At 37.0% G+C, this 112,224-nt stretch overlaps 1 protein-coding gene and 1 pseudogene across 1 annotated transcript; both read left to right on the top strand.

Annotated features, from left to right (window-relative positions):
* Positions 1-3,989: 3,989 nt before the first annotated feature.
* On the top strand, positions 3,990-106,507 carry LOC129774841 (UPF0047 protein YjbQ). The gene is made up of 4 exons (XM_055778855.1): positions 3,990-6,265; positions 81,595-81,649; positions 90,669-90,750; positions 90,820-106,507. Exons 1-4 carry the CDS (start codon positions 6,103-6,105, stop codon positions 91,033-91,035), a joined length of 516 nt encoding a protein of 171 aa, XP_055634830.1. The 5' UTR covers positions 3,990-6,102; the 3' UTR covers positions 91,036-106,507.
* LOC129780740 (U4 spliceosomal RNA) lies at positions 87,928-88,105 on the top strand (annotated as a pseudogene).
* Positions 106,508-112,224: the final 5,717 nt, after the last annotated feature.

Below are 112,224 nucleotides of genomic sequence, written 5' to 3'. Positions count from 1 at the left end.
ATGAACTGTATTTCGTAAACTCTTTTTTGAAAGGTTTAATGGCCCTGATAAGCGCCGTGTTTTATGGAATGGTTCCAATTTAGAAAACTTAGTACTCGTGGTTTTGAAAAAAAAACCATTTCGAACGCCCTCGATGCCGCCTTGTTCTGGATTTGCCACCAAAGCTATTTGTATAAAGAACAAACTTTTTTCTTCTGCTACCTTCTAAAACTTAATATCGTGTGAGTAATCGATTAGAGTTTGGTTGATATTACTTGATGGGAAGTGTGCGAAAACGATCATTTTCTACACACTGTTTCGCAAAATTATTGAATATCGAGCGAGAAAAAAAAATTTCCTGGACTTTAATTTTTGTGTGGCAAACAAAACCCTTTTGGTGTTTGAATGGAAATATGAAATTTGTATTTCATGTTTAAAGAAAACATGACACTCCTATAGAAAAACTAGATAAAATGGAAAAAAAAATCTTTTGATTTTCAAAGATCGATTCGGCAAAGATCGATCCTTTGGTACCGATTCAATCAGTGGATCGATCCCTACACTGTTTGGAAAATCGATTCGACAAGATCGATATTTTTATAAAGATCGCCCAATTCTAGTTCAGATCTACTAGAATCAATAATTTTGATGTTAGATCACGAAACTTGCGCACTCACATGTTTCTTCGTATTTTAATTACAACCAACACCATGAAACCCCTCATTTTTCTGAAGAATTATGCCTTCTAAACTAGAGTCGACCGCGAATAATCGGTTTTCAACATTATTAACATTAGAATTAAGGAAAAATGTTTATATATACTAGTAACAATACAGTTAGGAGTCTGGCGCTTTCAAACATATATAACCGAGCTTGTAATAATAAATGATTTTAAAAAAACAATATGAAAGAACAGCTATACATCAACGAATGTCTCAAAAGTGTAATTGGAATAAATCGCCGCAGTGACCAACTGCAACAGACACAACCGCTTAGAAAAAGTGTAGTAGGCTAGAAATATTGTGGCGCGGCAAAAACATCATGTGTTTAAATGCCTCTCTTTTGCCTTTCTTTTATAAATTTATATTTTCATTTAAATTATTTCGAACACTCAAGTTTCCACAGAAATTATTTTTATGTACGTGTTTTTTTGACATATAAACCTGACGCAGACTAATACTTATGACAGACATACAGCTGTACTTGCGTTGTACTTCGAAAATTGTATGTCTGTCACCATGTACAGCGCTAGAACCATGCAAGCAACTCGGTACAATCGCTGTACCTGTACCGACCTGTTTGACCGCTGTACATGGCCAAAGTTGTACTGTGCGCAGCGCCATAGACGGTTAGTGGTGGGTAGCATGAACAAGCAGAATCAAATCACTTGATAAACGTTCTTTTCATTGACTTTCTTTTAAGTTAATAACCCAGATTGGAAACTTTTTTGTTGTGTTTGATAGTTTAGACACTAAATAAAAACCTTTTCCATTGAAATATGTGGTGGAAATTGGAAAAATATCTGATTGTCAGTTTGACATACGGTACAATGTACAACCAAAGTATGTCTGTCATGGTACGATGGTACCTGTACAACGCTGTACACGTACAACGCAAGTACAGCTGTATGTCTGTCCCTGGTATAAGGCGCATCAAACCTGATCCACCACCGGAAACGGCGGTATCTCGCACGCAACCTGTGTTCCACTGATTGCCCGGTTAGTTTGAAACATAGGATACGATCCTTTAACAATTTCCGACCAAGCTTTAGCGAGAGTCGGATGGAATACGTTTGCCTAGGGCTTTACGTTTGCCCGGTTAATTTTTGTTTTGAAATATAATACTGCGCTACAATATTTCTACCCCCCAACACTTCTTCTTGAATTCCGCCTAATCGAAATTTATTGGGGTATCATCAAAGATAAACTGAATAAAAGTGAACAAATGGATAAAAATGCTACTTCAAAGGTTGAACAGTACAAAAACCAGAAATTTCGAGCGAGGTTAAAAATCGCAAAACCAATGTTTTATCGTATTGATTATGAGAATTAATCATACCTTTTAGTGAAAGCACTCAATAGCAAATCCAATTAAGCCTATCAACCAGTTTTCATTTGAGGGGCTTAGAATCTATAGATTATTTAAAACCATTTTAACCATTACAAAAATAAAAATCAGCTACAATATATGAACCCGCCAACGGCAATCTACGGTCACTCTGAACTGAGTCTAATAAGTCGTGCAAAAATAATTATATTAACTGATTATCACATCAATTGTTCACATTTATTTTAATTCATTGGTTTGTTTTATTCATAGAATAATTTATCCGCAATACGATAAATGAAAAAGTAGAATTTGTATTTTTGGTTGATAAATTAAATTAGATGAATTAATTTGTTGTTTTTTTTCGATTTCCAAAACTATAACTAATTTGTTATTCAAAATTAAAAAAATTAATATTCCCGAAGGTATGGATGTATATATATATGAAATCAATATACGGAAATTACTGAAAATTTCTTGTTTAAAAGTTAAAAAAATAATATTAATATATAGAATTACATCGTAAAACATTACATTATACCTTTATCCTTTATATTTAATTAAAACGATAGATTTATTTGTAAGGTTTTTGGATTTCAAAAATATAATTAATTAAAAAAATTATAATTTTTAGCATATACAAAATTCTCTGCAGGCAAATGAATATACAAGAAAACATAATACATCCTATATAAAGAAATCACCGAAAACTTTTGTACTGAACGATGAAAAAATATAAGTATATACAGTTTATTAATACATGTTAATATATAATGTAATAGATTAGAAATGTACAGAAAGAAATTAAATATTCACATTAATATTATTATATAGTACACATATTTTTAACATGAATATGTATTTAGATGTACATTATAGAACTTAGGAAACAATCGATAAATTGATGATTGTATTTAAAATTGCAATTGTATTCAAGTGTAAATTCTAGAAATAAAATACATATTTTTTATCAACGGTATTTCTTTCATTACTTTTTATTATCATTTCCATGAAAAGAAACAGAGCCATAATAAGGGTCGAGCAGTTTTGCGCGTGGTCGACGCGGTGCCAGATTGGCCCAATGTTGGCTCATAATTGGTTGTCGAATACGGAGGGTAGGTCGACAAAATCATTGCAAAATGGCACGACATCGGTACCGTTGTTGACACCATTTGTTGGGACCAATCCGGCACAACAATGTAGACTGCGTAGGGGGTGTAAGTGATTTGATCGATTTCTCTACATCGACTCTCTCTTTTGGTCATAGCTTAGCCTCAAATACATTCTCAGCTGTATTTGACAATGTGAAAGATAGGTCAGAACCTCACTTATCAGATTCTATAGCAAACTTAACTAGGAACGTTTTTGCAATTGAGTTATTAACTAAAGAAAAAGTTGATGAAGAGAAATCGATCAAGTCACTTACACCCCATGCATTCTAAGCCCCTCATTTGGTTTCTAGAACGTTCAGGTAGGGCCTTTCCATACAGAGATATTTCTGTTTGAATGAAAAATTACCTAGTCTTTATGTTTGTCCACTAAATCACAGAGTTACAGCATTTCAAAAATCGCCTGAAAATTTCGACTTTGTACTATGTTCCTTCATTATTTTTTTTTGTAGAGTGTAAAAAAAGCATTGACATTTTATATGATTTTGACGTGATTCACGGTAGTGTGTAAATATTTTCATTAGGAATGTTGCAGTTATGATTTGATGTTTTATAGCAGCCAAAACTGACAACCCGATTAAATATGTGTCATTTCTCACTCTCATGCGGAGCATGCTGGATGGGAGAGCAAACGGATGGGAGAGAGAGAGGGAGAAGCAAGCATGCCTACAAAAATATTACGACACGGCTCAGCATGGAAGTGGCGTTTCGCTCTACAGCAGCATAACGAGAGCGAGAGAGCTATGAAGACTCCGCAGAGATTTGGAGAACCACCACAAAACAGCTTTTCCTTTGGTGTGTTTACCGTGGTCGTCATTCGCCTTTCAGGAGCAAAACTTGTACCGTATTTTTGCTCAGTTATAGAACATCTCTGCACAGTGTTGTAGAGCATGATGGAGTGAGAGGAAAATTACATAAAACACAAAACTATTCGTCTCCTCTTGGTAACGTTGCCGTCGTCGTCGGTCGAATTTTGTGGCCATAATTTGCCAATTGAAAGAAAAGTGCTCTTCGAAAAGTGTGTGGTTTTCCTCGTGTGACTTGCGGAAAGAAAATCGGCTGGAGAAATTCTGCAGGATACTTTGTGCTTGCTCCGCGATCGATAGCAGACGTTTTCTTCGGAACAAGCAAAGAACACATTCTGGACATCCTCAAGAGCGAATTTCTCTACGCCGCTTAGTGTGAGGAGATCGATCGGAATAGGTCTGAATCCTGAGACTACTAGCACCAGCGGTAGTAATACAAACCGAAGTAGAGGAAAATGTTGGACTCCTGATACCTAATTTTCGAACGCGGCCTCCTTCCTCTCTTCTTGTTCATTCACCAACTGATTCTGTGGAAAGGTATTGAATGTGAGAAAGAGAGTGAGAGAACCCTATCGGAGGTATCGTGTGACGAAACGGGACAGGCCATTGTGGTAAGCAGCACAGAGGAGAAATAAAACGACAGCCAGATATAACCGCTGCTGATGTGTAGGAATTTTCACGAAAATCCTCCCAGATCCTGAAAGTGAGGTACAGCTTTGGCAGTCGTGCTTGTTTTTTTCCTGCCGAAGACTGCGGCATTGTTAATTCAAGCTAAAAAGTCGTTTGAACAGATCAATGCCGATTATCAAAAACGAAAAGAAAGGAACGGAGGCACATACTTTGTCGGTGGGTGAGCAAGAATTCGTAGAGCTGCACGTTGTTAGCAGAGGGAGAAAATTTTCTAGTCTAGTTCCGGCTGGTGCATCGGCAGAAACATAAAATATAGAAAACAATTAACTTGAATCGCGTGAGAAAAATATGTGGTGGATTTGTTGGCCCGAAAACGAGTGTCGATCCATGCAGTGCTGAAAGAGTGATGTTTTTTTTTCTTTCGCGTCACGTCAGATTGCGTTATCCTCTTGCGGAAGGATTCACGCTAGGATTTTGAGAGTGTTAGTGCGGTCCTAATTTTCGGTGTCTGACACAACCAGCAGCGGACAGTGTGCATAGTAAAATTCCCTTTTTGCCTCGGAAGAAGAAAAATCCGATTGAACGTAAAAAAACAGGATGGAAAACTGGTGTTGTGTATGAAGTGTATGTTCGGAAAAAAATCTTCAATTAATTGGAATGAGTAATATAAGTAGGTGGCGAGGAAACTGCAGTGTAACCCCGATATTTTTTATTTGAGCTGAACGCAGAAAATCCTGATCTCCGAAGGCTAACATTATGTTCTTTCTGTGTTACCTCTGAGTGAAATAGAAATTGTCACTTTTCAAGCAATAGAATAGCTCTAAAAGTCGGATTAGTTTTTTCGTCCATGTTTTCTAGATTCGGTCACTCGCGTAATATCGTAGAATAACGTGGTGTTCTTTCGGAAGAGTTAGGAAAATTTTTGGTGCAGAGCAAAAGTGTTTGCATAAGAGGTGTTAAGTGTGGAAAATTGCCTTCTAATATCCAGCAGAAATAAGGTGTAAATAAAGTGTGAATCGAAAAATAGTTACGTACAGTCGATAGGAGGTAATTTGGGTATAGAAGTGTACAAACAGTTCGCCACGACGTCGACCAACAGCAGCCAGCCACCACCGACAGCAGCAGGAGGAGTAGGAACCGGGGCCGGACCATCATCATCAACAACAGGAAGAGGCGGAGGAGGAGGGGGAGGAGGACGACGACGTTCCCGCAGTCAAGTACCAAATAGTAGCGGCGGTAGTGCTAGTGCTAGCCGCAGAAGCAGCAAGACGGATTACGCACGGCGGAGAAGTCCTCCTTCTTCGGTCACTGACGATTCTTCCTCCTCGTTACTGCTGTCAGTGTCTGCCGGAGGTCGTACGGTAGGCGCCATTGAACGCGAGCGGGAAAGCGGCGGCGGAGGCGGAGGTTCAGCCACCAGTCATCAGCATCATCCACATCCGCCTGAGTCATCATATGAGAAGAGTCACAACATGGCTTCGTCAAATCACCGTGGCATACAGATTGGATCGGCATGGTTCCAACGGAAAATCAATCTGCGACCGCAGCATCGCGGGGTTCATCTGGTGACAGAGGAGATCTTGCGACAGATGCCCGAGCTAGGACAGTTTTCGGTTGGATTGTGTCATGTGCAAAGTAAGTTAAACTTTATTTGATTGTCTCACACTTGACTGCAAGAGTTGCCAGCGCTGACGTAGATAGCACGTGGTTTGTGAATTATACAATTCCGAAGGTGTTGCTGAATTTTTGTGGGGCTTGTATTTCATTTACATATCGGTTTTATTCTGTTTCTGCTGACAACCTAACAACGCATCTTTCTCTATATCGATGAACAAGTCCAGAGATTTGCATGTATAGTAAAACCTCGATTATCCGCGGAAATGAGTGGCAAGGTTATCGCGCATTACTGAAATCGCAACACAGAACACAAAATTAGGCTCAAACTTGAAAAAAAAGACTGTGTGTACGAGTAATTTTTTTAACAGAAAATCTTGCAGCTCTATAGAGAATTAACCGCTAAACACCTACAAGCTTTGGCGTAGTCTGAACCGATGTAGGTTATTGTATTTTGTATTTATCTTTGAATCACTCTGAATGGGGCTGTGGATGAGTAATCCGTTCTCATTCTGCAAGTTTAGTGATTCAAATATAGAATGGACAAGAAAGAAGTCGGATATGTGTTCAACAATGAGACATTTGGCTGGTAAAACTTAAACAAGGAGTACAAGACGCGAAGCACAATGCGATATTGTTATCCTTATTGTGGGTTATAGAGTGGGTAGAGTTTCCCAAAGTGCACCCGTGGCCGAGTGGTTAGCGTCCCACACTATCATGCCGGGTGTTCGGGTTCGATTCCCGTTCTGGTTGGGGGATTTTTCGTCAAAAGAAAATTCTTCCGGCTTGCACTGTGGTCACGCGTATTCTAGAGCTTGCCACTTTAGAGTACATTCAAGGCGTGTTATTCGGCATAGAAATCTCAACCAAGTATTAATGAACGACGCTAGTTAATGAATACGTTGAGACGGCAAAAGTTCCACAGGGAACAATTAGGCTACGAAGCCCCCTTTCAGAACGTGTTTTCGGTAGAACTATGAATTTTCCATTCCGATTTCCGATTTTTTGGATCGATTCTTTGTACTCGAAAAAATCGCGAAGATCGATCTTTTTCTTCCGGTTCTTTCGATCTTAGAAACACTATTTGTAGATTTGTTTTCCAGTGTACATCGATCTGAGTTCCATCAAAGACTACTTAACAAATTCTTCAAACATAGGGCCCTATTCCAGAAAACGAGACCAGCAATTCGTCTCGTCTCGGCTTCAGTCACTGTCGAGACGAGCAAAACATCCTATTCCAGTACACGAGTTTCAATGGAATGTTTTATTAGGTAGATTGGTTGAGCTCTTTAATTTTTGACGGATATAATTATCAATATTTACATTTGGTTGTGACCAAGGTGTGTATATTAGTTGTGATCAAGATATATATATATATATATATATATATATATATATATATATATATATATATATATATATATATATATATATATATATATATATATATATATATATATATATATATATATATATATATATATATATATATATATATATATATATATATATATATATATATATATATATATATATATATATATATATATATATATATATATATATATATATATATATATATATATATACGGGGGTATCCGTAGCCACATTGGTTGCGCGTTCGCTTAGTAAGCGTTCGATCGTGAGTTCAAAACTCAGGACCCTCATTGACCATCTTTGTGTTGTTACAGAATAGCTACGTCCACGCAACAATCATCAGCGATGGAGATCGATCCACGGTCGGAATAAGATCGATTTATCCATACAACTGCTCTGCTCTGCAAGACACATCGGGCTGCTGTTCTATAAATAACTCAACAATGATCAATCAACTGTCTCCGCTGTCCGGTGGTCCAACTGGATAACGGAAGAACAGAAAAGAATACTCTTACGCCTAAATGGCTACTGTGTGAATGTATCATATGTAATGGTATAGAAGGAATACTGACGAATGGCAACTGTGTAATGTGCTAATTATAGATATATGATAACCATGTGACATGTACACGATTAAAATTCGGCTCTGTTACAGCCAAAATGCTAATGAGCCTTAAATAAATAAATGGGATAAAAATATATATATACGAGCAATTCGTCTCGTCTCGGTTTCAGTCACTGTCGCGACGAGCAAAATATACAATTCCAGTACACGAGTTTCATTGATTTTTGTCGAGCTCGTCATCTGGAATACTAAAACAAACGAGATGAGCGCTCGTCTGCTCGTCTCGTTGTCTGGAATAGGGCCCATAATGTCAACATTTGGATCGCTTCAATAAGCACGTTGACAAAGTCAGTCTGATTCTTCTATGATTAACTTCCGTACAGGTGCTGACAGGATCACAACTAGCTGCAGCTACTGAGAGGCGCAACGTACTGCAACGAGTGGCTCATAGGATCACTGAACTGGATGGTGACATGAGTTCCAGTCTAAAGAATGTTTTAAAGAACTGGCGCTAAAGCCAATATTTGTATTCCAATAAAAATAAAATTAAAATTAAATAAATTGAAATTTCCAAAGATTGATTCTCTGGTAGCGATTTAAACAGCGAATTGATCCCTACGTTGTTTTGGAGAAGGAGAAGGAGAAGCAGTTCTGTAAGTTCGGTCATTACAAATCAAGCGGTCACAAATTATATTTAGGGGAGATGGGGGTAAGACGGACATGCTAAGGAAAATGTCAATTGTATCTTTGGAAACTCATGTTTTCAAAAATTTAAAAGCAGTTTCTTACAGTTCAATATATTGGTTTTCGAAATAACTGGTTTAAAAAGGTTTATCGCTCGCGAGAGGAATAATTTCACTCTTTCTCAGTGTTCGTGCGTCCAGTAACTGAAATAGAACAAAAAGAGAAAGCAATATAAAAAAGAGTTCAATATTCTTCCCTTCACTTTTCATCATGTATTGGATGTGATTATGGATATAACTGTCCATTTCAACCCCTCCAGTGCAATTATTTCAATAATTTAAATTTACCACTAACGAATGAATTAACTTTTCTGTCAACTCACAAACGGAAATATAACCATCAGCGAATTCAATTTTGCAATTAAACCACTCAAAATGCTAAATATCGAAGCCGCAAAAGTTACAACCACACGCGGAATCATGTTCGATTTTTGTTTCTCTATTCCACTTTTGTTTAGTATTCATTGTCATAGGATGGTTTAAATATTATAGAATAGCATGTAGAAGGGTATCCCATCAACGGAAATTTGAAATTCATAATGCAACTATACAAATCAACCACCTGTCCATTATACCCCCACTGTCCGTCTTACCCGCAGCTCCCCTACACCATCACATTCAATAGGCTGGCAGTGAAAATTGTGACGAAATTGGATTATGACATCAGTTCTAGTCGAAACATTGTTTGCTAGAACTCGCAATCGGCTTCGACTAAATCCCAGAAGTATGGAACGGACGGATTTCATGGGATTTTTGCTAGCTGAGTTCTGAACAAATATCATTTGTTGAATTTCTAATAATAATTTTCAATTAATTTATTTAATGAAAAAAATCATGACGGTATAAGACGAATGCCGTGGGAAATGCATTTTTTCTGGCTTTATAGTTGTTTTGGTGCCTTCATACTTAGTAACTAAATAAAATGTCCTCGATGTTTGAATAGAAATATGAAATTTGTATTCCCTTTTTCATGAAGAGATGGCTCTTATAACATAGAATAAAATATAAAAAAAGATATCTGATTTTTCAAAGATCGATTTTTTGGTACCGATTTAATCAGTGGACAGGGTTGCCATAATAAAATCTGTGTTTTTGGTCTCAAAAAATCTTTTTATCTGTGTAGCGTTGCCTAAACGGCCTTGACTTTCTTTCATACAACTAAAACTCGACCAATCCTGTTAGCGTGCAGCTCTCGACTCTTTTATTTTTCCGAAATTAATTCTACAAACTAATTCTTCTACCTTCGAATTTCTGGGGAGGCGCTTGGAGTTACCCTGCTATATCTGCCGATAAATAATTATGCGCCGAGTAATAAAAAAATATCCCGTGTGTGTTGAACTGCCACGAACCGAGTGGAAACTTGAGATTTGTTTCACTCGCACAAAAATAACAAAATTGATGTCAGTAAAAAAATGTAGATTCGGTAACAACATAAGTTGAACAAAAATGTAATTAGAGAAGTGTTCGATTTTCGAAAAGGGTGATGCACCTTTGGAACTTGACGACAAAGCGCAAGTGTGCTTTAATGAAATATGAAGAATGGTTTGGCGAGGTATTCTCCAAGCAGCTCTACATACATATATGGAGGAATTAGGGTGGCTTCATCTGTGTTTTTTCTCAGAAAATCTGTATCGAAATCTGTATTAACTCTTTACGGTGGTTTGTCTACTTTCAGCTACCACAGCAAAGAAGTATACTAATATTATAATTCATGCAACAATTCATCAGTTCAAACTTTTTCTAAATGAAGTTTAATGTCTTGTGAACTTATTCACGAAACAAAACGGTGCTACTAGGAATAATGGATAACGATATTCAGTATAAATAAAAATTGCCATCCGTGCTTAAGGAAAGGATTAATCGAAAACTCCATGTATTATGGGATTGTGTAGATGGAAAGAGCATTGTTCTGTATGTTCAAACAGAAAGATAAAAGGCGAAAGACGCCAGCCTAATTAATTTTGTGTTACATACGAAAGATATCACACTAAAAAGAACTATAGCAAATATTTTTAAAACATAAACATAAAAACATTGCTTAGTAAATACTTATCAGAAGTTCTCAAAACATAAAGGAATATTGTTCATCCTTCATAATCTCACATCACAGCTTATTCGCGTAAAAATAATTGCGACCAGTACGACACACATGTAGAAATTTAATACGACCGCAAAGGATTGAATTTATAAGTTAAATCTTAATCTCATAATTATAAAATAGTCTCATAAAATTATAATCGTAGATTTAGTATTATTGATTGGCATAGTTATTATGATAGTTGAGATAGTTGCGTTATGTCTTCAGCAACAATGTAGAGCTATAAGCTTCATGAAACTTCACTAAAGATACATATTATCTATCTATCAGTTTTTCAGATATATAACTGTTTTTTCTGAGGAGACTATCTCAAAACTAGTTTTTTAACTTAAGTTATACCTAAATTACATTATGTCAACTCAACATGTTCCCCAAAGATAACATGAAAATACATAACTTTGCTGCAGACACTATTAGTGTTAAATGACACCATTGCGATGTACAGTGGTTACAAAGCAAAAATATGTCACTTTTATTCATTAAATTATTCAAAAATGTGCACGTCTGTGCATCAATACTTAACATCATTTTGTTCATCAGAGTTTGGAGTATACGGTAAACTTTTTTTCGAACTCGGGAACTCTCGGGAACATCACTTTTTATAACTATTTTTACAGCCCAATTTACTCAATATTTTACTCTGGTTTTTCATATTTTATCTACTATTGATGTTTATTTGTATTATATTAATTTATATATCAATTTTTGATTCTATCTCGTTATCAGAGCTCAAATCTGAGTTATTTTGCAGTAGTTTTATTGTAATTGGTGATAGCAATTGAATCTTTCTCGATTTTCGTTTTTGCAAGATGCTTATCAGAGGGTCAGATGTTTCTAGATATTCCAGAATTTCAGCAGTGTTGCGCGGTACAAAAAATATATATATTTAAAAAAATTTGGCATTTTTTTAGAATATTGAGGCTTGAAAAATGGGCATTCGAGAATTAAAATGTTACATACCGTCGGGGGTGAAAATGGGTCAAAAATGGAGAAAGTTACTATTAGTAATATCTTGACAAATACTGCGAATATTTTTGAAAGCTGTTTAATAGGAGACATATTTCCACAACTTCCAATGCATAATACTTAACTGTAGTACAAATAGTTATTATTTAATAATTAATCAAAGTTTGATGTGTAAATAGCCATCAAATAACACCTCAGAAACAATCTAATGCCCAGCATTATACAGAATTACTAAAATTGTAAATATTGGATGGAATTATTCTTTAAAGTCTGGCCAGATGAGTCATTAGGGGTAGTGGGGGCAAATTGGTCATGGGGGGGCAAACTGGTCACCTGCTTGTTTGGTAGTATAACTATTGACTATAGATTCCGTATTGATAGTCACCTTATGTTTGAAGAATTTAATGACTTTTGAGTCACCCTGTACTTCAGTAGAGCTGTCGCCTGTCAAAATACAAATAAAAACAGAAATTACTCTCTAGATAGTCATTCGGCCGTAACTCTGTGCGCATGGTATCTGAGAAATTTTTGGTGAAATTTAGTTTATTTAATCTGATGTATTGGACAAATCATCAGTTTGGACGACTGTTCACATATTCTAGTAGAGGTGAACAGATATTTTGTTTAATCTCAGCGATTAATTAGCATAGAAATTATTTTGATGTTTGGGGGCAAAGTGGTCATAGGTGAATAACAACTTACAATGTTCTGTTTACTAAAGCTGATATACCTCATCACATTCTGCTTTTGAAGATCTTTTTATGGATTTGATTCTGATGAATATACCACTCCAACTAAACCAAAACTCATGCGGAACGTTATGTGTTTTTTACTACGTTTTTGTATGAAAGAGAAAGTTTAAATTGGGACTTTAGGTGAATACGCCAAGCTCATTTCATACATGTAGCTACTATATCAAATATGATTTGAACAAATTTGGACGAAAAAAATGCATAAATCTATCCCATTTAGCTTGATATGTGCGGGTGACCACTTTGCCCCCATTAGGTGACCACTTTACCTCCAAGCAAAAAAAAAGTTCGATTTTTCACCTTTTTTTCTAATGATGAAAAGGGTACTATTTTTAATTTTTATAGTAAAAGCCGTTTGCTATCTTGAAGAACAATAAGTTGAACTAAAATATTTTTCGAGAAACGGGAATTGAAGCGGTATGTGGGCGCTGGAAATAGGCATATTCCTTAGGGTGACCACTTTGCCCCCTCTTCCCCTACTGATTTTGAACATAATTTTTTTTTCCATTCGAATTTCAATGCTTTCGAAATAATTTTTTACTTACACTGAGTAGGGGTGAGAATCGGTCAAGCACAAAATTGAATTCCATGCCAAACCGATATAGTTATTATCAGATTTTCATGAAAGTTGGTAGTTTTATTCCTCATCATGAAATATTAGACTCGTATTTTTTTTCATCAAGGTGGCTATTTCCATTTTTTGGTCTTCCGACAAATCAACTTTTCCCCCTTTTTTCCAAAAATGACCTTTTCCAATAATTCATAGCTTTTGAACTACTGGATGATCGATATATCATTGATGCTAAATATCGTCATGTCGGTCGGAAGTCGGACGTCGGAAATCGGAAGTAGTCGGAAGAAATTTCTTTGACGAAAAATCCCCCGGCCAGAACGGGAATCGAACCCGAACCCCCGGCATGATACTGTGGGGGTTTGGCTAACCACTCGGCCACGGGAGCACGCCCAGTGTCTTAGAATATCAACAAATATCAGAGGGTCACGAGAAACGAATATGATTTTGTTCCAGTGTAAATGACTTTTTTTTCAGCTTGAAACACACTGCCCTCATTATATTGATGATAATAACAAACGAGTTCATTCGCTGTTCCACGAGCAATTTTGCTATAATGAATGAATGCGACATTGAGTGGGGTTCATAACTTCGCTGTTATTTATACTTTGGATATCAAAAGCAACAAATTGATATTCATCACATCCGAAACGATATTCGTTCTGGCAGTGAATTTAAGTTCAAAATAAATTTTATTTGGCGAGACGGTAGCAACGGCATATGCAGAATGGATACAAAGAGTGGTTTTAGCCACCGTCAAGTCATTTGCGACATCGGGAATTTCATAAGGTATTTCCAATTACGGCATCCGGCAACTGCAAAACCCAACCGCACACAGCAGCCTCAGGTTAGAAGTCAACAACAGCTGATATTCATTTGGCTGAAATGAAATTCAGTTTTGACGTTTCCGATAATCAAGATGGAAATGACACTGGGTGGAAAAAATAAACATCAAAACATATTGAAGGACAAAAGTTCATTTGCTCATATTCAATGGTTGCCTGGATCTGTCATTTTAATTTTCGTTTGGAATATATAGGTTTTCGATGCAATCTAGCCCGAAAATATATACATTTGATCTTAGCGAAGATGATTTTTTCCAACACTTAGCACGCCTAAATGTATACCCAGAGTTATTAATGTAAGATTACGGTTCAGAGTGTACTAAATGTCATAAAAATTAGGAAAAACTCAACAAGTCATTCACTCCTGATATGCTTTCTCATTTGTAGAGTAAAGATTAATTCCAAAGCATTGATGATGAATTCAGTGAAAAATTTGAATATTGATTTCTCTGCAATTGACTGTAGTGATGCTGTAGATTTTTCGGAAAAAATATAAACGATCAAAAAGTCAGGCGAAACAGTAGCCTTTCGCATATGCGAGCATTTATACCATGCTTATTAATTCTTTTACATATCCGGTCTTCGCCCGAATGAAGATATACTCTGTTTCTGGTGGGATTTGAAATGGATTCTGTATTATGAGCTACTACCAACCAAACTGTTTCTCACCAGTATGGCTCGCAGTAGTTTTCGACGAGGAAGCAAACGTGTTCTGGGAGAATAGTATATTTGAGCTGTGTGAAAGATTGTGAAACAGAAATATGGATATAAAATTAAATTATAATGATTTGATTGAAAATGATTTTTTTTTATTTTCCCAAAAATCGACATTAACTTTTCGGACAACCCAATATGAGCTATCCTGATTTATTCTGATTTTTATTTTCGTTCTTCCTGATTTTTTAAAATTATAGTTGGCAACCCTGGACATGAGAGTGATACTGCACATCGATCACACCAGCGCGATATGCATGCTTTTCGGCGTAGTGCTCCGTTCAGCGTTAGCACTTTGACGGAGCACACTGCCGTAGTGAAAGGGTTAATATACCACAAGGATAATCATTTTGCAGTACTTGTCTCAGAGATCTTTCGTTGATTTGTTTATTCTTTTATTTTGTTTAATGATCGGTAATGATCGTCAACTTCGGAAATTAGAATGTTAACCCTTTCAATACGGCAGTGTGCTTCGCCGGAGTGCTACCGCTGTACGGAGCACAGCGCCGAAAAGTATGCACATAGCGCTGCTGTGATCGATGTGCAGTATCACTCTCATGTCGTCTAAAGACGACGATCGTACACACAGCTCATCGCGCGGATGTCGTCTATAAACGACGCTCGTAGCGAAAGGGTTAACAAAGTAATTTTTTAAATGATAAAAAATGTGCTACTTTTGGAATTGTTAGCAACCTTGCGCTGCAGCTTCACTCATTTCGCGTTATCTTCATCATGCTTCCGTCGATTTTCGTCGCTCCGTTAGTATTGGCGAGTGAACGCTGGCTCAATTGACAAAACACTACCAACGAAATCTTTATCAAATTACAATTCTCATCCAGACGGCGCCAGTGGTTGTATGGTTAGCGTAACAGCCTCACAATCCGATCGGCCTGGGTTCAATCCCAGCTGGCGTCGTTGGGATTTTCTGAGGCGAAAAATCTCTGGTTACGTCTTCCTTCGGAGCGGAAGTAAAAGAAGTTGGCCCGGCTCATGAGTTGTTGAGTCTGATAGGTAGGAACAGGTGGAGTCGCCTCCCTGATGTCGGTGATTGGCACTAAAGTGGCGGAAATAGGCCGACGAAAAATAAGCGAAGATAAAAAAAAAAAAAAATTCTCATCCTGTCGCATGATTAGAACAATCGAAGTTTTTCATTCACCGATTACCTATTGCCGCTGCAGTAAAGATCCACAGAGATTGGAATCCGCATTTTGCTTGCCGTTTTTGCGGTTAGTGTTGGAATTTACTATCCGTTGCATTGGGGGCATGTTAGTGAGTTACCCGGCGGTGGCATTGAACGGAGCGGCAGAGTAGCACTCACCGAAAATTTCATTGATAGCGCACTTAATTGTGAATCGCAGAGACACTCCTACGCGATAAAATGTGCCGCGAGTCAGATGGGCGAAATGAGGTGTGTGACATGGGGAATACACAGATTGCCGAGAATGAAAAATAATGTGAGAGATAAGGGAATAATATCCATAGTACCTATTTTTGGCTACTCTGAGAGATCCCTTATTGCTGTTCGCATACTGATAGAATAGAGGATCTGTTCTCCTTGTATGTTGGAAACAATGTTGCGTAAGTTATTCGGTAATGAAGAAATCACATTGTTAATAAAGAAATTACATCGGATATTTTGATACTATTGATGAAGTCGTTATTCGTGAGAGGGTCCTACAACTTAGGATCAGTTATTCGATATCTTCGTGTGTCGTCTTTTTCCACGAACTCATATCCGACATCAATCCATGTTTAATTATATTGAATGTCGTAGCGTTGTTTACGATTTGTTTTGAATAATCATTCTTTCTCATATGCTAGATGCTAACTAACAAATCGTTCGATGATCGTCTCATATTTATTTGTTAGCAAAAGCAAAGCAAAATTTCTCTTATTTGACTCTCGAAACAAATATTTACGTCTGAAATTAGCTGGAAGTTCATCGTATCATACGCTGTAAGTCACACAAACATATTATTTTTTCATATTTCATCACTAATGTTAGCTCTCTATATCAAAAGATTCTTCATGAGCAGGAATTTAGCTTCGAGTGCGAACATAAATAAATTAAGGAAACGGAAATAAATAAACATATCATTGTAACATTAAACAAATGAACACGGGATGTGGCCTCCCTGATAGTAATTGTCTGCATCATGTGACTATTTGCCGGAACCAATTTTATAAGGACATATTCTAAAAACTCACAACTTGAGTAATTCTCTTGTAAATGGGATATGGTCTTCGGAAAAGTTGTTGAAAAATAACCCAAATTTTCTATGAATCACACTGTTTAGAAAATTTTCTTCAAAATATGTATTTGAAAATAAAAGCCTTTCGTGAAAAAACTCCAATTTTAATAATCTATAATTCTGCATGGAAGTTTCCACCGTCATGCTAATCAATCGGTCACGGGAACCATAACTATAGAATGTTTACCATTTGTTTCGGATGTTTTTGTATATGCATCTGCTCTCAGCAAACGACTCGATGAACGTCTAATATTTATAATACCAATATGCGGAAAAGAAAAATAAACAAACATCGAAACGATTTTAGTTTGTCACAGTTCATCGCAAATGTTAACCTTCAACGTCAAAATATTTATAATAGAATTAAGTAAATAATAATAAAATATAATAAAGTAAATCGATGGTCCATTCTAGGCTCGCTGTTAGCAGAACAGCGGCTTAGATCGCTGATGCAAATGGTTGTAATTCATGGAAGTCTTATATAAATTAATTCAACCCTTTATTAGGCCGTGGCAACTATATGGCCGCCCACAAAAAATATTTGTTTTGGAGTGCCGGCAGAAAATTCTGTTTAAAACCGCCGAAAACGCAACAAGTTGATAAGGTTTTCACTGTAAGCATCCTATTTAGGATCTTCTGTTTAAGATCATGTAGTTTTTCAATAAAATAAATGTATTTGAGAAAAATTCAAATTTTTAATTTGTATTTTTTTTGCTGCACTAGAAATATTGTTTTAACTTTTGCATAACCAAAGGCGCAATAAAGTGAGCTTACAAGGCAGCGGAAAACTGTGTTATTCGTGTTGACGACCTATTGACGTGTAGCAACTATATTGCCACCAATTTTTTCAAACGTTTCTATAGTTAATTTTTTAGGAAAGGTAAATATGTGTTCTGATTTATTTAAGCATTATGTTCTCTGAAGTTGAAGTAGGTTCTATGCCTAGTTTCTACGGCCTTATAAAGGGTTAGAATCAGTGTCTCCACAAAAAAAAAATATAGGAGGTTGTGTCCAAGATACGACCGCATTGTTGACGTAGAACTACGCTGTTATTTTAAATAAGTCACTTGTTAAGATCATCGGATATTATTATTAATGCTGTGAAATTTTAGAAATAACTATTTAGTGGAATGGTTTGATCGCCCTGAAATGGTTTTTTTTATTAAATAATCTGTGGACGATAATTGATTGATGTTTCATTTTTGCCCTCGCAGAACAATACACTAGCTGATCGTATGTCACAATTTGTTTCATGTCAATGCATTGAAAATTTACCTCGAACGCTATTCCGGTGCACTTTTTGCAATTGACATAGACTCAGCTTCAGTCGATTATATACTTGTTGTACCAGCACCATTATTCCACATCTCATAACTACATCAATATAACTTTGGCACAGCATGGAAACAACAATAATGATAATACTTGCAAGTATCAAATATCATATCAATATCATTTTTCAGAAAGGGTGCCAAATAGGAAAAAGGGCACGTTTTTACGATATAATTTTTAAATTACTTCTTTATCTGAAACAGGTTTAAATTAACTAAAATTGGAAGTACACCCAGGCTTTTTTACGTGGTTTTTTACGCGGATTTTCCAATTAACGCGGTTTTTATATCCCCAACAACATCAACAGCAACAACCTCAACAGCAGTAACATTTAAGCCTAGAACCCTTTATTCATAATTTGGCATTTTTCGAGGCTAGAAGCGAATGAAAAATTCAATCAATCAGCAACAGTCGCAGCATCGGCGACAGCAGCAAACGATAAACTCGTTGTTGTTGTTACAATCTGAACGAAAATACAACGCGTATGCTTCGCTTCTGTCGTAACGTGTTTTATTCCGCCGTTTATCAAGCAGAAAGACTTAATTTATCAGTTCTTTCTAGAACATTTTTTCCAAAGGAGTGTTCGTTGTGGAATTGCAGGTTTATCGTGCTGTTGATCCAGCACAAACAGTGATGCAATTTGGTTCGGTGGACGCACCGCTTCGAATTTCATGCTGGCTGTCGTAGAGTGCTTCTGTATATTCATATCACACGTATACATTGTTGTTGTTTTCATGCATTGTCATAGGTAGATTGAAGTGGTTAAGAAACGTGGAATAATGGTGCTGGCGAACAATATATATTCTCATGTGACCGAGTATACGCAAGTTGTGAAAAAGATCGCCGCGATAACGTTCGCGATGAATACACAATGCAATGAGTACATTGGCATAAGGATACAAATTGCTTGTGTATTGTTCTCGCGAGTGTAATAATGAAACATCAATCAACTATCTTCTTTGCTTCTAAAAAAACACGCAACCCATCGACACTTTTTGGGATCATCGTAACATTCGACATCGTTAAATTTTTACTGCGGATAGATTTTGTAGGGAATAGTTAACCGCTCGGGTCAAACGAAGAAGTTTGAAGACGACGAATTAGAGACATTACTCGATCAAGATCAGTGCCGAAAATATTAACGTTAACGACATTCAAATACGGCGAATTTCAGCCTGCCTTGTATTGATAACCTACTGCTTAAGCGAGTCTCGATAAATATGAAACAACACTATCAATGAACACCAGTGGAATGAATATCAACATCAGCTTGTCATGAAGATCATTTTTCATTTGCATCTTCATTTTGGTCTTGATATTCGTAACGTCGAAATTGAAGATCACTGCGTGTTAGTGAAAATCAAAGTATAAAATTGAACTTCAACCAATTGAGAGTGAAATCGATTAATGGTGAAGGATGGCCATTCATAACACAAAATTCTTGTTTTTGGCGATTTCGCCAATAGAATGTGTAGTATAACTCTTGCTATGTTTTATGAATCTACTCACGATTGGCCGGAAATGGAATACGCCACCAGTTATATGGGCAACGAGTGACAATAACAGCCGGGCGGAAAATGAACATAATCTTGTTTTGATTTCCGGTTTAATGATACTGGCTCTAAATCACCAGTAATGTTATAAATCCCCTACGATATGGGTATTGGATGAAAGGGCTTCAACAGACTTCCGGTTCATTGAAAACGGCCCTGGAAGACCTGGAAGTCTTCCTGGAGCTAGTGAAGTGGAGTTAGACAAAGAAAGTGTTAGAAACTAAGATCATGTTAGAGCGGAATGGCGGTAGTAGAAGAGCATGGAAAGCGGGAACGGAACGCTAAAGGTCATGAGTTCAATTCTCACTCCCGACATTCTTCCAAAAATGGAAGTGACGAACTAGCCAAAAAGAGTTGAAAGTCACTATAATATAGTATGAAAAAAAAGAAACGGAAACGGAACGCTCAACGCCGTTTCAACGCTAAACGTCGCCCCACCGCTTAACACCGCACAATAGTCAACGCGTTGAAGGCCAACTTAACGTTCGTGATAATCACCTGAAATTATTGACAGTAATGAAAGTGACTGCAAGCCTGAAGTTTTCGAAATTCGTTCATGCTGTTTTCGTTCAATATACCAGACAAAAATCATGCGTCTCGACCCTTGTATTATACTCATTATGACAGATATGGTGTTGAGTTTCAACAGAAGAGAATTCATCCGACACTGGGAAAAATCTAATTCCTTCATTCGTGAATAAATTTTGATATTTGTAGCACTGATCAAGATTGAAGAAGCTAACTCGACAAGCTATTTCTAAACGCCTCAAAGCCGCAGGATACATCCAAATTAGGGAAATTTGCAAGCCGAATTGAAAGTGAGAGATGCCGGACGACGATTTTGCATGCCCGAAATGCTGCTTGAATGGCACATCAGAAAGTCTACTTTGCATCGAATCGTTACCGAGGGCGAAAAATAGATTCACTGCGATAATTCAAAACGCAAAAGATCGTATGTAAAGCCAAGTCAACCAGGAACATCAACGTCGAAACCGTATGTTCACGGTACCAAAGAAATGCTCTGAATTTGGTGGGACCAAAAGGGGCGTGATTCACTATGAGCTGCTAAAACCTGATCAAACGATCAATTGAACGTCCAGACACGAGTCGATAATATTGCATCATGACAACGCTCGACCTCATGTTGCTGTTCGAGATAAAATCTACTTGAAAATAGTGAATGGGAAATTCTGGTTTAAACCAAGCACACCCCCCCCCCCCCCTCCTCAATATAGCCCAGACCTTTCCCTTTCCGACTACCATTGGTTTCGTTCGATGCAGAACGCTTTGGGTGGAATACGCTTTACTTCAGAACAAGGTATCGGAAATTGGCTGGACTCATTCGTGGCTTCAGAGGATGATCACTTCTCACGTAAATTGCCAAAAGAATTGATGCATTCTAAAGTAATACCCGAAGTGATAAACAAGCGAATTGAGTAAAATAATTTTGTAGCTCTTCGTTGCAATTCAGTGTCGTGTCTTGGATATAATCCTCTAGATTTTTTTTTCGATAAATTTCGAGTTGCATTTTTTTGAAAAAAGGATTCCTGATCTAGGATACGGATAATTTGGATAAAAAACAGTTACAAATAAAATTAGTCATATGATAATGGAAATAATAAGTTTGGGTGGTTTGCACCTAATGTGCAAAATTTAAAAAAAAATAAGAGGCTTGGGTCAATATCGGTCAACCTGGTGTGGAATTGCTCAAAGGCAACGTATTTTTCTTGCATAATCTCAGCGCAGTCATGATTCATTGTCAACCAAACTAGACAACAAGACCGACTAGATGATCTCATATCATCACACACGAAGCGTTGATTTATTTTGTGTACTGTAAATGGGTACGAGCCCATTGTTTACTACGGCCCCACAAGTTGACTGATTGAGTAAGTAATTAAAGCATATTTTAGCTGCACCTCTCCAGTGTGTGTTACGGTTTTAATTACCATCGTTTTATCATAATTACTTTAAATGCATACACCATTCACAGTTGCCATCAGACGCACCCCGGATTTTGCGCTGCGCTTTTTGCTGCTGTTGCTTCGCTTTATGCTGCCGCGTCTGGGGAGCAATAATTGGGTGCGGCTTGCAATGTGTATGGTGGCGAAATCTAATCATCAAATCTATACGTGAGCCCATGTCATGCTTTCTGGAGAAGGCAGCAACATCTCGCATGCTACTTTGGAAATGAAATGGTTTCCATAAGCAAGAAACGAAATGAATACTTTCCTCATGAATCGGTTCGCTGTGAGGATCTACGAGTTTGAGTTTTGGATAGACAACAAACACACTCGCGAAGATCTGTTCCAAAAACATTTATTATATGCAAATATGCCAGTAATAATCGTAATAATTGCTCGCGTGAATCCTCCATGACCACTCATATGATTGAAATCGATTTAGTCCTTTGGAATGGTTCCAACGGGTGAATCACAATCTGATCGATTTCGTAATGCTGAAATCTATTGAAATTTGCAGCAGTTTTGAATGCATTGTTGTCCCATGTTCCAAAATCAGCAACTGAAAAAAAAGCAATCAAAGTTTTCTAGCATATTTGGCTACCAGAAGCTTTAAGTATTTCAGTTTACCAATACATCGGTTTTTTACGAGCAGTAAATTATTGTCTAATGAAATATGAAGAGTTCCCCTCACTTGAATCAATCAAGCTTGATTATAAGTTTAAAAATTTATGGTGGGACAGTTATGCCTACAATATCAACATGGGACAAATGAACTTGATGTTGTTTTTTTAAATACCGGAAACAAACAATAAGTTTTTTTTTATTGTTTTTCGGAAATATTATGCGTAAAAAACATTATTTTATGAAGAAGGGAGTGATCTGCAACAGCTTTGCAGAATATAAATCTCATTGTTAGTAGGCATTCATTAACATGTTGTACACGAGTTCTTATTTTTATTTTTTTGAGAATTAGTTCGTTCTTCCAAACCAGAAATGAGTGCATTAGCCTTGCTGAAAGCGTGGCATTGAAATCTTGTACTTGAACCTATTCATTTATTATGGATCTACAAAAAATACATGGCGGAACAGTTATGCTTACAATATCAACATGGGACAATTGAGCTTGGCATTATTTTTTAAAAGTTGGGAATAAACAATTACTTTTTTTTTGTTTTTCCAGTAGATTAGGCATAAAAACTTCGTTTAATGAAGAAATGTGAAAATTGTCAAAAACTCACGTGGGACAACTATGCGTAGAACGGCAGTGCAGTTCAGCTGATTATTTCTGGATGCTTTGTTACAACTACTTTATAAAAATGATATACAGTAGAACCTCGAATATCCACGAGCGGATGATCCACGGTGTGGATTGCGTTATCCGCGATGTCTTTGTCACTCAATTTCGCAGAAAATCGGACTTTTACTGTATATCATTTGAAATTGAACAAAACATGTTACGAATACTACAAAACGTTTACGCAGTTTTACTTCCTATTATGAGATCGGAGAGACTTTCGTTGTCTGCCTCTACCATGCGACCCTGTTTTTCTTTCGAGTGTTTGCCTCGGTTTCAAATTATATCCCTTCCAGTAGTGCTGCTGGAAGAAATGATTCCAAGAAGGACCATGCAATTGAGGTATGTCCGTCCGATGAATACGCTAAAGCATCGCACAATGTACAGGAAAATCTGCAGACATAAATCTAAATTATGAGCAAAGGCATTGAACCGAATGGAAAACAACCATTAGCTCGACTTTGGGTTCGGTACTGTCGAAAGTAAAATAGAAGAGAGAGAATACTGACAGTACTTTGCAAGTGATATTTTAGATTAAAGCAGTTCGGTTATTACGTAGCTATTACTTATATTTGAAAACTATAATTTTGCATTTTGTTTGTTTTTTTTCCCTTTTCTAAAGATTGTATTTATCCTTGAAGAAGAAATAAGTAATCTTGTTTTACTGGTACGAAACCATATTTATTTAGTCTTAATCTGTCGAGTTATCCCATCCATACAATAATTTCAACATATGTTGCTGATTTTAGTCAATCTAGAACAGCAAAAGACGAAATCACTTATCGTTTATTTGATGCTTATAGCATGGCCATCGACTTTTTTTCATTTCACACAACACTCGTAATATATCTACATTATCGCGTACAGCTTCATACTAATCGTTGCTGTCTTCGAATTTGAATAATTCTCTCATAAAAACCGCCGCTGTAATAGAAATACCAATAAATTGTCCTTCTCTTTTGTGTTTTGCCCTAGAGGACTTCCGTTACAAATGGAAACTCCTTCGTCATAAAAAAACACTATATGCGATGAACAACGCGCTGTTGTTTAATTTGTCGACTGCATCAGTGGCCAATCGTGGTAACGGATGGCGGGTACTCTATTGCTGGTTTATTTATTTTTTGGACGAACGAAAAATAATTTTGGGTCGTCGTTCATTGGACTGTAATAAGGATGCGAGTTTCGACGATTTTGGTTTAACAGATTTTTGGTTTTGCATCCGAATTTTGAATTTTTTTTAAAGTTAGTTTGTTGATTTTATTATTCAAAGTATCTTCCCTAGCTTCAATACACTTTTTATACCTATTTAATGATGATTCGAAATGCTTGCTCCAGAAATGACGTTCAACGCTTCGATCGTCCGCCAATAAATATGTTTTAAATTTGGTTTGATATTTTTAGAAAAGAAAAAGTTACAGTGCTCCAAATCAGGTGAATACAGCGGATGATTGTTGATTTGAGGTACAGATGCGATTGCGAGTCAAAACTTGGCGCATAATCAATGCAATGTGACTCGGAGTCCCGGGATTTATTTGACACACCGTGTGTGATCAAGGTATTTAAGTTTTACGGTCGTAGGTCGGTCGGTATTGTATAGGTTTGTCGGGTTGTTTTGTATGATCCAATTGCCGCTCTTCTATAGATATCCAATCTGTGTATCTGTGTATTGTGTGTAGTATTGAATTTCATCATTGCTGTTTATATGGCAATTCATTGTAATAATAATTTAATCGTTAATCCAGCATAGTCCTCGATTATGGTTAAGCAGTCGGGGTCACTGACTGAAACAATGTAATATATTTTTGTCATAAAAGTAACGATATCCGGACACAAAATATTTACTGTTCAGTTCAATGTATTACATCAAATTCAATACAAGAATTAAATCTTTAGTTCTCGTCGTGAATACTGTTTTGTCTTCTGAAAATCGGTGCCTCATGATTTTTTGTTCGTTCACATTTTTTTCTCTTTTTTTCATTTTCGTAGATGTGAAGTGTTTTGTTATATTGGAGTGAGATCAAGATTTTAGCCTTTACGCAAAGCTAGCCGATTTCGACGACTTTAATCTTTTGAGCAAAGCATAACACCCGATCTATTGTTCATCTATTGTCAGATCTTCTGGTAAAAAAAATCAACTAACATAACACCGCGATGATCAACATTAACATCAAGACGGGTGGGTCTATGGTACTAGGTGAGGCCGTTTCGTCACTAAGTGGGTTAGGGGAGCGGTATATGAAAATAGTCGGGAAAATAGCAGAAGGGGAATTATTTCCCTGAAGCGTGAAAAAGACAGGCTGGTCACAATCGAGGTTGTGCACTAGCCTATTGTGTTTTGTGTACAAACAAAACACAGTATATTTCCAAGGTGGGTAGAGAGTGGTTTTGACATATGGACCCACCTTCAGATATAGTTACAATGACTTTCGATCGACTTTGACATGATTTTTTTACGGTTTTAACTCATTTGAAAGGCGTTATTCTGAAGTTTGTTGAATGGTTCTTATTTCAAATTCATAAACCCATGTCTCTCCACTAGGCTACAATTGTTGATCATTTAAGCAACTTTTGTTTTGTTTTGGGAGTTCTTAACCAAGTTATGCCTTGAGTCTCACACTATTTGTTCCAGGTGCTTATTAATCATCATATATTCAAAGTATGTTGCTCGACAATACGTCAAATTTATCATAAGCGTTATATAGTTTGACCTTTTCTTTGATATACGTACTGGGACATTTTTGACCTTTACTTTGCAGTGATTTAAAAAATTCATCCGTGTCAAAAAAACGTGAACACATCCATTGGATGAATAATTTTATTCATTATTATTACTATCACCAGGCTCTAAACAGCCCAATGATATTAATACAATTGTTTACCAAGTGTGTGAGTTGAAATTGTTCAGTTGATGTTTTAAATATTGCTAGCAGGGATGAATACATTCTCTCGATTTGACATGTATGTAATTTTTTTTCCATTTGACCTTAAATTTCAAAAAAAAATTCAAAAACTAGGTTGTTAAGCGTAATAATAATGTCAAATTTCGTTCCGAATGAAGGGCACTTTGCGCCATTCGCATTCGCTACTTTTGTTGTTTCATTTGACGAAAAAAGCACATCATTCGCTTATTATAACGTTATTTCAAGAACCCCAGGCGCGGAATATTATGGCTTTCATCTGATGAAGTCGGCCCATCCACTGCAAAGTCAAATGAAAAGTTTCGTCTGATTGATGATGCTCGGAGTGTGGTGATACCAGGAGTGTATGGTGTACCATGAGCCGCTGAAACCGGATGAAGCAATAAATACAGATAGCTACCGACAACAAATGATGAATTCAAACTTTCCATTAAAGTAAAAAAGACCTGAATGAGCCCGAATACACGGCAAAATTACAGCATGACAACGCACTGGCGCACACCAGTGAAGCTGTACAGAGTAGTACTTCGCCGAATATAAAAATGCCGAAAAATATGTCGGCGAATGATTTTCGTCGATACAAAAGAAGTTTATTGGAAAGGAATTCACAATTTGCGTAAGAGATGGGTGAAATGTGTAGAATCAAACGGGAACTACTTCGATATGGTTCTTCTGGAAATGATGTGTTTTCTTCATCGAAAAAAAACGTATTCGTCTAAGAGAAATTTGTTTAGTCGTCCTTCGTTAACCTATCAGCGAGGAAGCTGTAAACATTTTTTGACGAATTGTTGTAATTTTGATTACTGACGCTAAAGAAACTCCCATGTGTTACCGTTTGTATTATTAACTTTGTTTATTCGTCATGTTTGTAATATTTGTATAAAGTGTGTGGAAAAAAATGTGCCATAAAATACGTCTACAATAGTTAGGGATAGATTAAGTCAACAGTACCCTCACATATTAAAGCCGGAAAAACGGGGAATGAATGCTGTGCGGAAGTAGAGATGAGTGAAATAATTATCAGTAATGGATAGATAGATGAAGGAACAGAGAGAGAGAAATAAGAGAAGAAGCGAGTGAGAGAATATAGGGCAGTGGAAATGATCACTAAGAGTAGTATTCATTTCCTGACCGATAGTGAAGAGCAACTCACGTTGCACGGAAAACTTAGTTTAAAAGTATATTTTTATACCTTATTTAAAATTGTGGGAGAACACAATATCGTGTGTAGAATGAGAATCGGGTATTCATTTCAAAGATTCCTTCATATGGGAATATAAGGCCCGAAGTGTGACTTTTTCTTTCTCTCTGTGCGGCCAGGACCCGTTAATCTAGGAATAAAAATACATCATATCATCCATCATCTCGTCGTCATAACATTATCTCCGGAAAAATCAACGAGTTAGGAGCGTGCTAAGCAGTCGGCGAAGATTTCAGCGAAACATACACGACACCGACACACACCCTCACAGAGTTGTACAGGTTAGGTAATAGAGGAAAACAAAATTATATGTGCACTTTTGATTACACTCTCAATCCGAGCCTTGATCAGCTTTCCACCGAACAGCCGACCCTGAGAGCGATTGGCCTTAAGTTCGTGCTTGCCCACGAGCTTGTTCCCGAAGCTCATACCAGGAACCGAGGTGTTGCGGGAGATCCGTCTGTCCCCGGAAGTAATACATGTTCACGTATTATTTTTTTCCAATCTTCTATTTTCCGGGAAATGAGTGCTCGAAAAATCAAACATTGGCCAAAACCTGCATTTTTTTCGTAAGTACAAACACACTGCGAACAAAAAGTTATTTTAATAAGCAAATATACGGCGTTCATAAATGCATTAATGTCACACTCGGATACAAACAAGCACAGGAGGACGAAAGCCTTTAAGGAAAAACCTGAATTCAATCATCTATGGTGAGATGTGATCTTCCTTATTTTATATAACTGTACCTTTTTATCAGCAAGCTTGACGCAGACTAATTTAGTTGGCGGAACATCGTCAAGATGATAGCTGAACTCTTAATTGAGAAAGTAACCGTGGGACCTTTTTTGGATACAAAGCGCTACGATTACCCATGCACCATATTTAGAAGATTTCAAATTGTTGCTGGAGAAATAAAGCACCAGCATCCGACTTAACACTTTACGGACCGCTCACGAAATTTGTCGTGTTTCGCGTCCCGTCCGTTGCGAAATTTCTCGTTTTCGCGTTCCTTCTTTACGGACTTGTGTGAAATTAGCGGATAAAAGTTTTTGTTGCGTGCAAGTTTCTGTTCAACGTCTTGCTGGATTTAATGAATAATGAATTATTTCAGTTGAAATAAATTGATTGTTTATTAAGTAACAAACTTTAAAATCATGCTCATTAGATAGAGAATTGAATCATTCATCTTTCCACACAATTCACTTTTTTTTTTATAGTGACATCGAAAAGTTATAGAATGAAACGTGAGCATGGGCCAATATAGGGAAATATACAGAATTTTGAAAATCAAAAGAAGTTGTTTGAATAGAGTTATCGAAGTTATTCGATAGAGAAATATTTTACCTCAAAAATTGAAAGAACAGAGTGCGCAGTCGAATTTTTTTAAAATCGTGAAATATCAACGCATGAAGATGGGATATCAATCACTTTCAAGCATAATTTACATGGATTTAGCGGAATATTTTACAGAGAAATTTGTATTTCGATGTATGTAGATGTAGTGGACAAAAACATCGGGAGGAAATGAGAAATCGATTTCTTTCTGATAGCAAATCCAATAAACGTTATCAACTATCTTCCATTTTATTTCAATAACGTTGATGTAGGACCATTCAGTACTGATATATTATTGTATGAACGAAAAATTTCGAATTCGTATTTGATAATAAATAGTTCAATAGATAATCATCGAAAAACTGTTTTCTCTAATAAATTCTATACACTAATAAATTCTATACACCCAGGATTTTTTTACGCGGGGGATAGAATTTTGTTATAATTTGTCGCGGTAGACCATAGTAGATATACTTTGAGTATTTCCTCAAATTTTTATTTCCAAGCCTATTGAGAATGGGAAAAAAAGGAAAAACTCATTTTTTCACTATAGCTTTTATAGTGAACCATATAGGAGAATTATCTGAAAAAAATCACATATATCTATATAAGACGTAGGAACACATTTAAATACGAATTATAATAGTACTGATTCTCTATATCCTCAAAAAACTTTTTTTAGTACTTAAATTTTTTAGGAATTTATTTTTTGAATATATTTCTCGATATATCACAGTAAGATGCACTTTCAGTATTTTTTTTCAATTTTTTATTTCGATGCTATAAATAGCCAAATTTTTATACAATAGAAATTTTTACTTCCTTAACCAGCCAGACCCTTTCCCCCGTACAACTCGTGAACGTTTTGGCCAATAACTTTTCTCATACTTTTTTCGGACCAATGAAAATTATTCTTAAAAATTATTAAATTATTCTATATTCTATATTCTTTATCAAATGACTAATATCTCGAAAATGTGTTTTAAGTGCTTTCAAATAACTTTTTTCAATTTTCTTTAAATTAATTTATTTCACTCATACCCATACCAGACCCTTTTCCGGCCAATGAAAATTTGGCTAAAGATAAATAAAAAAAATAAAAAATAAATAATAAAAATTTTTTATCGAGTGAGTACTATCTCGAGAATGCGTTTTCGATACTTTCAAATAACTTTTTTCAATTTTCTTTAAAATAATTTTCCCCATACAACTTGGCCTATAACTTTTCTCAGACTCTTTTCCGATTGATCAAATTGTGGCTGGAAGATAGGTAAAATATTTCTCTATCGAATAACTTCGATAACTCTATTCGAACAACTTTTTTTGATTTTTTCAAAATTATGTAAAATTTCCGATGTTGACGCATACTCACGTTTCAGTCACGATCAAGAAAAAATGTGTGAAAGATGAATGATTCAATTCTCTATCTAATGAGCATGATTTTGAAGGTTGTTACTTGATAAATAATCAATTTATTTCAACTGAAATAATTAATTATTCATTAAATCCAGCAAGACGTTGAACAGAAACTTGCACGCAACAAAAACTTTTATCCGCTGAATATTCATCCGCTAACTTCACACATAGAAGCGAATGAACTGCAAAGTTCAAAGTCTCTTAAGAACATGCAAGCAAAGCAAGCACCTTCACACAAGTCAAAACGTGCGGTCCCAGGCTTATGTCTTACAGATTTCTTCCCGGTCCTTAAAGTGCTAATGTGTAGGGGGAGCTACATATCGGAATCCGAGGTTCTTGATGTAACAGAGAATCAATACGATTTTGATTTTTGGCCATGCCTTATCGTAACAAATATGCCGATCAATTTATTTAAACTTTTGGTAGTGGAACATCACCCCGGGCTACCGTGTTTTGCTGGTTCTCCGAAATCTTCGTGCACTTCAGGACGAATTTCGTGAGGGACACCTGAATTCGTCTGTTATGCTAGAGAATATAGATGCGGTACGCTAACTGAAATTGAAAAAAAAGGCTTTTGTTTAGTAAAATACTGTGTAGGTGGAATTGAAGAACTCCTGGACATTGTTCCATTTCAATATACACTCGAAAATAAAAATTAGAGGAACAGAGTGCGAAGTCGATATTTTTGAGTGAAAAAAACTTCGTGAAAGATAAACACCTGAAGTTGGGATAGGGTAAATGATCTTGGTTTGTCCAATTTGGGGTGTTTTTACGCAACTAGTAAATGCAAATCGATTTTTCTTCTTGAAAATCACACATAATCGATACGAGTTTGAGTTTGTTGAAAAGCCCCAAGTCTCTAGTCGCTAATACTACCATAAGGTGTTGAAATTATTCAAATTTTTATGTTTTTTAACGATTTTCCTTAAAGAAGAATTATGATCATGGTTTGACCACCTCTGATCATGGTTTGCCCAAAAAAATGATCATGGTATGTCCGGTTTTAGAAATCTCCATTTTTGAATGAAAACATTCGAATTCACAATTAGATGTTGCATTTATCATTGCTTGAGTTTACTGTCATCATATTGATTCATTCATAATTTAGGCTTTCTTCAGAATATTGCCTTTTCTTTGGCATTTTAGAAGTGTTCACCTCAACACAATCAACACAGAAAAACCATACTTCTGCTATGCGCGAAGCACACCATAAACAAACATAAACAAACTGCAGCGCGCCAAGCGGTTGCCATAGAAATCATGTGGACAAAACAACATTATTGAATTGGACAACTCATGATCAGAATTGAGTTCATCAAAATGCGTTAATTTAATTTTAGCTATGTAAATCCGATACAAATGGTGAGCAAGCATGATGTTTACAATATTTATAAGTGTTGTAATCCAGAAAAGGTCTGAATACGTGCCAAATAATCATCCGGTGATCGATTAAAAGTTAGCTCGAATCAGGGGCGCATTGACACAAATAGAAGGTGTATTTTATAATCCTTTAAAACATGTGATTTCGTAAAAATATACTATCAAACTACTATAAATCATGTAAAAGGCAATTTCATTTATATGTTTCGAAACATTCGAAGGCCTTATTTGACACAGGAGCGCTGAATTAGAGCATTCAAAAAAGTAGGCAAACCATGATCATATTTTCGACTGGACAAACCAAGATCATTTACCCTATACATTATTTCAAACCATCAACTATTTTGAAATATTCTACGGTCACAATTTTAACTTGATATGTGAAGCTGTAGTGGAATAAATACATATAAACTTTTAAGTGTTCGAAATTATTATGATCGGCGACACATTCACCAATTTAAAGACTCAAAATCTGTTAGGCTTGGTGGATAGTGAGTCACTATCCGGTATCCAGCCGGTTATCAAATATTGGCCGGATAGGTCGGATACCGAATAGTTACCGAATATCCGTTTAATCTCTAGTTTGACCCACTTTAAATACTCCAAATCCAGCCGCATTCATCAAAAGCATCTACTATTCTATAATTTTACTCCAATGGAAACTATTATATAAAATTGATCAAAGAATGAAACCAACCATCTCGAATCTTTCCTTTTTATTCGAACATTTAAAGGCTCACTCATTATCGTTACCCAAAACAAAACAAGGATCAGCGGGAGCTTTATCCAGGTTGCAACAGCAATCAGCAAACACAAACGCCAAGTAGAATTGTGTGCCCCTCAAAAAGACAACTGGCCAACCGAACGTAGAGAACGAAGCAGGAAAGAGAGGACGCATGGTGGTAGTACTACATGATTCAAGAAAGTTGGCTCGTGCCTAAATGAAGGCCACCAACCGCATACACACAAAAAAGGCACCAGGTAAACGCGGGACTGCAGGAAAGTTGATGCTTACACAGGAAACAGCCAACTTACCTTTGGTATGGCCCATTTTTCACCTCCAGTGAAGGAACATCACCGCTGCCGCTGCCGCCGCCTTGCAGTAACGTACGTTTTTCTCCGCTTCCTCCCAAATCCATTCGGATTGCGGGACTTGGGTTTATTCAACGTTCCATATTTTCGACGTGTATAGCTGTGTGTTTGTGTGTGTGTGTGTGTTCAGCTAACCTCTAGTGGAAAGAGTCAAGTGTGTATACCTTTAATTGAAACTATACTGTTTCGCCGCACGTTGGTTCGGCTCTCGGGGCCCCGTGTCGCAGATGGTTTCGACCTAGAACACGTTTGCCGTTCCACTCATTTACTTGCAGTTGACTCGGAGAGCTACCGGACCACGGGATACGATCCAAATTAGTGTACGACTGTGTGCATGCTAGCTGGATTGATGGGAACGATGAGTACATTCTGTATCAAATCGTGTTGTTGCATAGATGGATGAACCGAATAGAAAAGTTACTATTTGTTTATTTCCATATGATTAATCGGCCTGGTCTAAGCAAGTTTGAAATCCTAGCTACTCGTTACTCGTAGATTGATATTGCCATTCTAATATTTTTGTTTTGTTTTCGAATTAATGGATTGATATTGGATCAATATTATTCATCATTAGGAAAAAGCCGCATCAATTGATATAATAACGTCGTTGTGCTATTCTATGACGGTTCAGTTATAATGAATTTGTGTACTCGTGATGTTGACATTGCGAATTTTTTATGACTAGATGATGATAAGTATTCGCTATGTTGTAGAATATTTATCTATTTTCCGTTCGTAATTTTTCTTTTTTCTTCTCTTATGTTTCATAGGTTATGTGAATACTTCTGAGCCTATTGATTTAAAAATGGAGCAGTTCCATGTCGATTTAGTCAAAAATAGCTGCCTTTAACCCGATCCTCTTCGATTTTATAAAACTTCGTACATAAGCTATCTAAAATTAACATTTTCATAATTATATGACCAACTACGACTGACTTTCTATAGGGCGTGTCCACAATTAATGGATTTAGGATTTTTCCAAAAAAAAATCAGCTATCTGATTAAAATTTCGGGCTCGATAAAGTTGTTGGAAAGTCAGTCAATGAATATTGTAGGGTAAATAACATTTCAAATTCATAAAATGATAGAAAACACATTCTGCGTTTGAGTATCAGGATCAGGCTTGGTGACATTTTTGGTGACGATCACAAAGTGCTCCAGCGCGAAAGTTATGGCTCAGTATACACTGTGAACGTGACTATGAGTGCATTGCCTCGGCTGTAACAGTCACATCAGAAATGAATGCACATTAGCGAGCACGACCGTCGGTTGAATGTTTATATAGTCTCTCTTTTTATCGAACGTACACAGAAGAGCGGTTAATTTTCCCTTTCGTATCCATAACTGTCCGTTGATTTCAGCACATTTGATTTTAGTTTACATGTCATTTGACTGCCAATGATTCGAATGCCAGTGCTGCCATAGACGATGGATGATTAGTTCTTAGGAAATGTTCATTTCTTGTGAACTGAATGGCAGTTCTTCCATTGTCGCTTGAATGTTCGTTTTAAGATGTTTTATTTTATGATTTTATAATTGAACATCATATTATAATTGATATTATAATTCAACATCATATCAATGTTCATTTTAAGATGTTATAATTTATGATTTTATAATTGAACATCATAAAATGAACATATAATCGACAGCCGAACATAAGAATGTCTTATGACACCTCAACATTTGTTCACTCTATTCATTTGACGATCATCGTTCGTCTTCATAAATAGTCATATGATGGTGACCATTACCAAGACTTATCACGACTGAGGCTTCGAACTTGCATCGAAATTCGTCTTTTGTCTTTTTTAATTATGATCTATTGATGCGTGTTCTTGAGCGAACATGATTTTTTATATCCACATTCTTTAACATTACGTAATAGTAGTGCACTTTCCCTTTGCGAATCATGAGCTTTCGAACTATCGCTGCATCTTCTATATATATAAAAATCTCGTGTCACGGTGTTTGTTACCGAACTCCTCCAAAACGGCTCGGCCGATTTTGATGAAATTATGCACAAAAACATGGTAGACATGAGCATAGGATGTGAACTATATACGATCCTGCTAGGATACCGATTACCATATATTAAATACCGATTAGGATAAAAAAAAGCGATTTCAGTATTTTTGTATGAACAATATCCAATATATTGAATTAAATATATTCATCCGTCGTTCGTTTTTCAAACAAAACGATTTTATTAATGTTGTTGAATAACAGATGGCGCTACATCCGCTTCAAGCGCAAGTAACCTCAATCAATCAAAATCCAGGCGCATCGCCGGCGAGCTGGAAGCCTTGAGTGAGCACAATGAATTATTGAAATACTGCAAATCACACTTGGTCGAATTACAAATTCACAATCACGTGTTGTCAGTCTGATTTGATTCGGTTCCACCTATTGCTGAATGTATTCGGTTAAGTGGAAGATGTGAGGATTACCATACACACATTTTTAGTTTGGGTATCCACAAAATACGCCCCGGAGAAATCGATAGTTTAATTTCCTCAGTAATTCCAGTTCTGTCAACTGATCAACTACTCACCCGTATTCTGCATACCGATCGAGTCAAAATTGGTCTGGTCTAGGATAGTGTAACCTCCAAACGCACACAAAAATCTACGGACCGCCATCACCTAAGGTTGTCACGGACAGAAATGCAATTTTTCGATAATATTTGCTCAGTTAATTGATACTAACAAATATTCACAATTGGAAATGCTGAAATAAATGAAAAAACCTTCAGTCTTCCAAAGTAAACAACCTAGAATGAGCTGCGGAGGTTAGATGTATAGATATTGATTCAGCAGAAAAAAAAGTTCGTTGTGGCTAACGTTCGATTTTCCGAACACATAATTTCCCCGGCTGTTATTTTTCTGTAGGGGGCCTCAACACGTGGTTTTTGTCCTACATCACAATTTATGTTCTTTTATCAAAGTATCATACTGTAGAAAAGTTCACATATTTTTGTATTTTATTTGTCTTTTATTGAAATTGAAAACACTTTCCAGACATACAAAATTGAATAATCTATCTTTTAGTGCAAAAACATTACAGCAATTCCGAATGAAATCGTCCTAAAAATACAGATTTTAAAAACTTGTATTTATGATTCCAATGAAAGTGTGTATTTCGTTTGGGTTGGAGGAAATTTGAGTTTTCCACAACAATTGGGAATTTTTTGACTCAAGCGTAACTTTCGAAAAGGGCGTATCGATTTTAGTAAGAGAAATCTTTGATAATTTATATCTCAAAAACTATGAGTCGTACCGAAATAGTGTCTTAGAAAGAGTTATAGAGTATTGATGGTTGAATATGAAAAAAATGTACACTGAGAAAAAAAAATAGTACTCTTTTTTTTATTTACAAAATAAAAATACAATACATATTTTCTTTTTTTATTTTTTCATACAGAATAGAAGTCATGCAGAAAATTTAAAAAATGGACACAAGATGGTAAAACTATTTTTGACGAACTTTTTGGAACATCGAATTTTTAGAAATTTTCGAAACTTCGAATTTTTGTATGTTAACAATCATTTTTAGCCACAAATTATGAATCCTGATGTGATTTAAAACAAAAAAAAGTTATTATCAATCTCCTTCTAAATGTAGCCATTCTCGAAATATTCGAAAAAATATTTCTAATTTATTGTCTTTTTCATAGTAAATAATCCCTTTTAATATGTTTGTCGTGTTATACCGTCATATTCATGAAATTTTATGAATTTGATTATAATTTCCAACAACTTTTCCAAATACATCATTATGGTAAAGACATATGTTTAGGAGTTACGTTACGAAACATTCGAAGACATGTGGGTTAATACAAAACGTAGCGAAACTAAAAAATCTTTTTTATCTCAATACAAACTTCAATCAATCAAAAAAAATTGTTGGAAATTATAAGAAAATTCATAAAATTTCATGAACATGACGGTATAACACGACAAACATATTAAAAGAGATTATTTACTATAAAAAAGATTATAAATTAGAAATATTTTTTTAAATATCTCGAGAATGGTTGCATTTCGAAGGAGATTGATAATAACCTTCTTTGTTTTAAATCACATCAGAATTCATAATTTGTGGCTAAGAATGATTGCTAACATACAAAAATTCGAAGTTTCGTAAATTCCTAAAAATTTGATGTTCCACAAATTTTGTCAAAAATAGTTTTACCATCTTGGGCCTATTTTTTAAATTTTCTACATGACTTCTATTTTATATGAAAAATTTAAAAAAAGATATTAAAAAATACATATTTTTTTATATCGCAAATTAAAATTTTATTTTGTAAATAAAAAAAGTACTAATTTTTCTTCTCAGTGTATATTTTTTCAAATTAAGCCAACAATACTCTATAACTCTTTCTAACCCATTATTTCGGTACGACTCATATTTTTTGAGATATAAATTATCAAAGATTTCTCTCACTCAAATCGATACGCCCTTTTCAAAAGTTACGCTTGAGGCAAAAAAGGAACCATGATCATGTATTTGGAAAAGTTGTTGGAAATTATAAGAAAATTCATAAAATTTCATGAACATGACGGTATAACACGACAAACACATTAAAAGGGATTATTTACTATAAAAAAGACAATAAATTAGAAATATTTTTTTAAATATTTCGCGAATGGCTACATTTAGATGGAGATTGATAATAACCTTTTTTGTTTTAAATCACATCAGGATTTATAATTTGTGGCTAAAAATGATTGTTAACATACAAAAATTCGAAGTTTCGAAAATTTCTAAAAATTCGATGTTCCACAAAGTTCGTCAAAAATAGTTTTACCATCTTGGGTCCATTTTTTAAATTTTCTGCATGACTTCTATTTTGTATGAAAAGATAAAAAAAAAAATGAAAAATATGTATTTTGGACATTGCAAATTGAATTTTTATTTTGTAAATAAAAAAGAGTACTAATTTTTTTTTCTCATTGTACATTTTTTCATATTCAACCATCAATACTCTATAACTCTTTCTAAGACACTATTTCGGTACGACTCATAGCTTTTGAGATATAAATTATCAAAGATTTCTCTTACTCAAATCGATACGCCCTTTTCAAAAGTTACGCTTGAGTCAAAAAATTCCCAATTGCTGTGGAAAACTTATATTTCCTCTAACCCAAACGGAATACACGCTTTCATTCGAATCCAAAATACTCATGTTTTTTTTTTTTTATAAATTCGTTTATTTTTACAGGCTCAGTTGCATAAGTTTAAAGGAGCCGAAATCTTAAATATATTTTTAACACTATATATATGAACAATTTTCTTAAATCTATGGTTAGTAATGTGGGAAACCGATTACTCGCGGTGAACTCGAGATTAGAAGGGTGACATATTTTTCTCAGGAAAAGGATGGGGTATAAGGAAATTATTACAATGTTGATAATCACACACACTCAATTCTTAAATCTATTCGTACATCTATTGTGAATTTACATTTCATTCTCCTGTTTATAGCAAGTGGACCAATTACTTATAAAGGAAGAAATGGAGGGTATAAGGATATAAGGATAATCACACACGAACATCGATAGATTTAAGGAAAACATATATTTGGGACATGTAATCAAGGTCTAACCGAGCCAACACATCTCTCACCGGCACATTGGGCTGTCTTCCTCTAGCCCGAAGGGAGTTCTCCAAATTCGATCTGGCAACAAGATACACCTCACACGACCAAACAACGTGTTCGATGTCGTGGTAGCCTCGGCCACAAACGCAGATATTGCTGCCGGCCAGATTGAAACGAAAGAGTAGCGCGTCTAACGAACAGTGATGTCGGGAGAAGGTGCGAATAAAGTCCCGACTCAAGTCCAGACTTTTGAACCATGGTTTGAGGCTAACCTTAGGGATAATCGAGTGGAGCCACCGGCCCAATTCACCTTCGTTCCATTTGCGTTGCCAGTTAGCGATGGTATTTTTACGGACTAAAGAGTAAAATTCATTGAAGGCGATTTGACGCTGATAAATATCGCCTTCAATCGCACCTACCTTTGCTAATGAGTCAGCCCTCTCATTACCCGGAATTGAGCAATGAGAAGGGACCCACACAAAGGTAATGACATAACAGCGTCTGGATAAAGCACTCAAATTTTCTCGTATTCTCTCAAGGAAGTACAGCGAGTGCTTTTCCGGCCTCACTGAACGGATAGCTTCGACGGAGCTAAGACTATCCGTTACAATGTAATAGTGTTCAACAGGTCGTGAGTTATACTCATGTTTTGTCATTTGTCGATTTCATTTGGAATTACTCATTATCATTTGGTTGCAAATTATCAAAGTTTCTGTTCGTTTTTTCGAACGCTTGGCAGAAATTGGGTTAATAAAATACATTGAACATATAAACATCCGTTCAAATCGTTTCATTCGTTCTTTTTTTATCGATCACAGTCGATTAATTGCATACATCGTTCAAGTATTCAAACACACTTACCTAATACATTAGTTATGTTTTATTTAACACCCAACATTTTCATTAGGAATAATCTATATGGCAAAACAACGTTTGCCGGGTCATACATCAGCAAGCCGTGGAATAAAGGTGACGTATAATTTTCATCAAAACGAATATTGCAGATTTTCTTCGTGATTTTTTTTTCTTGTAGGTCATTTCAGTGTTTTGAAGACTATTTCTCGAAGAAGTTGTGAAGTTATTGGAGCCATTTGTTTAGCGAGTGGAATTCCCCGAAGAAGATATACGATTTTGAATTTTCAAGTGTTTTTTCGGTGTGTGTGAAGCTTCCCGCTGTATTGAACCTTGGTGCAGGATTTCTGAAGATTCCCTGCCTCTGGAAAATATAAAACAGCTAAGTTTTTGTTTTGTGTTACTTAATTAATTAATTAATTTAATTTTATTTTTTTTTATATATACAAAAATAATAGTTTTATTTTCTGTGAGTGTTAGGCATTTTATGCTCTCTCTGCTCTCATTTTTATTACACAATTCTATCTAAATGGAGGGGAACGAACCCTCCGATGTTGATATGAGCATCGTAGCTTCTCCTAGTAATTGTTTTTCTGAAGTTCGTCCTTCGAAGAAAAATAAAAAACAATCACAGTTAAATTCGACACAGCCAACAATTGATTCTGTTTCACTCAGTTCGGTTCAAAATCCAATTAATTCTCCTCAACATCCAATCATTGAGAATATTCCTCCCAAGAATCTTTCTCGAATACGACAATACCAGAACGTTTCGGGTTCATCAAAAATCGTTGGGTGGTATTCTTCCGTCCCAAAGGGAAACCGTTAAGAGTGACCCAAATTTGTAAAGACTTGAAATCTAATTACTCAAGTGTCTTGGAGATTACAAAAGTTAATAAAGACAAACTTCGTGTTGTGCTCTCGGATTGTAAAGACGCTAACGCAGTTGTAAATAATTCTTTGTTCACTGCTGAATATCGAGTGTATATTCCGGCACACATTGTTGAAATCGATGGTGTGGTTTCGGAAAAATCTCTCCAACTAGCAGATTTCGAAAAAGCAGAGGGTATTTTTCATGATGTAAAACTTCCTCATGTGAAAATTGACATAGCCTTGTGTAGTAAGCAACAAATGGCATCAGTGTTCCTAGATATCAAGGGTGCGTTTGATTCAGTTTCCATTGAGGTTCTTTTTGAAAAACTTCATCTAAATGGGTTTTCTCCAAAATTAAATAGTTTTTTGTTTAACCTAATGCGTGAAAAACATATGAGTTTTTCCCATGGTTCTTCGTCAGTTTTACGGATTAGCTACATGGGTCTTCCTCAAGGCTCATGTCTTAGTCCAATCCTTTACAACTTTTATGTAAATGACATCGATGTTTGTTTATCAGGAAACTGTACTTTGAGACAATATGCAGATGATTGTAACATTATGATTGTCGGTAACAGGCAAAGACAGTATTCATCTGTATAATCCCTTGCAGATTTCTCTTGATAATTTGGTTGAGTGGGCTTGTAAATTGGGTATTGAGTTTTTTTCTGAAAAGTCAGAAATGGTTGTGTTTTCAAGAAAACACCGTCCCGCACAATTGCAACTTAAACTTTTGGATAGAACAATTAGGCACTCGCCGTCATTCAAGTATTTAGGAGTTGTGTTTGATTCTAGAGGCACATGGGGTAAACACATAGGTTACTTGAAACAAAAATGTCAGAAACGAATAAATTTTCTCCGATCCATAACAGGGACTTGGTGGGGGGCGCATCCCGTCGATTTGATTAGGTTGTATAAAACAACCGTTCTATCTGTTATGGAGTATGGAAGTTTTTGCTTCAGGTCCGCCGCCCGTACTCATGTTATGCAACTGGAAAGGATCCAATATCGCTGTTGTGTATTGTTCTAGGATGTATGCAGTAAACACATACAATGAGCCTAGAAATTTTAGCTGGTATCCTTCCTCTTTCTGTACGCTTTTTCGAGTTATCATTTCTTTTTTTGATACGTTGTGAAACACTCAATCCGATAGTGATAACAAACTTTGAAAAAATGCTAACCTTAGGCACTCAATCTAAGCGAATGTCGCTATATCTTGAATTTCTGACCCTGGAAAGCCCATCTGCTTTACTTGGTTTCCAGACCATTCGTTCAATTTTGTTCAATCCTTCTATTAATTTTGACTTGTCAATGAAAGTTTATGTGAGTGGTATTTCCAGTGATCTCCGCCAAATAGTCATGCCTGCAATTTTCTTGTCAAGATATAAACATATTGACTCAACCAAATTTTTTTTTACTGATGGATCTAGTCTTAATGGTTCCACAGGTTTTGGGGTATTTAATATTAACTTCTCCATATTCCGTAAGCTTAGTTTACCCTGTTCGGTGTTTGTTGCGGAATTGGCTGCAATATACACTGCATTACAACATATTCAAACCTTGTCCCCTGAACATTTTTACATTTTTTCTGATAGTCTCAGCTCTTTAGAGGCACTTCGTTCGGTAAGGTCTAGATATTCTTCGTATTTCTTGTCTGGAATCCAACATCTTTTAAGTGTTTTGATAAGTAGATCATTTAATATCACTTTTGTATGGATTCCCTCTCATTGTTCGATACCAGGAAATGAAAAAGCTGATCTTCTTGCTAAAAAGGGCGCTACGGAAGGACTGTTATTTCATAGGCCAATTACTTTTGATGAATATCTCCATTTTCCTCGTGAACGTGCACTTCAATGTTGGCAGACAAGTTGGAATGGTAGTGATGGTATGATGATCAATCATTACTTCTCATTACTTCTCGTTCGTTTGAATCATGCTTCTCAACAACAACAACGAAATAGGTATCGTTTTGATAATGAATATATTCATATCTTCGGTGAATTTAATCACCTGAAGTAGAACTGCATCCAACTTTAGTGATTTCTCACCAGTGAGAAATTCACAAGCGTTTACATATGCTGAATTTCACGTGGATAAATCCATTTATAACTATAGATCTCCCTAATGTAAACCTACCATAACGTTTCCGCTGTTGACTGTCTTGGAATCGAAGAACTGAAAAGACCATGACCGAGTACCATAATTGCAGTTACTGACACGATTCAACGAGCCCAAACCTAAAGGCGTGGTACAGCAACAGCAGCAGCAGCAGCAGAGTAAGCATGTGAAAACGCGATTGGATGAGAAGAACCTTAACGGGATACGAGATACGAGAGTAAGATCATCGCCGGTTTTTCGTAACACTGTGCTTTTGTGAGCTGATTATGCTTTTCGCGGGAGTAAAATTTTCCTTTCAATGAAAACACACAGCTACATGACTGACTCATGGAGCGCGAGAGAATGAAGAAGTGAAACGATCATCCTCCCCAGAAGCAGGAATATTATTTAGCAGCGAACCATGTTTGCTCCCACAACACGGGGGGGGGGGGGGGGGTAACTCTGCACGCTGACGAAGCATGGTGCTCGTGAACCCGGAGAACGCATCTGTACTCATCAGCCAGTTTTCATTGACTTTTGCACGCAATGCCGCACAGTGTGGGCCATTTGAGGGCATCCTTCATCTCGCTCATGTGTGGTGAGTGCCTCGTACTAAATGTCACTCTCGCAATGAGATCCGATTTAAAGAAAAATACAAATTCAAGAGAGTAATGTTTCAGGGATACAGTTTCAGGGTTTTCTTTTAAGGTGCTTTATATTTTGAACGGTTTTCTGATTTATATTGTAAGAACGTTCAACGTTCTTATTCGAGAAGAACGTTCAACGTTCTTATTCGAGAAGAACGTGCAGTCAACTTAGGTGAATTCTCAGCAGTGAGAAATTCAACAATGTATACATTCAATGATTGAATTCTGTTAAATCATTGTGTATATATTGAATATATTCGCGTCCGTTTATATCTATTTCCTAGAGATTGAATGTAACCATCGCTCCATAAATAACAGTTGGACACGTAGCATATGTAACAAGAGTCTCAATTATTAGTTCATCAAGAAAACATTTCTCTTTATTGTCACAAAGTCGTTTTATGCTCTTCATTAATGTTCATGTTTTTCCTTCTCTTTCAGGTGAGTCAATCTTTTTATGATATGTACCCGGTATCTGAAATATGGAAACAGTTGGTATAGAGCTTGAGTATAACCATAACACCGTATTGGTCCCTATTTTGCTAGATTGCTTTCTCGGCGTAGATTAAGTAATAAAATAATTCGTGCAGTTCAATAAAAAAAATACAAATCTGAATCTTAAAAATAAAATATTAAAAAAATTAATATATACAATCGGATGAATCGGATAAAATATAGGGTTGGGGAAAAGGAAAGGTCATATTTCTGATCGAAATTTGACGCTTTATTTACCATACTTAAAACTATCCAATTTAAGTCAAATATGCGCCGTTTTGTTAGCAAACTTGTTGCCATTTAGAAGGCAACTTCATTATCCCCCCTTATAAAACCCCCCTCCTTATTTACAAAAAACTCAGACAGACAGTTTTCGCAAGCCTCTTTTGGGGCCAACTTAGTATCACCAAAAGCGTTTTGCACGGACCGGAAGAGATGATAATCAATTGGAGCCAGGTCCGGACTATACGGTGGGTGCAATAGGACATCCCATCCGAGCTCCCGTAGTTTCTGGCGGGTCATCAAAGTTGTGTGAGGCCGAGCGTTGTCCTGGTGGAAAATAACACCATTCCTATTGATCATTTCTGGCCGCTTCTGGTCAATCGCCTGCTTCAAACGGTCAAGCTGCTCACAGTAGAGAACCGAGTTGAGGGTCTGGCCATAGTTGAGCAGCTCATAGTGCATGATTCCCTTCCAATCCCACCAAACACACAGCAAAACCTTCCTGGCCGTTAATCCGGGCTTGGCGATGGTTTGGGCCGGCTCACCGCGCTTTGACCACGACTCTTTTCGCTTTAAGTTGTCGTACGTGATCCACTTTTCATCACCAGTCACCATCTTCTTCAAAAATGGGTCGAGTTCGTTCCGTTTCAGCAGTGTATCGCAGGCGTTGATTCGGTCTAAAAGATTTTTTTGCGTCAACTCGTGTGGCACCCATACATTCAGTTTTTTTTGGAATCCCATCTTCTGCAAATGGTTCCAAACGGTTTTATGGTCTATACCCAGTTCCTGGCCAATCGAGCGAGTGCTTACATGCCGGTCTACTTGGATGATTTCAACGATTTTATCGGTTTCCACGACGATTGGCCTACCAGTACGGGGTGTATCTTCGACAGCCACTACACCAGAACGAAATCGATCAAACCAACGCTGTGCTGTGCGAATCGTTACAGTATCGGGTCCATAAACTACACGAATTTTTTCGACCGCCTTCGTTGCAGTTTTACCTCGCAGGTAGTAAAAACGTAAAATATGGAGAATTTCTTGCTTGGTGGACTCCATCTTTGACGCGCTATAACTTGAGAGTGTAAGGGACAATCACAACACTGTCAAAACGACACTTGTAGCACAAATTGTCGTTTTTAAAGAGCCGTATAGTATGACCCGATGCGATGAGTACAACACAAGATATGTTTAAGTGTTGCCATATATTGACAATATACGACTTTTTTTTCATCAACCAAATAATAAGACCACTATTCAAGCGAAAAAGAAAGTTGCCAATTTTTTTCAAAAAAAAAAACTCGAACTCAGTGTTTCAATCCATCATTAATCCTTTATTTGTCTCTTTTGAAGAAATGAAACATATCCACAGTTAAAAAACAACTATTTATATGAAAATGTTTTTTTTAGCATACTTGAGTACCAAAATAACTCGTCAAAAAAACCAGTTCAAAATTCATGTCGAGAAAAAAAAATTATTCACGCCGGAAAAAGCTTCCTTCGCCATATCGTGCTAATATCTCGTCGTAAAACCTTTGTTTCGGATGACTACCCGCACTTTGTTCGACATAATATCGGCCTTAATATATCGGTCTTCTGAAAAGTTCTGACAGGAATCGCTGACAAAGACAGGGCTGGTCACTCCATGACGTTGACCTTCTGATCTGCAAATCATTCCTTCACAGTTCGGGTGGTGTGTTTAGGGTTGTTGTCTTGTATGAGCATAACGTCTTCCAGTACTGAGTATAAAAGTACTGGTTCATTTTCTTATCCATTCAGTACGGGTTTATTGTTAACATGATAAGGTACTTATGTATGAGCGTAGGAGCCGAAAATCAATGAATAGCAGTTTTATTTTTCGCACGGGCACTTAGCTATCTTTTGTATCGTTGTTACCTTGTTGTTTGCACTGTTTTACTATTTTTAGTGCTACGAAAATGCGTAACTGCGCCTCGGTTTCTTACCATCGTTACATGGAGACTTTGTCACCATTACATTCACCCTAAAATAAAATTCATTGCTAAAGGGTGGAACGACCAAAAAGTGCTATCAGTTAGCGAAATGGCTATCGAGAGAGTAATTTATGTTTTTATTTGTATTTTGACATGCGACAGCTCTACCGAAATACAGGGTAACTCAAAAGTCATTAAATTCTTCAAACATAAGGTGGCTATCAATACGGCATTTATAGTCAATAGTTATACTACCAGACAAGCAGGTGACCACTTTGCCCCCCATGACCAATTTGCCCCCACTACCCCTAGTTGAGATTTCCTATGCTAAATAACGTGCCTCGAATATATTCTGAGTGACAAGCTCTAGAACACGCATGTACCAGTGCAGATCGGAATAACGTTTTTTGACGAAAAATCCCCCCGTCAGAAGGGAATCGAACCCGAACTTCCGGGATGGTGTTGTGTGACGCTACCCACTCGGCCACGGTAGCACGGGGCAGGGTTACCATATCCACAGAATAATCTGAATTTATACAGATTTTTCAATCTTTTTGGAACCAAGAATCTGTAGATACAGATTTTATTTTATTTTCAAACCGATTTTCGGATTTTTCAAAATAACAATCCAATACTAGTTATTGCTAGATCACAGTAATATTTTTTCGCAACCCACCAATTTGATTCATATAGCATTCGAATTTGTCTGACTGAGAGTCATTTTGGCATTCGTATGTAGCGTGTAGTATTGCTTTCTCATATTCAATCTAAAGCGAAAAGATACAAAAGTCTGCGTCATCGGCTAGCTTTGCAATAAATACTTAGTTTTTCTTACTAAAGCGCTGCGAATGCGAATTTTTATGTGGATACCATCAACATCGTCAAATTCATAATAACCATGCCAATCAATGATACTAAAGCTAAGATTACGTTTCAAAATTTAATACAGATTTCGATACAGATTTTCTGTGGAAAAACTCAGATAAAAATATTTTTTGAGACCAAAAACACATATTATGGCCAATTATGGCAACCCTGGCACGTGGGTGTCGCATATGTTTTTTTTTAATTGGCGGTTAATAGCTTATTTGAATATTTCACATTGCATTTTGCATTATTTTTTCCGACACTGTATGCGCTAACCACTCGTTTTTGGAACCAGAGGTTCAATAATTCTAATATTCGAAATTGGATATGCAAAGATTGTAGTAAATGTTTTATTCCGGGAACAATCTTGAAGCTTTGTATATTTAATCAAATGTATATTTATAAATCTGAAATTTGAATTCGAAATCAAAAATTCGGAAAAAGCTAGCTTTTTAAATGATAAATTCCAGTCTATATTCAAAGCCTCAATCTGAGTTTGAAAACTTAAATCAAGGAACTAATCAAGATATCTACAATCGAGAACCCATATGTGAAATCTGAATGTTATACCTATTTGTATCTTTGAATCAAATTTGGATTTCGGAGGGATTCGAAAATTTAAATCTGGAACCGATTCTATATAAAACTAGCTGACCCGGCAAACTTCGTCCCGCCCAAAATTTTATTTTTTGTTATCAATACCTTGAAACATTCACGTTTTCTTACTATGAGCAAGTTCATGGGTCCAATCGCAGAACTGTTCATTGATTGATCTTCTATTCGACCCAGTTGAATTTACTTTTTACTATAAAATTCCTAGTATTTCTAACAAAACTCATCATTATAATATCAGATTATTTTCAGACACAATCCTCGTTCAAGGTTTTTCAACCACTTGCAAATAACACGTTTCTCTGTTACATGGAATAAATGTTTTATACAGAAAATATGATAGTATAAAGACAACCCTAAATCGGACAATTCCTTCCTGGAGTTCTGCTCTTATCAACACATCCGGCGATCCTTATATGGGAATTTAATTTTCCGAATTTTCTCTTTTTTCTTTAAAGTTTTCCGAAAATTTTCAATTGTCATGTTTGGTTGTAATATTTTTATGGGATCTCCTCTTCATTCCAGAGGAGGGAGGGGTATCATACCATTATAGAAAAATTTCTCATACCCAAAAACCACGAGTTATGCAGAAGTTTGTGTTTCGTTTGCCTGGCTGCTTCCCTTAGAGAAGAGGGGAGGAGTGTATTCACCATAGAAACGTTTCTTCCCCCTTAAAACCTGCACATGCCAAATTTGGCTCCATTTGCTTGATTAGTTTTCGAGTTATGCAGAAATTTGTGTTTCATTTGTGAAACAGCCCACCGTTAGAGAGCGGAAGGAGAGTCGAACCACCATAGAAATACTTATTACATCCTGAAACCTCCACATGTAAAATTTGGTTTCGTTTGCTTGATTAATTCTCGAGTAATTCAGAAATTTGTGTTTCATTTGTTTGGCCCGTTAGAGAGGAGGGTGGAGAGTCTAACCATCATAGAAATATTTATTGCACCCTAAACCCTCAATATGTCCAATTTGGGTTCATTTGCTTGATTAATTCTCGAGTAATTCAGAAATTTGTGCTTCATTTATATGGCAGCCCCCCCTCAGAGAAGAGGGAGGAGTATCTAACCACCGTAAAACATTTATTGCACCCTAAAACCTCCACATGCCAAGTTTGGTTCCATTTGCTTGATTAATTCTCGAGTAATGCAGAAATTTGGGTTTTATTTGTATGGCAACTTATTTTTAGTCGTATATCGCGATATACGCGATTTTCTTTATTCGCGGTGACCTAGCCAGACTACTTCGCGAATAATCGGGGTTCTACTGTATATAGATATAGAATAAAATATAGAATCTAGAGTGGAAAATTAGGTCTTGATTCGCGAATTGAAAAATCTGTAGTGCGTATATGAAATTTAAATCTGGAATTTTGAATAACTTGAAGCATCTAAAATTTGGAATAGACATTTTGGAACCGAATCGAATATCTGAAAACTGGAGCTGTAATATAAATTCTGAACCTGAACCCGCACCTAACATATCTTTCCAGAACCCAAATACATAATCCGGACCTGGAATATGAATCGGTGATTTGGAACCTGGAGTCTAGAATCTAAAAACTATGAGCGTACATATGGAATATGGATCTATAAACTGTACCAGGAATCTGTAGTGTGAATTTAGACTATGAGAACGAGAATAACTCGTATCGATTACGCACTGAGGACACGTGGAGGCGAAACGTCATCTCGAATAACACCAGAAAAAAATCTACATGATATAGAAATCGCTCGAATACATCTCAAACGATAGGGTGGTCTTATTTTAGTTTGACACTGAAAATGTTCATGCGCTGGAATCAAAATGTTTATGCTTATGTTTATGTTTATGCTTGAGCGAGGTTGAGAAATTGGCTGAGTTGGCAGTAGACAACCTTTCAATTAATTTTTGTTGTTGTTGTTTTTTTGTAGTAACAGCACTACCAATTCAAACACATTGAGCGTTCCGAATTTGAACTGTGCACAGCAGAAAGAAGAGATGGCAGATCTCTGCTATTCTATGTTATTCAGATACATGATTAAAGACCTCAATATTCGTGCTTTGATTTTTACCGTGCCGTTTTATATACTTAATCTCAAACGTAATTATCTGCGATATGGTGATTCAATTTTGAAACTGTTAACACAATTTTGATCATCTAACCGGAATAATATATGATTAATATCAACGAAATGCTGATATTCGCTGTGGAATTACACTGATACTGGCACTGACTTCATACAGTCATACTCAATTGAGGAGATGAAATTCTCGTTCTTTCCCTTCTGCAATGATATTATTTTCGAGAGAAGAACTTCGTCTCCTCAATTGAGTATGTCTTAGCGCGTTTCGTTTTGGTTGATACACCAGAAACGGTACACCACCGGTATGTGTTTTTTCTTCATTCACTGGGTTGAATGCAAGCAAGATAACACGAAACGAATGATAAGCTATGTTCACCCACGGCTATTTGCATTCCCTGTTGGAGTCACGAAACGTAGAGTACAGTGTGTGCGTTATCTCAATACTCATTTCTAATAATAAAAATTATAACAAAACACAGTTCATATTTGATTGGAAATCGTAAATGAGCATGATTCATATGTTGTTTTTTTCCTACGAATTTATCCACTGCAATACATATGGGGGATGGATATATGTAAAAAAAAATAGATATGCGCCTCCGTCACTTTCGTGTAGCCCGAAAGCCAGACGGGTGGAATGGGCAACAGTGACAGGTATCCGCATCTCCAGGGTATCCTCCCATTGCACCATTCTCGCCCTTCATGCGGGGTGGTGTGAAATGAATTGATTCCGCTCGCTTCTGTGTTGTACAGGTTGTTTCCCGCATGATACCTTATGAAGGTGTGCACCCCATTCCTTTGTCTATACCGATACAGATATATATCACGTGATACACGGTGAGGTCTGTAGTTATGTGTGAATCAGAAAATGTGGGCCACGAGGAAAATGAATGCCGGAATTGATATTTTTGACAAGTAACATAGTACATATATAGAGGAGTATGTCTTCGGCATGAACAATGTTGTTATACATCAGCTAGCAATCGATGTAACGATGATCGGGGTTCCATAAACCTCGCTGGTACAAGTATAGCCATGAGTACCGACAAGTGTCTGTTTTCTTCACGATAACAGTATTCATTCACTTTTTCCCGCTGTAGTGTTTTTTCGCACGTGTTCAAGTGAAAAGAAACACAACGTCGAGCGCACTCATGCAATCTGAAAGACACGTTATAATAGCATTTAAGTACTTGTTAATGCCAATATTGATGCCATTCATCTAATTGTGATAAGGTTCGATAGGGCGTGATTGAGAATGCCAATTTCGATAGACCAATGCTGTGTCTTCGACAATAATAAATCGGGTTTAATCGTAGGTTTTTTTTTTGCTACGCCATACTTCGCTATCTGCAACCCTTCCGCTGTTTTGATGTTCTATCAGGACATTGCTGTATTGTTTCAATGGCATACGAGCAATACAAGGACGTGTGAGAGACGGTCATATCAGTTTTGAAAAATATGGAATATATGTCACATTGTCAACAGCATTTTGAACTGAAAAAATCGTATCGAACATTCTGGTGTTCGCGAACTATCAATCAAAGGCTATACTCTGGATTGGTTACCTGTTCAGAATTGTTTAGTGCGGAGGGCAAACCCTTTTTTTGTGTTATATTTTCGATTAGTCTTTATTTGAAATGTGGGTCCCTGGAGGGCTCACTTCATCTTGATACATGTGTGATATATTATTTCCTCTTTTTGATTAATTCATAATATCAGCGGTAGATAACGTAAATTAGTCATAACATTGCATTAAATTTCATTTCCTCAAGTAATAATTATTTTAAATGCTTTTTGAAAGGGGATTGAATATGCTGTCCAGCGTAACTTTTTCAGAGTGATTCTGAGACAATACAACTTTTGAATAAGTATAGTATTTATTTCATCAAATGCTGGTAAGATTAAAACATTTTTAAAAGCAGACAGAAATGCTGAACAAAACTCGCCAACTGAGCAACATAGCCTATCACAAACTAGTTTCTCCAAGGCCGTAAAAATCGTTCATAGTAAAATTTCTCAATGAAACAATTTGTATTTAAGGTAATGGGCCCAAGATGGGTTTCTTGTGAAATTACTAGTGTAATGCTTGCTAGCGATGGTTCTATTTTGATTATATTTTTAAGAGATTCTAGTTCGAAAATCATTCGTCCATCAGGGATGGTGTGCTAAAACCTTTTTTTAAATTTTACTTATATGAGTTTCGTAAAATTCAAATGAAAAGTGTATGAAATTAATCATACAACTAGCCAGTGAATTCAGTGATTCAGAATGCATCTTTTTGTTGAGATAATAGAATCCATTGCATATTGCGAAAAAAGTCACGCGAGAGATGAATAACTTAGAAAATGGCACTAACATAACATAGTAAAACCTCAGCAAACTATATTTGCCTTATGCACAAAAGACTCGAAGCAGGAAACACTAATCGATATTTTCTAATACATTATCCCCGCTATATGACACCGTGGCAGCACTATATTTTGCTGCCTTACCCTGGAAACGAGTAATCTCTCACATCGGAAAGCTGTTTGGCTAGATCGCACTGAAAACTAATTGTTATCCCATAAGCGATGTTGATTCAATTATGGCATATAACCACTGAGCGACAAATAGTGCATTAGAGAATCGCAGAAGCCGCTGCCGCCGCTGCAAGTGCTCATACACAAAAACAGAACAATTGCATTGCCAATGGTTGTTCCGTACACATGATATTTGCAGATGGGTGTTCTTTACACAATCCCAGATAACGCGGCAGAACTGGCGCGATTGATTCTGTGGGTGTAGGTTTGCACTGGTTCAGTGCTGTGTCATCAATGAATTATCCATCAATGCTCAACGGAAGTAACAGAATTTATGGTCTGTTCATTTTCAAGTAGGGTTGGTAGGGTATTTTTATGTAAAGTAAACATAATTCGGCCAGACCCGCGACTATATTCGAACATTGAATTACTGTCGAATTATCTTATAAAAATTGTACGTCCGGTCACCGTTACATTTGCTTTCGCATCTTTAGAATTATCTCAAAACAACTTTTTGTTACCTAGAATTTCTCGGCATTTCGAACACAATCAATCTACAGTTTTCCGTGCATCAAAAGCAACAATAATTGAATAATCCATACGACCTTTTTTTCAATGCATAATTTTGATCTTTCCATCTTATTTACAACTTACAATCATGGTATACTAGCTGACCCGGCAAACGTTGTTCTGCTTTAATGTATTTCTAGAGAATATTTTGGTTGGTATAAATAACGAATATACTTCAAGAGAGTTTGTATGTTATCGTTCAGATTTATAAAATTGATCTAAATGATGATTTTCACAGCGAAACATACATATGCGTACCTCTTATTTTCGAATTTTCCCTTTTTATTTTAAATATCCTTCTTATATATAAAGATAAGCATAGTTTTCGTTTCGTTTTAATTTTTTTGATTTTTTCCAATCATCTCAAATATTTTCCAAAGTACTCTATCATTCTAATTTGGGTGAAGACAAACTCACAAAATATATAGACGACGTAGATCTGATCAGCCGTTCTCTCGTGATGATGAGTTATACGTACGTGGGAAAAACCCTCTTTTATATATAAAGATATGCGTAGCCAATTTTTTCGATTTTTTCTAATCATCTCAAATGTTTTCCAAAGTACGCTATCATTCTAATTTGGGTGAAGACAAACTCACAAAATATATGAACGACGTAGATCTGATCAGCCGTTCTCCCATGATGATGAGTTATACGTACGTGGGAAAAACCCTCTTTTATATATTAAGATTATTCAATACATGGATTGTAATCAAACACTAACCAATTAACGCAAGTAATATGAAGTTGGAAAGGCCGATTTCCGATAGTAATATTAAAATAACGAGTTTGTCTTTAAATCTAACCGGTTGAGATATTATCTGAAGCAGTCCGTGCAAATACATGTTGAACATTCAAGTTTGTTCAGGAAGAATCATAGTAGGTAAGAAGAAGGAGTCATCATTTCTAATGTCCGTTAAATGTTTGAAAGGATAAATTGGTCCACCTAGAATTGATGTCGTGTATTTTAGCAGTATAAACGCAAAAGGTAGAATCCCAACCGCACCGATTCTTCCCAAGTACTGCTCCACCTGGTCCAACCACCTGGCTCAATGGACTCCTCTCCTGCTTGTTCCTACCGGATTTGATGCGAACACCATTGCACGTCGTCGTTCGCTGTAGAGTTGCGCCAGTTCATGGTTCAATATCTTCCTTCGTTTCCTTGTACACCACCGTATATTGTTCTGAGCACTCGATGTTCGAAAACACCAAGTGCTTGTGAGTCCTTTTCAAGCATCGTCTATGCTTCTTGCCCATAGAGAACAACCGGTAGAATTGGGGATTTGTACATGGTACACTTCGTACGGGGTCGAAGTTTGTTGGATCTTAAGGATTTGGGAGCCCATGGTAGGCACGACATCCATTGACTATGCGTCTTCGAATTTCACGGTTGTTGTTGTCGATTGTTATCAACGAGTCAAGGTAGACAAATTTCTTTACCACCTCAAGCTCGTCGCCGTCGATCACAACACTACTACCAAGAAGAATTCTGTTGTAATTAGTTCCTCCTGCTAGCATGTATTTAGTCTTAGACGCATTGATCCCAAGTCCAATCAGCCCTGCTTCGTGTTTCAGTCGCATGTATTCTTCAGATTATAGCCACGTCGTCGGCGAAGCAGATAAACTGACACCTTCCAGCTCCATGTTGAAGAGCAGACAGGAGAGTCCATCGCCTTGTCGAAGTCTCCTGTGAGTCTCAAACGATTCCGACAGCTCACCTGAGATTCGCACACTGCACCGCACACCGTTCATCGTTGCCTGAATCAGTCTTGTCAGCTTTCAGGGGAAGCCATGTTCGTCCATGATTTTCCATAGCTGTCGTCAGTCGATTGTATCATATGCAACCTTGAAATCAACGAAGATGTGGTACATAGGGACTTGATACTCGCGGCACTTTTGGAGGATCTGTCGCAGTGTAAAAATCTGGTCCGTCGTCGAGCAACCGAGCATGGATCCGGCCTGATAACTTCCCACAAATCTACTTACTATTGGGGATAGACGGTAAAATAAGATCTGAGACAGAATTGTATAGGCACAATTCAAAATTGTGATGATATGGTAGTTCTCTCAATCCAGCTTGTCACCTTTTTTATACATGGGACAGATTACCCCGTCCTTTACTGCCCCGATAGCTGTTCTGTGTTCCAGATCCTGATTATCAACCTGTGCACTCAATCTACAAGTTTTCCTGGACCTCGTTGTCCTTGAAGAGCTCCGATACGTGGCGGTCCTTACCAGCAGCTGCTTTGTGGTTCTTTAGCCGATTAATGGCCTCCTTACCTTTCCCCATCTTCGAAGGCGGTACGTCGTGGTTGTTCATTGCACCGGTGTAGTCCTCATCAACGCCGCCTTAGTCTCTTGTCTGCGCGCTGTTCAGATGTTCATCGTAGTGCTGCCTCCACCTTTCGATAACCTTGCGTTCGTTCGTCAAGATGCCTCCTTCCTTGTTCCTGCACGTTTCGACCCGCGGTACAAAGGTTTTGTGCGAGGCGTTTGGTTTCTTGAAGAACTTCCGCGATTCTCGAGAACGATAAAGCAACTCCATCTCCTCACACTCTTTCTCTTCCAGGCGGCGCTTTTTTCCCGAAAGAGATTTGTTTGCTGCCTTCGCTTCAGTCTGTGTCGTTCCATGTTTTGTCGAGTCGCTCGTTGCAGCATGGCTGAGCGTACAACATCCTTCCCGTTCAGGAGCGCTCGGCAATCGTCGTCAAACCATTCGTTCCGTTGTCCTCGTTGTTCATATCCGATGACGGTCTCTGCTGTGCTGTTGGTTGCTGCTTTCAAGGTGTTTCAGCACTCATCGAGGGGAGCAGCATCCAGTTCGTTTACCCCCGATAACTCAGCTTCAAGACGCAGCGAGTATGTTACAGCAACGTTCAGCTCCTGCAGTCGTCGTCAGGGTTACCATATCTACATAATAATCTGTATTTATACAGATCTTTCAGACTTCCTGGAACCAATAGTCTGTAGATACAAATTACAGATTTTTAGGTATTTATACAGATTTACAAATTTTTCAAAATGACGATCCAATATCTATGGCTTAATCTCAATAAATTAGAGTCATTTTGGCATTTATATGTAGCGTGTAATACAGTTTTCTCGTGTTCAAAATAAGGTGAAAAGATGCTAAGGTTTGCGTTATCGGCTAGCTTTACAAATAATAAATAACACCGTTTATCTTTTTCCTACTAAAGCATGTATTCCACATTCACAGCACTGTGAATGCGAATTTTTACATGGATACCATAAACATCGTCAAATTCATAATAACTATGCCAACCAATGATACTAAAGCCAAGATTATGCTTCAAAATCTTATATATATAAAACAAGATTTTTCCCACGTAGGGGTAGTGGGGGCAAAGTGGTCACCTGCCTGTTTGGTAGTATAACTATTGACTATAGATGCCGTATTGATAGTCACCTTATGTTTGAAGAATTTAATGACTTTTGAGTCACCCTGTACTTCAGTAGGGCTCTCGCATGTCAAAATACAAATAAAAACAGAAATTACTTTCTCGATAGCCATTCGGCCGTAGTTCTGTGCGTATGGTATCTAAGGAATTTCTCATGAAATTTGGTTTATTCAATCTGATATATTTGACAAATCATCAGTTTAGACGACTGTTCACATATTCTAGGAGAGGTGAGCAGATATTTTGTTTAATCTCAGCGATTAATTAGCATAAAAATTATTTTGATGTTTGGGGGCAAAGTAGTCATAGGTGAATAACAACTTACAATGTTCTGCTTACTAAAGCTGATATACCTCATCACATTCTGCTCTTTAAGTAGATCCTTTTGTGGCTTTGACCCTGGTTAAATAAAATAAATATGCCACACCAACTAAACCAAGCGTCATTATGCGGAACGTTATGTGTTTCTTAGTACGTTTTTGTATGCAAGAGAAAATTTAAATTGAGACTCTAGGTGAATAGGCCAAGCTTATTTCATACATGTACCTACTGTAACAAATATGATTTGAACAAATTTGGACGAAAAAAACGCATAAATCTATCCCATTTAGCATGACCACTATGCCCCCACTAGGTGACCACTTTACCTCCAAGCAAAAAAAAGTTCGATTTTTCACCTTTTTTTCTAATGATGAAAAGTGTACTATTTTGAATTTTTATAGTAAAAGCCGTTTGCTATCTTGAAGAACAATGAGTTGAACTATAATATTTTTCGAAAAACGGGATTTAAATCGGTATGTGGGCGCTGAAAATGGGCATATTCCTTAGGTTGACCACTATGCCCCCACTTCCCCTACGTATAACTCATCATCACAAGAGAAAGGCTGATCAGATTTAAGTGGTATGTATATCGTTGTGCCTTTCTCCACTCAAATTAGAAAGATAGAATACTTTGAAGAATCTTTAAAAAGAAAAGCAAAATTCAAAAAAAAGGGCTACGCATATGTACTGCAGTAAAAAGCGAAATCGGAAAAAAAATTATTTTAGTATGATAAGTGTGTCCGATTGGAGATAATTCCTTCAATTGAAATCAATTTTGGCGACATTGGCATTCTTGTTTCGTCATTTTGTGAATGATAATGGATTTTCAGGTGGAAAATGAAAATGAATCGAAAAAATGTGGTCTACAAATCGAGTAAAGATTGTTCGATTTGATCTGACTTTATTTTGTTGTATCCTTCTCTGACCGTAGATCAATGTTACGGTGAGGAAAATTGATTTTTTTTGAAAATTTTGAAGGAAAAAGGAAAATTCAGGAAAACTAAATTATCATAATTTCTACAATAATAAAAGTTTGAAACTGCTTTCAAGCTTGGTAATGTGATAGAGTTATTTGCTTTATTATTTTCTATTCTAGAATGTTTAGGTTGCAAAATACTCCAGTAGTGACAAATGCCAATTGAAAGATCGATCAATTAATTGTTCTTGAATTGAAGCCACGAACGTTCGCTTACAGAAAGAACGTGAAAGTTTGAAAGTATTCATATAAAAAAATTCAACTTTGGGTGGGACAATGTTCGCCGGGTCAGCTAGTTGAACTTATAAATTTAAACCTTTGCGGTCGTATTATATTTCGACATGTGCGTTGTGCTGGTCGCAATCATTCCTAGAGCACGGATGACGACTTATGTTTATACTAAGTACCGTTATCTATTATTCATAGTAACACCGTTTTGGTTCATGAACAAGTTCACAAGACATTGAAATTCGTTTAGAAAAAATGTGAACTGATACATTGTTGCATAAATTATAATATTGGTATACTTCTTTGGTGTGGTGGCTGAGAGCAGATAAACGACCGCAAAGGGTTAATACAGATTTTAATACAAATTTTCTGAGAAAAACTCAGATAAAAACACAGATTTTATTATGGCATCCCTGGTCGTCGTAGGTAGTACCGTGGTGAGCGCTGGTGCCTTATGTTATTGACGACTAACAGTTTAGAACGCAGTTCGACCATCACCAGGTTGTGGTCTGAATCGATGTTAACGTCACGATAGGTTCTGACGTCGATGATATCCGAGAAGTGCCGACCGTCGATCAAAACGTGGTCAATTTGTGTTTCTGTTTGCTGAGGTGATCCTCAGGTATAACGGTAATGGAGGCTGTGCTGGAAGAAGGTGCTACGCGTGGCCATGTTCTTGAAGGCAGCGAAGTCGATAAGACTAAGGTCGTTTTCGTTGGTTCGCTGATGGGCGTTAAACCAATACCAATTACCAGTCTTAAGCCTTAACCTCTTAATCTCTAGGCCGACCTGAGCGTTGAAATCACCAATGACGATTTTGATGTCGTATTTTGGAATTCTTCTTTATCGTCATCGGTACTAACTAGATGAGAGCTGTGGTCGCTAATAATGCTAAAGAAGTGGCCTCACGTCCTCAATTTGCACATTCTTTCATTGATCGGCCACCAACCAATCGCCCGTTTATGCATCTCCCCAATCATGATGAAAGTTGTACCTAGCTCGTGTGTGTTCCCGCAGCTCTGGTAAATGGTATACCCACCTTGAAACGGTCGCACCATCGAACCTCTCCACCTCACCTCCTGCAGCGCTACGATGTTGAATTAGCGGGCTCTCAATATTTCCGAAAGAATTCGGGTGCTCGCAAGAAAATTGAGAGACTTGTAGTTCCTGGTTCCGAGTTTCCAATCTCTAGTCCGTGTTCTTTGCGTGGGTCTAGAACGATTGTCCTGTATCGAATTTGTTTGTGAATTTTCCTGTGCGTTTAATTTTTACGGATGGCTTGCAGGGCCTGCACCAACCCTCTGTCTCGCCGGAGGACCGGAATGCACAGCTATTTTTAGAGTCCCTGCTGGCGCCAAGACAGTGATCAGTGGCGCCTGACATGAGGAACAGACGCTGTTTTGAGCCACACCTCAGAAAGTCCAACTTCTATAAGACCAGGTAATGATCTTGCTACTTTGTTCCATTGTAAACAAACAATGCTTCAACTTATATTCTGTTAAATATTGGCACATATTGGCATTGGTGACTATCATACATTGCATGATTTTCATATGTGTGTGTGCAAGCGCTGAGCGTAAACGAATGTTTTTGTATTTTTCAAGTGTCAAGTTTCTATAAGACCAGTTACATTTTTCCGTTGTTTTAGTTGTTTTGATCAATAAATCTGGAAATGGCGAAGAGAAAAGTGCTCACGGAGAGAACAGAAAGACAAATCGATGCATTTCACCAAAAAAATGTTGGTATCAGAAAAATTTCTCGTCGGATTGGACATGATCCCATGAAGTAGTGCTCAATTATTTGACGAATCCTCAAGGGTACGATAAAAAGGAGAGAGCTCCACGTAAATCGAAGCTCTCTGATCGGGATTAGCGGGAAATAGCTAGAACAGCTTCGAATACCTCAAAATCGCTGGTGCAAATGAAACAATATTTCAATTTAAATGTTACTCGGGTGACAATTCGTCATGTTTTGGCAAAAAATACTTACATAAAGAGGGTTTAAAAGGTTAAAGCTCCTCATCTTACACCATCTCACATCGGAAGACGTCTGAGTTTTGCCAAAGCTCACATGAATCGACAGTGAGACATGGTATGTTGTGACAATTAATACATTTTGCTATATACCATAACGAAAAGTTCTTCAATGTATAGTAATGTCACTGATTTAAATTAGGATGGTCCTGATGGTTTCAACGGGTAATGGCGTGATTTACGGAAGAAGGAACAGTACTTTTCAATCAGGAATTTTGGTGGAGGCTCGTGCATGGTTTGGGCGAAATTCTGTGCTACTGGGAAGCTCAAGATAGCTTCCACATCATTCAAAGATTACATACCTGTTCTGGAATCGTCTCTCCTACCGTTTTTGCGTGGATATCGTTACAAAAAATCGCATATCATATCATATTTATATCAGCAAGGAATCTAAGTAATGGATTAAGGATCAAAAATTAAATTTTTTGGACTGGCCGGCTCGCTCTCCAGACTTGAATCCTGTTGAAAATCTTAGGGGGATCCTTGTACGCAGAATCTACACGATTGAAGAGCCCAAGGTCATAATTTCGGAAACATGGAACAAATATCGTGAAAATCGTTCAGCAGCATTTGGTAAATAGTATTCCAACACGAATTTTCCATGTTACTTGCCGAAATGGCCGATCGTTTTGAATTTTTGATTGAAAATACCTATGAATTTTTAAATGGTCTTATAGAAACTGGACAGCTGAAATTGTCATATTTAAACACATTTAATAAACAAACAACTCTTTTGAACGAAATTGATGTTAAATATTTTTTATTCTAAGCATACAACAATGTATGAATGTATCTTGCTGAAATTTTAACTGTTTGTGTTGCAGCGAAATAGAATCAGGGTGGTCTTATAGAAGTTGGACAGCTGTCAACAGGGTAATAATCATTATTCGTGCACTCGAAAAATGGAAAAAAAACATCTTCAAATATACCTCAAACAATAACCAAAATACCCGAACACTTCACTTTATTCCTAACATCCGAAAAAAATCACAAAAATTCATTATTTTTCGACCTTCTCCCTTTAAAATATTACACGCAAGTGTATAGAGATAATAAATATTTTTAAATACAATGACATAATTTTCATTGACATATTTCGCGCGTTTTCGAAATTGGCTCAATGCGAGACTATCGGCTTCTACAGATGAAAAAGTAGATCTCTCTATGACATGAGCAATTCTCCCAAAATAGGCTTGTTCCAAACATCCCTAAATAATTGGTTCCAATACATATTTCCCATGTAATCATATTAAATCTCACTAATTATTCAAATTGATATTCATTATCGTGTTAAAGTTTGATATGACAAATTGCAAACAAATTTTCCACTTTCAATTAGAGAGAGAAACAGAGGTTTCTACTCGTCACGTAACATATGTTGTGTATCAACTTATTTCAAGTAAGCTTTCGAAGACTAAAGCCACCATGTGTTTGTTGTGGTATGACGAGATCTGCATATGGTGCACATATAAAAAACGCCGCCCATACACATTGTTCATTAAGTTCCGGGGCTATTGCGCCTATTTAGAAACACATTTTCACAAACAACTTTGATTATCTTCATACCTTCCGTGTCACATATCTGAAGCACGAAACAAACGGCACGCCTTCGGTACATGTTTACCCCATTGGTGGTGCTCCTTCTCTTCCTCATCAGGGCATACGAGGTGTTCGATTTTCATAGGTTCCTCATCAAGCTGCTCTGCAAATAGGGTAACTCGGGTATTTGCGGCAGTCCCAACAGCCAGAAAAACGAACATCCCTACCAAATGTTATGAGGGTAGTATAGTGCCGTGTGTACCATCAAGAAGTGTTGGCTGGCTTCTGCCCAATACCTTCTTCATATCTGGAACGGAACCAAGCGGAAGTGGCAGCGCGCAATAAATTTATATAATTTCCCACGCCTCGACACCGGTCCTTGCTGCCGTAATGCATGGCTTTTTAGTTTGATCAGCAGCAGCAGCAGCAAACAGCCTACAACGGCGGTGGCAGTGGTTCATGATAGCACGATAACTGGCATTATCCGTAAAGTTTCTTGAATTCGCCCTTAACTATTCCAGCGGGATGGAGGAGTGCAGATCATTGCCGCCCTTCGGTGGGTAGTTGGGGTCCGGTGTTCCGGTGTGTTCGTGTGTATGTGTGTGTGCGAATGAGTTGGAATGCAAAAAGTTTTCTCTACTTCTTCTAACAAACAACGTCAATGATGACGACAACGACTATGGTGACGACGATATTTACCAGCGTATAAAAATTTCAAAATTGCTCCTTCATTACATGGCAAGCATTGATACAACCCAAGAAAAGAACCCACCTTGCGGCCATAACATCCACTCAGCAAAAGAAAAGTGGAGGCGAGCTAATTTAGTATGTTGCACGGCGCAAACAGAGAGAGAAAAAACAACTGTCGTTATATATTGGAATGACATTTGGCCACAAATCTTCAAGACATGGCTCTTCCTTCCACTTGCGTGTGGAAATTAGAATTATTTTGTTACAATAGGAAAAATTAGCAAGAATTATGGTCAATTTAGGAATACCGTTTTATTGAGAAAGTGCACTGTTCCCTATTCTCGACTATTTTCACGCTATTCACTTGTTGTGACATATGTGGATTGGTTTATAAAAAATGAAACGGTGGAACTCTCCTAGCTGTTGGACAAATCAACAAGAAGGTACCATGTACCTCATCACAAAACCGTCGGGGAATGTGGAATTTTCTTCGTGTGTACGTCCGCTATTACGCCCATGGTGAAGGCAAGCTGCTTCCGTTCTGGTTCCGTCGGTTGCCGGTAAGCGCGGGGGTGAACCAAAGGCTGATGTCTATCGGTAGAGAATTTAAATATATATTAATTTATTCAAACATGCTACCCAGTAATCGCATGCATTTACCTAATAATTCCTGCTTTCCCTGATCATATTTTTGCACCGATTTGCGCTGAGTTTTTGACCCCTTTGTGTTCGTGTTCGTTAGCGCCCCGCTCGTTCATTAGAGATTTGGCTTCGCGTTCCACACGTAGTTTTTGGGTTCGGACAATTAATTGATATCTTTATATTATGGTTTGTTCATTTGGAGATCGATGCGGCGCTGACAATATGAATTAGTGTCTGGCTCTAACTATCTCCCTTTTCTTCATCTTCTTATCTACGGTAACTAAGACAAAGAAGTTTCTCAACGTAGTAATACTTGCGTCATTTATTTTGATTGCGATTGATACTCAGCGGAACTTACGATTACGTCGTTCACGATGCGAATCCATTCCGGTTTCAACATTGCCAACGAAACAAATTTGAAGAAATTTGTACTCTCCATACTCTGTTGGCAATAACAATCCGGTCCGAAGGTGAATTTGTTCTTGAACCTGTGTATCCATTTATGATTTCAAAATTCCCAAATTTTCTCATCATAATCTTGCTGAGAAGAAATTTCCTCCACAGTCAAATTAAGTTCGGTTTCTTCCACAATGTTCGCATCAAATGACGTCATTCGAAAGCAATCATGGTGTTTTCAATAACTAGCAACTCAGGCGCAATAGTATGAACAACGAAAGAAGATAACGAGAGGGGAATATTTGCGACTTAAACTCCACTCTTGCATAACTGTTTTTTATTGGTTATTGTATAATTACTGAATAGTTAACATCGTTAACTATTACGTAGTTCCGGTCCCAATTAGTATCTCGCTGAACTGAGGATTTACTTATATGATCGAGAGGCTCCAGAGAGGAGTATTCCTTTTAAAGACAAACTCGCATAATCAGCACGATACCCAGCAGCCACAACGTATGACACCGTGTGCAGCCATCGCAGCAGCAACGCCATTCATCGCTAGGAACGGCGATAAAGCAGAACGGCTCCACGTAATTCCTAGGTTGTATGAGTACGAAAACTATTTTTATCCAATAACACATGTGCATGTTGGATAAAGTATTACAAAGCCACACAATTAACTATCAGAAACTACACAACAATGCCACACAGCGAAACACTATGCCGATGGTGAGCACATGTTCATCGGTATAGAAACACAAATAAGCAATATGAACAAATAGATCAGATTGAAGACGTGCCGTACTTTTGAACTTGAACCCCATGGGTCGAGAGTTCGAAACTCGATACTTGGATGTAAATAAAATGTTGTTTGTTTGAAGTTTAGATTTATATTGTTAATTAAATGTTCCTGGTAGAATGGAATTAAATGAGTTATGTGATTGAGAATAGAGTAATGTGAGATGAGATGATATTTATGTAGATACTAGCTGACCCGGCAAACTTTGTCCCGCCCAAAATTTGGTCTTTGTTATCAATACCTTCAAACATTCGCGTTTTCTTACTATGAGCAGGCTCATGGGTCCAATCGCAGAACTGTTTCATGATTGATCTTCTAATCGACCCCGGTGAATTTACCATCATTATAATATCAGATTATGTTCAGACACAATTCTCGTTCAAGATTTTTCAACCACTTGCAAATAACATGTTTCTCCGTTACATGTTTTAAAATTTACAGAAAATATGATAGAATAAAGACAGCCCTAAATCGGACAATTCCTTCCTAGAGTCCTGCTCTTATCAACACATTCGGATAGAAGAAGATGTAGGAGTGCGTTTCATCACATTAAAATCCATTTCCAGTTTCGAACAAAGATCAATTTCGCTAGCGCAAACATCAAGTGGACTAACAGCACTTGTCATTATGTGATTGTAGAACATATGGGAATTCAATTTTCCGAATTTTCCCTTTTTGCTTCAGAATTTTCCGAAAATTTTCAATTGTCATGTTAAACTCATATCCCAAATTGTACTTGATTAGTTCTCGAGTTATGCAGAAGTTTGTGTTTCGTTTGTATGGCAGCCCCCCCTTTTGAGAGGGGGAAGGAGTGTATTTACCATAGAAACGTTTCGTGCCCCGAAAAACCTTTACATGTCAAATCTGGCTCCATTTGCTTGATTAGTTTTAGAATTATGCAGAAATTTGTCTTTCATTTGTATGGCAGCTCCCCCTTAGAGAGTGGGTGGAGTGTCTAACCACCGTAAAATTATTGATTTCACCCTAAAACCTCCACATGCCAAATTTGGTTTCATTTGCTTGATTAATTCTCGAGTAATGCAGAAATTTGTGTTTCATTTGTATGGCAGCCCCCCCCCCTCCGAGAGGGGGGTGGAGAGTCTAACCAATATAGAAACATTTATTGCATCCTAAAACCTCAATATGCCTAATTTGGTTTCATTTACTTGATTAATTCTCAAGTAATGCAGAAATTTGTGTTTCATTTGTATGGCAGCCCCCCCTTAGAGATTGGGTGGAGAGTCTAACCACTATAGAATCATTTATTGCACCCTAAAACCTTCATATGCGAGATTTCGTTTCATTTGCTTGATTAATTCTCCAGTTATGCAGAATTTTTTTTGTATGGCAGCCCCACCTAAAAGAGGGGGGAGAAGTATCTAACCACCATAGAATCATTTATTGCACCCTAAAACCTCCACATGCAAAATTTGGTTCCATAAATGGTTTTACGGTGGTTAGATACTCCTCCCCCTTCTCTAAGGGGGGGGGGCTGCCATGCAAATGGAAAACAAATTTTTGTATTACTCGAGAACTAATCAAGTAAATGAAACCAAATTAGGTATATGGAGGTTTTAGGGCGCAATAAATGTTTTCACGGTGGTTAGACACTCCACCCTCCTCTCTAAGGGGGGGCTGCCATACAAATGAAACACTAATTTCTGCATTACTCGAGAACAAATCAAGCAAATGAAATGAAATTTGGCATGTGCAGGTTTTATGGTGCAATAAATGATTCTATGGTGGTTAAATACTCCTCTCCCCTCTCTTAGGGGGAGGGGGACTACCATACAAATGAAACACAAATTTCTGCATAACTCGAGAACTAATCAAGCAAACGAAACCAAATTTGGCATGTGGAGGTTTTAGGATGCAATAAATGTTTCTATGATGGTTCGAAACTCTTCCATCCTCTCTTAGGGTGGACTGCCATACAAATGAAAAACAAATTTCTACATAACTCGAAAATTAATCAAGCAAATGGAGCCAAATTTGGCAAGTGAAGATTCTAGGGGGCACGAAACGTTTCTATGGTGAATGGACATCCCCCCCCCTCTCTAAGGGGTGAAGAGGAGAGGGATCTGTCTTTATTCTATCATATTTTTTGTATCAAACATTTATTCCATGTAACGGAGAAACATGTTATTTGCAAGTGGATTAAAAATCTTGAACGAGAATTGTGTCTGAAAATAATCTGATATTATAATGATGAGTTTTGGTAGAAGTATTAGGAATTTTATAGTAAAAGGTAAATCCAACGGGGTCGATTAAAAGATCAATGAATGAACAGTTGTACTATTAGACTTATGAACTTGCGCTTAGTAAGAAAACGTGAATGTTTGAAGGTATTGATAACAAAAAACAAATTTTGGGCGGGATGAAGTTCGCCGGGTCAGCTAGTACTCTAATATTTTCTGAATTGAGTTAAAGTCATTTTTGTTCACATTGGGTTGTGCGAAATATATGATATATGATAGATAGCTATAATCTTGGATTACATTCCCAATGTGGAGACGAATTTCAGCACAAGCGTATTCGATGCACGAAGTGCAGAGATGTGCAAGTAAATTCGGAAATATTTCTGGAACAGGAGAGCCACGGAATTCTCTTCATCTATCATGGTTAATGTACCGTGAGATTCGTCGAAAAAAAACGCTAGCCATCGGAGAAAATTTCGCAATTTTACCAAAACCGAATAATTTTTTTCGATTTTTATTCTGAAAGTGCAATAAAAACATTTTTTCGAGCACACAAAATTTTTATTCTATCGAAGCTATCCAGAGTTAAAGCTGAATCCTAGCGTACAGCTTTTAATTGAAACAAGTTTCAAATTCCGATAAGATGCTAGTAACGGCGCAAAAAGCAAATTTACCGATGGTGTTACTCTATGAATTTAGATTGCTGGATCCGGAAACCTTATTAAGCGTAAGCTATATTTCATACTGCGTAAGCCGCCATACAGTAGCTAATAACAGAACGAACTAAAATGTTAACCTCTCAAAAACATGTACTATGGCAGTAGCAGCAGCACAGCCACGGGAAGGTGGTATTTTTGTACGTGGATTCATTCAATTAGCTTCTCAGGAACTCGAACGAACGTCCTAAACCACTGAATCATCAATCAGCCCTTCGAAATTTATTGGAATCCCATGGCGTCGGGCGAGGGAACATGGTCTGTAGCATTTTAAGTAGATAAGCTTGCTGCTTTCTTGCTGCCGGTAAAATAAAACCTTTTCTACCCATACCCCGATAAGTTATAGATGAAATGTGCTCAATACACGAGGCGGATCATTCAAATATATAAGTTACGATTCATAGCTATAGATCTAACTGTTTACAGCTTACGGTCCTCGAAATGTTGGTCAACAAACTGCCATAATCGGGAAAATGTAACGGAATAATGAATGCGAGCTTCAAAGTGTTTGGGAAGATAGTAAATTATTGATTACAAACGATTTGGTGTCGTGTAATATCGAGTAATTGGATGAACTTGATTGAACGGAATACGTTCGCGACACTAATCATGATGAAACCTCATTTCAGCACCATTTGTGAGGTTGTAGTTGATAATTCAACTCTTTATAATGTTTATTCAAATTTTTCTTGTATATTCATTATATGTTGCTTTAAGAGTTTCAGAATTTTTAGCTAGTTAGACTTAAGTTAATGATTATGTAGTTATAATATGTTCAAATAGTTTTAAAATGTATTGATTGATGGTGGCTCTTTATCCACTTGAGCCTAATTAAATAAATAAAGGGAAAAAAAGGAGTTTCAGAACAAAAGTTGATGCTCTCGTTACTATAGGGTCAGTTAATGCCAATTCAGACGCAGAAAAATAAATGCACATAAAACCTAGTAATGTTGATCGAATCATCAAGTTATATGATCCATTTATTTGTTAAATCAAATTCAAATGTTCAATCATGTTCAAATTTTTCGGTAAAATGGATGAATAAACACTTATGTCGCTCAAATGTTCCAAGACTCTGTATCAATACTCTTTTCACAAGCGCCGATGCGTAAGTCGAAGTTAGTTGATTACGTTTTCGAGCATGTTTTTGAGTCCTGAAGTTATAAATCAGACTATGAGCTCAATGATTTCTAAGGGAAAGTGCCTGGAAAAACACGTACTACCATTCATAGAATGTGTGGATCCTTTACTAGTCAGATTTAGCTAGCTCTCACTAACGGGTGTTAAATAAAAAATGAGAATTTTTTCAATCACATATAAAAAATTTTTTTTTTTTCATCGATTTCAGTATTTTTATTAATAACATAATGTATTTTCTTCAAAAAAATGTCAGTGAATGTTTGAGTAGGGGCCGTGGTCTGCTGTTCGACGCAACTTTGTCGCGATGCTTTCACAAGAACGTTGTACGGCACTTACGTCCATTTTCCGGATACAATTCCGGATTCTTGTAATCAGTTGCTTCGTGTCCTTGGCCCTCCAATTGTTTTTATACACTAGGGCACTGAGTGAGCCAAAGAAATCCTCTATTGGGCGGCACTGGGGAATGTTTGTTGGGTTTTACGATCTTTCGGCACGAACGGTATCTTTTTCTCCTCAAGATACGCCAGCGTCTTCTTGGCGTAATGGGAAGACGCCTTGTCCGGCTAGAAGACGTACTTCCCATCCGCGTGATGCTCGTTCAGGAACGGTAGCAGGATTTTATCGAGGCACTCTTCTCGATAGATTTGTTGGTTGATTGCCAGACCGCTCGGCTTAAACCAAGGCTTTGAAATGACCCGGTCGGAAATGGCGATGTACAACATAACCTTTTTTTCAAACTTGTGCTTTAACTTGTATTTCACTTCAGGCGGTGTGGATGACTTGTCGCTGGAGTAGTAATTATTATTTCCTGGAATATGCGTTTTGGACAGCGGAAAATAGCTTTCGTCGTCCAGAACGAAAGACGTTCCGCGGTATTTTTTGGTCATCCACCGACACTGTGATTTAACCGTCTCAATCTGCTCCTCCGTGTACTCCGGTGACTTCGTCTTCTTCCTGCAGACGATTCTGAGCACGTGCTGTTTCGACGCCATCTTTGCTTTAACTAAATTCTAACTAGCAAAACCAAACACGCCTACTGTTTCTAGGGAGCCCTAAGAGCAATTTTCTTGGAGAAAGAAAATTCTACGCTCTTTATTTGAGTTACTGAAAGGTATTGAAAAAATTCTCATTTTTTATCCCGTTATTGCAGAAACACATTCTAGTGTTACGGTGAAAAAGCGACGAAACCAATATCTAATCCTAAAATCTATAAAACATGTTTTTATATCCTAAAGTATAACTCGCTTCTTTACGTAGACCGTGGTTTCCAAATAATCGTATAAATGGGGTATTCTTACTTTTCCAAGTCGGGCTTCTAACGAATATTTTTTATTCAATGTGAATGCGCATGCCGTATTTTTCACTCTCATATCTTCCAGCAGTGTACAAATGATCTAAAAAATCTAAATGTAAATCCAAAGAATACCTAAAATAATATAAAATCCAAAAATTAAAGTGTAATCCATGCATCGTGATTCGATTATAGTTTTCTGAATCCTGAAAACGAAAAAAATAATCTCAAAAAAGAAAAAAATTAAGATAAATCTTTGAAATCTCTAATCGAATAGAAAAATAAATCTAAAAAGCCTAAATTAAAATTTAATTTATATATCCTGATTGGATTGTAATTTTTCGCCAACCGTATATCGCAAAATCGTTGTTAATCTAAAATCCAATAATTCTTAAATCTCAGATCATTCATTTTTCATTTGAATTTTTTAGATCCATGAAATTAACAAAAAAAACTAGTCATGTTTCTTCTCTGTAATGTTTTTTTTTTCAAATTCAATTCACATTACTTCGTTCGTGTGCCGTTATCTTTTGTTATTTCTGTAGGTATGCTTTTATTGGTGATGTTTCTGTGTTTTTGTGTTCAATTTTGACGCAGAAGAGATGTAAGCATGATATTTGTTACTCATTGATACAAAAACATGTTTCAATTGCACAAAAAACTAACTTGGAAGCAAACTATTAAAATCACAAAAATCTATAAATATGGGTACCTGCTGGAAATGTTATCTTAGTCGTGAATGTTGGGTGGTTGATGCTAGAGATGGATAAACCGTTCATGAACTGTTCAAAAGAACTAGTTCACCAAAAAGAATGAACGAACGGTCGTTCTTTTTTTACTGGGCAACAGTTCACACGAACTGTTTACCCAGTTCAGAACGAACTGTGTACGGCGAACGATGTATATGCAGTTCAGAACCAGTTCAGAACGAACTGTGAACGATGACCGCTGGCGGAACTGTGGATACAAGTCAGAACGAACTGACCGCTGGCTGAACTGTGCATGCAGTTCAGAACGAACTGTGTATGCTGTTCGGTGTATAAGAGGAAGGCGAGCGAACGAGTGATATATGAATGTTGCTGCAAGGTAAATAGTCCTCAAATTAACGAGTGAAAACAAACGATAGCTCATGGGGCTACAAAAATACAAAAATAAAATGTCGGTATTGTCGTTTTCGCAATAAAACGCAATATTTCAGGATACGATGGTTCTTAAATTGGATTGTTCGATTATTCATCAAATAAAGTTTTAATTTCATACATTTAAGTTGAGGGTAAATATTTCAGTAAGATATGAAAATCTACCTCACCAAAAATTACAGTTGAAAGCGAAACGATTCAAACATTATTTTTCAACAGCAAATAAAAATATACCTCGCTGATATGAAATGTTTTCATATTATATCATATTGTGCTCGATAAATTCGAGAAAGTCGTTCGCTTTATTGTTATTGTTATGTTATTGTTATTGTTATTATGTTATTGCAAAACATCTAAGAAAAGCAGCGCAACGCTAGTTTGTGCTGAATAGAATGAATCACGGTTAAACTAAATCAAAGTTTCAAAATCGGATAGTTTGATTTTCTATTCTGCTAAGATATTTTTAACAAAAGTAGGACATACATATAATTATTTGTTAACAAACAGCATCTTATGAATGAACAGAACAGTTCTACATAACATGTCATACTTTTTCATACTTGCTTTGGCATATCCCTCTAATTACGAAAGAGTGAGTGAACTGCTCAAAAGAACTAGTTCACTGAAGTGAACGGTTGGTCACTGAACGGTTCATTGAAGTGAACAGTTTTTCCCATCTCTAGTTGATGCATGTCGTTTGCTGGCAGCAAAAACAAAGTTTGTCGTTTACTTTGTGCACAACTTGTAGGCAGCACAGGCAAAAGACTTAGCAAATTGATCGACAAAGCAGGATTTTCGAAAACAACATACAACAAATATCGTAACATAATTCTACGTCAACTATGAGATTGTGTTTCAGACACAACTCTTCATTTTTATTTTGAACATTTGTGTAAGGATACCGGGGGATTCTGAGTTTCTCGCTCCGATGCGTCTGAACCGACAAGATCGCGTAATCCATTGGCCTTTTTCTGGACCACCAAAAAATTCTACTAAAGAGTTTCTCATTCTCAAATATCATTTCTTTCTACAATATTGTCTGTAGTTCTAAACATGCGATATGAATGTCACAATTTGTCCTACGTCAACAATGCGGTCGGGTCATGCACACTTCGTTCTTGACGTAGTAATACGTTTTCGGTTTTTATGTAGGGAGTCACCCTACCCATGTAACACCCTACGGCGAAAAGTTTTGGAGATTTCAAACGCATATTCGAAATCGATCTTACGATGAATGTTAAATTATATACCATTAAACGGCAAATTTATTCAGCTTTTTTTGCTTAAAACACAAAGCTCGTTTAAGCAACTTTGCATACTTGATATCTTCGAAAAAGAATTAGACTTCTTTTTTAAATGGGCCAAAATTTGTTTCTTTATTTTTTACAAAAATGTATAACTAAAAAACTATAATATCTACAAAATTCTGCTCAAAGGATAAAATGTAGATTTTTTTTTAAATTTTCTTGAAAAAAATACCAATTTTTTTTCGAAATTACACTAAAAAAGAAATTATTTTCAAAATTGAAATTCATTTTTCTCGAAAACATATTTTTTTCAAATTCCCAAAATATTATGAGAATGGCCCTTAAAATTTCCAACAAGTCACACAGACATCGGAAGATGGACACCTTTACAGAGAAAAAGTTTTTCTAACAATAACTTTTTCATGTTTTCTTCGAAAAAAAATACCACTTATCCTGATTTTGTTTAAAGTCAAGATAGCTATATACAGTATTCGACAAAGTTTTAGATCTCATTAAAATAAAAAAAAATGGTCGAAGACATAAACTTTGTATATTTTATATTAAATGGGGTTTTTGTATGGAGATTCCCGAAAAAGTAATGTTTTACTCCTAACATTTTTGTGTGTAAATTTTCGCATTTGACATTTTCTTCATATGTTTCCAAATAGAAAAAAAGTTTGCATGTAAATCGATAATTTATGCATAAAAATGTTACGAGTTTAATATTAAGAGTAATTTCTCAAATAAAACATGAAAAAGTTGTTGTTGGAAACACATTTTCCAAGTAAAAGTGCCCATCTTTCGTTGTATGGGTGACTTGTTGGAAAGATTGTTGGAATTTCATATTTTAGTGATTCACAGCAATTGCAAATGTTGTCCCCTCCAAATCATAGTTTATTACTGTACACCCATACCTCGCTTTACGGCCTAGTTACGTTCCACGAAACCATTTGTATCGGATTTACATAGCTAAACCATTAAATTAACGCATTTTGATGAACTCAATTCTGATCATGAGTTGTCCATTTCAATAATGTTGTTTTGTCCACATGATTTCTATGGCAACCGCTTGACGCGCTGCAGTTTGTTTATGTTTGTTTATGCTTCGCGCATAGCAGAAGTATGGTTTTTCTGTGTTGATTGTGTTGAGGTGAACACTTCTAAAATGCCCAAGAAAAGGCAATATTCTGAAGAAAGCCTAAATTACGAATGAATCAATATGATGACAGTAAACTCAAGCAATAATAAATGCAACATCTAATTGTGAATTCGAATGTTTTCATTCAAAAATGGAGATTTCTAAAACCGGACAAACCATGATCATTTTTGTGGGCAAATCATGATCAGAGGTGGTCAAACCATGATCATAATTCTTCTTTAAGGAAAATCGTTAAAAAACATAAAAAATTGAATAATTTCAACACCTTATGGTAGTATTAGCAACTAGAGACTTGGGGCTTTTCAACAAACCCAAACTCGTATCGATTATGTGTGGTTTTCATGAAGAAAAATCGATTTGCATTTACTAGTTGCGTAAAAACACCCCAAATTGGACAAACCAAGATCATTTACCCTATATCGACGTCGAAAATAGCTTTTTTGCCATTATAGCGAAACATTTTAGACCGTAAATCGGAAACATGCCTTAAAGAGCGGCCGTATAGCGAGGTATGGGTGTATTACTTTCAGTTCTAAATTCTTATTTGGCTGAATCTATCTATATATATAAAAATGGAGTGATGTCTGTCTGTCTGTCTGATTCTTATAGACTCGGAAACTACTGAACATGAAAATTGGTATGTAGGGGTTTTTGGGGCCGGGGAAGGTTTTCGTGATATTTTGAGACCCCTCCCCCCTCTCTAAGGGGGGGCTGCCATACAAATGAAACACAAATTTCTGCATTACTCGGAAATTAACCAAGCAAACGAAACCAAGGTTGGCATGTGAAAGTTTTAGGGTGCAATAAATGTTTCTATGATGGTTAGACAGTCCTTCCTCCACTCAAAGGGGGGGCTGCCATACAAATGAAACACAAATTTCTGCATTACTCGAGAATTAATCAAGCAAATGAAACCAAATTTGGCATGTGGAGGTTTCAGGATGCAATAAATGTTTCTATGGTGATAAGATACTCCTTCCCCCTCTCTTAGAGGGGGCTGCCATACAAATGAAACACAAATTTTTGCATTACCCGAGAATTAATCAAGCAAATTAAACCAAATTAGGCATATGGAAACTTTAGGGTGCAATGAATGTTTCTATGGTGGTTAGATACCCCTCCCCCCTCTCTTAGGGGTGGCTGCCATACAAATAAAACACAAATTTCTGCATTACTCGAGAATTAATCAAGTAAATGGGCGGGACGAAGTTTGCCGGGTTAACTAGTAAGAAATAAAAATAGATTTTGAGAGAGGAAATTCGTTCAAACGTACTTTAGTTTTTATTCATGAAAACAATGATTTAGTTAACATTTTAAAGAAAAACAATAGTCAACATTTAGTTTGCTTTCTGTTCTTGCGAATAGTTTCGAAAATTCTGCTCGGCATGGAATTAGCGAGATTTTCAAGCGTTGTAGCAGCGATGGACCTCCTGATTTCTCTCACAGTACCTTCTAGTTCCCGAACTGTTTCGTACTGCCTTTCACCGCTGTACACAGGTCGTGCAAGAATTCGCCATAAGTTCTAAATTGGATTTAGGTCTGGACTACGTGCTGGCCAGTCCAAGACATTGATGTCTCACTCCGAAAACCACTGCATACTTCTCTTACTGACATGGATGGCTGCATTGTTTTGCCAAAAAGTGAAGTCTTCAGGCATAACATCCTCGGTAAATTGTACCAGAACGTCTTCCAGTAGTTCCTCGTACTTTTCTGATTTCATCCTGGTTAAAATTGTAGCAAGAGGGGTTTTTCCATGACCTGAAAAATCATCCCAAATCATGAGTGTTTCGCCTCCAAAATTTCGGCTCAGCTTGACCTCGGGTTCCTTCCACAAATCATGTCGGTAGTATGCACAACAATCAGGGCCATCTAGATTGAACTTCTTTTCATTCGAAAATATAACGTTATCCCATTCATTTCGCCATGCCATATGCTTTTTGTGTGAAATTCAATCGAGCCTGAATATGTGCTGGAGTAAAATTCGGTTTCTTGACCTTTTTAGTCTACTTGAAATGTACCAGATCCTCGCAATATCTGTGCAATGCGCTTTCCTTCTTAATTTCCGATGCATTGAACTTTCCAGTTCCGACCAGCTGCAGAATTCGATTCCTGTCACGATTGTCTAGGCACACTGGCGGTGTTGCTATTTATGTCAGAGAATCAGTTCTATTCAATCTTCGCCTCAACGAAGTTATTGATGGTAACTGGTTCTTGGGCATTACAGTTGAACATGGCATGAAGATGGGTAATTTTGGTGTTTTATATCATAGTCCCAGCTCAAGCGACTTGCGTTTTGTTGAAATCTTAGAAAACCGGCTTGAAATGTTCCTTGACTCTAGCAAATTGAATATATTAGCTGGTGATTTCAATATCAATTGGCGTGATGACTACAATTCGAACCATTTGAAGCGTGTATCCGATTTCTTCAATTTGAAACAAACAGTGTATGAATTTACGCACATTTCCAGGCACAGTAAAACTTTCATTGATCATGTTTATTCCAATTTTGATACTATTTACACAGTCGCGGATACCAATTTGAAAATAACCGATCACTCATACTTTAATTATCAATATTGTAGATAATCTCGTGGTAAACGAAGATGTTGTGAAATTAAAGTGCTGGAGGAAATATTCGAAGCATGCTGTTTCGAATCTCGTAGTGAGAAGCCTGGATTTTCCATTCGAGTTCGGTAATTTAGATGAATCAGCGGCTGTTTTAACTAATACCTTGAAAACCTGTACAAATCGGCTTGTTACGCAAAAGTTTGTTCCTATGAAAAACTCGAACAGCTGGTACAAGTACAAGCTGGCCTTAAACGTGAGAGAGACAGATGGTACAAGAAATTTTGTAGAACAAATGATGGAAATCATTGGAATATGTACACAAACGCGCGCAATAGATATTCACAATCGATTAAGAAAACTCGTTGTGAATATATTCAGAGGAAAATTGATCTGCATCAAAGCGACAGCAAGGAGTTATGGAAAATTTTGAAATCTTTATTAAAACCTAGTAATAGCAAACCGCGGTCCATAACTTTTAATGGCACACATGAACAGTCTGAACAGGCTATAGCATCTAAGTTTAACGATTATTTTGTCAATAGTATATCATTGATCAATCAGTCCATTGAATTGGTTGATGAACCTGATGAAGTAAAACAGCCGGTTAATAGTAGTTGTAGATTTGAAAGTTTTCACCCAATTACATTAAACGAACTTAAAATTATTTGCTTTTCTTTAGGAAAAACGGCTGGAGTGGATTATGTCAATGCTAGAGTTATTTAAGATCACATCTTGCTGGACCTTATTAATAAATCTTTGCTAACTGGGCATGTGCCTAAGGTGTGGAAGGAATCTTTAATAGTTCCAATTTAAAAGGTTGCTGGAACGAATCAAGCCGAAGAGTTTCGTCCCATCAATATGTTGCACACGCTAGAGAAAATATTAGAAGCAGTCGTTAAAGGCCAGCTGCTGGAATATTTAAATTGCAATGATTTGCTTATACCAGAGCAATCGGGATATCGGGAAGGTCATTCCTGTGAAACCGCATTGAACATGGTATTAGCAAAATGGAAAGAGAAGCTAGAGTGCAAAGAGAATATCATTGCTGTTTTCTTGGATCTAAAACGCGCTTTCGAAACGATTTCTAGGCCCTTGTTGTTGAACACGATTAAGCGCTTTGGATTCACGAGTACTGCATATAAATGGTTTGAAAGCTATTTAAATGACAGAACTCAACGGACTATTTTTAATGATTCAATTTCCAATCCCCTAGGGAATAATCTTGGAGTACCTCAGGGAAGTGTATTAGGGTCCCTTTTATTTATTATGTTTATCAATGACATGCGAAGAGTTTTACGATTTTGTGATATCAATCTTTTTTCAGATGATACTGTGTTATTCATTGCAGCTAATGATTTAGATCAGGTCGTTTTACATTTGAATGGAGATTTACATTCTTTAAGTAGATGGTTGAAGTATAATCAATTGAAATTGAACATAAGTAGAACCAAATATATGGTAATCTCGCGAAATCGTTTGAATGAAAACGTCTCCATCGTTATTGAAAACGAGACTATTGATCGAGTTCGGGACATTAAATATCTTGGCGTGATTATTGATGACTAACTCAAGTTCAACATTCACATTGACAATGCCATCAAGAAAATTGCCAAAAAGTATGGAATCTTATGTCGATTGAAAAACGATTTAACTATTTGCAGCAAAATACAGCTATACAAATCATTCATCTCTCCTCATTTAGACTTTTGCTCTTCCATTTTATTTTTAGCCAATGACACACAAATATCGAGATTAAAACGCTTACAAAACAAAATACAAGGCGGACTCGATTATATTTAGTCGACCATTTTTGTTCAACAATTATTTTCAAATCCTATACATAATCGAATCTCAAGAAAATATTTTTTTCATTAATGTATGAATGTTAAACTTTAATAGAAAAATAGCTTTTTTTGTGATTCGATTATGTATTGGATTCGAAAATTAACGTTGAAAGTGAAATTGCGATTATATGAGGGGCTTAGAATGAAAGGGGTGTAAGTGATTTGATTGATTTCTCTACATCGACTCTCTCTTTGGGTCATAACTTAGCTGCAAATACATTCCCAGCTGTATTTACCAATGTGGAAAATAGGTCGGAACCTCATCTATCGGATTCTATAGCAAACTTAAATTGGAAATTTTTGCAGTTCAGTTATTAATTAAATAGTTGATGAAGAGAAATCGATCAAGTCACTTACACCCCTTGCATTCTGAGCCCCTCATATATAATCGAGTCCGACCTGTAATGCGGTTGATACTAAAATGTAACAGATTCACTTCCTCATCTTTAATGTTGAACGCTCTGCAATTGTTATCCGTGAAGCAAAGAATTGTTCATTTAACTATGTTCATTTTTGAAGTAATTAACGGTTTGCTGCCTCGATATTTGTGTGATCGAGTTGAAAGAGGAAGTGACTTTCATAGTTATAACACTAGAAACGCGAATGAATTAAGAACACCTAATTTCTTGTCATGTGCTTCACAAAATTCGTTGTACTTCAAAGGAATAAATGTGTTCAACTCGATGCCGAGACATATTAAATGCGCAACAACACTTACATAATTTAAGAGGCACTGTATTTCACATGTAAAAGCTGTGTTTTATTAACAGCCGAATGAGTTTTTGTTTATTTTTATGACGAAGATCTTAACTGACGAAGTTTTTTACGAACGGATAATTGAATGTGGGTAACTTTTTGCAGTTCGGTTTTCAATATTTTCAATGAATCTTACGAAGTTTTTTTTGAACGGATTATATTATGTAGATTATTTGAATTTTTAAAATTATCTTTTTTTTAAATTTGTATTAATCTATATTATGTCTGTCATGATCTTGGTGATGATGGACTATTTTTATTTTTATTTTGTCGTTCTTATAGTTGTATTAGTTAAAAAAAAATAAAGTAGTCTACAAAAGTTTGAGCGTCGCGCGCGAGACACAGATATAAAGGATATTAAATTGAAAGTTTTTTAAGCGCCGGTATAGGAATTTTTCGTAAAGGAAATTTTCTCGATTTCTCTGAATGAGGGTATTCATAGTCAATCCAAAACAAGGCTGGCGGTTGGATTTGTGCTCAGGTGGACCACTTGGCTGCAAGGGCCTCGTAGGGTCCGTATCGGCTCTGTAGCGGACATGACTGAGTATTGGCTGGTTTTTTGACATTGAGCTTATATCTGTAAGTAAAATCAGTTCGTTTTTTATGTTTGCTAAACTGATTTCAATTTTGAGAAAAAAATAATAAATTATCTTTTAGATAACTCGTCTTGCTCAAACCTCTGTAGGGGAAGGAGGCGGGACCATCATCATCATCATCATCTATTGCTTATTTTGGTATTCTCTTTAGTTTACTCCTTATCGCCATATTTTTCACTTTTCTTCAGCACATTTCGAATCGATGCTTCGGATCTGTTTACTCTCCTTCCTATTTTCCGGTTATACATACAAGATTTCTTCAGTTCACGAACAACTCTTTGTTCTGATTCACTGAAATATTTTGTTTATGTGAATTTTTCACTCCCGATCAACAAATCCTCCAAATGTTCTGCATACTAACATAACAACAAAGCTGAAATGACAGATTGTCAAGGTTTTTGGTATGATAGTTGCGCCAGTCGCTTATATTCGTGCGTTTAACTCTTTGTGGTCGTTTGTCTGCTCTCAGCCACCATACCTTTTTTACCGTTCTGGTCGTTTGTCTGCTCTCAACCACCACAGCAAGAAACCATGCTAATCTTATATTTTACCCAATCAAATATCAGTTTATGCTTTTCCTAAACGAAGCTTGATGTCTAATGAACCTGTTCACGAATCAATACGGTGCTCCTATGAGTAATAGATAATGGTATTCAGTATCAAACAAAGTTGTCACCCACACAAGATAACGCACAGTGCGTTGAATGCATAAGAATGTGTGACAAAAAATCATAACAGCAGAATTTAGCCATTGTAACACTTTGGTGTGATGGAAAAGATTGTTCATATATATCAGAACTACTGTTTGCACAAATGTCCCATGTTGTTTGAATAATCGTATAAGTGTCTCAAGCGACAAAATCTTTGTTCATCTAAAATTAAAAGTTCTGATCATTTCGGATACGCCGAAATCAATATTTGAGTAACCGCTTGTTTGAATTATGTTGAAGTTGTTGTTTTTAAAGAGTAGAATAATTGTTTGCATCAGTATCGTATGTCATCTGAATACTCAGTAAAAAAATCTTTGTTAAAATTGAAAAGTATGATGTTTTCGGATACACACTGTTGGCATTAATTATACATTTATTGCATTAATGGCAAAAGTGTCTCATATTCAACGGATAGTAAAAATAAAATTATGTATTGATTATACTGCATATGATTTACTCTTGGAGACTATTTCGAAAGATTTCACACGAAGACGAATTAAATAATATTTTTTTTTTATATAAAAACATCACATTGAAATACATTGTTGAGTTAATACATACATATAGTTCATAAAATAAATAAAAAAGTGTTTATTTTTCATAATCTTGCATGTATTACTGCTTTTTCAAAAGAAAATAATTCCGACCAGTACGATACCCATGCCCAAATTTAATACGACCGCAAAGGGTTAAACGAATTTTCTTCCTCAAAATGAAATTTTGCCTCCTATTAAAGGTATACACAGTTCTCAAATTACATGATTATAGGTCTAAACTATACACCCGGAAATAGCTTACGTTTAAGCAAATTCTCCTCATACATACAACATACAATCTACTTTTAACAACTCCTGAAAACAATCATGTGTTCTCAATAATAATATGTGTATAAAATACACAAACACTCTCCACCCAACGGTTAGAAAACCGCGTCTGTTGCATTTTTTACTTTTCAGAAAATTCTGAATGTTAACCAATGATGTGCGTCGAGCAAAATGTGGTGTATGTTTCTCAGTAAATCCTTTCCATACGTTCTAAATATCACTTCTCAAATTGCGTTGATACCTTATCTTTTTTATATTGCACAGAGGCTTTTGAACATCGCACATAATGATAATAAGTTCATTGTCAAAACAACTTTGAATGCAAAACGGCACGATCATTTTTTTATTGAACCGTCCAACCATTCATTCATTCATTCATCCTTTTCCATATGGAATGCAAATGATGCATCCCGGCAGTTGCAATCCGACATCGGTATAAATGATCAAACAATTGTCGTGCTATACATCATCATTATCAACATCCATCGGCTGTGACAACTATAAAAGGCACGACGCAGCGGGCAACTAAACCACAAGATTTTTTTGGAACTATGCCAACGGATAGCTCTTCATGCCCAGTCCATTATGCGAGATGAAAAGTGCAACTGATTCTCCCAGACAGTGGCGCAAAAATGAGAAATCGACTGGATATGGATCAATAGCGGTATCGAGTTTGAAGTTCTAGCTTTTGCGTCGGGAGGCATAAATGCTGGAACATTTTTGCTACTACCATTCAAGGCTCGTTGAAAATGTGGCAATGCTCTGCTGCTGCTGCTGCTGCAAACAAAAATATATATGCAAAGCCTGGTCCCCGGCACCCGGAACTGCTTTTTGTTCCGAATTTGAATATATATTCGCTCCGATGTTCCGGCTGCCATGTGAATCAATCAACTATCTGGAGTTTAAACATTGAACATGCCTTCACGCCAGCCTTGCGTTTCTTCCCTTTCTGCAAACTTCCTCAAACGACGCTCCGTTCAGTCGTAAATATTTAGATTAATGTTTTGTAGAATTTAGTTTGAGTGTAGTATCTAAGGTGATTTTGGTTCAAACTATTACATTATTATAATAGTCTCTCGCCGTGAACTATTGTTCAATGTTTTGCGGTACATCTTTCAAATTCAGCATTGGATTTTGTGTGATTATGAAGTTCACACATAAATACTTTATTTTGGAACTCGAAATGTTCATCGCAAAAAGTAACATGGTTCATATTTCTAAAAATGGGTTGTAACCTGACTGTGGAAATTGTTAGCAAAAACGATCACAATCAATGGGAGGAGCTCTACATCACCCATCATAAAATGCTTCCATGCAACTACATACTGCACTCACCCGCGCAACATATGTGCACTTTCTTGCGTGAGTTAACGAGAAAATTTATTACTTTTCATATAACAGCACTTTTTACCTCCGCAAGATTGCAGTTAACACATAAACAACATTTGTACCAGAGCTTGTTCAGCCGATGAAAGAAATGCACTTCAAATCGTCGCGATTAGCGGAGAAACATGGTAATGAAGTGAATATCTTGCGCCTTCTTTGGCAAACCGCGCTGAATAGGTGTGTACAAAAAATCATATTGTGAGCAGGCAATAAACATACAATTCTCCTCCGTTTGCTCGACGGTGTTTCTAGTAATATAAAAAATGTACAAGTAGTGTACACTCTTAACGTCAATCCGGCGGCGGCTGGAGAGAAAAAAAATATGGAAGCGCGGGCTCATTATTCAAGGTAACCCATTGCAGTGTGTGCACTTGACGGATATGTATGGCGAATGTTGTACGAATTATGTATAGAATGTTTACATTTGATTTATGTTGCATTACTAATTAACACATTAGCAAAACGAAAGCTCCCGGTGGCTCGAGTAGTTGCATTTTCATCGTGTTTCCGTGCAATAAATTTCACTTTCTATGTAACACTAGTGATATCTCTTCCCAGCCTATGTCGGGCGAGTGGTTGGTAAAAAAGAGGCCATGCTAAAATGCGGTTATTTTTTACCTCTTGCTACTTGGAACACGGTACTCCTCATTGCATTGTTTTATCTTTTTCGAACTGTTGGAGGGAGCGGTGTGCATTGTGGTTGCCTTTTTCATTCACCTTTGCCGCAACAACTTTGTGACGGAGAAAAATGTTCAATACTAGTTTTAAATCATGTACGACCTGAAGTAGTAGTAGTTTGTCGTGATAATCAATTGTCTACTGAAGCACGGAACACCGAAACACCCAACCGCGGTTTGGTTGTTTATTAGCAAACTTATCAGAGCGATTATGAAATTTTCCGCAAATGTAATTATCGACACTAGACGATGCTTCGTCATGTACCCATTCATTTACTTTAATCTAATGATTATCTTTTCTTGTCTCTTTGCAGTTTTACACACATCGGCCAGTCTAGCGTTGAACGAAAGTTGGGATCCAGATGTACGGTAAGTGCAAATATGAATTGTCCCTTATGTGGACGCTCCAACAGCAAGAGTGATATCGATTCAGACAATAGGTTCATATGTATTGAAACGGTCATCGAATATATGATTATATCTTGTTCAGACAGAGTGAACCAAGTGCCAGAGAGTAAAAAAAATGTAATTACTGAACTTTTCAAGATCGATTCGAATCCAACTGTGGTCTTCATTGACTGCAATTACTTCCAAAATCACCCTAGCCCGTTTGTCGTTGAAGTATATTTTTCTTAGAAAATCAATAACTGTTCTTGGTTCACTGTACTATGCGGACTGCGAATGTGGTTCTGTCTAGGGATTGTTAACCGGTTTTACCGGTAATACCGGGTCGTTTTTCATTACCGAATTACCGGTAATTTTACAATTAAAAACGGTAATTAATTTCGGTAATTTTAATTTTCTAACCGTAAATAACATTTGCCTATATGCCGCTTTGAAATATTACCCGAGAATTAAAATAGGATCGGATATACAGAATTGGCAGTGTTGCGCCGATTTTACGACCTCCGAACTTCAGTTCAAAAATAGCTGCTGGATCTGAAAACGAAACACAGGATAAGCATCATCAATGAAGAACTAACAGCGGTGAAGAAATTGGTTGATTCCCTCGAATCAGTTCTGGTCAACGTTGAACTGCTATGCCGGAAGAACCGCACCCTTTATGTAGTTGACGTCGGATTGTAGTTTAGGCTAGAACAGCTATCGGAGCAACTATCAGAAATTTCGAAGCAGCTGCTTGAAGCCCTGATTGCAGAAAAACGTTTCGTATATGCAGATTTGTTCGCGTATATTAATTGGGTAAATGATTTTGGTTTGTCCGATTCAGGGTGTTGTCACGCAACTAGTGAATGCAAATCGATTTTTCTTAATGAAAATCACATATAATCAAGACGAGTTTAGGTTTGTTTAAAAGCCCTAAGTTTCGGGTTGCAAATAATACCATAAGGCGTTCAAATTATCCAAATTTCTATGTTCTTTAACGATTTTCTTCAAAGCGGAATAATGATCATGGTTTGTCCACCTCTGACCAAGGTTTGTCCTGTTTTAGAAATCATTGTTTTTGAATGAATAAATTCGATTTTTCAAGTAGATGATGCATTTCTCATTGCTTGAGTTCGTTGTCATCATATTGATCCATTCATAATTTAGGCTTTCTGCAGAATATTGCCTTTTCTTGGGCATTTCAAAGATGAACACCACTCAACACACAGAGAAATTTTATTTCAGCTTCGTACGACGGACAACAAAACAAAACAAACAAAGAGCAGCGCGTTAAGCTGTTTCCATAGTGATCATGTGGACAAACCAACATCAGGGCATTGAACAAACCATGATCAGAATGGAGTTTATCGAGATGCATTAATTACATGATTTAGATGCATAATTCTGATCCAAATGATATGCACGCATGATGTTTACAATATTTGTAAGTGTTATAATTAACACCAATAGAAGGTGGACTTTAAAATCCTTTCAAACATTTGAATCCGTAAAAATATAAACTATTGTAAACCATGGAAAAGACTATTTTACTCACATGTTTGGAGACATTTGAATACCTGATTTGACACAGGTGCGCTGAATTAGAGCATTCAAAAAAGTGGGCGAACTATGATCATATTATCGACTGGACAAACCAACATCATTTACCTTAATCATTCTCGTGGTCATAACAAAATTAATGATAACTTCGGCGTCTTCTATCGAACGTCAGTCTGCATTAATCAAGCAGGCATTGGAAAATTGTTCGTAGCTTGATGAAATTTGACGATTATGGTATTGGTTCAGTAGCTGAACAACAGTTGAGCATCAAGGAAAAACTTGAACAACGATTGCAGCAATCAATGATGACAATGATTTTCGATACTCTTCGTACTGTATTCACAACATCATTGAACTCTGACTGCCTTCTGAAAATTTTGTTCATGAGTTCTGATCTAGATTAGAAGACGACAACATTAACATCCTTTGTGTCCTTGAGTATTACTTTAATCAACACACTAAGTAGCATAAACATTCATTTTTTTTTGTTATCTAATTATTACCAATAAAAGCCGTATCTTTAAGAAAATGATTTATTTTAATTTTTTTTTACCGGTAATGAAATTTTCATTACCGAATAACCGGTTATTGAATTTTGGGACGGTAATGCAATTTCTAGTTCTATCCGTTCGGCATGGTATTTCGAAGGTAAAATACACAGACTTCACTCATTTGCTGAAATACGTTCTTTCCAATCCACCACGAATTTTACGAGAATTTAAAGCAGGATGCCGACATGGTTGATTATTTAGATTAAATTTTGTTAAAAAGTTTTGTAGTGATGCTTATCGAACTAGTCGTAAAACCCGCTTGATTGATTCAAAAAAAATTTTTTTTGTAATAATATAACTACACGATCTTATTAAAGAGTTACTAAGAGCTGAGAATGATTGAAAGCTATTAAAACTACACAGCTTCAAACTTTGAGTTCGATTTACTCGAAATCATAATTATGTTACATAGTCCGGTCTGTCTGAATACCGACCATATGCCCTTCACACCATAGATTGACAGCATTATTTCATCGGTGATAACATGAACTCGCGAACTCGCGTTGTTGTTCCTGCAAGGTCTGCTTACTTTGCTCACCGGGTCGAACACTCCAACGCTCAGAGACCGTAACTAAACCCAAGCAATTCACCTTAAGGTATGCACCGTTTGGTACTATTTCTTTCATTCTCAATGAAACGACATACGGCTGGATATCGACGATGGGCAAAACTTTTTTTTTATTTATCCGCATTTACCTCGTCTGAGTTTTTCGGATACTTCTCAGTATTTCACCAAATATCTCACTCCCAAATTCGTGGGATCGATTTGTCCTCCAATCCTATGCGGTCATTGCCTACGGATGTAGACATCATGGATGTAACAGTCTTCAGTGTCGTTGGAGAAAAATGTAAACTGTTTTTTTTTCTCGAAGCTCCCGATAAGTACACGTTTTTTCTTGATTCTCTCTCGACTCAGTTTATTTCCTTCGTCGAGAAACTCACGAGATCATTCTAGCTGCTCTGGCACTAGACGTACTGATAATGCTTGGTTCGACGTTGACTCCAACGCACCAGAAGTCTCGCTCCGCATTTCCTTCATGCAACTCTCCTCTGTAACTATTCACCGTGAATGGAATGAATGAATCTTCTGACGATTGCTTCAATATGTGATCTTCGTCGGCACACCCGTACCCGTACAGCTTTCGTCCGTTGAGCCCTTATCCTTGAACGGGTTTGTCTCACCTATTTCGGTAGAAACTTTTGAGCAATGTTGGGATAATTTTGGTAGGAGTTTTTCAGAGAAATGCGAAACCATTATCTTCTATTTGATCAGTTCAAATCTATAAATTATATTTGTCCGAAATTATAATCTAATCCGACTGGTGGCCCTGAACCGACCACTCCTTGGATCTCGGGAGCACTACCTACCGGATTTTCAGTTGTGTCAAAATGTCACTACGCTGACAATTCGGTTGTATGGTTACATTTTTCAAGCTCAATGTGTTTTCAATGCTCAAAAAAAAGGAAAAATTAGATTTTTGACCTTTACGGAAAATGAGTTGAACATTCTTGTAGATAACGAAAAATTAAAAAACTAGGCAATTTTGATTGCTTATGGTCTGCTCTTCGAAACAAGCTATATATTATAAATTGAATTTACCTTTGTTTTTGCTATGTTTGTGGGCGCTTGTGTTTGCGTGTTGAACGTTTAACGGTAAGCGTTGTCGTAGCATTTGTTCCTGTTTCCGGTTCCGGTTCCGGTTCTGTTTCCGGTTTCATTGGAAACGCCAGTTTCAGCAACATTGTAAATGTCACACGCAGGAAAACGATACTGAGCTCGTATATCTCCCAAAGTTGGAAAAAATAAGTCGCAATTTTCTTTATTGACTGCCATTAATCGAGCCGCTGAGGTATTTTCTGGCTTTCTCAAATATAGCTTATGAGCCTTCATAAACATTTCAACCCATGTCCGTCCAGCGCATGTTCCTTTGAAAGGGTGCTCTATGCCATTTTTAACCGCGAACGAATAGGCAGTTCTTCCAAGCTGGAACTTTGTAAGACCAAGCGCGCGCTGGTCAACAGCGACCACCAAATCATACAGCTTTTTTAGTTGAGCATCGCTGAATGTGGCTTTAAAGCGGCCTTTATTGGACGGCGTATCCTGAAATTGATACAGAATTAATATTTCATAAAGAACATGGAAACGCAAATGCTGAATTGAAAATCTTACCTCCATGTCTGGATATTTTCGTCGATAGCGTCTCAAAGTTGATTCTGGCACACCGAACTGTTTTGAAGCACCCAGAACAGACGAATCTTCTTCTATAGCTTTCATAGCACATTCTCTAAACTGGTGTCCGACCAACATTGGACTATTTTTGGCATATAAGTTCTAACCATCTGCAATAAAAAACCAAAAATTAACATAACGTTGCAGTTCGCCAACTTGCCCCCAAGCGACTTTTTCCATAAAAATTTAGCTGAAAAAAATTAATGATTGAAACTCGCCGGAAACAAACAAATTATGTAAAATATAGTACCTTTATCATGTATAAGATTATTTCGAAATTTTAACTTTCCTCGTAAAGTGGATAATGAAATTTGAATAAACGGAAAAAAATAACAAAATCACAATTTTTCACATTCTATATTCTTTTTTTTTGTGATAACGTTTTCGGCTGAGTTACCGAGTGCAAAGTTTGGCCTTGTTATGATGCATCTTCAGTAGAAAGTAGGTGGCGCTACCTTCATTACAACGGGTTAAATTACCGATTTGTCAACTTGCCCTACATCTCAAAAAGTTGAAGCGTAGAAAACAATGTTTTTTGCCACTTCGAATATGTCGAATTTCGTAACAACGAGAGTGTTTTTGTGGGAAGTGTTACTTCATTACTTCAATATGAAAAAGGAAAGTCGCATTTTGGTGGAAGTTTATGGTGACGATGCTCCAACTGAGCGAACGTTTCAGACGTGGTTTGCACGGTTTAAAAGTGGTAATTTTAATTTGAAAGATGAAGAACATTCCGGACCGCCAAAAAAGTTTGAAGATGAAGAATTGGATTATTTACTCGATCAAGAGCCATCACAAACGCAATAAGAACTTGCACTTGAAGTAGCTCAGCAAACGATCTCCGATCGTTTAAAAGCAATGGGAATGATCCGAAAGATAGGACATTGGGTATGAATTGAAGCCAAGAGACATCGAACGCCGTTTTTTCACGTGTGAACAACTGCTCCAACGGCATAATAGAAAAAAATTTTTGCATCCAGCTGGGTGTGGTGTACTATGAGCTGCTAAAACCGAATGATACCATTACCGACGACAATTTACGCGTTTGAGCCGTGCACTGAAGGAAAAAACGGCCACAAAACGAGCAAGGACACGATAACGTTATTTTGCAGCACGACAATGCTCGACCGCATGTCGTGAAACCGGTCAAAACATACTTGGAAACGCTGAAATGGGAGGTCCTATCCCACCCGCCGTATTCTCCAGACATTGCTCCGTTCGATTACTACCTTTTTCGATCGATGCAACATGGCCTGGTTGACCAGCACTTCTCCAATTTTGATGAAGTCAAAAATTGGATCGATTCGTGGTTAGTCGACAAACCAGTTGATTTTTTCCGCAAAGGGATCCGTGAATTGCCAGAAAGATGTTAAAAAGTTGTGACTAGCGATGGGCAATACTTTGAATATAAAATTTGTAACCATTTTTGCAGAATGAAGCATTAATTTTTGAAAAAAAAAAACAAGAAACTCACTGGTACTACTATTATACTCCTATATTATTCTTGCATCGAATGGATTTTGACGATTTCTACCAATCGAATCGGAAATTCCCTAAGGTTTGTTAAATATGCTATACATTACGATTCCCTAATCCGTGAATGGCGAAAATAAAAAAAATTGGAAACATTCCCATTTTTCCATACATTTCTCCTGCACAATTGTGTACTTACCGACCCATGCTGTTAATGAAGTGCTTCTTACGCATCTCTGAGTTACAATATGCATATACCACTACGATTCAAATGCAGCGTTAGTTCTATGGACACAGTCGAGAGAGGGAATATTGCATCTCAAGCTCCTCCCGTTGATAACATATTTGGTATAAAAGGAATTATTTGCGATTTCTATCACATAGGCTCATTCAAACAAGCGCTGTGTCAACGGATTTGATCAATGGCATTCTCTAAAGTATTTGTTCTTAGCTTTGTGCAGTGGCGATATCGTAACCAATGAAGTACATCCGAGGTGCGATTATTGCTAGTTGAAAAAAGCATTTGTTCTGTGCATTTGAAGTCTATATCACTGCGGATCAGTAACGCGTAAATCGCACGCTGAACATGCAATTATTACCAATTATTACTGAGGAGAAATCAAATATTGCTGTTCAAGTTCCCTAGGTTTCCATCTACTACATTGGCTGAAAAAATCCTGGGATTTTTCAACAGATGGCGCCACTTAAAATGAACAAGATTCATTTCGAGAGGTTAATCTGTCACTAGCTTATGTGTGAAGTTTCATGACATTTCATTTATTTGTTCATTTATTTACTTTTTTATTTATATAAACTACAGTTGTTTAAGTGTCGCTACCTGAGCATTCATGTAGAAAATGGAAAAAATGAATATCGTATTTTGATCAAACATTGTTTTTTGATGGGAAAAACTTCTGAACAATCAATGCAGTGGTTGACGAAATGTTATTCCGCTTCTGCTCTTTCGAGAACATCAGTTTATCGGTGGTTTGGTGAATTGAAATGGGCCGTACAAGCGCCGCACATGCACCTCGATCTGGAAGGTCAAAAGAGGCTAGGAATCCAGAAATCATGAAACAAGTGCATCGACTCGTTTTGAACGATCGTAAAGTGAAGTTACGCGAGTTAGCTGAGGTCGTAGGCATTTCAAAAGAACGAGTTGCATACATTTTGCACGGCGTCTTGGACATTGAAAAGCTATCCGCGCGATGGGTGCCGCCTTTGCTGACCGTCGACAAAAACAGCGATGCGATGATGAATCAACAGCCGGTTTGGCGTTGTTGAAGCCTAATCGAATGGACTTCTTTCAACGTTTCGTGACAATGGATGAAACGTGGATCCTCTACTACACTCCTGAGTCCAATAGGCAGTCTGCAGAGTGGGACTGGAGCAAATTTCGAAGACTTAGACGTTTAGTACTACAGAAAGGGAATCGAAATGTTGGAAACTCGCTATACCAAGTGTATTGCCCTCGAAGAACCTATGTTGAGGAATAAATACAAAACGATTGTTTTCATTAAGAATCCCGGAACTTTTCAGCCTTAGCAATTAAAAGTGGGTTTACTCTCAGAATCCTGAAGGTGTTAGCGATCCATAGTTTGAGGTCGTCCATGGGCACCTCACGCGTTCAGTGCTATCCAATGTGACCGATTCCGGCAAAACGATCTTCCGCTTTATTGCCGACTGTCCGGGGTCCATTCGACCAAAATGAATGCTCACGGGCCCAAGGTCTTGCTTCGTGTTCCATGGGATTTACTCGGCGTGATATATATTCAGCCATTCCATGCAAAACCGATATAATGGTTTTCAGATTTTCATCAAAATTGAAAGTTTTGTTCTTTAACGCAAAATATTAGACCCGTATTTTCGTATTTTTTCATTCACACAATGACTTTTTTCAAAAAATTATATCTTCTAAACCGCTAAGCCGATTCAGATGATCGACATATTAACTGAAAGTCAATTGACTAATCTTTTTTGAAAAAATTCTACACTTGCAAAAAAAAGGGATTTTGTTTTCGTAATTATTGATTGTATCTGTTTTTTATGGTTTATATGGTTACGGGACCAAGGGCGGTATATATTTAAAAAAAATTTCCTTGAAAGCTGCATTCTAGCTGAGACCGAAAGCTTGATTTTTTTACAAAAAATATAATATATTTTCTTTTTTATTTTTAAGTTATGATTTTTCAAAGTAAACCGATAGTTCGAAATATAAATTTTTTTCCCTTTTTTCTATTCTCGAAAATTTATCTTTTGAACTTCTAGACTGATATCTGAATAAATTGAATCCAATGAACTAGACTTCTTTGGAAAAATATTACACTAGCGAAAAAAATGGATTTTGTTTTCGTGATTATTGATTGTATCTGTTTTTTATAGTTTACATGGGCAAAGATAGAGGACGCTATATTTTTGAAATATTTTTTTCATATCAAAAAATCAGAGATGTGTTCTTTTTCGTTTTTGAGTTATGATTTTCCAAAGTTAACATGTTTTTAGTCTTCGTTCAATATTCCTATGCGACTAGACTAGATCTATGCGAATAGAATTGCTTTTTTTTTGTAATATTTTTTTCAAGGAGACTAGCTCATTGATTTATGCACCCGTTAGCGTCTCACATTATCATGCCGGGTGTTCGGGTTTGATTCCCGTTCTGGCCGGGGGGATTTTTCGTCAGAGAAACTTCCTTTGACTTGCACTGTGGTCACGCGTATTCTAGAGCTTGCCCCTCGGATTACATTCGAGGCGTGTTATTTGGCTTAAGAAATCTCAACTAAGTATTAATGAATGACGCTAGTTAATGCATACGTTGAGACGGCAAAAGTTCCACAGGGAACGTTAACGCCATTCAAGAAGAAGAAGCTCATTGATTTTAATATAATGTGTCGATTATCTGAATCGATTCAGTAGTTCAAAAGTTTTTTTGAGAAATGTCATTTTTGGAAAATAGGGAAAAAATATTTTTTTAGACCATCGGACAAATTACGTAAAAAACGTAATTTTTAAATATGGTCCATTAGTTGCTAGAAATTTGACACCATATGATAAATAAATTTGAACATAAGTTTAACGTCTTCCGAACGCGTCGTTATTGTGCACAAAATATCAAAATCTATGGGCATATCCTAGCAATATTTAATTTTATAATAGTACAAACTACCCAATATTAACTCTGTAAACTTTTCAGGGACGACATGGAAATGATGCTAAATAAGATTGTGCCGGAAGGACTACCATATCGACACTCATGCGAAGGTCCTGATGATATGGTGGGTATCACAATCGATATCTGGTTGGAAATGTGTGCGAAGTTAAATTAATACCTTTTACAATTTCAGCCCGCCCACGTGAAAGCGTGCTTTCTTGGCAGCTCACTGACAATCCCCATCACCGATGGCAAACTGTCGCTCGGCACATGGCAAGGTGTGTGGCTGTGCGAACACCGTGATCACGCCGGCTCCCGAAAGCTAGTGATAACGCTGTCCGGTTGCCCTCGCGACTCGGCACGGAGTCCACTGTCGCCGGTATCACCAATCGCGTCCACCTCCAGTTAGGGACGGCCTCGCTCTGCCCGCGATAGTCGGTAATCGTGGGTTAGAGCGGTGCTCTGCTGTACGTTTCATACTAATAAGAGTTATAACACTACTACTGGGAGGGGGGTACACTTTGGAAGGAAAATTACAAGAGAAAAACCTATACATCGCTACGATAATTATTATAACGTAACGGGCAAGCAAAAGCTAATGAATTATAAGAGAGAAATTTTAATACGCAGAACAAAAAAAAACTGAGTCGACAGGTGTAGGCGACAACAAGTAAATACTAAAAATCTTGCGATTATCTTATACGCAAAAAAAACCGGAGCGAAGAAAACATCAAAAGATTATTTAATTAACGATTTGTATGAGAATAGAACCTAGATATAACAAATAGAAATCGCTAAACAAATTTCATATAAAAAACGCAAGAGTAATAGCATTTAAGATATCTACTTGGACGTTTACTATCGAAATAGCCACGAAGGAACTTTTAATTCATTTTTTTTTTATTTTCGTATCCTCTTTTTACTAACAAAAACAACCAACCAAACGAATAACTGAGAAATAGCTAATAATACCAAAACCAAGTAGATATAGAGAGATATTGTTCTATTATTTTTCTACCTTTTGATTTATATTCTTGAGAGATCAGAACAAGTAGGCTGAACCAACGCGAACACGGATGCACAAATGTAGAGAAAAAAAAACTGGCATACTAAAAACTTAAATTTCATACCGACACAATAACACTACACGAGCATATTATAAACAAAATTCATCGATTTTGTAACAGTTTGTCATTGAAGACAATGACACAACAGCGAGACCATGTCATGTAAATGAACGAATGGTTTAACAGAGCCATGTTTTCTATTATTTCATTCAAATAAAAATAAAAATTATCATTGATAGCGCGTTTCTGTGACCCGGCAGGGGACGCCACGTGAGTGTGGTTGAGAACGTCACGAATGTTGGGTGATACGTTTGGTTGAATGAGTAAGATTTTTTTTTCTAATACACACGCTAGTAGAAAGTTGAAAAAATGTGCGATTGTAAATGCTGTTTAGACTAAGAAACGTTTTTAATATGCATCTTATTATCCCGGATTCTATTATAAGTTGGATAGTGGAAAGCTCTAGCTAGCAAGCAAGCAAACAGTTGAAAGGTGATTAGAGAAAGTGCAGACCATAGCCGCCACACCACGCGTACCCGTTTGACAAATGGTTCGCCTCGCGGGAGCGATTACGAAGAGCACTACGGGGCTCGGAAAATTACTATCAATATTGTTATGAGGAGTACAGTGTTGGAAGAAGGGCGCGGGAAAGTTGATGGTTAAATAGCAAATCAATTTCGGACGCGCGTGGTACAGCGAATGTTTCACACTAGAGACTCATTCATGTTTTTGCGTTAATACAGAATGGGTGTTGGATAGCGGTGCGCAGAACAGTGTTTGCCAACTCGCGCACGTATTCGGGTTAATGTGAGGAGTCGATCGAGAGGATGTTTTATTATGCTATGTACAAGCTTTTCAATGACTTTACCCTTTTTCCTATTCCTGTGAAAATCCCCAGTCGTCAGTCATGTTTCAATGTACAATTGTTATATTTTCTAACATTGATAGTATTGAATTACGTTTGAGTCATTTGATGATGTTCAAGATGAAGCACATCCCATGGCACAGAACGTTTCCATGCTGCAACATCACCGATACATCACGAACGTTGAGCAATGCTTGACCTGAAATGAATGCAAGCGACTTATCCGTGTGGATGCTCCACCAAGTGCAAGCCACTTTCTTGTACAGAGATTCACCAAACCTAGGGTGGCAATGGATGTATGGAAAAAAATCATCGATTCTCAAAAACCAAAATCATCGATTCTCAAAAATCAAGCTCAATCGGACATTATTTAGAAGTGCCTCAAATCACTCAAAGTTTTGATTTTTTGGCTCAACTCAAGCTAAGTCTCAAAAGGTCGATTTTCGGACAATTTTTTTAGATAACATCAGATCTCGACGATTCATGCAATTTGAAGACATTTAAAGACATTTGACATCTACTGAGACCCGACAATATTTTGGATCGAAACAAGAAGCAGGAAGAAACAAGAGGGATTTCTTTGTTTCTTTCATTTTTACACTTCTCGCAATCTAAGACCAAAGTACGTAAACACGATAGTGTACCGCTTTTTCACTGCAAGTAACGTTTTGTGTGATTTTTTATCGATTTCATGCTGAACATTTTTTGTTAATAAAATGTTGAAGTACCACGTCCCGCGATGCCGGAATAGAATTTCGAATGAGATAAACTAATCAGAGATGTTTTCAGCTATCCCATTCATTCGCTCCTTGGATCGGGAACGGGAACGACACTGCTTCGATATAACCTCTCCACACATTTGTTTATCGATTTTGCATTATTTTTATAGTACGGATACGATTTCACTGTTTGAAATTTTGAAATAATTAAGTAAACTGCTATTTCATCATTTAGAAAAATATTTTGAGACAGTTCTTGTGTTGTAATTTAAAGAATTAAAAAATGTTTGACTTTATATGGATTCGATCGATGGTTTATTATTATTTTCTTCTTTTTTCTTTGCCTACCACTACTTGAACAATGCAGGGAGTAGACTACCTTCTTATTCTACGTACTTTGATCTAAGACAAGACATGACATGACAACTGGCTTTTTACTCTTCTTCCTCGTTCAAGCGCGAACAACAGAGATGCTGAGCCACTCGAGAAGCCAAGTTTCCAAATGAGATAAAGTTTTTGAAGACTATTTTTCCATATCCCTAACATATGTTTTCGTACCATATATTCATGAATAGTTTCATTTGGATGAAGTAGTGCAAAATTGTTGCATATTTTTTAACAAATTATATTTTTCTGTTATAATTTGTCATGAACACTAGCTTGAGAGTGTTTACTAAAAGTACTATATTCAGAAGTGTCTTTTCAAAAATTTTTGGCAACTCTCTAGAATTGGTCTAGAAAAGGACCCCCTATTGTCTGATCGTGTGCCCTATTATATAAATTGAAACGAAAAGTCGACACAATCACTATCATACCGAGCAAAATTTCGTATTTCGTAAACCGAGATAATCTCCTATCGAGCTCGAATTTCGTGTGTTGCGATTGCATATATTTAAGTGTTTCTGAAATGTTTCCCAAAGGAAAATATCAGAGACGCAAACCTAAACAAAATAATTCTCTGAAGGTATGCGACAAGCAAACCAAACAGCTCGAAAAATTCTGACAGTTGCACCGATAGCTATCACTTAGTCGATGCTATCGACCTGTTCGATATCTAACGATCTAACGAGCTAACGAGATAAATTCTTATCGACTCGATTTCTATGGAAGGGTCCCTTATCTTAGCTTGCAATACTATAAGAATGTGACACAACACATAATTAAAGTGCACCGTGAAGTCAACGTAAAGGAATGAAACATCAAATATGTTCCCATGGAAATGGTCGCATTCACATACACCATCATCGGCAAATAAGTCCAAGAGGATAGTTGACGGAACGATGACGGTTACGTCGTGTGTGTATCGCACTTAAGGGGCATTAGAAAATCCCATCGCCTGCTCTGTTCATGCCTTGCCTATAGGACAATGAGTAAACCGATATCGTACTTCACTGCGAAAAACTGAGGTCGTGAAAAAGAAATATTTGTTTTCATTCGATCAAATACATTCATCTCATTCAAATGAGAAGGAGTTGATTTCCGTTTGACAATGAACCCTTTCGAATCTCAATTGACGATGTTAACCAATTCCAAACGATTGAGTTTTTATGACGGATGGTTTTCTTTGTCATTTTCGTCGATTTATTTCGATTGAGTTTGATTTTTTACCGCACTAGTCAAGATACACAATTATATCACGAGCGATCTTAAGAAAAAGCACTACTTCAGATGTGTCGACTAGATCATCTGTGAGCACCATCAACGTGTGCGAAACTCTGTTAGCTAAGTTGTGCACCTAATGAATAAACGGAGTTTAACACATGATATCCACTGAACGCAATTTATCTGACATCCGTTGCTTAGGTTGTCGAGAGGAGCATTCGCCATTTGCGGAATCACGTAAATGGAAAATTGCAGAAACAAATTATCACCGACCTGTCGATAATAGCAGATAGAATCGAATCACCTATTTCGGTGATCATTGTCTGTATCTACCTGCCTTGTGACGAAATCCCGGAATTAAGACGGAAGCTATCTAAGGCGCTAGGAGGCTTGGAGGACCTAGAAATCTAGGGGACTTCAACGCTCACTGGAGAATGCAAACACCAGACATGAGGGGGAATATCATCACCGATCTTTTGCAGGTGTTGGAGGTCTCGGTCCTCAACGACGGTACGGACACCAGCAAGACAGCCTCAACTTGGTCGACAATTTACATGGTAGTCGTATTCAACGCCCCACAACACTCAACCATTTGCAGACCTAAATGGATCTATGATAAAGCTATTAGAAAACGATCTCCGATTTCTAGAACGCCAGAGATAACCTGACAATCATTGCAGAATTCAACGGGATCGTCAAAAAGCGGCGAAATTTACAACAAAGCCGCTGCTGGTCGTCTCAGATTCAACGAGTGCCATCGACGCCAACGGTGCAGCCAAATCCAGACATCCATGGGTACAAGTACCTATTGCCCGACACTGTCCTCGTGTGGATTTCTGAACACAGTGGCATTGCAGACAACGAAGTTACCGTATGTGTGACTTTGAAAAATCTCAAAAATTTCCACCCGTTTCCGGAACGCACGATAGGTCCTAATAATGTAGCCTGGATCCATTTTTCTCCAGGTATGGGTAATACTTTCTGAGGCATGCTGTACTCAGGTAGCGTTTAGAACAGACCTTGGCTTTCATGATGCGCCATACCAGCGGATTGAGATCGGGGTTGGATGGCGGCCACATATTCTTCGCCCAGAACGGTAGATGTTCCTGAAATCATTCCTGAGTGCGGTTCGAGGTTTTGGCATTTGGCTTCGGGCTGTACTGCTCTTTGACCCGCTGAAGAACATACTTACTTAATATCATCTGTTTACTTTGTCTCCTTCTGGAATAAAAATCGGGTTCATTTTTTAAACATCGGAAGTCACCGATCCAAACACCATAACGCAATGAGGATGCTTGGTCAGATACACGTTTTTTTGGCTCGTCTGTCATGTCTTTTAGCGGGAGAGAAGAACTGAGGAAATCGGCTTCTTTTACTCGTAGCATACACCCAGGTTTTTTTTACGCGGGGGATACGTACCTCGTAAAAAAAAACCGCGTTAATTCGAAAATCCGCGTAAAAAAACCGTGTTAATTGGATGCATGAATTTAATTGTGTGTGGCTCTCGACGAGCGGACTTAAATACATGTACATGAATCTTTCTTCCCCCATCCGTTAATGTGGGGTTGGATGAAACTTCGTTGCACACGAAGGTCGTACGGAGGATTTCTGCTTCGCAGTGGTGTGCTCATCAACCCATTCTTGCACAAGCTTTATGCTATCTCGAGATACTTCTTCTTGCACTTGCAGATTCATCAGCTAGCGACCCAGCTTGTATTTCTCCTGGAAATGCTTTCTCTGCAGCGCTAATTGCCTCTGTTCCAACTCTAACTGCTTCTGGTCTAATTCTTTCTGTTCTGTCAGGCATTTGCGTTGCAAAATCTGTCCTCCGACTTGACGTGGTCGTTCCCATCGAAACTGGCATAGGCGGTGGTGAACAACGCGGGCAAATTGAATCTGAGTTCGCTACAGATGCATCGAACCTGGCACATAGGTGCGGCACTAATATCCGTCAATAGCACTAAGTTCCGTCATATGGTCTCAGGAAGCATGAGGGACAGATTTGATATTGCTCAGTTTTTTTTACGCGGTGACCCCGTTAAAAAAACCGCGTTAATTGGAAAATCCGCGTAAAAAAAAACCGCGTTAATTGGAAAATCCGCGTAAAAAAAAACCGCGTTTATTGGAAAATCCGCGTAAAAAAAACCGCGTTAATTCGAAAATCCGCCTAAAAAAACCTCGTAAAAAAACCGCGTAAAAAAAACCTGGGTGTATTATGATATGAATCATAGCTTACGTGCGTCCTGTCTAGATTGATAGTCTCTAAAATAAGGAATTAAAAAACCAAAATAATGTTGCTTTCTGTGGCACATCTATTTCAAATCACGGAATTGAGCTTGAGCTTGGGTAGACTGAACACTTCGCAGTTGCTCTCCGTGATTGATCTGAATCAGCGAAATTGCACCAAAAACACACTGAATGCACATTGTGCAAGTATCGGAGATTTGAACTTTAAATAGTCAATAACGACGCCGGTCACGTCCTTACTGTCACCAGAATGTTAGTGTGATATTCGCGGCTAACCTTTTTTTCTAAAACGCAGCGGTCTGTTTTAAATCACTGGGTTACCTTCAAACATTCCAGTAGCGCTATAAAAATCTTGTCCAAACAGCTTTCAAGAAAGAAATTTAAATTAACTTCGAGTCCAATCTTGAGCTTGATCTTGTTTAAACATTCCACTATAGAAACTGTGCCGTGAGAGTTTTTAAACCCAGTTTAGCATACCCTTCATAGCATTTAATCGAATTTTGTTATTTTTACTTCAGTGCCTCAATGTTTTTGATTTGTGTGTTTGTCATAATCCTAACAGATTAGCATATTTATTGCAAGTCACTTATTTTTTTGACGATTATTTTGTCGCCTTTGATTTTTATTTTCAATCCTTTTGAGATCCGGGTCCGTCTTCCTCAGGTCCTGGCCATCCGAAAATTGTCTTTGTTTTTTTTTTAAATAAAAGGGGAATTATTCCTCGCGTAGTCTTACGTTTACGATTTATCAAGCACGCTGTGAAACAATCAAATCAGATTTAAATCAACATTGAAATTACTCAGATGGTTTCTCGATGGTTAATGTTAATCGATATCGATCTGAAATAGGTACTCCGCCACTCTCCCTATCACGACAGTTGCAGCAAACCCCGTTCTGCAGATCCTATCCACCACACTTCTGCCATCATAACATGTTTTTCCCTGGCATCTGTCTAGCAAGTTTATCCCAAAGTTTTAAAAAGAGAGAAAAAACACGTGCTAAGCAAACGTTTTTTCGTTTCAATTCGGAACAAGCAAAAATCGTAGGAAATTAAGAACAGGAATTTAGTAGCCTTTCGGCAAAAGTTTGGAAAACTAAAAAAAAAAACGTTTTGCAATATATAATCGCTTCTAATTCTAGAAACAAAAGAAGAAGAAAAAACACTCGAGCGAAAACTTATTCTTGAGCAGTGAGAAAAAAGGGATAACGTGAAGTAAGAAGAAGAAAATATATAGGCAACCATTTCTCGTCCATCTTTTTCTATGATATATTAAATTGTAAAGACGTTTGTATTTTTACAAAAAAAATATATATAAAAAGAAAAAATAATGAAAAAGGGAAAAAAGTATATATTTTGTTATGACCAGTAATTTTTTTGTAGTACCAGTCGAAATATGGAACCAACACAATAGTTACTAAAATGCTTGTTACTTTTCGACTACAGAGATCAAGAACGATGAGAACACCACTCTTTGAGTAATTGTTTTCCTCGAACAAAAAAAAAGAAGATAAACAAAGAAATAAAATAGAGGCGAATGAACTTCAAAGTAAAAACAAACAAACAAACAAACAAGAAATAAAAGAAGCAAAATGAGAAGAGCAATTAATTAGTTCGTAAGCAAATCTTTAATCTAGGAAAAGATAACGCCATGTTTGACTTGTTTCGGGATGATTTCAGTTAGGTATATTCTCGAACTTGTGAGTATATTTAGAACAGCAGGATTTTATCACGGTTCAACAATGGACAGATTGCAATCCAGGTCTTCCACAACGAGAGTTTCTTCCCCCTCGTTTTGAAGACTCCAAGTGCAATAACTTTAGTCTTATTCGTATGATTTGCACAAAATTTTTATTATGAACCCAAGTGACACCAATTGCCTATCGAAAACAAGAACTCGATCCATAAGTGTGTTGAAAACTGCGTTATCTGATTTTATTGTTCAAATCCTGCTGCTTCTAATCGGGGTTGTGTGAACTACAGAAGAATTTATGAATTTTAGCCTTCAGTTAACTCGGCATACTTGGTGTATCTCTACAGCACAACCATTTCTCATAATCAGTAAAACCAGAGACCGGAACTTCTGTATTAAGGTGAGGCTAAAACAAAGAAGTGTTTTCTTTCAAAACCAATACCACGCATCAAAATACCAACGTTACTCACATATAAAAGCACTGTTAAGATGATATCACGAGAGGTTAAACATTTTCATCAGAAACTGACGAATTGTGTTAGCGTATAGCGATTTAGTTGACAGGCTAATTAACCAAATACCAAATTTAGAAAAAAACATCCATCTCCACGAGGACGTAAAAAACCGTTGGAATGTAAGGTTAGGATTTATCCGTCGAAGCAGCCAACCAATATTGGTCGATTTTTTGCTACAAACACTTTTTGTATACTGAAAAAAACGAGAAGAAAAAAAAACAAAAAACACGTGCAAAATTTCCGCCCCTTTGTAGTAGAGTCAAACCGCACGCACAGACATGTTTTTTCTGTACCGATGCTTACCGAAACCACCCGCGTGCGCCGCAATGACACAGGTCTGCCATTTTAGGGGAAAAACAGATATAGCCAGCCAAGTAGACGGACAAAAAAACATGCAATCGATTTTTTTTCCTCGTAGCTAGACAAGCTGTATTGGCGACAATGTTAACAAGTGCATAGCTAATTTATACGTGTAAACGCTTCATTATTAGGTCTGAAAGGCGAAAGACACAGCAGTGAGGATGCAAGAAGTTTAGAGAAGAGTACCGGTGCTTAGGACCACTCTAGGAGTAACCGCTTGACATAGAAGAGATCAATGCTTTATCGAACTATTAGGAAGCCATTAATTGAACTTGTTACCGACCGAATCATTACTCATGCATGTGAATGTTATATGTCGTAATGTACGACATGTGACGGAGATGGTAATAAAGGAAGCTACAGACTATTTTGGATTTTGGAAAGTCATTTTTAAAATAAATTGTATTTATGTTGGATCTACGCATACTACCGAGTTCATTGTGGTGCTACGAATCCGTAAAATATTCGAATTGTATCCTGGTCACTCACTATTCACACTCTGCTGATAGACGCTTGATAACATCACAATGCATTAGAAGATTTTTAATGAGCAATAGAAAATTCTAATAGCTTCACGGAAAATTTACACTTAATGATTAATTTCTTTGAACAAGACTTCATCTTCTTTTTCTTCAATGGCACTAACGTTCCTAGAGGAACTTCGCTGTCTCAACGTAGTATTACTTGCGTCATTTTCATTAGTAATTAGTTGAGATTTCTATGCCAAATAACACGCCTTGAATGCATTCTGAGTGGCAAGCTCTAGAATACGCGTGATGCAAGTCGACAGTGCAAGTCGGAGGGAATTTCTTTGACGAAAAATACCCCCGGAGCACAAAGACTTCATCAGAGGGATGATTATTTACACGCAGGCTTCTCATGACTATCCAAACAGACACTTCGTTTTCAACGTTCCAATTACGAAATGCGTTCGAAAATTTCCATTCATATTACCGATTGCTTTAACGCAATCCTCGAGTCGGGTTTTTATTAAATTTCAACAGGTGTAACACTTAAGGCTTTTGCCTCGTCGTATCATCTAGAGCTGAATCAATAGTGATGTAGCCTTCAACAATTTTATAAGTTTTGTTTCGCTCTTGTTTTTTTTTTGGTATATGATTGTCGAACAGATATTCACCCTTATTCTGTATTTCGATCGATTCGAAATATTTCGAACGACTTGATAAAATTCCATTCTGTATTCCGTTCGAGTACTTTTTGAATTTCGTTCGATCTGTTTCTCTTCGAACATTAAATGGGCAAAATGTTCGAAATAGGGAATGCGAAACTATAATTCGAACGAAATAACGATTTCGAACGAACTGGAAATCCGTCGGAATACAGAATAGGGCTGATTGATACGTTAGCTTTGGTGGTCTATTCTGTTGTGAAACGGTAGCTAACAGGAAGCAAAGCTGTGTATTTAGTAAAACAAGGAAGAAACTTCAATTATAATAACGGCACTTGGATTACAAGATTGAACAAGATTCAATCACGTATTTATCGTACAAAGATATGGTTTGGAATGAACAAGTACAGTTGTTGCTCACGTTGAAGGGTTTTGTTACGTTAATATCAGCAGCGAAGTTGGGATGTCCGAAATGCTAAATCCTAGAAAACATGTAGGGGTGTTCATTGCACTACTCCAACACTCCTCACTGGACACCACAGTCGCTAAATTCGTTAGTCCAATATCGTCCAGTAACCTCCCGAACTTCGTAGCACCTAGCGGCTACGTGAGGGTATTCGCTATCATTCGCTATGATAGACAGTAAATCAGCTCGACAGTCCCGTTGTCACTCAAATCCTTTATGAAATGACTAATCGTTATAATATATGATTATCTTCAGATACAATTTTTGTTGGAGATTATTTGACCACATAAAGGAACAAGGAACATGGAATTTGTAAAATCGAATATTTTTTTTCGATGCCAAATGACTTAAAATGCATAAAACGTCGAGATCTGGGGTGACATTGCGCTTTCAAAACGAGTGGTTTTTGTTCGTTTCGACTACTTTGACTTTGCTTTATTTACGAAACCAAAAATTTTACATTTCTCTACGAGACAAATCTTGCTCTAAATCTAGTATACTGAAAATATTAACTTGAAAATGATAAATAATACTAAAACCAATTCGATTCGATTTGAGTTCGAATTTTCTCGAAACGAGTTACTCGTTTCGAAATGCGCAATGACACCCCTGGTGTCATTTCGAAAAAAATTGGCCGAAAATCGACCTATTATTTCATTATAAAGGGTGTCCCACATCAGATCGCATCACGGAAAAAACTCTTGTAGAAAATTACCTAGTTGACTGATTCTTTTCAAACTTCCAGACATTATAACCCATTAGTAAGCTTTGAGCATATTTATTGTATTCAACTTCGATACCATAACCGTATGATCGTACTTTACGTTAACTCCACTCATAAGGTTCTGTACAACATGTGGCTGCAGCTTCTTCTGTACGGAAACTCACTTTTTCTTCATCTCAAATTTTACTTCATTGGGATGCTTCCGTGGTGCCTACTTCATAATAGCCCAGTATTTTTCGATGGTCCTTAGGCTTTGGGGGGGGGGTCTCATGTCTTTGGGTACGAAAGTGACCCCATTGACATCGCGTTTCACTCCAGGACATCCATTGCACGAATCTAGATCCGGCCAGAAGGTCGTAGGGCCCTCGAGTTGCTCCAACAGAGGAAGCAGACGCTTCTGTAGACACTCCTTGAGGTAGATCTGTCCGTTAACAGTCCCGGTAGTCACGAACGGCGCGCTTTGTTTCCACATGAGCAGATGATGAGACGATGAGGCTCCGTCGGCATCTGGGTGTACAGTTTCCGGGCCCGTGACTATCCCACCGTATTTTGCCGTGTACGTGTGCATTCCCTCCCGGTCCTTGGCTCTCTGAACGAAAGACTTGAACAGATTCAACTTTTTGGCCACATCCCTGATCGTAGCATTAGGAATCCGCTTGAATGCTTCCACGACACACTTGTGATCCTGATCACTAATAGAACATCCATTCTGACCGCATTTCTCATTCCGTTCGATGTTCAGAGTTTCGTAGTAACTTTGAATCACACGACTCACCGTTGTCTGCACGAGTCCGAGTTGTTTTCCGATGTCCCGATGAGAGAGTTGAGGATTTTCCAGGTGCTTGCGCAAAATCAATTCGCGACGTTACTTTTCGGGTGCCGCCTTTTTTCCAATTTTCGAAAAACTGACAGCGATGAAAATACAGTGTAAACAATACACTCTAAACTACTCCTACCCAAATTTTCAAGAGATAATACACAATGGGTAATTTTCTACAACGTTTTTTTTCGTGATGCAATTTGATGTGGGACACCCTTTAGGTGCTTCTAGGATACCCGTTCTCTGCGTTAACAAACTGACATATTGGAGAATGCTGGACATTGGAAGAGCAAAAAGTTCTCTGGCAATACAATGCAGAATGGATTTTTTGGGCTCGATCGTGGCGGAATATGATACCACCTTGCAGGCTTCTTCTGAATCGGTGTGGTTCATTGATTTTTGCTACAGCCTTGGCATGCCGTTGGTTGGTTGATCAACCAGGCTCTTGGGGTGACTCTTTCTTGAGTGCCAGGAGATCATACACGGCTCGGAACAGTTGGCGTTTCAAATTACGTTTATTATCATCGGCCATTGTCACAGTACCACTGAAGCGACTGTAGTGGCAACTTGCTTGTTTAGCAGCCGTATTAAACGGAAGGAGACGTTTCTTCAAGCACTCTTCCCTATACATTTTCGAGTCCATTGCCTTGTTTGTGACGAAAATCTTGGTTTTCTGTCCACAGCTATAAATCCCTAGCCAAATCAAGTACTTCCTGGCAAATTTATCAGCGAAAACGAAAACGAGCCTTATAGAATTTCAGGTCTGAGAGCTGTCCAAAATCCATCTTCACCTACGTTTCCTCAGCTTTCGATCGTAAGTTTCACTACGACACGTCTTCTGATCCATCCGAACAACAGTTGCACGTTCATGAAAACGTTTCAGCATGTCATACACGGTCGATTCACCCACCCTCAGCGATTTCGTGGTTTCAGTACCTTACCACGCCAGATTTTTAATGTGCTTCCATCCTGCACAACTTTCTTAAAACAAAACGGAGTAACGTGAAGTTTTTACCTTCGAAAGATATAGGTTTTCAAAACAATTTGTTGCCAGAAGATTTCAGATACGCCTGCTACGAACGCTGCTATAAAATGAACAGCGATTCCGGATTCTAATCGTTTCAAGCTTCATGTGCTTCTCCCTCCAATAACAGTAGAAGGTACTGCAGGTTCGGTATTGTGGGAATATCCGCATTGGAATGGACCATGGAGGTGAACGTATCACGAAGAAAGACCATCTGGACAAGTCTCCGGAGAATTTTGAAAGACCAGTCATGGGTAATCTTGGAAATTCGTTGAAAGAGGATGTTATTCGCTGTAAAAGACGCATAATGTGGTAAGAAAAAACGAGTTATTTTTCTCCTTTTTCGAATTTCTTCTAGAAGTTTTTTGAGGGGAAAGAAAAGACGTCTGACTTTTTTGGTTATTCCAGCGTTTTGGTACAATAAACTTCATTTACCACACAGAGTGTAATACATGGTCAGTTTCGATCTTTGTGAAAATCAGTGCGGTCATAAAAGTTGTTTCACACATGCAAGCTACTTGGCAGATGTCAGATGATTTTATTTATCAAATGTCGATAACAGTTGTACCAACTTAATGCAAGAAGAATCTTCTAAATACTTAGCGCAGGTTTTAGAAATGAAGATTCTCGCGTATTTAATTGGAATTGCTTCCTTTTGACTTTGTTGGTAAGAAATGGAGTTCACCAATCGGATTCCCTCCAGTAATTTTTTTTCAGATTGATTCAGCACCTTTTATTGTAAGATGGATCCGAACCAGCGACACATATACATTCTTCCACTATAAAGACACGCATCTCGGCACATTTATACTAACACACACATACCAGCGCGATAGAGAGGCCATACAGCTTTCGCGGTTTATCAAAACAAATCAGACCTTTCGGTGATGCAGCTTCATTCGTCCAAAATAAATATGCTGTTATTTCTCCTCCTATATTCTCATAGCACAACAACAAAGGTGTATTTTAGAAAAGAAAAACATGAAAAAAGACATCTATTGCTTCATATATTTGCTTTAACGCTTTTACGAAAACAAAAGCACTAGGTATATTTACAAAAAGAACTAATAGCTAAAAAAAACAAAAGGACACGGGATCGTGTGGAGATCAGATATTGTACATATGGGTATACAATTACAATACACTAATAGAGGTGAACCAACGGAGAAAAATAGCGGAATATTTACGCCAAATTTTAGCGCAAATACAATACAACACAGATAATAGCAAACCGATACCAAAAAAAGATGGATACAACAAGGAATACACAATACACTAGCAAAGCAACCAATGTAAAAGTAGTGAACAACCACAGAAACCCAGAACTGTATTTTTGTCTCTTCATTTTGACCAAAATAGCAGCAAAAACATACCCGATACATGGAATAAAAATAGAGAGGGGAATAATGAATTTAGAAAATAACCGACTAACGCAACTACAGAAACCGTTTGACCGCGAAGGTTTGACCGACAAAGCTTCGTGAAAGGTGAAACGCATTTTAACACACAGCCTGACGAATTTTACGCATAGGCAACGAGACTACTCGAAGTAGTGGTTGAATAAAATAAACAAAAAAAATAGAGCAAAACAGAGAAATAATACAAATGGAATAAAGTAGTTAAAACGTGAGAAGAAACACACAAATGCGCACTGCCATCTTTTAACGAGTTTCTTCTGAGATATCTTCAAATATGTCTTTGTTGGGATTCCAACTATTGCGTTAATTCGATTTGTCCTCGGTTGTTCTGCTGAAAAATTGTAAATATTTCGTACGGATTTTGGTTCTAATTCAAGTCGCGACACTTTCAAAGGTGGGAAGTTACTGTTTCCGACACAAAATTAAAAATCCTTTTTGTAACATTCCTCAGTAAGTATGAATGTTGATAACGAAAAAGCAAAAAAAAAACTCTAAAGTACGGATAAGCATTTTCAATTTTCCTCTTCTAGAAAACACAAGAAAATCTAATTTCCCAGAACAAAATAAAAAGAAAACGGAGAGGAATAGCGATATTACCAAATAGTTCACGATTAAAGGTATATGCAACACATGCCACATGCAACATGCAACAATGATTCTACGAATAAAAGAATGTTACACAGTTGTTATACATAGAAGCCCGGCAGTAAATAAACCTTGGGAATGAAGTCTCGGAAAAGAAAGAAAAAAACGACAATATGTACATAAGAAAACAAGCATAAAAGTAATTTAATTATTATTTGAGACAAGCAGACAACAGAAAATTATATTAATGTTATCACAGAAAACTAATAAATTCGACAAAAAAAAATAATTTAAAATAATCATAAGAGAGATACTATCGATAACTACAATAAACAAAAAAGGAACAGAAGAAAAAGAAACGCGCGTAAAATAACTAGGACTTTCTTGTACATAATTAGTAATCAACAAACAAACAAAATATGAAAAAAGAACACTTAACACTGCAAAAATCATAATATTAAAAAAAATTGCAACTAGACACTATATTCATTGATAACAAAATGAATGAAAGAAAAAAAAACATGCAACCAAGCAACCAGAATCCGAGTTAGGACGAGAAGCAGCAAAAAATAAATAAGAAATTTAAAACTAAGAAAATTAGCAACACTTTGCAGAGGAAATATGATGACGATGACAACAACAAACCAAACCAATGAAAAAATACAAATAAAATTTGAAAAAATGATACGGGTAGTGCGCTTTATTTCGATTGAAGAATTCTCACATGCGGGGTGCTAGTAATTTATTACACATACTACTGGTAGGTATATTTTATTTCTTTGCGAATCGCGTTTTTGAAAACCTTATTCTTCGAATGATTTGTTACAAATCAATATAAATTCTTATTTTCCAAAATATACGCTCGAATTGTGGGGAAAATAAAGGAACAATATGAAAACTACACTGACTTTTGAATTGAATCATCGAAGGAAGGAATTTCGAGAGTCCTGCTATTTGTAACATGTTAAGGGCTTATTCTTGCTATAATGAGCTGGCTACCAGAATCAGGTCCAAAGTGAATTACAACTTGCTTGTAGAACTATTCCATGCCAATTTAAGCGGCGGATGACTCGACCTACTCCGATTTTTTCAAAACTTTGTATTTTCGATATTTTTTTTTAAATCAAAGTTTTTATTATCTGTGCTCTACATTGTGGTTTTTGTATGAAGATTTTAAATATCTAGGCGATGTAGTAACAGATACATTTCATGATGAAAAATGAAGAGCAAAATCTCTTCAAGACATAGCAAGGTAATGTTTCTGGTAACATATTGCTTGCGCCGTCTGTACTTCGTAATCAAGTTACTTTGGCAAATAGCCTCGAACATTGAAACATCTTTACTATAAAAGATTTTCAGATCGGTTTCGATAACTTGAATAAGATCATAGAAAGAGTCTTTCACGAACAGTTTACAATCCTTTCTGTATCTAAATCCTTCCAAATCCATTCAGTTTGGGTAACTGAAGCGAGTAATTTCTTGCTTTACCAGTTCGTCGATTCATTTGCAATCAAAAAGTAAGATTGCGCAAATGTATGATGAGCTCCTCGAGTTGATTTCTGTGGTCGATTATTAATGTGATAATAATTGAAGTTGGGTGCAGTTTGGATCAACAAATCGCTTAAAATTCTAGGCGTTTTTTGAGATCTTTTTTCTACAAACGCTGTTCTACGTCCGAGTTCTATAGAATATACTGGTTGTAGCGTTGTGGAAGAATGCGAGTAACGAATAATCTATATATAGGGTTGGGGAAAAAGAAATGTCGTATTTCTAATCGAAATTTGACGCTTTATTTAACATACTTAAAATTATCCAATTTAAGTCAAATATGCGCCGTTTTGTTCGCAAACTTGTCGCCATTTAGACTTCATTATCCCACCCTTGTAAACCCCCCCCCCCCCTCCTTATTTGCAAAAACCTCAGACAGCCAGTTTTCGCAAACCTCTTTTAAAGCCAACTTAGTATCACCAAGAGCGTTTTGCATGGACCGGAAGAGATGATAATCACTTGGAGCCAAGTAGGGTAACACGGGGTGAGTTGGACATATGGGGTGATTTGGACCACCCCTTTATCTCAAAAAGCACCGCTCAACTTGGATTTTTTATAATGTCATTTTCTTTCATTATTGAACCGTGTGTAACTAACGTAAAAAAACTTTGGTAAAATTCGACAGGTGGAAGGAAACGGTAGCATGAACAAAACAAGCACTTTGATTGTCAAAAAATGTGAGCTTTCCGATCGTGGTTTTAAGGTTTTTCCCGCAAATTAAACAAACTTTTCGTGTATTTTACAGTAAAGTTCTGTTCGCCTACAGAAGAGGAACAATTTGATGCAGCGAAACTGTCAGTTTGATAACAATAAATGGAATTAATTGGATTTCAATTTTTGCATGTTGTGTGGGGTGACATGGACATGTTTCTGTGGGGTGAATTGGTCCTCCAGGTTTGAGGCTTTTTTTTTATCTAATTGATTCCAGATGTCACGGAATTACAAAAAGAGGATGGGCAGACGATGTTGGAAGAAGGAGGAGCTTGGAAGAGCAAATCAGGCCATCAAGGACGGATTTTTTTTGACCAACAACGAAAGTGTTTGAAAATGCTCGAACAACAGTGAAAAGATTCATGCAGAATTCGAGATGGTCTCAATCCAATTTTTCTGGTCTGGAATCTGGCCAAGACACCTGGTATCGATCCCAAAACACTGTTACTGATTGTAACATTATCCCAAAATACTTAACATAAACATAAGTATGTTTTTTTCGATGAAACACACACTGGACCAAATCACCCCACAGACGGTCCAAATCACCCCGCATCAAATTTTAATGTCCAAAAATCACCTCTTTTATTTTATGATATATTTTTTAGTTTGAAGCTTGATATAATGATTAAACATTATTGATTGAGAGAAAACAAGTGTGGCACAGTATACAATGTGACATTTTTGATTTAGACCGTATTGGTTTGGAAATATTAGGCGATTTGCTTAGGTGGTCCAAATTCCCCCCTTTTCCCCTATATTTGAATTTAATATTTTTTTTTATCCCATTTATTTATTAGGCTCATTAGCATTGAGCTGTAACAGAGCCGGGTTTAATCGTATACATGTACATATGTTTAAGTTTCTATAAATTGTGAATTACACAGTAGTTAGTAGTAGCCATTTAGGCGTTAAGTTTTATGTTCCATTACATTATGGTAAATTACACAGTAGTAGCCATTTAGGCGTAAGAGTATTCTTTCTGTTCTTCCATTGTTCAGCAAACCGGACAGCGGAGACAGTTGATATTGATCATTGTTGAGTTATTTATAGAACAGCAGCCCGATATTTCTTGCAGAGCAGAGCAGTTGTATGGATGAATCGATCTTTGTTCCACCGTGGATCGATTTCCATCGCTGATGATGGTTACGTGGACGTAGTTATTCTATAACAACACAAAGATGGTCAATTGAGGGCCCTGAGTTTGAACTCACGATCGATCGCTTGGTAAGCGAACGCGTAACCAAGTGGCTACGAAGACCCCCAAAACATCCATTTAATAATTTTAAGTATGTTAAATAAAGCGTCAAATTTCGATCAGAAATACGACATTTCTTTTTCCCCAACCCTATAAATGAAATACAAATTTCTGCATTACTCGAGAATTATTCAAGCAAACGAAACCAAATTTGGCATGTGAAGAGGTTTTAGGGCGTATTAAATGTTTTCACGGTGGCTAGACACTCCAGCCTCCTTTCTTTCTGTCATACAAATGAAACACAAATTTCTGCATTATTCTATTAAATGAAACGAAACTTGGCATTTGGAGGTTTTTGGGTGCAATAAATGATTCTTCTCTCTTAGGGGGGCTGTTGTTAGCAGAAACACAAATTTCTGCATAACTCGAAAACTAATCAAGCAAATGGAGCCAAATTCGGCATGTGAAGATTTTAGGGGGCGCGAAACGTTTCTATGGTGAAGGGACACTTCCCCCCCCCCTCTCTAAGGGGAGAAGAGGGTAGGGGTCCGTCTTTATTCTATCATGTTTTCTGTATCAAACATTTATTCCATGTAACGGAGAAACATGTTATTTGCAAGTGGTTGAAAAATCTTGAACGAGAATTGTGTCTGAAAATAATCTAATATTATAATAATGAGTTTTGGTAGAAGTTCTAGGAATTTCATAGTAGAAGATAAATTCAACGGGGTCGATTAGAAGATCAATCAATGAACAGTTCTGCGATTGGACTCATGAACTTGCGCTTAGTAAGAAAACGTGAATGTTTGAAGGTTTTGATATCAAAAAACAAATTTTGTGCGGGACGAAGTTTGCCGGGTCAGCTAGTATTGGAATAAAACATTACTGTTTAACACATTTATAATCGCTTAAAGTACACTGAGAGGAATAATTAGTAAATATGACAATTTTTTTGGTAAATATTACCAATCCACTAGTCATTTTCTACCGTACTAATCATTGGTACATTTTACGAGAGAAAAATGGAAAACACACATGTAAAGCAAAATTGTGGTTTGTGGAACAATGTTGGTTCAAAATCGACTCAACGAAGCGTTTCGTCGATTCGATAATGGTTGTTTTGTTGGCACAATATCAGAGAAATTTTTTTTTTGGATAAACATCAGGGATGAAGACGATATTTTTGATTTTTGTTTAATAATTTATTATTAATTTAAATGCTGTGTATAATTACAAATCATTCTATAAACATTAATAATAATAACAATACATTATAAAGGAATTATTTAACATCATTCCCAACGCTCGAATCTCTCGATTACTCTATCAAGTTCCTGTTTCTTTTCCTGCTCTATCACAATGTTTTCGTCAATTCCTGTTCATCACAAACCAATCCCTTCAAGATATCGTTTATTTTCGCTTGTCACTCGTTAACTCGTGCGCAGTTTGCCTGGCATTGGTTAACCTGCTCTTGAATGGTCTCTTCAACCTATCCTCCACTGCGTAAACTAATAAAGGCTTTATGTGCTCCTGAATGATGGTTCAAATGCCTTGACACGATAAACGATTCTATAACAATATATAAAACATTTTAGATTCAACTAAAAAACGAATAGCTATATGTGAAAAGCATAACTACATTAGCGGAATTTTAATCGGAAGCGATTGGTATCCATGGGAACATACGGGGGATAACCGCTCCCGTTACCCGCTTTCTCAACCAACACATTCTTTGTGTGGACACCGACTGGACAACATCGTTGCTGGACGAGCTGGACGGCGAGGGATCGAGTGCCTTTCTCAAGGCAAGAGGGCGGAGGTGGTAGCGCTGGAGTAGAGTAATAGAGTAGAGTAGAGTTTTCAAAGGGCCTTTCTCAAGGCTAGAGACGAATGAACTGCAAAAGTTTAAAGTCTCTATAATTCAAGACCTACCACTGTAACCAACCATTACAGATGGATGAGGCGAAAATTGCTGTTTTGGGAGGAGACAGCTTATCAGCCGGCAATCGTTTTTTTCTGAATCATGGGGAGGTGCATAGATGAAAAAGAGAAATACAAATATGTTAATGAGAAATAATTAACACAAAATATACATGTTTATCTGATATTTGAAAGATAGTTTAAGTACATATATTGAGTCCAGTTCAGTTCACATGGTTTACATCCATTTTCTTATCCTCACTAGTTCAAAAAAGAAGAAGAAAAAGAAATGCGATAATATCGTAAATAAAAAATCTTCAACTAAGGAAGGTAATACCTTTTTCTGAAGTTGAAACCGTGAGTCCGTGTTTTTTAAAGTTGTTTTTATTTCTCGAGCAACATTTACTGATCATTTTCAATTCCACTATTCAAAAATGTAGAAAATCTGCAATGAATGTATCCACGAGCAAGCTTTCTCCCAAATCATTTCACATAATACATAAATAGGAAGAAAACGTTTCCCTCAGGCGTAAGTTAGGAAATAGTTTTCAACCGAAGAGGTACATAGTTGAGTACTATCCTACCTTTGTAAAATCAACATTATAACTGCTTCCTCGTTAATAGTTCCTGTTGGCTCTTACAATTTCTGTTGTGAACGTATCTCCCGGGATTTCCCAGGAATCATCGAGAAAATTAAAATTAACAACACCTGGTATATGAGAACCGGACGAAAGACATCTCGCTGATATCGACACATTAGGTCTTATACAATAGTCAGACAATAAGAATAAAAAAAATTCCTCCGAATTCCGAATTACATGTGAAACGATGCAGTTTATTAATTTTCAAGGTCAATCTGAAAAAGAAAAAAAAGGGGGTAACTATGTTGAAATATGAATAAAATCAAACTTTTTTACTCCCCGATGGAAATATGGAAACAGTTTTCGCCCGAGGAGCATCTACATTGTTGAATAAATAACAAAATGCTT

This window comes from Toxorhynchites rutilus, chromosome 3 (assembly GCF_029784135.1).
Source record: "Toxorhynchites rutilus septentrionalis strain SRP chromosome 3, ASM2978413v1, whole genome shotgun sequence".
NCBI lineage: Eukaryota > Metazoa > Arthropoda > Insecta > Diptera > Culicidae > Toxorhynchites > Toxorhynchites rutilus.
The sequence above is the reverse complement of the archived record's forward strand: the minus strand, read 5'-3'. Positions and strand labels throughout refer to the sequence as shown.

What these genes read in the sequence shown, in the direction of transcription:
- LOC129774841 (XM_055778855.1), top strand. Translation starts at nt 6,103, where the DNA reads ATGGCTTCGTCAAATCACCGTGGCATACAGATTGGATCGGCATGGTTC. An exon ending in TGGATTGTGTCATGTGCAAA is followed by an intron (nt 6,266 to 81,594) that starts GTAAGTTAAACT and finishes GTCTCTTTGCAG; the next exon opens with TTTTACACACATCGGCCAGT. An exon ending in AGTTGGGATCCAGATGTACG is followed by an intron (nt 81,650 to 90,668) that starts GTAAGTGCAAAT and finishes TAAACTTTTCAG; the next exon opens with GGACGACATGGAAATGATGC.